General features: G+C 41.3%; 6 protein-coding genes across 10 annotated transcripts in view; 1 reads left to right on the forward strand and 5 right to left on the reverse strand.

The window, feature by feature from the left end:
• Nucleotides 1-31,197: 31,197 nt before the first annotated feature.
• rsbn1 (round spermatid basic protein 1) lies at nucleotides 31,198-41,412 on the reverse strand. The gene is made up of 7 exons (XM_083769262.1): nucleotides 40,758-41,412; nucleotides 39,532-40,184; nucleotides 35,153-35,290; nucleotides 34,673-34,815; nucleotides 34,246-34,416; nucleotides 34,013-34,121; nucleotides 31,198-31,769 (listed from the first exon to the last, which is right to left on the reverse strand). Exons 1-7 carry the CDS (start codon nucleotides 41,401-41,403, stop codon nucleotides 31,227-31,229), a joined length of 2,403 nt encoding a protein of 800 aa, XP_083625388.1. The 5' UTR covers nucleotides 41,404-41,412; the 3' UTR covers nucleotides 31,198-31,226.
• A 3,526-nt stretch (nucleotides 41,413-44,938) lies between these two features.
• Nucleotides 44,939-68,584, reverse strand: srpk3 (SRSF protein kinase 3). Of its 4 annotated transcripts, XM_083769259.1 has the most exons (18): nucleotides 68,507-68,549; nucleotides 68,261-68,351; nucleotides 66,952-67,069; nucleotides 59,075-60,141; nucleotides 58,306-58,414; nucleotides 58,050-58,137; nucleotides 57,671-57,758; nucleotides 57,319-57,425; nucleotides 57,035-57,200; nucleotides 54,131-54,156; nucleotides 51,857-51,949; nucleotides 50,887-50,944; nucleotides 50,388-50,633; nucleotides 49,739-49,836; nucleotides 48,287-48,394; nucleotides 47,779-47,848; nucleotides 47,064-47,156; nucleotides 44,939-46,716 (listed from the first exon to the last, which is right to left on the reverse strand). In XM_083769259.1, the coding sequence occupies exons 2-18, from the start codon at nucleotides 68,274-68,276 to the stop codon at nucleotides 46,535-46,537; spliced, it is 2,733 nt and encodes a 910-aa protein (XP_083625385.1). In that variant the 5' UTR covers nucleotides 68,277-68,351; nucleotides 68,507-68,549; the 3' UTR covers nucleotides 44,939-46,534. The 4 variants fall into 4 exon arrangements, with proteins under 4 accessions (XP_083625385.1, XP_083625386.1, XP_083625384.1 ...); XM_083769260.1 differs by lacking the exon at nucleotides 68,261-68,351 and having other exon boundaries at nucleotides 68,507-68,584; XM_083769258.1 differs by lacking the exon at nucleotides 68,507-68,549 and having other exon boundaries at nucleotides 68,261-68,461.
• A 4,845-nt stretch (nucleotides 68,585-73,429) lies between these two features.
• Nucleotides 73,430-85,767, reverse strand: cxxc1a (CXXC finger protein 1a; the record flags this gene model as incomplete). Its single annotated transcript, XM_083769652.1, has 15 exons — nucleotides 73,430-74,296; nucleotides 74,886-75,038; nucleotides 77,716-77,812; nucleotides 78,016-78,065; nucleotides 78,286-78,393; nucleotides 79,127-79,334; nucleotides 80,346-80,593; nucleotides 80,699-80,788; nucleotides 81,074-81,241; nucleotides 82,103-82,258; nucleotides 83,058-83,197; nucleotides 84,291-84,391; nucleotides 84,557-84,831; nucleotides 85,104-85,179; nucleotides 85,730-85,767. 15 exons carry the CDS (start codon nucleotides 85,765-85,767, stop codon nucleotides 74,150-74,152), a joined length of 2,055 nt encoding a protein of 684 aa, XP_083625778.1. The 3' UTR covers nucleotides 73,430-74,149.
• A 157-nt stretch (nucleotides 85,768-85,924) lies between these two features.
• Nucleotides 85,925-90,827, forward strand: LOC310861432 (myoD family inhibitor domain-containing protein). 2 transcript variants are annotated; one of them, XM_083768864.1, is made up of 5 exons: nucleotides 85,925-86,152; nucleotides 86,855-87,022; nucleotides 87,529-87,644; nucleotides 87,863-88,138; nucleotides 89,799-90,827. In XM_083768864.1, exons 2-5 carry the CDS (start codon nucleotides 86,973-86,975, stop codon nucleotides 90,077-90,079), a joined length of 723 nt encoding a protein of 240 aa, XP_083624990.1. In that variant the 5' UTR covers nucleotides 85,925-86,152; nucleotides 86,855-86,972; the 3' UTR covers nucleotides 90,080-90,827. The 2 variants fall into 2 exon arrangements, with proteins under 2 accessions (XP_083624990.1, XP_083624989.1); XM_083768863.1 differs by lacking the exon at nucleotides 85,925-86,152 and having other exon boundaries at nucleotides 86,882-87,022; nucleotides 87,501-87,644.
• A 15,234-nt stretch (nucleotides 90,828-106,061) lies between these two features.
• Nucleotides 106,062-129,088, reverse strand: tfe3a (transcription factor binding to IGHM enhancer 3a). The gene is made up of 11 exons (XM_083768568.1): nucleotides 128,668-129,088; nucleotides 121,319-121,432; nucleotides 120,859-120,921; nucleotides 120,258-120,423; nucleotides 118,772-118,972; nucleotides 116,773-116,871; nucleotides 114,303-114,417; nucleotides 112,669-112,725; nucleotides 112,076-112,151; nucleotides 108,974-109,124; nucleotides 106,062-107,756 (listed from the first exon to the last, which is right to left on the reverse strand). The coding sequence occupies exons 2-11, from the start codon at nucleotides 121,420-121,422 to the stop codon at nucleotides 107,448-107,450; spliced, it is 1,341 nt and encodes a 446-aa protein (XP_083624694.1). The 5' UTR covers nucleotides 121,423-121,432; nucleotides 128,668-129,088; the 3' UTR covers nucleotides 106,062-107,447.
• A 3,684-nt stretch (nucleotides 129,089-132,772) lies between these two features.
• Nucleotides 132,773-144,179, reverse strand: part of fgd1 (FYVE, RhoGEF and PH domain containing 1) — a 19,928-nt gene continuing 8,521 nt past the window's right edge. The window contains exons 11-17 of the mRNA XM_083769020.1: nucleotides 143,707-143,786; nucleotides 143,580-143,610; nucleotides 143,165-143,248; nucleotides 142,196-142,324; nucleotides 141,583-141,741; nucleotides 138,031-138,180; nucleotides 132,773-137,541 (exon numbers count right to left, since the gene is read on the reverse strand). Of these exons, the coding sequence (XP_083625146.1) occupies nucleotides 137,269-137,541; nucleotides 138,031-138,180; nucleotides 141,583-141,741; nucleotides 142,196-142,324; nucleotides 143,165-143,248; nucleotides 143,580-143,610; nucleotides 143,707-143,786 (906 nt within the window). The 3' untranslated portion in view covers nucleotides 132,773-137,268. The remainder of the gene's footprint in view (nucleotides 137,542-138,030; nucleotides 138,181-141,582; nucleotides 141,742-142,195; nucleotides 142,325-143,164; nucleotides 143,249-143,579; nucleotides 143,611-143,706; nucleotides 143,787-144,179) is intronic.

Consider the following 144,179-nt stretch of genomic DNA (forward strand, 5'->3'; position numbering starts at 1 on the left):
AAAACTGCGTGCTATAGTATGCCATATGGTAGGGGCTATAGCCCATGGTCGAAAATGATGAAAAACGAGGTTAACATTTTTTTTCAAAATTTCAAAAAACGATGGGCTATAACCCATGTTTTTTTTTTTTTTTTTTTTTTTTTTAATCCTCAAAAATGATGAAAAACGGCTTGCTATAGTATGCCGTACGGTAGGGGCTATAGCCCATGGTCGAAAATGATGAAAAACGAGGTTAACATTTTTTTTCAAATTTTCAAAAAACGATGGGCTATAACCCATGTTTTTTTTCTTTTTTCATTTTTTTCAAATCCTCAAAAATGATGAAAAACGGCGTGCTATAGTATGCCGTACGGTAGGGGCTATAGCCCATGGTCAAAAATGATGAAAAACAAGGTTAAAAAAATATATCAAAATTTCAAAAAACGATGGGCTATAACCCATGTTTTTTTTTTCCATTTTTTTCAAATCCTCAAAAATGATGAAAAACGGCGTGCTACAGTATGCCGTACGGTATGGGCTATAGCCCATGGTCAAAAATGATGAAAAACGAGGTTAATTTTTTTTCCAAAATTCCAAAAACGATGGGCTATAACCCATGTTTTTTTTTTTTTTTTTTTTTCAAATCCTCAAAAATGATGAAAAACGGCGTGCTACAGTATGCCGTACGATATGGGCTATTAGACGAGCTTCTAATAGCTGGCCATCTAAATTCTAAACGGATGGTTAAATATAAGTTCCCGATTATACATTACATGCCTGTGTGGCTCAAAAGATAAATCTGAGATTTGTAATCCAAAGGTTACTGGTTCAAAACTCCATCAAAACTAATACTCAACCAATGCAATTTGTAATCCAAAGGTTACTGGTTCAAAACTCCATCAAAACTAATACTCAACCAATGCTGCAGTAATTTGAAATTTTCAAGGCTAGAATAAAAAAGAAAAACTCAAAAGCACCAGGAGACATGTGCTGAATGCCCAAAGGTGCCTTGGCGTAATGGTGTGGAGCGCTTGACCCGTTGCCTCTGCTACAGGCAGTTGGCAGGTTCAAGTCCCATGTCATGACATCAAGGTGCTGGAGGACCATCGGGAGACGGTGCTCTCTCCCCCTGTTTCCTGAAAAGTAACAGTAGGGGGTTATGTTTGAAAGAACCCTGTCCACCTAAGATTTTACAGATAAGAATTAGGTCAAACGTTTACAAATAAAATTGCAATGCATTTTGGCCCATCTGACAGAATTGTCTGTGTATTTGCATACTGGGCCCCGATTATAATCGTTGACAATGGCAATGTCATTTTTCTTGACTTTTGACAATGAAAAAACTACACACTATAGTATATTTGTTTAATAATCGTCGCAAAAACCATGAACTATAGTTCATGATTTTCGCAACGATTTCAAAAACCAATATGAAAATGATGAAAAAACATCATCTGACAGAATAGGTTGTGTATTTGCATACTGGGCCCTGATTGGTGGCCCAAAACTTGGTTGGAAAGTCCCTCTTTTATGTCTGGCTTCCAGGCCAGTTGGAAAAGGGCACACTGAGAGGTGGTAAGAGTATGTTAAATTGGACATTTTCATGGTAAAAGGTTAGCTGGACAGGGTTCTTTCAGACATAAGCCCCAACCGTTAGATCTCAGGAAACAGGGGGAGAGAGCACCGTCTCCCGATGGTCCTCCAGCACCTTGATGTCATGACATGGGACTTGAACCTGCCAACTGCCTGTAGCAGAGGCAACGGGTCAAGCGCTCCACACCATTACGCCAAGGCACCTTTGGGCATTCAGCACATGTCTCCTGGTGCTTTTGAGTTTTTATTTTTTATTCAAGCCTTGAAAAGTTCAAATTACTGCAGCATTGAGCTGTAGGAGGAACGGGACTTGAACATGGAATGTCTGTACTGAAAGCCTGATGATTAGACCACTGCACCATCAGTCAGACACTCTCAGGCAAAGTCTCCTGGTAATTTTGAAGTGATCTTTTGTTCGTTAGCCTTCAGTTAGTAAAGTTTAAATAACACAGAATCATATTAATCAGATGTTTCTTAGCGCTGTTGAGGTCTTCTTTTATATGATAGTGTAACAGCCGGGAATCGAACCCTGGTCTCCCACGTGGAAAGCCAACATCTTAACCACTACGACAATTAGAGTTTTGAGGTAATCAGGCTGAGACTGTGAGCCACTGCTAGAATAGCAGTAAATGAAGCTCAATAACTAGCATTAAACTTTAGGAAGAGTGGGATTTGAAAATGAACTCTCTGTGCGGAATAACCCCTACTACACCATCACTCAGTAACCCATGTTCAAAAATGATGAAAAAAGAGATTTTTTTTTCAAAATTTCAAAAAACGATGGGCTATAACCCATGTTTTTTTTCTTTTTTTCAAATCCTCAAAAATGATGAAAAACTGTGTGCTATAGTATGCCATACGGTATGGGCCATAGCCCATGGTCAATAATGATGAAAAACGAGGTAAATTTCTTTTTTCAAAAATTCAAAAAACGATGGGCTATAACCCATGTTTTTTATTTTATTCATTTTTTCCAAATCCTCAAAAATGATGAAAAACTGCGTGCTATAGTATGCCATATGGTAGGGGCTATAGCCCATGGTCGAAAATGATGAAAAACGAGGTTAACATTTTTTTTCAAAATTTCAAAAAACGATGGGCTATAACCCATGTTTTCTTTTTTTTTTTTTTTTTTTTAATCCTCAAAAATGATGAAAAACGGCTTGCTATAGTATGCCGTACGGTAGGGGCTATAGCCCATGGTCGAAAATGATGAAAAACGAGGTTAACATTTTTTTTCAAAATTTAAAAAAACGATGGGCTATAACCCATGTTTTTTTTTTTTTTTCATTTTTTTCAAATCCTCAAAAATGATGAAAAACGGCGTGCTATAGTATGCCGTACGGTAGGGGCTATAGCCCATGGTCAAAAATGATGAAAAACAAGGTTTAAAAAATATATCAAAATTTCAAAAAACGATGGGCTATAACCCATGTTTTTTTTTTCCATTTTTTTCAAATCCTCAAAAATGATGAAAAACGGCGTGCTACAGTATGCCGTACGGTATGGGCTATAGCCCATGGTCAAAAATGATGAAAAACGAGGTTAATTTTTTTTCCAAAATTCCAAAAACGATGGGCTATAACCCATGTTTTTTTTTTTGGTTTTTTTTCAAATCCTCAAAAATGATGAAAAACGGCGTGCTACAGTATGCCGTACGATATGGGCTATTAGACGAGCTTCTAATAGCTGGCCATCTAAATTCTAAACGGATGGTTAAATATAAGTTCCCGATTATACATTACATGCCTGTGTGGCTCAAAAGATAAATCTGAGATTTGTAATCCAAAGGTTACTGGTTCAAAACTCCATCAAAACTAATACTCAACCAATGCTGCAGTAATTTGAAATTTTCAAGGCTAGAATAAAAAAGAAAAACTCAAAAGCACCAGGAGACATGTGCTGAATGCCCAAAGGTGCCTTGGCGTAATGGTGTGGAGCGCTTGACCTGTTGCCTCTGCTACAGGCAGTTGGCAGGTTCAAGTCCCATGTCATGACATCAAGGTGCTGGAGGACCATCGGGAGACGGTGCTCTCTCCCCCTGTTTCCTGAAAAGTAACAGTAGGGGGTTATGTTTGAAAGAACCCTGTCCACCTAAGATTTTACAGATAAGAATTAGGTCAAACGTTTACAAATAAAATTGCAATGCATTTTGGCCCATCTGACAGAATTGTCTGTGTATTTGCATACTGGGCCCCGATTATAATCGTTGACAATGGCAATGTCATTTTTCTTGACTTTTGACAATGAAAAAACTACACACTATAGTATATTTGTTTAATAATCGTCGCAAAAACCATGAACTATAGTTCATGATTTTCGCAACGATTTCAAAAACCAATATGAAAATGATGAAAAAACATCATCTGACAGAATAGGTTGTGTATTTGCATACTGGGCCCTGATTGGTGGCCCAAAACTTGGTTGGAAAGTCCCTCTTTTATGTCTGGCTTCCAGGCCAGTTGGAAAAGGGCACACTGAGAGGTGGTAAGAGTATGTTAAATTGGACATTTTCATGGTAAAAGGTTAGCTGGACAGGGTTCTTTCAGACATAAGCCCCAACCGTTAGATCTCAGGAAACAGGGGGAGAGAGCACCGTCTCCCGATGGTCCTCCAGCACCTTGATGTCATGACATGGGACTTGAACCTGCCAACTGCCTGTAGCAGAGGCAACGGGTCAAGCGCTCCACACCATTACGCCAAGGCACCTTTGGGCATTCAGCACATGTCTCCTGGTGCTTTTGAGTTTTTATTTTTTATTCAAGCCTTGAAAAGTTCAAATTACTGCAGCATTGAGCTGTAGGAGGAACGGGACTTGAACATGGAATGTCTGTACTGAAAGCCTGATGATTAGACCACTGCACCATCAGTCAGACACTCTCAGGCAAAGTCTCCTGGTAATTTTGAAGTGATCTTTTGTTCGTTAGCCTTCAGTTAGTAAAGTTTAAATAACACAGAATCATATTAATCAGATGTTTCTTAGCGCTGTTGAGGTCTTCTTTTATATGATAGTGTAACAGCCGGGAATCGAACCCTGGTCTCCCACGTGGAAAGCCAACATCTTAACCACTACGACAATTAGAGTTTTGAGGTAATCAGGCTGAGACTGTGAGCCACTGCTAGAATAGCAGTAAATGAAGCTCAATAACTAGCATTAAACTTTAGGAAGAGTGGGATTTGAAAATGAACTCTCTGTGCGGAATAACCCCTACTACACCATCACTCAGTAACCCATGTTCAAAAATGATGAAAAAAGAGGTAATTTTTTTTTCAAAATTTCAAAAAACGATGGGCTATAACCCATGTTTTTTTTGTTTTTTTCAAATCCTCAAAAATGATGAAAAACTGTGTGCTATAGTATGCCATACGGTATGGGCCATAGCCCATGGTCAATAATGATGAAAAACGAGGTAATTTTTTTTTTCAAAAATTCAAAAAACGATGGGCTATAACCCATGTTTTTTATTTTATTCATTTTTTCCAAATCCTCAAAAATGATGAAAAACTGCGTGCTATAGTATGCCATATGGTAGGGGCTATAGCCCATGGTCGAAAATGATGAAAAACGAGGTTAACATTTTTTTTCAAAATTTCAAAAAACGATGGGCTATAACCCATGTTTTTTTTTTTTTTTTTTTTTTTTTTAATCCTCAAAAATGATGAAAAACGGCTTGCTATAGTATGCCGTACGGTAGGGGCTATAGCCCATGGTCGAAAATGATGAAAAACGAGGTTAACATTTTTTTTCAAATTTTCAAAAAACGATGGGCTATAACCCATGTTTTTTTTCTTTTTTCATTTTTTTCAAATCCTCAAAAATGATGAAAAACGGCGTGCTATAGTATGCCGTACGGTAGGGGCTATAGCCCATGGTCAAAAATGATGAAAAACAAGGTTAAAAAAATATATCAAAATTTCAAAAAACGATGGGCTATAACCCATGTTTTTTTTTTCCATTTTTTTCAAATCCTCAAAAATGATGAAAAACGGCGTGCTACAGTATGCCGTACGGTATGGGCTATAGCCCATGGTCAAAAATGATGAAAAACGAGGTTAATTTTTTTTCCAAAATTCCAAAAACGATGGGCTATAACCCATGTTTTTTTTGTTTTTTTTTTTTCAAATCCTCAAAAATGATGAAAAACGGCGTGCTACAGTATGCCGTACGATATGGGCTATTAGACGAGCTTCTAATAGCTGGCCATCTAAATTCTAAACGGATGGTTAAATATAAGTTCCCGATTATACATTACATGCCTGTGTGGCTCAAAAGATAAATCTGAGATTTGTAATCCAAAGGTTACTGGTTCAAAACTCCATCAAAACTAATACTCAACCAATGCTGCAGTAATTTGAAATTTTCAAGGCTAGAATAAAAAAGAAAAACTCAAAAGCACCAGGAGACATGTGCTGAATGCCCAAAGGTGCCTTGGCGTAATGGTGTGGAGCGCTTGACCCGTTGCCTCTGCTACAGGCAGTTGGCAGGTTCAAGTCCCATGTCATGACATCAAGGTGCTGGAGGACCATCGGGAGACGGTGCTCTCTCCCCCTGTTTCCTGAAAAGTAACAGTAGGGGGTTATGTTTGAAAGAACCCTGTCCACCTAAGATTTTACAGATAAGAATTAGGTCAAACGTTTACAAATAAAATTGCAATGCATTTTGGCCCATCTGACAGAATTGTCTGTGTATTTGCATACTGGGCCCCGATTATAATCGTTGACAATGGCAATGTCATTTTTCTTGACTTTTGACAATGAAAAAACTACACACTATAGTATATTTGTTTAATAATCGTCGCAAAAACCATGAACTATAGTTCATGATTTTCGCAACGATTTCAAAAACCAATATGAAAATGATGAAAAAACATCATCTGACAGAATAGGTTGTGTATTTGCATACTGGGCCCTGATTGGTGGCCCAAAACTTGGTTGGAAAGTCCCTCTTTTATGTCTGGCTTCCAGGCCAGTTGGAAAAGGGCACACTGAGAGGTGGTAAGAGTATGTTAAATTGGACATTTTCATGGTAAAAGGTTAGCTGGACAGGGTTCTTTCAGACATAAGCCCCAACCGTTAGATCTCAGGAAACAGGGGGAGAGAGCACCGTCTCCCGATGGTCCTCCAGCACCTTGATGTCATGACATGGGACTTGAACCTGCCAACTGCCTGTAGCAGAGGCAACGGGTCAAGCGCTCCACACCATTACGCCAAGGCACCTTTGGGCATTCAGCACATGTCTCCTGGTGCTTTTGAGTTTTTATTTTTTATTCAAGCCTTGAAAAGTTCAAATTACTGCAGCATTGAGCTGTAGGAGGAACGGGACTTGAACATGGAATGTCTGTACTGAAAGCCTGATGATTAGACCACTGCACCATCAGTCAGACACTCTCAGGCAAAGTCTCCTGGTAATTTTGAAGTGATCTTTTGTTCGTTAGCCTTCAGTTAGTAAAGTTTAAATAACACAGAATCATATTAATCAGATGTTTCTTAGCGCTGTTGAGGTCTTCTTTTATATGATAGTGTAACAGCCGGGAATCGAACCCTGGTCTCCCACGTGGAAAGCCAACATCTTAACCACTACGACAATTAGAGTTTTGAGGTAATCAGGCTGAGACTGTGAGCCACTGCTAGAATAGCAGTAAATGAAGCTCAATAACTAGCATTAAACTTTAGGAAGAGTGGGATTTGAAAATGAACTCTCTGTGCGGAATAACCCCTACTACACCATCACTCAGTAACCCATGTTCAAAAATGATGAAAAAAGAGATTTTTTTTTCAAAATTTCAAAAAACGATGGGCTATAACCCATGTTTTTTTTCTTTTTTTCAAATCCTCAAAAATGATGAAAAACTGTGTGCTATAGTATGCCATACGGTATGGGCCATAGCCCATGGTCAATAATGATGAAAAACGAGGTAAATTTCTTTTTTCAAAAATTCAAAAAACGATGGGCTATAACCCATGTTTTTTATTTTATTCATTTTTTCCAAATCCTCAAAAATGATGAAAAACTGCGTGCTATAGTATGCCATATGGTAGGGGCTATAGCCCATGGTCGAAAATGATGAAAAACGAGGTTAACATTTTTTTTCAAAATTTCAAAAAACGATGGGCTATAACCCATGTTTTCTTTTTTTTTTTTTTTTTTTTTAATCCTCAAAAATGATGAAAAACGGCTTGCTATAGTATGCCGTACGGTAGGGGCTATAGCCCATGGTCGAAAATGATGAAAAACGAGGTTAACATTTTTTTTCAAAATTTAAAAAAACGATGGGCTATAACCCATGTTTTTTTTTTTTTTTCATTTTTTTCAAATCCTCAAAAATGATGAAAAACGGCGTGCTATAGTATGCCGTACGGTAGGGGCTATAGCCCATGGTCAAAAATGATGAAAAACAAGGTTTAAAAAATATATCAAAATTTCAAAAAACGATGGGCTATAACCCATGTTTTTTTTTTCCATTTTTTTCAAATCCTCAAAAATGATGAAAAACGGCGTGCTACAGTATGCCGTACGGTATGGGCTATAGCCCATGGTCAAAAATGATGAAAAACGAGGTTAATTTTTTTTCCAAAATTCCAAAAACGATGGGCTATAACCCATGTTTTTTTTTTTGGTTTTTTTTCAAATCCTCAAAAATGATGAAAAACGGCGTGCTACAGTATGCCGTACGATATGGGCTATTAGACGAGCTTCTAATAGCTGGCCATCTAAATTCTAAACGGATGGTTAAATATAAGTTCCCGATTATACATTACATGCCTGTGTGGCTCAAAAGATAAATCTGAGATTTGTAATCCAAAGGTTACTGGTTCAAAACTCCATCAAAACTAATACTCAACCAATGCTGCAGTAATTTGAAATTTTCAAGGCTAGAATAAAAAAGAAAAACTCAAAAGCACCAGGAGACATGTGCTGAATGCCCAAAGGTGCCTTGGCGTAATGGTGTGGAGCGCTTGACCTGTTGCCTCTGCTACAGGCAGTTGGCAGGTTCAAGTCCCATGTCATGACATCAAGGTGCTGGAGGACCATCGGGAGACGGTGCTCTCTCCCCCTGTTTCCTGAAAAGTAACAGTAGGGGGTTATGTTTGAAAGAACCCTGTCCACCTAAGATTTTACAGATAAGAATTAGGTCAAACGTTTACAAATAAAATTGCAATGCATTTTGGCCCATCTGACAGAATTGTCTGTGTATTTGCATACTGGGCCCCGATTATAATCGTTGACAATGGCAATGTCATTTTTCTTGACTTTTGACAATGAAAAAACTACACACTATAGTATATTTGTTTAATAATCGTCGCAAAAACCATGAACTATAGTTCATGATTTTCGCAACGATTTCAAAAACCAATATGAAAATGATGAAAAAACATCATCTGACAGAATAGGTTGTGTATTTGCATACTGGGCCCTGATTGGTGGCCCAAAACTTGGTTGGAAAGTCCCTCTTTTATGTCTGGCTTCCAGGCCAGTTGGAAAAGGGCACACTGAGAGGTGGTAAGAGTATGTTAAATTGGACATTTTCATGGTAAAAGGTTAGCTGGACAGGGTTCTTTCAGACATAAGCCCCAACCGTTAGATCTCAGGAAACAGGGGGAGAGAGCACCGTCTCCCGATGGTCCTCCAGCACCTTGATGTCATGACATGGGACTTGAACCTGCCAACTGCCTGTAGCAGAGGCAACGGGTCAAGCGCTCCACACCATTACGCCAAGGCACCTTTGGGCATTCAGCACATGTCTCCTGGTGCTTTTGAGTTTTTATTTTTTATTCAAGCCTTGAAAAGTTCAAATTACTGCAGCATTGAGCTGTAGGAGGAACGGGACTTGAACATGGAATGTCTGTACTGAAAGCCTGATGATTAGACCACTGCACCATCAGTCAGACACTCTCAGGCAAAGTCTCCTGGTAATTTTGAAGTGATCTTTTGTTCGTTAGCCTTCAGTTAGTAAAGTTTAAATAACACAGAATCATATTAATCAGATGTTTCTTAGCGCTGTTGAGGTCTTCTTTTATATGATAGTGTAACAGCCGGGAATCGAACCCTGGTCTCCCACGTGGAAAGCCAACATCTTAACCACTACGACAATTAGAGTTTTGAGGTAATCAGGCTGAGACTGTGAGCCACTGCTAGAATAGCAGTAAATGAAGCTCAATAACTAGCATTAAACTTTAGGAAGAGTGGGATTTGAAAATGAACTCTCTGTGCGGAATAACCCCTACTACACCATCACTCAGTAACCCATGTTCAAAAATGATGAAAAAAGAGGTAATTTTTTTTTCAAAATTTCAAAAAACGATGGGCTATAACCCATGTTTTTTTTGTTTTTTTCAAATCCTCAAAAATGATGAAAAACTGTGTGCTATAGTATGCCATACGGTATGGGCCATAGCCCATGGTCAATAATGATGAAAAACGAGGTAATTTTTTTTTTCAAAAATTCAAAAAACGATGGGCTATAACCCATGTTTTTTATTTTATTCATTTTTTCCAAATCCTCAAAAATGATGAAAAACTGCGTGCTATAGTATGCCATATGGTAGGGGCTATAGCCCATGGTCGAAAATGATGAAAAACGAGGTTAACATTTTTTTTCAAAATTTCAAAAAACGATGGGCTATAACCCATGTTTTTTTTTTTTTTTTTTTTTTTTTTAATCCTCAAAAATGATGAAAAACGGCTTGCTATAGTATGCCGTACGGTAGGGGCTATAGCCCATGGTCGAAAATGATGAAAAACGAGGTTAACATTTTTTTTCAAATTTTCAAAAAACGATGGGCTATAACCCATGTTTTTTTTCTTTTTTCATTTTTTTCAAATCCTCAAAAATGATGAAAAACGGCGTGCTATAGTATGCCGTACGGTAGGGGCTATAGCCCATGGTCAAAAATGATGAAAAACAAGGTTAAAAAAATATATCAAAATTTCAAAAAACGATGGGCTATAACCCATGTTTTTTTTTTCCATTTTTTTCAAATCCTCAAAAATGATGAAAAACGGCGTGCTACAGTATGCCGTACGATATGGGCTATTAGACGAGCTTCTAATAGCTGGCCATCTAAATTCTAAACGGATGGTTAAATATAAGTTCCCGATTATACATTACATGCCTGTGTGGCTCAAAAGATAAATCTGAGATTTGTAATCCAAAGGTTACTGGTTCAAAACTCCATCAAAACTAATACTCAACCAATGCTGCAGTAATTTGAAATTTTCAAGGCTAGAATAAAAAAGAAAAACTCAAAAGCACCAGGAGACATGTGCTGAATGCCCAAAGGTGCCTTGGCGTAATGGTGTGGAGCGCTTGACCCATTGCCTCTGCTACAGGCAGTTGGCAGGTTCAAGTCCCATGTCATGACATCAAGGTGCTGGAGGACCATCGGGAGACGGCGCTCTCTCCCCCTGTTTCCTGAAAAGTAACAGTAGGGGGTTATGTTTGAAAGAACCCTGTCCACCTAAGATTTTACAGATAAGAATTAGGTCAAACGTTTACAAATAAAATTGCAATGCATTTTGGCCCATCTGACAGAATTGTCTGTGTATTTGCATACTGGGCCCCGATTATAATCGTTGACAATGGCAATGTCATTTTTCTTGACTTTTGACAATGAAAAAACTACACACTATAGTATATTTGTTTAATAATCGTCGCAAAAACCATGAACTATAGTTCATGATTTTCGCAACGATTTCAAAAACCAATATGAAAATGATGAAAAAACATCATCTGACAGAATAGGTTGTGTATTTGCATACTGGGCCCTGATTGGTGGCCCAAAACTTGGTTGGAAAGTCCCTCTTTTATGTCTGGCTTCCAGGCCAGTTGGAAAAGGGCACACTGAGAGGTGGTAAGAGTATGTTAAATTGGACATTTTCATGGTAAAAGGTTAGCTGGACAGGGTTCTTTCAGACATAAGCCCCAACCGTTAGATCTCAGGAAACAGGGGGAGAGAGCACCGTCTCCCGATGGTCCTCCAGCACCTTGATGTCATGACATGGGACTTGAACCTGCCAACTGCCTGTAGCAGAGGCAACGGGTCAAGCGCTCCACACCATTACGCCAAGGCACCTTTGGGCATTCAGCACATGTCTCCTGGTGCTTTTGAGTTTTTATTTATTATTCAAGCCTTGAAAAGTTCAAATTACTGCAGCATTGAGCTGTAGGAGGAACGGGACTTGAACATGGAATGTCTGTACTGAAAGCCTGATGATTAGACCACTGCACCATCAGTCAGACACTCTCAGGCAAAGTCTCCTGGTAATTTTGAAGTGATCTTTTGTTCGTTAGCCTTCAGTTAGTAAAGTTTAAATAACACAGAATCATATTAATCAGATGTTTCTTAGCGCTGTTGAGGTCTTCTTTTATATGATAGTGTAACAGCCGGGAATCGAACCCTGGTCTCCCACGTGGAAAGCCAACATCTTAACCACTACGACAATTAGAGTTTTGAGGTAATCAGGCTGAGACTGTGAGCCACTGCTAGAATAGCAGTAAATGAAGCTCAATAACTAGCATTAAACTTTAGGAAGAGTGGGATTTGAAAATGAACTCTCTGTGCGGCATAACCCCTACTACACCATCACTCAGTAACCCATGTTCAAAAATGATGAAAAAAGAGGTAATTTTTTTTTCAAAATTTCAAAAAACGATGGGCTATAACCCATGTTTTTTTTCTTTTTTTCAAATCCTCAAAAATGATGAAAAACTGTGTGCTATAGTATGCCATACGGTATGGGCCATAGCCCATGGTCAATAATGATGAAAAACGAGGTAAATTTTTTTTTTCAAAAATTCAAAAAACGATGGGCTATAACCCATGTTTTTTATTTTATTCATTTTTTCCAAATCCTCAAAAATGATGAAAAACTGCGTGCTATAGTATGCCATATGGTAGGGGCTATAGCCCATGGTCGAAAATGATGAAAAACGAGGTTAACATTTTTTTTCAAAATTTCAAAAAACGATGGGCTATAACCCATGTTTTTTTGTTTTTTTTTGTTTTTTTTTAATCCTCAAAAATGATGAAAAACGGCTTGCTATAGTATGCCGTACGGTAGGGGCTATAGCCCATGGTCAAAAATGATGAAAAACAAGGTTAAAAAAATATATCAAAATTTCAAAAAACGATGGGCTATAACCCATGTTTTTTTTTTCCATTTTTTTCAAATCCTCAAAAATGATGAAAAACGGCGTGCTACAGTATGCCGTACGGTATGGGCTATAGCCCATGGTCAAAAATGATGAAAAACGAGGTTAATTTTTTTTTCCAAAATTCCAAAAACGATGGGCTATAACCCATGTTTTTTTTTTGTTTTTTTTTTCAAATCCTCAAAAATGATGAAAAACGGCGTGCTACAGTATGCCGTACGATATGGGCTATTAGACGAGCTTCTAATAGCTGGCCATCTAAATTCTAAACGGATGGTTAAATATAAGTTCCCGATTATACATTACATGCCTGTGTGGCTCAAAAGATAAATCTGAGATTTGTAATCCAAAGGTTACTGGTTCAAAACTCCATCAAAACTAATACTCAACCAATGCTGCAGTAATTTGAAATTTTCAAGGCTAGAATAAAAAAGAAAAACTCAAAAGCACCAGGAGACATGTGCTGAATGCCCAAAGGTGCCTTGGCGTAATGGTGTGGAGCGCTTGACCCGTTGCCTCTGCTACAGGCAGTTGGCAGGTTCAAGTCCCATGTCATGACATCAAGGTGCTGGAGGACCATCGGGAGACGGTGCTCTCTCCCCCTGTTTCCTGAAAAGTAACAGTAGGGGGTTATGTTTGAAAGAACCCTGTCCACCTAAGATTTTACAGATAAGAATTAGGTCAAACGTTTACAAATAAAATTGCAATGCATTTTGGCCCATCTGACAGAATTGTCTGTGTATTTGCATACTGGGCCCCGATTATAATCGTTGACAATGGCAATGTCATTTTTCTTGACTTTTGACAATGAAAAAACTACACACTATAGTATATTTGTTTAATAATCGTCGCAAAAACCATGAACTATAGTTCATGATTTTCGCAACGATTTCAAAAACCAATATGAAAATGATGAAAAAACATCATCTGACAGAATAGGTTGTGTATTTGCATACTGGGCCCTGATTGGTGGCCCAAAACTTGGTTGGAAAGTCCCTCTTTTATGTCTGGCTTCCAGGCCAGTTGGAAAAGGGCACACTGAGAGGTGGTAAGAGTATGTTAACACATTGTATGCTAGAGTTTTCTATTTGCTCAGGCTTGCTGGTGCTAAGCGATTAACATTGGACTTTTGAACTTTTTAGGGGCCCACAGCGAGGGGCCTCTTATAGCTAGAATCACATCGCATAAATAAAAAGTAGGCCAAACATGTCCACTTCAATTTAAAAAAAAAATTATGATTCTACCATCTTCCATTCTGGAGATATTGACCTTTTTCTAAAACCTGCTTTTGAAGGCACGCTGCTCGCTTGAAAAAACAGCAGAGATATGGAAGGTTGAAGTTGACAGACATTGACAGACAGATATAAAAATGAACACAAATAATATCATATACATACTACACACTGAATGAAAGCCCTGAATGTCTACTTTTAGGAGGAAAACAAATACACATGGTCCCATGTATAGTTTGTCAGTAATTGGCTATTGAATGCAGCTTGCGCCCACCAGAGAGGATTTCAGAAAATGCATGGACCAGAAGAACTATTATTCACAAAATAAGGCCTATAGCGAAATGTACATACTATATACCGTATGAAACAGAAGACTCTCTGCTTTCATAAGAAAAATACTTCTACTGTAATAATAATAAAAATCACACCCATGTGAAGTGAGCAGTGCAATGTTGTGCAACATTGCACTGCTCACTTCACAGTACATGTCGCTATAGGCCTTATTTTGTGAATAATGGTTCTTCAGGTCCATGCATTTTCTGAAATCCTCAGAGTATTTTAGACAAGACAAGGAACTGACAACTAAATATTCACAAAATAAGGCCTATACATACTATATACCGTATGAAACAGAAGACTCTCTGCTTTCATAAGAAAAATACTTCTACTGTAATAATAATGAAAATCACACCCCTGTGAAGTGAGCAGTGCAATGTTGCACTGCTCACTTCACAACATTGCACTGCTCACTTCACATGGGTGTGATTTTTATTATTATTACAGTATTAGTTTTTTTCTTATGAAAGCAGAGAGTCTTCTGTTTCATACGGTATATAGTATGTACATGTCGCTATATGCCTTATTTTGTGAATAATAGTTCTATAGGTCCATGCTTTCTCTAATCAGACCAGTGTGTGTCCAGTGGAAACCTCGTATGAATCTGATCTCAGGTCAGAATGGGCTAAAGTTCTCTCTGAAAAAGAGAATTTTATAAATGAAATGGATTCAATAGTCTAGTATTGACAAACAGTATATGGGATATGTGTATTTTATTTGTTTTCCTCCTAAAATTAGACATTTAGGGCTTTCATTCAGTGTGTAGTTGATACTTTATTTATGTTTATATCTGCCTGTCATGATAACGTCATGATGATGATGATTCTATGCACATATGTGATCATTGTCTCAGTAAACAAAATCAACAGATCGTTTGATAGCATAACAGTGACTTGAGAGGTTGACATGTCTGGACATGAACCACAGGAGCGACTCAACTCGCAGTGGGGGGGGGGGGTTCCACGACATGTCTGGACATGAACCACAGGAGCGATAAGCGTAGCCAGGCTGGCTGTGATTTCGACAAAATGACAGACAACACGATGGCTTCCGCAGCTTAGGATTGTATTAGTTATCCATTACAAACGGGTCGATTACGTCCCAGACGCCTTATCACTGCAATTGGCTGGCGAAGGCGCTATGGCGATTATGGTGATCAACTGCCGAGAATCTTTTTTCCGAGAATGAGAGTAGCATTGCAAACTGCAAAACGATCGATCGCAACTCGCAGTGTGGGGGGGGTTCCACGGTGTGATATCTGCTAGCCTAGTATACTGCTTCTTTGTCCAAACATGGCTGACGCGACGGCGAAAAAAAGACAGTTGGTCAGATGTATACTGCTTCTCCTATGGCGGTCCTTCGAGAATACGTCATTCGTTTCGCGTATACCTGTCCGTGAAATGGCGATCGACCGTTGGAGATTATTATTGGTTTATATACGGGTTTATATTTCCGAGAATGAGGCGGCAGACCGGTGAGTTGTCGTTGGAAAGAATTAGAGAGGGCTGTGTCGGCGGTGCAAGGCGATCGCAAGGCGCAGTGGGGCCTGGGGGGGGGAACTCAAACTGCCAAAGCGATCAAGAGACTCCCCCCACAAAGCTTCCTCGGGAGAAACCATGTAGAAACAGGAGGGGAGGGGGAATCGAGTGTATTCACAGACACTAGAGTATGGGTAACTCCATTTTAGATGCCCTGACATCTGCGTTGGTCTATGCCGTTGCCGTGCAGACCCATACGTGTAATGGAGGCATTGGAGGAGGGAGCGTCTTCGCCACAGACAGACCTCTTTTCAGGAGGGAGGGGCTTTTTACTCCCGGATCACATATTGGAGCTTCCTGGAGACGAAAGCTGTTATTTTCTTCGGTGTCCTGGAGCATAGGACGTTGATGTACAGTAAGCAATAAAAAAACGTATAAAACGTATACATACGCTTCGCGCGTACGGCGTTCGATATTAATAAAGCGTATGGATACGTTTCCAGCATTTTTTGTGTTAAATTGGACATTTTCATGGTAAAAGGTTAGCTGGACAGGGTTCTTTCAGACATAAGCCCCAACCGTTAGATCTCAGGAAACAGGGGGAGAGAGCACCGTCTCCCGATGGTCCTCCAGCACCTTGATGTCATGACATGGGACTTGAACCTGCCAACTGCCTGTAGCAGAGGCAACGGGTCAAGCGCTCCACACCATTACGCCAAGGCACCTTTGGGCATTCAGCACATGTCTCCTGGTGCTTTTGAGTTTTTATTTTTTATTCAAGCCTTGAAAAGTTCAAATTACTGCAGCATTGAGCTGTAGGAGGAACGGGACTTGAACATGGAATGTCTGTACTGAAAGCCTGATGATTAGACCACTGCACCATCAGTCAGACACTCTCAGGCAAAGTCTCCTGGTAATTTTGAAGTGATCTTTTGTTCGTTAGCCTTCAGTTAGTAAAGTTTAAATAACACAGAATCATATTAATCAGATGTTTCTTAGCGCTGTTGAGGTCTTCTTTTATATGATAGTGTAACAGCCGGGAATCGAACCCTGGTCTCCCACGTGGAAAGCCAACATCTTAACCACTACGACAATTAGAGTTTTGAGGTAATCAGGCTGAGACTGTGAGCCACTGCTAGAATAGCAGTAAATGAAGCTCAATAACTAGCATTAAACTTTAGGAAGAGTGGGATTTGAAAATGAACTCTCTGTGCGGAATAACCCCTACTACACCATCACTCAGTAACCCATGTTCAAAAATGATGAAAAAAGAGGTAATTTTTTTTTCAAAATTTCAAAAAACGATGGGCTATAACCCATGTTTTTTTTGTTTTTTTCAAATCCTCAAAAATGATGAAAAACTGTGTGCTATAGTATGCCATACGGTATGGGCCATAGCCCATGGTCAATAATGATGAAAAACGAGGTAATTTTTTTTTTCAAAAATTCAAAAAACGATGGGCTATAACCCATGTTTTTTATTTTATTCATTTTTTCCAAATCCTCAAAAATGATGAAAAACTGCGTGCTATAGTATGCCATATGGTAGGGGCTATAGCCCATGGTCGAAAATGATGAAAAACGAGGTTAACATTTTTTTTCAAAATTTCAAAAAACGATGGGCTATAACCCATGTTTTTTTTTTTTTTTTTTTTTTTTTTAATCCTCAAAAATGATGAAAAACGGCTTGCTATAGTATGCCGTACGGTAGGGGCTATAGCCCATGGTCGAAAATGATGAAAAACGAGGTTAACATTTTTTTTCAAATTTTCAAAAAACGATGGGCTATAACCCATGTTTTTTTTCTTTTTTCATTTTTTTCAAATCCTCAAAAATGATGAAAAACGGCGTGCTATAGTATGCCGTACGGTAGGGGCTATAGCCCATGGTCAAAAATGATGAAAAACAAGGTTAAAAAAATATATCAAAATTTCAAAAAACGATGGGCTATAACCCATGTTTTTTTTTTCCATTTTTTTCAAATCCTCAAAAATGATGAAAAACGGCGTGCTACAGTATGCCGTACGGTATGGGCTATAGCCCATGGTCAAAAATGATGAAAAACGAGGTTAATTTTTTTTCCAAAATTCCAAAAACGATGGGCTATAACCCATGTTTTTTTTTTTTTTTTTTTTTCAAATCCTCAAAAATGATGAAAAACGGCGTGCTACAGTATGCCGTACGATATGGGCTATTAGACGAGCTTCTAATAGCTGGCCATCTAAATTCTAAACGGATGGTTAAATATAAGTTCCCGATTATACATTACATGCCTGTGTGGCTCAAAAGATAAATCTGAGATTTGTAATCCAAAGGTTACTGGTTCAAAACTCCATCAAAACTAATACTCAACCAATGCTGCAGTAATTTGAAATTTTCAAGGCTAGAATAAAAAAGAAAAACTCAAAAGCACCAGGAGACATGTGCTGAATGCCCAAAGGTGCCTTGGCGTAATGGTGTGGAGCGCTTGACCCGTTGCCTCTGCTACAGGCAGTTGGCAGGTTCAAGTCCCATGTCATGACATCAAGGTGCTGGAGGACCATCGGGAGACGGTGCTCTCTCCCCCTGTTTCCTGAAAAGTAACAGTAGGGGGTTATGTTTGAAAGAACCCTGTCCACCTAAGATTTTACAGATAAGAATTAGGTCAAACGTTTACAAATAAAATTGCAATGCATTTTGGCCCATCTGACAGAATTGTCTGTGTATTTGCATACTGGGCCCCGATTATAATCGTTGACAATGGCAATGTCATTTTTCTTGACTTTTGACAATGAAAAAACTACACACTATAGTATATTTGTTTAATAATCGTCGCAAAAACCATGAACTATAGTTCATGATTTTCGCAACGATTTCAAAAACCAATATGAAAATGATGAAAAAACATCATCTGACAGAATAGGTTGTGTATTTGCATACTGGGCCCTGATTGGTGGCCCAAAACTTGGTTGGAAAGTCCCTCTTTTATGTCTGGCTTCCAGGCCAGTTGGAAAAGGGCACACTGAGAGGTGGTAAGAGTATGTTAAATTGGACATTTTCATGGTAAAAGGTTAGCTGGACAGGGTTCTTTCAGACATAAGCCCCAACCGTTACATCTCAGGAAACAGGGGGAGAGAGCACCGTCTCCCGATGGTCCTCCAGCACCTTGATGTCATGACATGGGACTTGAACCTGCCAACTGCCTGTAGCAGAGGCAACGGGCAAAGCACTCCACACCATTACACCAAGGCACCTTTGGGCATTCAGCACATGTCTCCTGGTGCTTTTGAGTTTTTATTTTTTATTCAAGCCTTGAAAAGTTCAAATTACTGCAGCATTGAGCTGTAGGAGGAACGGGACTTGAACATGGAATGTCTGTACTGAAAGCCTGATGATTAAACCACTGCACCATCAGTCAGACACTCTCAGGCAAAGTCTCCTGGTAATTTTGAAGTGATCTTTTGTTCGTTAGCCTTCAGTTAGTAAAGTTTAAATAACACAGAATCATATTAATCAGATGTTTCTTAGCGCTGTTGAGGTCTTCTTTTATATGATAGTGTAACAGCCGGGAATCGAACCCTGGTCTCCCACGTGGAAAGCCAACATCTTAACCACTACGACAATTAGAGTTTTGAGGTAATCAGGCTGAGACTGTGAGCCACTGCTAGAATAGCAGTAAATGAAGCTCAATAACTAGCATTAAACTTTAGGAAGAGTGGGATTTGAAAATGAACTCTCTGTGCGGAATAACCCCTACTACACCATCACTCAGTAACCCATGTTCAAAAATGATGAAAAAAGAGATTTTTTTTTCAAAATTTCAAAAAACGATGGGCTATAACCCATGTTTTTTTTGTTTTTTTCAAATCCTCAAAAATGATGAAAAACTGTGTGCTATAGTATGCCATACGGTATGGGCCATAGCCCATGGTCAATAATGATGAAAAACGAGGAAATTTTTTTTTTTCAAAAATTCAAAAAACGATGGGCTATAACCCATGTTTTTTATTTTATTCATTTTTTCCAAATCCTCAAAAATGATGAAAAACTGCGTGCTATAGTATGCCATATGGTAGGGGCTATAGCCCATGGTCGAAAATGATGAAAAACGAGGTTAATTTTTTTTTTCAAAATTTCAAAAAACGATGGGCTATAACGCATGTTTTTTTTTTGTTTTTTTTTTTAATCCTCAAAAATGATGAAAAACTGCTTGCTACAGTATGCCGTACGGTATGGGCTATAGCCCATGGTCAAAAATGATGAAAAACGAGGTTAATTTTTTTTCCAAAATTCCAAAAACGATGGGCTATAACCCATGTTTTTTTTTTTTTTTTTTTTTTCAAATCCTCAAAAATGATGAAAAACGGCGTGCTACAGTATGCCGTACGATATGGGCTATTAGACGAGCTTCTAATAGCTGGCCATCTAAATTCTAAACGGCTGGTTAAATATAAGTTCCCGATTATACATTACATGCCTGTGTGGCTCAAAAGATAAATCTGAGATTTGTAATCCAAAGGTTACTGGTTCAAAACTCCATCAAAACTAATACTCAACCAATGCTGCAGTAATTTGAAATTTTCAAGGCTAGAATAAAAAAGAAAAACTCAAAAGCACCAGGAGACATGTGCTGAATGCCCAAAGGTGCCTTGGCGTAATGGTGTGGAGCGCTTGACCCGTTGCCTCTGCTACAGGCAGTTGGCAGGTTCAAGTCCCATGTCATGACATCAAGGTGCTGGAGGACCATCGGGAGACGGTGCTCTCTCCCCCTGTTTCCTGAAAAGTAACAGTAGGGGGTTATGTTTGAAAGAACCCTGTCCACCTAAGATTTTACAGATAAGAATTAGGTCAAACGTTTACAAATAAAATTGCAATGCATTTTGGCCCATCTGACAGAATTGTCTGTGTATTTGCATACTGGGCCCCGATTATAATCGTTGACAATGGCAATGTCATTTTTCTTGACTTTTGACAATGAAAAAACTACACACTATAGTATATTTGTTTAATAATCGTCGCAAAAACCATGAACTATAGTTCATGATTTTCGCAACGATTTCAAAAACCAATATGAAAATGATGAAAAAACATCATCTGACAGAATAGGTTGTGTATTTGCATACTGGGCCCTGATTGGTGGCCCAAAACTTGGTTGGAAAGTCCCTCTTTTATGTCTGGCTTCCAGGCCAGTTGGAAAAGGGCACACTGAGAGGTGGTAAGAGTATGTTAAATTGGACATTTTCATGGTAAAAGGTTAGCTGGACAGGGTTCTTTCAGACATAAGCCCCAACCGTTACATCTCAGGAAACAGGGGGAGAGAGCACCGTCTCCCGATGGTCCTCCAGCACCTTGATGTCATGACATGGGACTTGAACCTGCCAACTGCCTGTAGCAGAGGCAACGGGCAAAGCACTCCACACCATTACACCAAGGCACCTTTGGGCATTCAGCACATGTCTCCTGGTGCTTTTGAGTTTTTATTTTTTATTCAAGCCTTGAAAAGTTCAAATTACTGCAGCATTGAGCTGTAGGAGGAACGGGACTTGAACATGGAATGTCTGTACTGAAAGCCTGATGATTAAACCACTGCACCATCAGTCAGACACTCTCAGGCAAAGTCTCCTGGTAATTTTGAAGTGATCTTTTGTTCGTTAGCCTTCAGTTAGTAAAGTTTAAATAACACAGAATCATATTAATCAGATGTTTCTTAGCGCTGTTGAGGTCTTCTTTTATATGATAGTGTAACAGCCGGGAATCGAACCCTGGTCTCCCACGTGGAAAGCCAACATCTTAACCACTACGACAATTAGAGTTTTGAGGTAATCAGGCTGAGACTGTGAGCCACTGCTAGAATAGCAGTAAATGAAGCTCAATAACTAGCATTAAACTTTAGGAAGAGTGGGATTTGAAAATGAACTCTCTGTGCGGAATAACCCCTACTACACCATCACTCAGTAACCCATGTTCAAAAATGATGAAAAAAGAGATTTTTTTTTCAAAATTTCAAAAAACGATGGGCTATAACCCATGTTTTTTTTGTTTTTTTCAAATCCTCAAAAATGATGAAAAACTGTGTGCTATAGTATGCCATACGGTATGGGCCATAGCCCATGGTCAATAATGATGAAAAACGAGGAAATTTTTTTTTTTCAAAAATTCAAAAAACGATGGGCTATAACCCATGTTTTTTATTTTATTCATTTTTTCCAAATCCTCAAAAATGATGAAAAACTGCGTGCTATAGTATGCCATATGGTAGGGGCTATAGCCCATGGTCGAAAATGATGAAAAACGAGGTTAATTTTTTTTTTCAAAATTTCAAAAAACGATGGGCTATAACCCATGTTTTTTTTTTGTTTTTTTTTTTAATCCTCAAAAATGATGAAAAACTGCTTGCTACAGTATGCCGTACGGTATGGGCTATAGCCCATGGTCAAAAATGATGAAAAACGAGGTTAATTTTTTTTCCAAAATTCCAAAAACGATGGGCTATAACCCATGTTTTTTTTTTTTTTTTTTTTTTCAAATCCTCAAAAATGATGAAAAACGGCGTGCTACAGTATGCCGTACGATATGGGCTATTAGACGAGCTTCTAATAGCTGGCCATCTAAATTCTAAACGGCTGGTTAAATATAAGTTCCCGATTATACATTACATGCCTGTGTGGCTCAAAAGATAAATCTGAGATTTGTAATCCAAAGGTTACTGGTTCAAAACTCCATCAAAACTAATACTCAACCAATGCTGCAGTAATTTGAAATTTTCAAGGCTAGAATAAAAAAGAAAAACTCAAAAGCACCAGGAGACATGTGCTGAATGCCCAAAGGTGCCTTGGCGTAATGGTGTGGAGCGCTTGACCCGTTGCCTCTGCTACAGGCAGTTGGCAGGTTCAAGTCCCATGTCATGACATCAAGGTGCTGGAGGACCATCGGGAGACGGTGCTCTCTCCCCCTGTTTCCTGAAAAGTAACAGTAGGGGGTTATGTTTGAAAGAACCCTGTCCACCTAAGATTTTACAGATAAGAATTAGGTCAAACGTTTACAAATAAAATTGCAATGCATTTTGGCCCATCTGACAGAATTGTCTGTGTATTTGCATACTGGGCCCCGATTATAATCGTTGACAATGGCAATGTCATTTTTCTTGACTTTTGACAATGAAAAAACTACACACTATAGTATATTTGTTTAATAATCGTCGCAAAAACCATGAACTATAGTTCATGATTTTCGCAACGATTTCAAAAACCAATATGAAAATGATGAAAAAACATCATCTGACAGAATAGGTTGTGTATTTGCATACTGGGCCCTGATTGGTGGCCCAAAACTTGGTTGGAAAGTCCCTCTTTTATGTCTGGCTTCCAGGCCAGTTGGAAAAGGGCACACTGAGAGGTGGTAAGAGTATGTTAAATTGGACATTTTCATGGTAAAAGGTTAGCTGGACAGGGTTCTTTCAGACATAAGCCCCAACCGTTACATCTCAGGAAACAGGGGGAGAGAGCACCGTCTCCCGATGGTCCTCCAGCACCTTGATGTCATGACATGGGACTTGAACCTGCCAACTGCCTGTAGCAGAGGCAACGGGCAAAGCACTCCACACCATTACACCAAGGCACCTTTGGGCATTCAGCACATGTCTCCTGGTGCTTTTGAGTTTTTATTTTTTATTCAAGCCTTGAAAAGTTCAAATTACTGCAGCATTGAGCTGTAGGAGGAACGGGACTTGAACATGGAATGTCTGTACTGAAAGCCTGATGATTAAACCACTGCACCATCAGTCAGACACTCTCAGGCAAAGTCTCCTGGTAATTTTGAAGTGATCTTTTGTTCGTTAGCCTTCAGTTAGTAAAGTTTAAATAACACAGAATCATATTAATCAGATGTTTCTTAGCGCTGTTGAGGTCTTCTTTTATATGATAGTGTAACAGCCGGGAATCGAACCCTGGTCTCCCACGTGGAAAGCCAACATCTTAACCACTACGACAATTAGAGTTTTGAGGTAATCAGGCTGAGACTGTGAGCCACTGCTAGAATAGCAGTAAATGAAGCTCAATAACTAGCATTAAACTTTAGGAAGAGTGGGATTTGAAAATGAACTCTCTGTGCGGAATAACCCCTACTACACCATCACTCAGTAACCCATGTTCAAAAATGATGAAAAAAGAGATTTTTTTTTCAAAATTTCAAAAAACGATGGGCTATAACCCATGTTTTTTTTGTTTTTTTCAAACTATAGTATGCCATACGGTATGGGCCATAGCCCATGGTCAATAATGATGAAAAACGAGGTAATTCTTTTTTTTCAAAAATTCAAAAAACGATGGGCTATAACCCATGTTTTTTATTTTATTCATTTTTTCCAAATCCTCAAAAATGATGAAAAACTGCGTGCTATAGTATGCCATATGGTAGGGGCTATAGCCCATGGTCGAAAATGATGAAAAACGAGGTTAATTTTTTTTTCAAAATTTCAAAAAACGATGGGCTATAACCCATGTTTTTTTTTTTTTTTTTTTTTTAATCCTCAAAAATGATGAAAAACTGCTTGCTACAGTATGCCGTACGGTATGGGCTATAGCCCATGGTCAAAAATGATGAAAAACGAGGTTAATTTTTTTTCCAAAATTCCAAAAACGATGGGCTATAACCCATGTTTTTTTTTTGTTTTTTTTTTTTCAAATCCTCAAAAATGATGAAAAACGGCGTGCTACAGTATGCCGTACGATATGGGCTATTAGACGAGCTTCTAATAGCTGGCCATCTAAATTCTAAACGGCTGGTTAAATATAAGTTGCCGATTATACATTACATGCCTGTGTGGCTCAAAAGATAAATCTGAGATTTGTAATCCAAAGGTTACTGGTTCAAAACTCCATCAAAACTAATACTCAACCAATGCTGCAGTAATTTGAAATTTTTTCCTGTTTCCTGAAAAGTAACAGTAGGGGGTTATGTTTGAAAGAACCCTGTCCACCTAAGATTTTACAGATAAGAATTAGGTCAAACGTTTACAAATAAAATTGCAATGCATTTTGGCCCATCTGACAGAATTGTCTGTGTATTTGCATACTGGGCCCGATTATAATCGTTGACAATGGCAATGTCATTTTTCTTGACTTTTGACAATGAAAAAACTACACACTATAGTATATTTGTTTAATAATCGTCGCAAAAACCATGAACTATAGTTCATGATTTTCGCAACGATTTAAAAAACCAATATGAAAATGATGAAAAAACATCATCTGACAGAATAGGTTGTGTATTTGCATACTGGGCCCTGATTGGTGGCCCAAAACTTGGTTGGAAAGTCCCTCTTTTATGTCTGGCTTCCAGGCCAGTTGGAAAAGGGCACACTGAGAGGTGGTAAGAGTATGTTAAATTGGACATTTTCATGGTAAAAGGTTAGCTGGACAGGGTTCTTTCAGACATAAGCCCCAACCGTTACATCTCAGGAAACAGGGGGAGAGAGCACCGTCTCCCGATGGTCCTCCAGCACCTTGATGTCATGACATGGGACTTGAACCTGCCAACTGCCTGTAGCAGAGGCAACGGGTCAAGCGCTCCACACCATTACACCAAGGCACCTTTGGGCATTCAGCACATGTCTCCTGGTGCTTTTGAGTTTTTATTTTTTATTCAAGCCTTGAAAAGTTCAAATTACTGCAGCATTGAGCTGTAGGAGGAACGGGACTTGAACATGGAATGTCTGTACTGAAAGCCTGATGATTAAACCACTGCACCATCAGTCAGACACTCTCAGGAAAAGTCTCCTGGTAATTTTGAAGTGATCTTTTGTGCGTTAGCCTTCAGTAAAGTTTAAATAACACAGAATCAAATTAATCAGATGTTTCTTATGATAGTGTAACAGCCGGGAATCGAACCCTGGTCTCCCACATGAAAAGCCAACATCTTAACCACTATCGCAAATTAGAGTTTTGAGGTAGTCAGGCTGAGGCTGTGAGCCACTGCTAGAATAGCAGTAATTGAAGCTCAATAATTAGCATTAATCTTTAGGAAGAGTGGGATTTGAACATGAACTCTCTGTGCTGAATAGCCCCTACTACACCATCACTCAGTAACATCTGACTCTTTGTACTGTTGAAGCGATCTTTTGTATGTTAGCCTTCAGATAGTAAAGTTGAAAGAATCAAGAGTTGAACATAGACTCACGTTCATCAGAGTGTAACACCCAGGAATTGAACACAGGTCGCCTGCACTGAAGGCCAACATCTTAACCACTAAACCAAAGGAACTGCCTATGGCTCAGGGGAGATATGAGACTTTTGAGGTTATCAGGCTGAGGCTGTGAGCCTTCAGTTAATACACCTCTAAATGTTCAAATCCCTGTTCTCCTATAGCTTAATGCTGGAGCGTTTCAACTTCACTAACTGAGGGCTAACACACACAATTACCAGGAGATGTTCACTGTGTGTCTGACTGATGGTGCAATGGTCTAATGATCAGTCTCTCTGTACGGACATTCCATGTTCAAGTCCCATTGCTCCTATATACAGCACAATGCTAATGTTTCTCATCCTCCACAACACCCATTCTCATACACCGCTATACTTTTAAGTATGTTGCGGTAGAGAGAACGTCATCATTTTGGACCATGGGCTATAGCCCATATCGTACGGCATACTATAGCACGCCGTTTTTCATCATTTTTGAGGATTTGAAAAAAAAACATGGGTTATAGCCCATCGTTTTTTAATTAAAAAAGAAAAATTATCCTCGTTTTTCATCATTTTTGACCATCCCACTGAGAAATAGCCGGCTATTAGACGTGCGTCTAAAAATGGGATAAAAAACGTCTAAAAATAGACGTCTAAAACACGTCTATTTGTGTTTTAGACGTCTATTTTTAGACGTTTTTTATCCCATTTTTAGACGCTCGTCTAATAGCTCATACCGTACGGCATACTATAGCACGCCGTTTTTCATCATTTTTGAGGATTTGAAAAAATTATACCCCATCGTTTTTTGAATTTTCGAAAAAAAAATTAACCTCGTTTTTCATCATTTTTGAACATGGGCTCAAAAGATAAATCTGAGGTTCGTAATCCAAAGGTTACTGGTTCAAAACTCAAACAAAACTAATACTCAACCAAAGCTGCAGTAATTTGAATTTTTCAAGGCTAGAATAGAAAATAAAAACTCAAAAGCACCAGGAGACATCTGCTGAATGCCCCAAGGTGCCTTGGCTCAATGGTGTGGAGCGCTTGACCCGTTGCCTCTGCTACAGACAAAAAATAGACGTGTTTTAGACGTCTATTTTTAGACGTTTTTTATCCCATTTTTAGACGCACGTCTAATAGCCGGCTATTGCTCAGTGGGATGGTCCAAAATGATGAAAAACGAGAAAAGAAAAAAAAAGAATTTCAAAAAACGATGGGCTATAGCCCATGGTCCAAAATGATGAAAAACGAGGATTCAATCTGACATTATTAAATTATCATTACCGAAACAGACGTTCTCTCTACCGCAACATACTTAAAAGTATAGCGGTGTATGAGAATGGGTGTTGCGGAGGATGAGAAACATTATGCATTCTCTATGGCAATAGCACAAACTTTGGCCTACATACTTACACCTAGCAACCCCATTCTAGCCTACTTAGGTTCATCTTACGGTGGACATGTTTGCCTGAAAAGGAATCTTTGAAATGTTTCATAGTTTAAAAAATACAGTGCTTTCAAATTTACAATGGGGCTCAATGGCAGACATTGGCATGTCAAAAATCACTTTCACCTAGAAACTCCATTCACACTTTTTATTATTCAGCTTACTGTGGAGACACATGCTGGAACTTTTTTATTTTGAAATGTTTTGTAGTTTATGAGTTATTTAACTTAAACGCCCAATGCATTCTCTATGGCAATAGCACAAACTTTGGCATGCTACTAGTCCTACATACTTACACCTAGCAACCCCATTCTAGCCTACTTACTGTAGGTTCATCTTACGGTGGACATGTTTGCCTGAAAAGGAATCTTTGAAATGTTTCATAGTTTTAGAAATATAGTGCTTTCAAATTTACAATGGGGCTCAATGGCAGACATTGGCACGTCAAAAATCACTTTCACCTAGAAACTCCATTCACACTTTTTATTATTCAGCTTACTGTGGAGACACATGCTGGAACTTTTTACTTTGAAATGTTTCATAGTTTCTGAGTTATTTAACTTAAACGCCCAATGCATTCTCTATGGCAATAGCACAAACTTTGGCATGCTACTAGTCCTACATACTTACACCTAGCAACCCCATTCTAGCCTACTTAGGTTCATCTTACGGTGGACATGTTTGCCTGAAAAGGAAACTTTGAAATGTTTCATAGTTTTAGAAATATAGTGCTTTCAAATTTACAATGGGGCTCAATGGCAGACATTTGCACGTCAAAAATCACTTTCACCTAGAAACTCCATTCACCATTTTATTATTCAGCTTACTGTGGAGACACATGCTGGAACGTTTTACTTTGAAATGTTTTGTAGTTTCTGAGTTATTTAACTTAAACACCCAATGCATTCTCTATGGCAATAGCACAAACTTTGGCATGCTAGTCCTACATACTTAAACCTACCAACCCCATTCTAGCCTACTTAGGTTCATCTTACGGTGGACATGTTTGCCTGAAAAGGAATCTTCGAAATGTTTCAAAGTTTTAGAAATATAGTGCTTTCAAATTTGAGACATATACTGTATAATGGGGCTCAATGGCAGCTCTATGGGCTGTCAAAAAGACACTTTCACCTAGAAACTACATTCACACTTTTCATTATTCAGCTTACTGTGGAGACACATGCTGGAACGTTTTACTTTGAAATGTTTTGTAGTTTCTGAGTTATTTAACTTAAACGCCCAATGCATTCTCTATGGCAATAGCACAAACTTTGACATGCTACTAGTCCTACATACAGATCTGGGACACATTGTGAGCTGGTAGAACTGCTATTTTTTTTAAACACTTCTTGCTAATGACCAAAGGTCATATTGTCAAACGTATCTAAGAGATGGCTGTGCAAACTGGAGTATATGTGTAATGTGTTGTGTTTGAATTTGTTCTAATGGCATGGAACAACCAAACTGATGCTGCTTTTTATTTATGTCTACAGTCATTGGAGTTTCCACCAAATAGGAAATAACATTCAGTAGATGGGCCATGCGTGCCTTTAAATGTTTCTGTTCTATAACTTGCAAAGTTTAGAAAATGAATGTCCAAAATAAAGCAAATGATGTACAGAATGGCCCAGGCCGTAGCGTAACGGTCTGGGCACCGGACTGGTAATCCAGTCGCAGTGTGCCGCAGGTTCGACTCCCGGACCCGACACGGCCTTTACTGCATGTCATCCCCCCATCTCTCTCCCGTTTCCTGTCAGCCTACTGTCTGTCCCTTCAAAAATCAATAAAAGGCGTAAGCCGCAAAAAAATATCTTAAAAAGAAGAAAAAAAAAAGAAAATATGTACAGAATAATGTATAAAACACTGGATACACACAAAATGTATTTATTTAAAAAAATACAGAAAGTCTATGCATTCCTATTTAGTTTTTCTCTACGTAACAAGACTGAATCACACTTGAAACAAAATGCATTAAAATGTATCGCCTGACTGCTCAAACAATCCAATTATTATTATACCGTTATTAAAACGTATAAAAAACATCTCAGTACAAACATCGACAACAGCAATTATTGGTTCTACAACACAGCATGCCCTGATAGAAAGGCAATGTACATTACAACACAACATAATGTGACAAAGGGCAGATTTGACAGGACTGTAGCGTAGCCGCCCATTCATTTTTTTGATAAATTCAAAAAGTTAACAAGGTCCTATGACAATTAGCTGTCTAACAAATGGATGACAAAGCTACCATTTCCTGGAAAGAATCATATTTGTTCTCAGGTGAAGCACATGAGTAGAAATGCCGAAGTGTGATGAGAGCAACATATTCCCTTATCATTGTCACTCAACATAAACCCATGGTGACATCCGACTGACGACACATAAACCCCAGTTTTTGAATGAGCCCAACTGTATACAAGGCACTAGGACACACTCAACGGTGGGGCAAAGGCAATGTCACATGGCTATGTCCCTCTCTGAGCATCAGAGCATCATAGAAGACTGTCATAATGGAATTCAAGGCCCCTGTTAGAGCTTAGGTGAATAAGAAATGTGACATTCTAAATAGAATTCCGCCCAGGCGACTGCATGGTCAATCTAATATCATCCATTGGAACAGAAAGTGACACAGATCTGTGAAGTTATTCCCTTACGTGTGTACAGCAGAAGAAACTGTCTAACGCTTCAGCAGGCCACAACATGAGTACACCAGATGTCCCACCTCACAATTATGCAAAGAAAAGTCATAATCTTTTCTATAGTGCCTTCATTCTTAAACCGTCCTAGTGGCACTGATTTTAATTAAAAATGAGAATACATTTTTGGCAAAATAAGTATGACAGAGTTGCTCTGTAAGTGATAGTTTTTGGTAAGCCGTATATGTGCCCACCAGCTGCTCAAAGCCCTGGAAGATATCAAAGGAATGGCTTATGTGCTGCCTATAGTTTTGCCCGCACAAAAATAATCCTATATGTGCTTGCACCCAATCGCAGGCAGTTATTGCAAAGTGCAATGTCACAACTGTGAATTCCATCATCATTGCTCCTGTGATTCAGTCCAAACCTCAAATAGAAATAGCCATAAGTGGTTATAATCCTGTTTTCAAATATTTATCTCAAAGAATTAACTAAAATATTAAAAGCAGCAATGACAGTAAGAAAATGGAATTTAAATAAGAGAAACAAGAAAGCTGCAAAAACAAAGTGCTCATAGCATAATTTAAAGAGAAAAGGAGACTGTCGCCTTAGTCCAGACAAGGGCTATAAACAATGAGCTTTTCTGTAAAAAGTCCAAGTGTGCCAGTCACATATGGGATTTGGACTGTGGTGAAAGAAAGACCACATTGACTTTTATATTCAATCAATATCATCATATATGAAAATGTGTATATCGTATTTACTGATGGGTTGGAATGGTTGTCAACTAATGAGACTGTACATGCATTAGCTCAAAGATTAGGCTGATGTATCAAACATGTTAAACAATCCCCCACAATCCACAGAACTCTAGCCACCAAGGAAACCTGGATTCTGTCTTCTTTGAAAGAATTGCTGAGCTTAGAAATTGCAGAGCTTATGATATTAACACAAATCTCGTCTCTTTTGACAGCAAAAGACAGTCAAGAATTCCAGTCTAGCTATAGGTTCTACCAAATATAAAATCATATCGAAACCCGTCATATAGTCCATTCAAATTATGGCTTTGGCTGAGGGGAACAAAATCTGAAGTTAAATAAGCTCCTACCACAGCAGGAGTGTCAAGGAGAAAGATAAAATAGATATACACAAAGAGAGCGAAGGTAAAGAAGGCTCATGTAAATCTGTACATCATGATGAGCATTATACATGGCGATGAATGGAGGGACGGTAGGGTCCAGGATGAATGAGGCCTTGTGGAAGGCTATGCTCTAGAGTTGGAACTGTGCATGCAGACCGGGCTGGTGTTAAAGGAGACTGAAGCTCCTGGTAAGGTGGGACCAAGTGAGCAGACAGGGAGGGCCGAGGAGCTGCGGGCTGAGGCTCCCGGCGAGGAGTCGCTGGCCTCTGGAACACCGGTTCCTCCGTCTCAGCCACGCCTCCTTTGACGCTGCCTGCCCGTGGGCGTGCACAGGGCGCTGCGGTGGCGTCGTGCCTGGGCGAGAAGTGGTCCGAGATGGGGTCCCGGTCATCAGGCCTCGGTTCTTCTTGCTCCTTCTCCTCCGGATGATACTGTTTGAGGCGGATATGCCAGGCCAGGCTACAGACGGCGGACACAGTCTTGAACTGGTGGATGACGTTCCTGGGGATGAAGTAGATGTCATCATCGCAGAGCTGAACACGGACGTAGCGGATTCCCTCCCTCCTCAGCTGGTTTAGTTTGGCGTCGTCTACCCACTGAACACACTGTGAGGAGATTTGTTTTATTTGAAAAGGATCCCCATTAGCTGATGCCATGGCAATCAGCAAGCCTTACTGGGATCACCACAAAAACACATCACACACACACACGCACGCACGCACGGTACATGCATACATACTGTATATGAAAGAATATATATATATATATATATATATATATATATATATATTGCATCTATGTATTATAGTTACATGATCAACATACATCAATATAAAAAACTGATAACCTTTATCTCATCTGCATTCTCTGCAATTCTCTCTTAAAGGGTGATTTTGTTTTTTTATTAGATTAATGTAGTGGTAAATTTATTGTGATCATGTGTGTCATTACAATAAACTATGTGGTCAAACAAATATAAAGGCATATTCGAGTTAATAATACAGAAAATCCTTTGTTTGCAACTTTTGGCTGTTACAGCAGCTATGTTCTGTGCGACCTGTAATTTAGCTAGAGTTTTGGATGCAGATGACATTGGCCAAACCCCACAGTGACACAATTCATGATTTACAAGCTTGACCCAGGATGTCAGCATGTACAGAAGATGAACACTTTTGTGTGACTGCAATTTCTACTAACAATTGTGTGTACTACGGTCTTCTGTGTTCCAGGCTTCTCAGTGCCTTTCTAATATTTAATCCACTTATATAGCATAATTCAATATTCACCGTTTTTGCTTCCAAGGACCTGCCTGGTATTATATTTACGATGTTTTAGGTGTTCATTGGAAGCCCTCTTATGCACCGTTTCCTGATGTATAAATATATGCCAGCTGTAGTAATTATTATTATATGTGACAAACAGCAACTGAGCAGACTGATTTGCATCTCCTCACGTTTGTTTTAAATCTCTCTGCTTACTGCAAAGACATCAGCTGGTGGTCATCTGATGTCCAGTACATGTACAGTATGTTCTGAGCCTGCATCAGAGGAAATCATTCCATGCAAATGGCAGTTGCCTATACATTCATAAGCCATAAAGAAAAACTGAAGATTTGAGCATTGGGAAGACAAACCAAACAAACTGAGCCTTTTCACGCCTCTCTGAATCCTATTCATGGCCTCGTTAAATGGCGGGAATACGAATTTAATTCATTTCAGTTGATTCAATATTGCGTTATATATCTTTTTTTAAAACCTAATGTGGATGAAATTCCGTTTTTAGGGGTTAGATATAAGTATTCCTATCGAACCTGGGACCTCCTGCTTCCCAGGTGGGCTCTCTACCCATTCAGCTAAAAAGATCACATTTTGATGTAAAATTGCTCAAAAACATTTGAAACAATAAGGCACTGGAGCAGCTCAGACGATTTAGGCCCTCTTGGTTTATTATAACAGGGTGCAAGTCAAAAGTGACGTTTCATGACCCGACGAAGGTGTAACTTACACATCGAAACGTTGTCACTTTTTATTTGCACCCTGTTATAATGAACCAAGGGCCTGAATCGTCTGAGCTGCTCCAGTGCCTTCTTGTTCGTATTTGATCTGTATCTTCTGCTTCTGAGATGCAGCAGACTGGCCTGCTATAGGCTAGAGGCTTCTGAGATGCACCAGACTGGCCTGCTATAGGCTATAGAGGCTTCTGAGATGCAGCAGACTGGCCTGCTATAGGCTAGAGGCTTCTGAGATGCAGCAGACTGGCCTGCTAGAGGCTAGAGGCTTATGAGATGCACCAGACTGGCCTGCTAGAGGCTAGAGGCTTCTGAGATGCAGCAGACTGGCCTGCTAGAGGCTTCTGAGATGCAGCAGACTGGCCTGCTATAGGCTAGAGGCGCGGTTGGAACTCCCTTCTACATTTGAAACAATATTGCATCTCTGCTTTTGATCCGTCGTTGGCTTACTGCCTACTTCCATAATTGTATCTTCCCATACTCTTTGCTCAGGCTGAACCGCCAAACGGAGATCTCGCTCCTCACCGACGAGCTCCACCATCGATTCAGAACGATCAGTCAGGGGAACGCCACGCTAATGGACAACTATCACTGGGCTGACAGCTTTTCAGAAGATGTTGCCTTGGTGCGTCAGGGCCTTAACCCATTTTGACCTGAGATCAGATTAAAAAAATGTCTTCTACATCCTGACAGTTTTCTGGAAAAGCTATGTTTCTATGTCAGTCATTCTTCGATTTTTCCAATAGCTAAAGCATAACATAATGCTAACACCAAAAGGGGTTCCCGCCCAAAATGGGTTTAAATTAAAGTACAGTAGCCTATCTAATTTCTGTCTGTTACCTGAGACACTGGGGGCTCATAGATATCCAGCTGCAACCTCTGTACTACATCATTGAAGTCTTCAGCATGGAAACACACTACGTCTTTGGTTATCCGTGGTCGCTCGCTCCTGTCGGGGGGAGAAAAGAAATAAGTAGTCACACACAGTAACTCGCACATCACTCCAGTCAATCCTCAGCACTTTTCACTGGGAATCTCTACAGTGACATTGTTTAATGCTTCAAGACACTCACAGGCACTCTCCAAACTGCACCGCCTTCAGTACGCCTACAGCAGCGGTGCTCTGCCAGTCGAAGCTCTGACCTACGTGGTCGGCGTGGGCCTTGGTCCGGTCCTCAAAGAGAACCTCTCTGGGTTCACTGGCCCTCGGCAGGTAGTGGAGATTTTTTACCTTGTTCATGGACCTTAGTTGAAAAAAGAGAGGAGACAGAGGAAAAGGCCTTTAATTATGCTTCCTAACTGAAAGAGTAGTAGGCTAACCTTGCCTATCGTATAGGCCATATATACCGTGACTCTCATTCTATAGTCTATGATAGAACTGACAGGTCAGCCTTGGGGCAAACTCTGCTGTTACTCAGCACCATACTGTACGTCTCTGTTTTTACAATCCTTCACAGAAATAAAAAGAAAAAAACATGCATATTCTTTGAAGGACTGTACCTGCTTCGTTTGAAGGGAGACATGGGCATGTCTGCAGTGGGTATCATCTGCTCCCCCGGCCTGACCCACATGATGGGTCCATCGTCACTTTGAGAGCGACAGTCCAGCTTGAGGCTCGACATGCTTCCCCATGGGAGAGTATTCTGAGAACACGCACGCACGCACGCACGCACGCATGCACACACACACACACACACACACACACACACACACACACACACACACACAGGTTATAATAATAATCTTATGATTTGAATTGTGTGTAGAGAGGGAGAGAGAGAGAGAGAGAGAGAGAGAGAGAGAGAGAATTTATATAACACATTTTTCCCATTCCTTTGCCCCCCAGCACCCCCTTGTGGCCAACACTTTGAAAACCTGTGGCCTGTCTGATATGTGCAGTGGAGCCCTCCTCCCTGATACTGCCCAGCTGCAGCCCATCAGTAATAGTAATAGACAGACATACATGGTAAGAAGCCTGACCTTGAGAAAAGGTGACTCCTCCAGCATGTCCAGGAACTCTGGGAAAAAGTCGCCCACCTCCTCCGCCAGTGCACCGACCAGGCTGATCTGCCTCATGGGTCCAGCGCGGTATGTCCCTGAACAGTAGGTACGGCTCACCTGCCCACAGAGGAAAGAAGTCAGCTTTCAGAGAACTCTGTGTTTCATGGCTACTTATTTTTTTTCTCCGAATGAATGGCATTTCTTGGATATTTGGTAATTGTCTCCACCAGGCCGAAGGCATGGGGGGAGAGTATGTTTTGCACTCCGTCCGTCCGTCCGTGTGTGTGTCCGCCCTTGTGTGTGTGTGTGTGTGTGTGTGTGTGTCCGTGAGCAGCTAATCTCGGCCACCGTTAACCCGGTCGATGCCAGATTTTGCACACACACTCCCTGGATGCCAACGATGAACCTCTGCCCCAAACTTTCCAGAACGGCCTGTTATAGCGCCACCAGGAGGCCGCTTTGTGCAAAACAAGTTTTTGCACAGTACACCTACAGATTTTGTCCAAACATCACGCAAATTGGTACACAGTCTCTCTAGAGCCATTCAACAAAACCGGTCTTTCAGATTTCTCAGACTCCATCCTGATTGGTTAAGATTGCCTTCCAAAGTTCACAGGAGTGCTCAGTTTCAAACAAAATGCTGCAAATCATGAACACATCGCGTGATTTCCGTGAAATTGTGCACCCACATTCCCACTAGGCCGAGGACGAAATGCCACATGAACAATTTCAACTCAGCCTCAAGGTGGCGCTATAACTGGCCGAAAAGTGTTTTTACCTCTAACTGCACCTGTGGATAACTTTGTATGCCAACTCCCTAGAGGCCAAGGAAAAACCTTTGCCTGGAATTGTTCACATCTGCTCTTTATAGCGCCACCAGGAGGCCGACATAATTACGTCACCATCAATACCTACCAAGCATACACGTGCAGTCGTACCAGCACGACCACAATACTTGCGCGCTCTGCTTGCGCAAGTAATACATCAATAGGCATTGGTGTGCCTCCAGAGGCAAGCTGCAAACTGTGCAAAGTCTATTCATTGGCTGCACACCCCGGGGCGTTTCACCTGAGGGAGTCCACTGTCCCCCAGTAACCCAGGGGGGCTCCGGGGCGCCTGGCAAGTGCTGCAATGATAGCACGCCTTGTACCACTTGAATGTCTGCCTTTTCCCAACGTTGCTCACTTGCTCTCCCTAGCAAAGCTCCTGGAGTAGACAGCGGAGGAGGCTTATCATCGACAATGGTGATGGGAAGCAGTGGCTGCTAGTAGCCAGCTACGGGGTGTCTTACTGTCTTAATCGACTATTAATAGCTAGACATTTCAATTTGTCTAGTGGAAATCTATCTAATTGATAGTCTGAGGCAACCATGTGGTTTAGTTGAGGCATGGTTTTGGAGAGGTTCGGTAGGTAAGGATCCAGGGAGTGCATTCAGAGTTATTATTCAGCATAATAGCATTCTTTTACCAATGCCATCTGATGGCAGAATAGCCACCAATGCCTACTTAAATGATCTCTACACCACCACTCCTCATGGGTCCCAACATAGATCATCAACAGACCATGAATACCAGTCTTCGATTTCACAGCACCATACTATTTCCCGGTCTAATATTTTGCAATCAACCCTGTACAGGTTTGATTCCCTGATATTCCCAGTCTAAGAGTAGTTAAATACCAAAGAAGGTGTTTAACTGCTTATGCTTGGGCAGCTCATTGGGCCTCATTCACCAATATCCTTCCTTAGTTTCTTCTTTAAATTCTTTGTAAGAAATTTCTAGTTAGTCTCTAGATTCTAGTAGAAAAGTCTAGTTAGTTTCAGCTGTTCTTGAATTGTTCGTAATCGTAACTGTGTTCTTAGGATGAATCCTAATCCTATATCCTCATAACTTGAAATGGTCCGCCAGTTGATCCGAATTAGCAAAAGTAGACACCCCACCAATCATAATTAGCATCCTAATAGAGGGTATGCGCGTGACATCATCATCAAACCAGGAAGTTATGCAGGAATGCCTACTGAGTGGCTAAAAACGACTTTCTGGCTTTGACAGCCCATGCATCCAAACAGAAAAGTCATATCTAATTGCATTAAACGCCATTAAACAATGTTAAGCCTGTCACTTTGCCACTCGATTTGCCACTCGATTTCCCATTCACTTTATGCATGCGCATTGCGCATACCCTCTATTGCCAATCCCCATAAAACTGCATGACTTTAGGCCATGCAGGGCTGTGTGCAAAGCAGCACACAGACATCACACACAGTGGAGAGAATTACATTAAGAATGCCTAAAACTAAAGTAAAGAGGGTTCATCACCAGACTGCAAAATATAGTTAAGGAAAATTAAGAAAGTGAACAGCACTTTTCCATTTAAATCATTCATTTATTTGATTAGGCAGCTCACATTAAAACCACTTAAATCTAGGGATGCGCGATTAAATCGGTAGCATAATCGGAATTGGCCATTAAAAAGCCATATCGGTATCGGAATGGTCTCAAAATAACACCAGCAAAAAAATAATACTAATCTACATTTAATTTGTGTACTCATCTCATTCAGTAGGCATTCAGTTGTGAAAACAGACACTTGGAAAAGTATTATGCTATGTATTGATTGAATACTTTGTTAACAGACTTTGGACCTATAGGCTTGTTTTCAATGTGGTCCTCTGTATAATATCGGAAACGGTATCGGCAGATATGACGCTGCAAATAATCGGAGATCGGTCATAATTTCATAATCGTGCTGCACCCCTACTTAAATCCAATACTTAGTTGACTGGATTCCCAAGGGCTTTATACTAGGTCCCCTCCTGTTTTCGATCTTATAAATATCTTCAAAAATAGCCATACATTTCTGCCAAATATTAGCCCCAGAATAGGTTAATTGACAGGCATCAATGAAAAGGCTTCAACTCACCCGGGTTTGACATGATATAAATTATACAAAAATATTATTGTAATATATATATTATATTAAATACTATAATAGTATATAACTGTAGAAAAAAAGTAACACACAGTTATTTGGCACACGCATGTCAGCACTAAAATGTGCTTAAGCGCGTGTGCGTGCGTGTGTGGGGGTATTTGTTCTTACCTAGAGAAAACAGTGGTGTATCAGACTCTTTGTGTTTATTTATTTGTATTGTGTGTAATGTTTTATCTGTGTATACTGTATAGGACCCCTCTAAAATGAGATGCTGCATATCAAGGAGCTATTCTCTCAATAAATGCTGACTCTTTGAGAAAGGTGTGTTTTAAGTGTAAAATAAATAAATAATCTGCCGGATAAATAACAACGGAATGACACTCTATCTATATGAACCTGATCTTGGGGGATTGTGCTCCAGTCCCACTACTACTGTAATTTCCGGACTATAAGGCGCACCTGAATATAAGCCGCACCAGCCAAATTTAGGGAAAATCCCAAATATGTACGTACAAGCCGCACCGGACTATAAGCCGCAGGTGGCCCCCTAGTGGCCGTTTCGTTAGCTCAGAGCCTTAGATGGCTCTGCGTTAGCTGTAAAAATCCATAGATAAGCCGCATCGTTGTATAAGCCGCAGGGTTCAAATCATGGGTAAAAAGGTGCGGCTTATAGTCCGGAAATTACGGTATATCTCAATCTCATTGCAGTTCCTGACATTAAGCTGTGCTGTGGTTTATAGACAAATCCACACAGGCTGCCCTGGGTGCAATCATACAGTAGCTGCGGTCATGAGGTGTCACATTCTTTTATAATTTTTATCCTATGATTTTGTAACCCATTTTTCACCCCTGGGTCAATTATCTAATGTGATCCTGGGCTCTACGCACCCTCCGCCAACCTAGTCCCCATATATGGGGGACAAGGGGAGAGCAACGGACTTGAACTCATGCTTCCTTCATGCCTGAGTGTCCAAGTTGCTCCTTTACACCTGAAAGAGGGCAGTTTCCCTCGTTGGACGTAGTGTGTGTAAGGAACACGTTATTCCAACCAGTTCCTTTCCCTGCCCCGGCTGGCCAGGGGGAGGCAGTTTAGAGACCAGGATTACTGCATGTTTTTTGTGAGGGACACGGGGAGAACATGCAAACTCCACACAGAAAGGCCCTTTCGCCAACCCCGCCTCGGGTATGGGCACTGATGACGTGGAGGAGGAAACACGCCGCCAGCGCCCACAGTGTCCCGAGCGGGAATCGAACCCAGGACCTTCTAGCTGTGAGGCGACAGCACTACCAACTGTGCCACCGTGCCCCCTGTGAGGTGTCACATTAAGCGCAGCCTGACACCGCAGCATTGATTGCATGGACACGGCTCTGCGCATTCGTCTAGGCATGCCATGCAACGATGACTTCCTTCACACATACCGTACCTGAGTGTGGAAGTTTGCAATAGTGGTGGTCTCAATGTCCTTCTTGCCCAGGATCTCCATTTTGACCGGCGTGTTGGGGAAGTTGAAGGCAAAGTAATCCAGGAAGTCCGGCAGGTAGGAGGCCGCTCCGTGCACCACCGCCAGGGCATATCGGGCCGCGCCTCTGGGCTTCTCCGCGAAAGCCAGCTCCAGGAATTGGCGGGAGAAGCACTCCAGGTCCGTGGACCTCAGGCAGGCCAACTTGTCGGAATAGGCGTGTAGAACCAACGCCCCGCCGTTGGCCTGCCTCTCCTCGTGTATGAAGCGCCCGTGCCAGGTGCCCGTCTGGAGGCAGGAGCTGCGGATGTAGTGGTCCTGGTGGGAGAGGAAGGGGCCGTGTCCCACTTTAGGCGCATGGTGGTGGTGGAGGTAGGAGCGGCGGTCCACGGCGCCCGGCTCCTGTTTCACGCCGCCCGACCTGGTGGGGTCAGGGCGCATGGCGAGGGCCGCTCCCGGACCGGTGCACACGGTTTGCACTTCCTTGTGATGCAGGCACCGGACCTTCTTACCATCGTGTTCGTCACGATGCCTCTTCTTCTTATTCTTCTTCTTCTTCAGGAGGAGGTATTCCTCCAGAGTGAGGGACTTGACATTTTCGTCATGGGGCCTGGGCTCTGCGTATAGGAACAGGTTAAGACAAGAGAAAAAAGGGGTTTTGAGTTGGAGAGGAAAGGAATAGGCACCCCAAGGCACTGTCCCATGGTAATGTTTTATGCAAGAACAGGAAAAAACTAAAACCGTGTATAATATTGTACACAATATTGTCAACTGATAATCAATAAGTCTGACAACATAATATATTAATGAATTGAAGGACTTGATCTAGTCTGAGTTAAGGACAGTCCATACACTCATGTTGATTAGGTGATGTAATGGTGATATAAAACAAACGGTGCCAACACAAACATTAAACGTCCTTATCAATAAAGAGACAATTTGTCACTTGTGCCTCACAAGTGACATTATGACTACATTTTCCCTTCATTGTCAATGGCGTCTACAAAACAAACATTGACCTAAAGACAAACATTAAACCTGTGAGGACTGAGGAGGGGCCCATCAAAAACATACAAATATTTATACACTTCTTCTATGCAAAAAAGAAGAAGAAGAAGAAGAATATACGCTTAGAAAAAAGGGAAAACGTGACTAAAGTTGTATAGAAATATAGGGGGTGAATAGCTCACCCTTCCTTTTCTTCGGTTCCACACATTTCACATTTGCCTCTGTATTTTCCTTCTTTGGCTTGAGTTTGAGATCTGTATCTCTGTGCTTTTCTTTGTAATCCTGTGTCTTGGCCTTCACCACTTTGAGAGGCGTAAAGGTGAAGAGGGCAGGTGCCGCGGCGGGGGGCACCGCGCGCCTCTTCTGGTCCGGAGGTACCTTGATCCTCGGAGCGTGAGCCTGAGCCGAGGCCGGCTGCAGGTCCCTCCTTGGGCCGTTTGTGAGAGTGACTGTGTGACGGTGGTGCTGTTGGTTGTGGTGGTGCTTATTGTGGTGAGGCGGCATGTCAGCGGGTCTTTTATTGTGGTGAGGCGGCATCATGTCAGCGGCTCTTTCGGAGCTGCTGCGAGGCTGGGGTTTTTGCGGCTGTTGTTGATGCGGCTGGTGCGTCCGCTGCTGAGCGTGATGGTGATGATGGTGGTGGTGGGGGGGAAGAATCGGGAGATGTAGCTTCAGTTTCTTTGCGTCTTTAGCCGAACGCTCGCGCTTGTCCGCTTGCGGTGACAGGTCCCTTTTCCTCTTCTTTTTCTTCTCTTTGATTAATTTGTCTAGGCTGTCCCCTGTCTTCACTTGTACTTTCGTATGGACCAAGTCGACTTGAGCTGCCATCTTTGCACGTAGGCTACACAGTACAGTTATATTTAAAGGTCTAGCTCAAAAAACGCCGCTGAATTCCCACTGCGCAAGTCGGTGAGCAATTGTAGTCTGTATTGCCGTTGTTTGTAGTTTTTAGCACGTCGCTGTGTATGCGCATGCGCACAACAGCGGGATGTACCTGGGAGTTGTAGTTTATGTTAGTGAGCGCGTGCGGCCCTGCACGCATCCAGCTCTTACAGCTGACGTCATGTTTATAAAAATGAACGACGTTACACCCTTTATAGCTCCTTTATAGCACTTTATATGGTTAAATAATTAATTATTCATTAATAATAATTTCCATAAATTCACAAAAATGTTAAAACAAATAAAGAAACACAAGGGCAGTTTATTCAGTTTATTTATCAGTGCATGAACAGGATGCCATGACCAGATTATTTCCATTCACCGCAGTTATATAATTCTCCTTGTATACTTAAAAAAATAATTAAACGATTTACAGAGGATTTATATATTTTCTTTTCTGAATGAAGGCAAATATTTATACATTTGCTGTACAATTTATAAACATTTACAAACTACAATAATGTGAATAGGCGTTTTATGTAGAAGCAATGCAAGGCCAGTAGGCCACAGTATCACGACAATAATGATGGCAGGAACGGTAATAAAACGGTAGCCTATCACATAAACTTTAAGATAGACACTAGACAGTTATTAGTATGAGCTATGAGGTCTTTCAGACTGAGACAGGTATATGTGTCTGTCCGTCCGTCCGTCCGTCCGCCCATCCATCCTAACATATATTAGACATGGCTGTAACGGTTAACGCAATTTATACATTTATGTTTATATGGGTTGCCACTTGCCAGTATTGTTGTAACAACAGTGATTTCCAGAAGTCAAGCTCCCAAATGAGCAGACATGCAGTACTGTATATAAACCACTAGGTGTCTCTGTACTCCACACTGTCCACAGTAGCAGAGAGACAACAGATGTGATGATGGGTGCTGAATGGGTGGGACTGGTATAAACTGTAAAGTGTCCACTAGCGCCCCTACTGGTTTAAACTGTAAAGTGTTCACTAGCGCCCCTACTGGTTTAAACTGTAAAGTGTTCACTAGCGCCCCTGCCGGATGCATTCGCTCCTGAGAAAGTCTACACATTTTCAGAACTGCATGAACTTTGCCTGAACAGCAGTTTTTGATCTATCCTATTCATTTTGTTTTAATAAAATATTGCTAAAACCTAAATTTAGGACCACATATCCTACAGTATCTTGGTGACCATATTATTAATTTCCCCATCCATGTGAAAACCTAACCAGGACTCTTTGGAAAAGTGGATTTATTTACATTATTAAAAGTGTGACAGACATGTCTTAAGTGAAGGTTAACAAAGGCAAACAACACAAATGTATTCATGGATAAATAGCAACTCTGATCAAAATAGATATTTCCCCCATGTCCTGTGCCCTGTGTATTTTGGAATGTGAAAAGATGAGAAGAACCTTGTCAAGTCTAGTAGCTATTTTGTTAGCTGGAGAGTGACCTAGCTTTAAGATCCATTTAGTGTAACAGATCCTGTCCAGTAGCCTAATAGCAAAGCCCAGACTCTGTTTCACCAGAATGGTTCATTAGTATCACTTGTAACAGCATGGTTACTGTGCATAGTGCCTATAACAATAGTGTACGGTCGGACAAAACATAGTTGATTGATGAATTCTGAACCTGAAGTATTTTTTTTACCAGAATGGAGTGTGATTGGATCCAAATATTTGTATCATCTGTGGTAAACATTTAGAAAAAGTAAATAAACAAGATCCATAATGTCAAAAACCCCAAAGCAGAAGACCTTCAGCAAACTACACCAGTCAGAACAAGTTGCAAATGTTGAGAGTGAGAGTATGCCTGCACCAGTCTCATCAAGAAGACTGAATAAGGTTGATAATAGTAACAGAGACAAGGTCCTTCATGTAGTATGAGAAAGGTTGATGAAGTTGTATCACCGGCTGCTCTTGTATTATATACTGTAAACATCATGAAAGCTACCTTAAACCTCTAAAGGAAATAAAGCAGCTGCCAGACAAAACAAAGAATCAGAACAGCAGACCAAATGTAGCATTGTCGGGTTGTGCTAAGTAATTTCAGGCTGAAGAGGAATACTGCATAAAGTTAGTTGATCTCTAGTCCTAGGAATGGTAAGCAGTAGCACCCCTGACAGCGTAGTCAACACTAATAGGACTAGTAGGCCAGTAGGCCTAACCCAAAATAAATTGCAAAAGTAATCCTTCAAGGTTTTTCATGATTCATGATTCTGAATCCATTTAAAAAAAACACTCCTTGGGCTAAATTAGGCCAATGTACTCACCTCATCACATTTTGGCACATTTGGGCAAGTGGCTATGGCCGTTTTTACTAATGAGAAACCATAACATATTCACCCGTGTGTAACCAACTTAGTTTTTGTCACCTCCTTCTCGTCAGGTCTTCTCACTCACCGACCTTGTGTAGGCCAACATGTTGATATCCCTGTAAATTGGCCAAAAGCAAGCGTTCATCTACAAGGAAATACAATCAGCACCATGGACAGCGGTGCTGCTTAGACTGTGGAAGCTGATCTGGGTCATGCATGGCACCAAAGGAACACCTATACGGCTGTATTTTGCGTGTCTTAAGTACCAGGTCTTATTCCCCAACTTGAGGAAACTAAAGACCTGGAGGCGTGATCAATGCCATTTGGCTATTCTGAGTGGCCAAAGAGCATTGATCACGCCTCCAGGTCTTTAGTCTACTCAAGTTAGGGAATAAGACCTGGTACTTAAAGCACCACTTCACCGCTTTTCAACCTAACTTCATATAATAGGTCCTCACTAATAATCATGAAATAATGGCGCAATTATTTTCTACTCTGTCTGTGTCTCATAGGAGGGCTGTGGGCAAATCAGAAACCGTCTTCCAGTGACATCATCGATGGGGAATACAAGCTAATAGAAACTGCAGGCTTTCTAGTCCTGAAAAGTTGCAATGCGATAATGGAAGCCATCGTTCTCACGATAATGAAAATCTAAACATCTTTATAAAAAAATCTTGTTTAAAAAATAATCTGCCTAATGATGATGTCACTGGAAGACGGTTTCTAAACTGCCCACAGCCCTCCTATGAGACACAGACTGAGTAGAAAAAAATGGTGCCATTTTAACATGATTATTAGTGAGGACCTATTATATGAAGGTACGTTGAAAAGTGGTGAAGTGGTCCTTTAAGACACGCAAAATACAGCCCATAGGCTCCAAATTGGTAAATTGTAAAACGGTATTCTATGAGCGCTCAGATGTCTGTTCAGAAATCTGTTCCTATTCTAGGTTCATCAACAGTAGTGTTATATTCCTTCATTAGATCCCTTTAGGCCTTCCCGTTCACCTTATAAAGTCAACAATACAGTATTAGTGATTTGAGCAACAGAACACAAGAGGGAGCGACATGAGGAATACGTTAGATCTGAATATCATCTACCGTCACAATATAAAACAGTCCTACTGGTTCCATTTTCATTCGTCATTTTATTGAGATTTGAAATGGGAAGAAAACTCTTTATTTTTTCTACACAAATAGATGCATTCCACACGGAAACACGTAGAAAAATGACAATATTCTTTCTTATGTTCTGTTTATCCCTTTTTTGCGTGAGGAAAATGGTGTGGGGGTTCTGTTGTATGGGATCCGTTGGTGTGCTATGGGGGGGGGGGGGGGGGTCCGTTGGCATGTTGTAGGGGGTAGAGCGGTATGTCGGAGGGGTTGTCATAGGGCAGTGGTTCTTTCAATTACAATTTCACGTCAAGGGCCCACAAATTATTATTTTGCGCCAGGGGAAGATTGCGTTAACACTTTTCAGAATTATTGAAATATTTTCACAAGAAGTATACAATGGAGTTAAATTGGGCCTCAATTTTGTGGGGGAACCCCCTAAAAGACCCCTGGGGGACCACATACCTCACTGTGAAAACCACTGATCATGAGGGTTAAACTTATGGTGTCTCTGTTGGCACCTTACTCTGTAATGTTGTGCAGGGTATGTTGCGTTATGGGGGTTGTGTTATGTTGGTATGTTGTAGGCCGGGTGTCGTCCTAAGTCCCATAGGATGTTGGTACATTATGGGGTTTATGTACCAACATACAGTAGGGGGTATGTTGGTATATTTGGGGGCTTATGTTGGTGTATTTGGGAGAGGGAGGTTATCAAGGCACTAAAGTCGAACAGAAGATTGTGACATTAACAGTGTGTGACGTACAGTTAACAGTGTAAACTGGTAATATGGCAGAAAAACAAGCACAATAAATACATGTCACATTAATAATTATAATAATCATTTTCAGTATGTTAAACTTTAGATTTAAATAGCAGTAGTAATAATAAATACAAATCCAAGGAGCTTCTACAGCTGTGCTAATCATTATAGTCATTCAGTTGCATGAACAGCGACCAGACTCTGGACTTTTAGAAGCCAACTACAGTATATCGATCAGTAACCGGTTGTTTTCATCCTGAGAGACTGGTAGTTAACTGGTAGCTATAGTTGTGGTAGCTGGTAGCTTCCGGTTAAAGTTAGCAATGCTAGTGGAAGGCATTGTTAATGTGGCCTCCAAGGTAACGGAGCATGAACAATTCTACGAATACATTAACAATTATCTCAATAGTCAATTCAGACTGGCTTCTAAAAGTCCTTCAGATCTCCTTTAAGTCCTCTGTCCTTTTTAGTGGTCTGTCTGAGAGCCAGTTAAGTCATTCTGTGTGCATGTGTTGTGTGCCGTTGTTGGGAGGTGCCGGGTGTGTGACTGTGTGTATAGCAGTGGTTCTCAAAGTGGGGTCCAGGGACCCTCTGGGACCCTCTGGGGTCCTCGTGGGCGTTCCAATTTGACCTGTACAGCTCCAACTCTGAGTGTACAAGTTGCGTGGGTTCCACATGGACCCTTTCGGGTGGGGGGGTCATTGAAAGGTTAAAAGGTTTGAGAACCACTGGCGTAATGTTAGTGGAGTGTTGTTGTTGGTGGTGCTGGGTGTGGTGGTACAATGTGTGGAGTGTATGTATACAGTGTATAGTACAGTATGTATGTAGTGTGTGCTGTGTGTGCAGTACAGTGCATTATTGTAACCATGGGTGTTCCAGACACTGTGCAGCAGTGTGCCTTTTCTGAGGGTCCAGCTCCAGCATCACCATCAGGAAGTCTGTGAACTGAGCAGCTTGTTCTAATGGCCATTCATATTTCTCCAATAAGACTTCGAATAGACCCCATGGCTTCAGATTGGATATGTGACGCAGCTCTCCTACAGATTGACAGCATGAGGGAGAAAACATTGAATGAGTTGTTGTTTTTTTTTTTATTTTTTTTTTTTTTTTTTTGCGGCTTACGCCTTTTATTGATTTTTGAAGGGACAGACAGTAGGCTGACAGGAAACGGGAGAGAGATGGGGGGATGACATGCAGTAAAGGCCGTGTCGGGTCCGGGAGTCGAACCCGCGGCACACTGCGACTGGATTACCAGTCCGGTGCCCAGACCGTTACGCTACGGCCTGGGCGAATGAGTTGTTTTGAGGAGAAATGGCCATCAAGATCATTTTAATGAAATCACATGCGCGCGCGCGCGCAAAATCACACACACTACAACTCTCACCTCTCCTGTTGAAGTATTCCCTGGAGTATCGTCCAGATAAAGCAAAAGGCAAAGGGAGAGGTCCCAACAGCTCAATAATATGAGCTAAATGATCTGCGAACATTAAATATTATTATGTTAATATTCAACCTTAATATTAATATGACTTGCTGACTGGATAATGCACTGTACATTTGTATTTGCATGTATAATATATCATACATAGACAGACCTCTTACCCCCTCATTTGTATGTACATCTTATACAGTATAAAGGAGACCTACGTTATAATGTTTTTCCATTTTCTTCTGTCATAAACTTTGTCATAATGTCGGATGTTTATATTAATTCAATGTGGACAAAGTTTCAGATAATGATGTATTGAGGCTAGGCTCCCCTTTCTGCCTAGTGTGTACTGTGGAAATAACAATAAAACTGATTGTGATTATGATAAAAGACAAAGTCACCGTTGTGAGGAAAAAGCTCAAAAATACATACTGTACTGTTCTAAAAGCTAAGGTTTCCAAGAGGTTTATTCTACTGTCAAAACATACGACTAATTTCTTTATGTGGTCATCTACTCTGCCCATATTGCCATCCCACCCTTCCAAAAAAATTAAGTTGGCCAAACAGAAGAAAATGGGCTTTTAGGGAGATATCCGTTAATATGGCCAAAATATAAATATATAATAGTATATAATAATTTAGATGTGCGGTCCGAATCTCTATCTAGTACCTTCATCTCTGGTGTAATCTTCTCCTGAGTGAGGTTCAAACATGTAATCTCCTGTTGCCAGCTCAAATGCCTAAAATACATGACACAAGTCAATACAAGATCATTAATTTAAGAAGAAAAGATGCATGCAGTCATCCAGTCAGCATTGAGTTGTAAATGTGTTTGAACTTTGCATCATAGTGAGGACATCATGGCCTGTGTTTGTATAAATCATGATGTGGGTCTAATTGTTGTGTCCCTCAGTGATAAAATAAATAAATATGGAAGAAGGCAGATATCAACCCATTTAGGCCTGACGTCGAAATTAAAAAAGTATTTTTAAAATGTATTCTTTTCTGAAAAACCTCATGTTTCTATGTCAGTGGTTCTCAATATTCCATGTCAAGGACACCAAAGATTTTATGAAATTGGCCGCCGACCCCCAACTGCACATTTTCACGATTAATGTTTTTTAGCAAGACCTGCTATGTACACGAAAAGCATTGAAATATGACTTGAGGCATCGTACCATACAGGCAGTACTCCAGATGTCAGCAGGAGTTCCGTACTCAGATCCAATCAGAACCTCCACAGCCCGGTATTGCCTGGTCTGAATGTCTTCCGTGAAATGTTTATACTGAAAATACACAAATAAAATAAGTAGGGGTGTGCATCTCTCCCTTACGAGACGATTTGATGCGTATCGATAGTACGCATGGGCTACGATGCGATTCGGAGACGATACATTTTATACAGAACGATTCGATTCGATGCAATGCAGTCCAAATCGATGCGTGACTGCATGCATTTTTTCTTCTTAAATTAATGATCTTGTATTGAAATTCGTGGAATTTGATGCGATTCGATGCGGTGCAATCTGAAGCTAGATCTATAAAGAATAGGGTTGGGACTTCATTAAAAAACATCTAATTAATTGGAGGCTTTGTTATTAATTAATCTCAATTAATCACATTTTAATTGCATATCAATAGGCCTATTTGACCTGAGCAGTGAGCTTTTTCTTTTCAAATGGATTCAAGTGAATCAATGAATAGTGACTACATAAGCATAAGCAATAAAACAAGTATTACCGATAATAATAAGTGATAATATTATTTATATAATGCTTCTCTGAGTACCTAAAGATGCTTTTGAAGGGGAACATGAGAAAACAAATAAAAACAACTTTATTACGGAAAAACTAAGACTATGGAATAAAATAAATGAAAACAGTGGAATGAGATAGCTGGGGAAAGCAATATTCTAGAGGTGGGTTTGAATTTATATGATGGTGGCATGTCTTTGAGTTTTGGGTTCGACAGGTCTGCCTGTTATGGACAGTGAAACCCTGACCATTAAACACGGGCAGACGCAAGGATACAGTCTATCATTCATAGAGCACCGAAGTCCTGACGTAACTCGCTCATCCCTTCGATTCCCCTGGTTCGCGGAAGTAATTTCTCTATGGAGAATAACATGGGGTGATCTTAAAATCGATGCATAGTTAAGAGCGTCATACACATGCGCCCGTCCTGCGCTGGAGCAGATCTACAAGTTATTGGGCATGTACATCTGTGTTTTTCCCGCGGTTAGATGAATTCACAACTTTAGGATCGAACCAACGTCCGATGCAGACGCTATTTTAACCGATCCAGACACACGTGCATCGATGTAGTCGCATCGTTCATGTTTGACACCACTAAAAATAAGGATTATTATTATTATTATATTAATTTCATCATCAATGTTATAATTAATACGTTTTTTTGTTGTTGTAAAGTGTAGGATTGCTCCGATACCAATGCTGGTATCGAACCCGATACCCTACCCCTCATGCATTTGGAAAATTCAGCCACGGTAATTATAAAATCCAGTAGGTGCAGAAATGCTGAAATGAACTTTGGCAAGGCAATGATTTTTTTCCACAACGATGTAAATTTTGTTTCTACAAGAGGCATGCTGTAGCTTTAACAGTACTCACCACCCAGCAAGCATTTCCCAGGTCAGCTATCTTGATCTGTAGTGTGTCTGCATTTCTGGGATCCAGAGGGTTCAACAGGAAATCTCCTGCACTAAACACTGAGAACACACACACACACACACACACACATGAAACAGACTTCCGAAGTACGTCCTCCACTCTATGTGCGAGTGTGTATTTATTAATGTGCATTAGAGGTGTAACAATACATAATGAATGGTTCGTTTCAATATTTTGGTGTCAAAGACTGTTACACTTCAAATGTTATACGAGCTTGTAGGTCTGCTATTTTTTGAAAAATCGAAGAGCGACTGACATAGAAGACATTTTTAGAATCTGATCTCAGGTCAGAATGAAAACTGTCAGGATGTAGAAGACATTTTTTGAATCTGATCTCAGGTCAGAATGGGTTAAGCAGCAATTACTGTGACACACCGCACGTCCCACCGTGTCATGTAAGTTGCTCTGTGCAGATTTGATTACAAAATTGTAATTTTGTGTTCAGTTCGTGGTGCGTACCAATTTACCAAAACAAATGCCTCCTACCGAACAATTCAATATGAATATATGTACCATTACACTTCTAATAAGTATAGCTAATCAGCTAATGTGTATTTTTGTAATGAGTATATTTAAAAGGAAAACCTACTTCCTGGTGACAGGTTTGAACGCGAGCTGTCCTGACCAGTAGAATAACCTGATAGGGTAGAGAGTGCTGACTCAGAGGTTGCTGACATCACAGAGCTCGACATCCCTGATAAGCCAGAGGCTGGACTAGAGTACCGCCCAGAAGTGTGGCCATTACAGCTTTCCTCCAACCAAGAGGACGCCGATTCAGGGCTGGCCTTGCTATTGGCTGAAAAGCAGGAAGTGTTGCCATTGACAACAGAGGAACCTAAATGTGGCAGAAGACGTAAAGTTAAGTTATTTTAAACTCAATTAATCTAAAATAAACCAATTATATATTACGCAATATACTAAGATATATTATACAATAATATACTATAAATGTGTACCAACATGTTAATGTAGTTGCATCAAAAAATGTGAAATTGTGTATTCCAAACTTTTTAGCCCGTGACCCAAAAGGAAAATTAGACGCGGGTAGTGTTATGTAGTTGTGAAGTGTTGTGTAGACATGTACTCACAGCTGTTTGTGCAGTTGTCTGTCGGGGGCGGAGTAACGCTATCCATGTCCTCCATTCTCTGGAACAGAATTATTTACAATACCAGTGAGTGAGAAGCATTCTAATGAGAATCCAGTAACATCTTTGACAGATTAGATTGCATGTTCAAAACAGTGATTGAAGCAAACTAGTTTCATTCACTCTGTTTGCGAGTCTAAGAAAGGAGGTGGACTGGCAAATATTTCTTCAGACACTTTAAAATTCAAGGCTCTGACTCTTGGCAGCTTTTCATCCTTTGAATACCAGGCCACAATACTGCAGGGTCAATCCGCTATAATAATAATAATAATAATAATCTTTATTTATAGAGCACTTTTCAGTAGTTCAAAGTGCTTTACATACAAGTAAATGCTAATGATATGCCAATGATTAGCATCGTCCTCCAAAGTACAAAGCAGTATTTCTAACAGAAATATCAGAACTTTTATCCATCTGTTCCACTAACTATGACAGATAGTTTCTCTCCATTGCTCTTTTAGATTCCTTGTTATTCATGTCTTCACTGTATTGCATTACTGCTATTATTTTAATGTTTTATGCCTTGCTTATCTTACATTTTTAAAGCACAGCTCAAGACCCACCCTCATTACTCTGTAAAGCACTTTGAGCTGCATTTCATGTCATGAAAGGTGCTATGCAAATAAAGTTGTATTATTATTATTATTATCATCACAAAATGCTTTTTCAGCTTCACATTCAAACAAATTATAAAATAAAATATCGGCTAAAACCAATATATCATTTTGATATGTGTTTGATACTGCAACTTTTAAGGCTGATATTGCAGATAGAAGATGAATCGTGCATCTCTAGTAGTATATTATGTTAGTATAGAGGCGGGCAGGTAGTACTATTCAGTAATATAGTGGTAGTGTTGTATAGTACTGTAGTTCAGATAGTAGTTATGTAATAAAAGCCTACTGTACATTACCTGTATCTCTACCAGTCGTTGGTCTAACAGTCTCTGCTGTCTTTTGGCTTTTCTCTTCAATTTCTTCTTCTTGTTTTTAGTCACTTTACCATCCTACAGTACACACACAGACAGATGTCCAGTTAAAATGAGCAAATCTATAAGAAACTATTAACACGTTATATTTCACACACACACACACACACACGCAGAACTCTAGAACTCTAGTTCTCAGCTGTTGGTTTTACCCGACAGTATTGAAAGCGCCTTTACCTAATCCTCAAGGTTCAAGAGGGTTCATTGACTGTTCATTCACTGCACATACCAGCGAGAAAGAGGGGAGAGTGATTGAAACGACAGAAGAGCACAGTGCGGACTCCCAGCGTGCGTTCGTTCGTACGTACTTGGTTTAATGCTTTTTGGAGGGACATTACAGAAGACACATGCAGAGAGGCTCGATGCAAAGCAACAATACAGCACATACATAATGTGAATACTAGCATTTAGTTACACAAGCATCACTGTGAAGCCATTTGTTTGTATTTAATGGTGAATCCAACAATGATCACGGCGAACCAAGACCAAAGTGCCTGCAATTCCCTCTGCAGTAAGAAAAAGCCTCAAACCACACAGCGAAACAATTTAGCAAAATTACTACAAAACGTTCTCTGCTGAGCTGTATCTTTTATTGCGAAAAATCGGTTTGAGGGGAAAGGAAGTTCCGGATGACTGATGACTATAAAACAATACTACAACATGACATAGGGAGATCATGAGAAACCCGAAAAGGACTTACTACTACATACCAATAGTGTCTCCATACACAGGTACAGGAAGTCTTTGCCTGCCAAAGCCTTGAGAAAGGATTCCTTTCCGACAACTTTTTTAAAACGTTGAAGGAAAACTTTATCTGTGGCAATTAATGTTGGCTCTGTGGCACCACAAAATGACCGCCACTGCTATGCTCTATAAAGCAATGCACGCTGCTGCCGCTGATATTGCCACTGCATAAGAATGACGCAGTGAGGTATGAAGAGGATGTGCAGAGGTAGGAGACAAGGCCAGAGATTAAAATAGGGTGCATTTTGCATCCCAAAACGCACTTTATAGTTAAGGGACGCAATAAAACGACCTCTGCATCCACGGGATGCACTACTGTACTGTTTTTTTATTCTAGTTTATTTTGCTAGCTTTAGTTATAATAATCATTTCTTCTTCTGTTTTCTACATGAATACAACCACATTATAACCATATAAAATGAAATGAGAGTTAAATGCTGTAAAATTGTAAAAATGGCAAAATATGACTCCTAATGTCATTGAAGTGGGACTCATAAAATGTCCCTGCGACTCATCTAAAAGACCATCCCTACATCCCGGGACACATTACATTGAAAACCTATTTACATCACTGCAAGGCAGTCGTTCCTTGCCATCATCTTTTGCTGACAACACAAAGATAATATGTGCTCCGTGCCAAGGCATATAAAGAAAAGCCAATAGTGGTTGCACAAAATCATTCTGAGATGATATTGTCTCAGAATAACCAGGAAGACGCCCTGAGTGCGGTGCACTCATCCACCTGGGTGACGTCTAGAGTCTGAATGGAGGCATCAGTCAAAAGGGAGACATCGATGAGGAAGGACAGATGGGGAAGGATCAACATAGGGAATGTCAAGAACAGGTTAGCTCCATATATGGAGATCTAAGGGTTTGAGGTCTGGCCGGCTCCATACATGCAAATCTAGGTGATGATCCAGTCTTCTCCATGTATGGCTATCCAGGGTTTGATGAGGTCAGTGTCGTGATCTTCATATATGGAGATGACCATATATGGTTCGTCGACCATATATGGAGACGGCCATAATATGTAGCATCGACCATATATGGTGGCGTGAGGTGTCACCAGGCGTAACGGGGTAAGGGCCATATATGGTGACGTGACTGACCGGACGGACGGACAGGTTTTCATAGTAATCTAACAGCTTGCTGTGTCAAAATAACTAGACTGACTCTAGGGTGAGTACACCGGCCTTACAACATTTTACCAAGATTTGCAATAATGTACATTTTGCAATTTCAGCACAAATGTGTGGATAAAATCCACAGTGCCTGGTTAGAGGGAAAAGCCAGTGAGAAATACAATAAATCTCATCCGACTGCTTATTATGGCACTGAACAGTCACTATAGCACACTTTGTGAAAGAATTAAACCAAGCAGAAAACAACTACTGTAGTATCACACCCCGTCATTGACACAAAATGAATCAGAATGCAGCACATTAGGTGACTTACCTGAGTGTCCCGGGGGGCGGCGCTAACTGCAGGCAGGGGGAGGATAAGAAGAATGGGGGGATGAAGCAAAGACGAGAGGAGACAAAGCATCGATTGAGAAAAAGGGGGGAGAAAGAACAAGAAAAGTGAGAGACAGGCGGAGAAACAACAAACGGACAGACAGACAGAGACAGACAGGCGAGAGAAAACAGCAAGTTAGAAACCCTCAAAGAGAGAGACTGCAGACAAGAGCAAGACGGGTCTGAAAGCAGCCAGTGTGTCTGACTGCCTGACACACTGGCAGTCAGTCAAACTGGGGAGTAGCAGTAGGGTCGTCACAATTATTATTACATAATTGTCTAAATCGCAATTACTTGAGATAATCGCAAATATCTTTGTCATAATCGTGTCCATGTTGAAAAATGTTCATACCTAAAGCAGAAATAGCAGAAGTTACGTGTTTTAAGCTTGTAGATCAGCTATTTCCGCTATTTAGTATTTAGTAACATTTATATACTGTAAATGCCAGTAATTTCTTGGTATATTAATATTTCAGTTATTTGTCATATCTGCACTGTGCACTACTTTTTTATTACGAAGCCTAAAAGGCAAACAGAATGCAATTATTTGTGTGACAAATCAATCATCAACTTACATGTGTAATTGTGACAGCCCTAAGTAGCAGTCAGACAGTATAGTCAGTCAGTCAGAGAGACAGATACTGTCACCTTGGCTATTCCTCATATCTAGATAGCTGGAGGTTACAGATTCAATCTGCTCCACTTACTGTCACAGTTGCATTGGTTGTCCATTCCTAGTTAACATTTATAATTCAACAATTATAAATTGTCCCTCCCCACGAACACAGCTGAATACATTAAAACGTAACTAAGTAAGTGGGTTATTGTCGGCATCAGCTGAGCAAATGACTATGAGGATATGAGGTATCTCCTTACAACGCGGAGTCTTAGTTACCCAAGTCGTGTAACTCATATGCCAAGTTGGCGCCGGTGCCTGGGATGGACCCTACTAATGTTGTCGATTTTGACACTTAACACTCGAACCTCAGCAAAAGGGTGAACATTTGGCGAAAATCACAGATCTACAAGCTCATAATGAACTGTGAGCTTGGGTTATTTTCACTGACTCTCCACCAGTAATTCTTTATGGACTCACTACGGTATGTGCCACAGAGTGCACTGTGGACAGAACATGTTGAAGTCTCCTCATCCTGCCTGTCAGGAACAGAAACACACAGCATCATGTCTCAGTCAACTAAACTAAAGACCCTGGTCTTGCTGAGGAAATGGAATCAGCTTCCTATAGCTTTGACCTCAGTGACCTGTGAGTGCTCCACTAGGACAACCACAGCCTGCAAGGGCCACATTCCTGGCTCCAACAACACTGAAACATGTCCTATAATACTTGTGACTGTTCAACATAATCTTTCTGAGCTTTTTTGGCAAGGTTTTGGCTGTGCGGGTGTCCCCTCCTTTCTTCTACTTGGCATGGTTTATAAAATAGGCAAAAAGGTTGGAAGGAAACATAGGCAATCAGAACGGACAATGAAACATGTGATTGATGCCCGTTTATCACAGGACTCCAGAGACGATTTGTACTTGTTTGATAATAAAGAAGAGGATCCAAGGCACTCTGTTCCAGTGAGGTGAAAAAAGCCTTTATTGTAAGTTGACCCTGACGAAGGCCGATTGCCGAAACGCGTTGGTCCTCCCTTTTTGCAATGATCGTTGCCATGCCTTGAACTTACAATAAAGACTTTTCTCACCTCACTGGAACAGAGTGCCTTGGATCCTCTTCTTCATTTTCACGATTTAACCTCGCCAACGAGCACCTGTATTCAGTTCAACAAAGACCTTCCTTGAATGTTTTTACAAACTGTGTATGTTTGTATTACTATTTCGTGTGCATGCATTACCCCTGTCCAGCCCACTTGCCCTTCATGGACGCATCCGTGATGAACAGAAGTGTTCCCTGCTGTATGCGGTCGCACAACCTTGTTCACTCCACCTTGAGCCCATAGTACTCCCTCGCATTTGAGTATGTATGAACACAGCAGAGAAAAATAGAGTGTGAGTGAGAGAGACGGAGAGAGACTTGAATGTCAGTGTTGCAGTTGAACAATACACTTGTCCCCCCTGCAGCGGGGTGTTTAACAACTCAAATAGCCAATAAATGATATTCTAAATTCCTATCCAGAAGACCAGAACACATACTGTAGAGCCCCACACAGAATTCAAAAGTAGCAAAAAATGCTCTGAATAATTTCCTCTCTCACAGAATTACAGCTAACCGTCAGCTGTAGCTTGGCCGGGTGCATACATCCTTGCACGCAGCAATGTATTCACACGTTTGTATTGATAAGTGTTGGAAAGTGTCGCAATGTGTAATCAGGACTAGAGGCGTAGCTCACCTCGGATGAGAGATGAAAGTCCTTGGGTTTTACAATGAATTTGAGAACATACCACTGACAATCGAGCAACATTAAAGTAGGTTATGTCTGCACAGTATATTTGGTTTGTACACACTACACGGTCACTGAGGAGTTTGTGTTCATTTATCCACTTGTAACTCAGATTGTAATCTCACCAAATGTGCACAACTCATTAAGACCCAGTCTGTCCAGGAGGATCTCCAAAAGGACGGCTGTCAACGCAAGCAGGCGTAGTTCTCCATAATGTACATATTATCACTTAGTTAAACACGTGTTTGTTTTTGGCCACAATAAATAGAAGATGATGGATCCATGAGTGCTCTGTGGTCTGTAATGTATCCGACCCGGACAATGTTGTGGACACTGGTTCTGGTCTCGTGCAACCCCTCCAACAAAGATAACTTTTGTTGCCGTTGTCTGTCGCTGCAGGACAGTGACAAACAGTGTCGTCTATTAATCTGTCAGTCAGTCACCTGAAGACCCTGAAGGGGGTGCGGCTCCAGCTCTCTGCCAGATGGTCGCCTCAGCTGCCAATCGTCTTATGTAAACCTCATCGACGTCCAATAGAATGTTCTCTGGTTTGATGTCAGTGTGGATGATCTTACATTTAGTATGTAGGTAGTCCAACCCCTGGAGAACCTACACACACACACACACACACACACACCGATGAACATTGCGTGTCTCCCAAATTCACATTCTGCAGACACTTGGTGTAGGTGTGTCTGGGGTACATTTGCGTCATGCGTGTGCTTACCTGTCTTATCACAGTCTTGACACACACCAGAGGCAATCCCATGTAGTTTGACTTGATGATCCATTTTAGCAGCTGGTGTCCCAAAACTTCCAAAACCATACATACATCTGGTGCCAACAGTCAGGACTAATAACCAGAAAACCTCCAACACTATACGCATATGATACTGTACGCAGTCAGAGAGAATACTCCAAAAATGCACGATGGTTGTCATTATTCTTTTTGTTTTCAATTTCAGTTTAGCGTTTGATTGAACCAGCTGAGGATTGATAAATCAACAGGAAGAAAGGAATAGAGATAGTGCCAGACAGAAATATGACAGACAAAGGGACAGAATGGTGATAAAGGATACGGACTCCGTTGACTCCTGATATTTTAAAATCATCTATGAGTTGAACGACGGTCTCTCTCTTTGGATCAGATGGGTCACTGTCTCTCACCTAATAAAACACCACATCCAGACACCCAACCACAGTTGGTTATCTGATGAACTGTACAGTACACACATTCAACACATTTGTGAATTTGTTCATTGGATATGATAGCAAATGTGTTCATAAATTAATGTGGGTGTGTGTGTGTGTGACTGTGTGACTGTGTGTGTGTGTGTGTGTGTGTGTGTGTGTGTGTGTGTGACTGTGTGTGTCTGTACAATGTGTTTATTGTGTGCGTGCAGTGTGTTTGTGCATGTGTGTTGTGTGCATGCATACGGTGTGTGTTTGTGTACGTACACATCTTAGCAGTCTGATCTCGTCCAGTGCGGTCTCTGTGTAATGCTGAGCACTCTTCACAACCTTCAACGCTACAAACCTCTTCCTCCTACACAGTAACACACACACACACGCACTTTAAAATGTCACGCAAATTATATCTAATTATACATTGACAAAATGTAAACAATTACGATGCCCGGTTGATGAAAAAAATAAAGAATATAGACGCACGCGTCGCACAGACACTCTATTCATGCTGTATATTACTACTTACTGTAAATCCCAGCAGAGCCAGACTGTAGAAAAATGTCCCCAGCCGAGTTTTCTGACCACATGGTAGCGACCATTAAACAGGTCACCTATCTTCACTGGGTAGTATCCACCTATCGCACGCACGCACACACACACACACACAAAATCACACTTGTGTCATGGGGCGCTTTTATCATCATACTGTACATGGACATGGTCACATTCACAATTGGCGTCCTCACTTTTCTTTCATAGTTTTTAAGCCCTCAGCCCGCCCGCCCGCGTCCCACACACAAAAAAGGGGGGAAAAAAATTAAGAAAAAAACCAGAATGGTTCAAGCCCATTAATTAAGATTCAAGTGCCAACCCTAACGAGCGAAGGTTCGAACCCCGAATGTTCGGGGACAGCCTTAACACACACACATACACACACACACACACAGAGACACACACACACTCACAAAATACCAATCACCTTTTAAAAAGTCCTTCTTGGCTCGGTCCGCTGGCCTAGTGGTCCTGGCACCTAGAATCTAATGTAGCCTGACAGCGCATCATGGGTTCGAGTCACTACCCATCTCCCCCTCTCCCCATTTCCTGTACTATCAATAAAACCATAAAACCTTTTTTTTTTTTTTTTTTTTTTACAATTGTCTTCTCCATGCAAAAATATATTAATCTTCTATTTTCATTGTTTATTGATTTATTATTTCTACTTTTATATAAAAGTGCTTTAAAAAACAAAATGCTTTCTTGTGAATACACTACGGTATATTAAAGTAATCTATTACCTTTACAGTAATCTGAAGGGTCTTCCTGTTCTTCGTCATCTGACCCCAGCAGCTCAGGAGGGGGTGGAGTAAAGTCTGGAGGGGGCGGGCTCAGAGCCGAAGGAGGCGTGGCGTGCAAAGGGACAGTGGGAGGCCGACCAATTGAAGTTGAGATGGGCGTGGCCAAAGACTCGGAGGCACCGGAGAGGAGATCGGATGGAGACTGTGAAAGCAGTGACGGGAAGGAGGGAGACAGAGAGGCGGTGGTGGCATCATGCAACGATGGAAAGAGAGGGCTTGAGGGATGGAGGGAGGAGCTGCTGTGGGTGAAGGTGACCGAGGGGATAGGTGGGTCGTCGTCGAGGTAACCGGCGTCGTCGTCAAGGTAGCCGGCATCGTCAGCGGGGTATCCAGGATCCTCACCATGGTAACCGGGGCCATTGTCACGGTCAGGGAGGCACTGCGAAAGAGTCAGAAGGGTGGGTGTGTGGGAGGCATTGGCGGCGTCGTGGGTAATATTTGGGGGTTTTACAGGACTGTGGGTTATGTTCGGAGGAGACTCGTCGCCACGATTAATAGTCTTTGCGTCTGTTGATGTGCGGGGCGAGGCAAGTTGACAATCTGGCCCCGATTGGTTCTTGGGTCCAATGAGAGGAGGAGGCGGGGTGCCACTTGGAGATTCAGACTCGGAGGCTATGCTGGTGGCCGAGTGTGTGCCGTTTCTATACGTTTTGGGAACGTTTGCTATGTTGTTCTGGGGTTCGTTAGTAGTGGTGGCGTCGCGTTTGAAAACGCTTGGTGGGTTGCTTAGGGGTGTAGTTGGAGGGGTGGAGTCTACTTTGATACCATCTGGTGTGTAGTTGTTGGGTGTCGTTGGAGGGGTGCAGTCTGGTTTTGAAGCATCTGGTGTGGAGTTGTTGGGTGTAGTTGGTGGGGTGGAGTCTGGTGTGGAGTTTTGGGGTGGAGTTGGAGGCGTGGGGTCTGGTTTAGAAGCGCTTGGGGTGCAGCTCTGGGGTGTAGTTTGAGGGGTGGAGTCTCTGTGCAGAGACAGCAGTTGTTGACACAATTCAGCAGAAGGAAGTTCAGACCTGAAAGATTAGACACATACAGTACAGTAAGAAACATCAGTTACTTTGAAGTGTCAGAATCAGTCTTTTTTTACCCTATTATCCAAATGATCAGATGCTGGATGTCAGATGCCGCAGCCACATATTTTTATATAGTAAAACTTTTAACAGCCTGTCAAACACACAGTTGTGAAAATAAGTCTTCAGTTATTTGAGCTGACTCTTTAAAGGGTTGCTTAAGTGGTGGTTTGTTTAACATCATGACCAACAATAAAGACTACTTCCTGATTTAATGCGCATTTTGAGCTTTTACTACATCAAGCAGCTACATGGTCGCGTTCGTTCGCAGGAGATTTCAAACAAATACAGAGTTGCAAGAGAATGCCTTGTATACGGGCCGGCTGTGCTTTACCGAGCAATGAAGAAAGAAAGAAAAGCAAGGCATAAAACATAAAAAATAATAGCAGAACTTTTTAAAAGATCAATTAAAAGCAAGAGTGTAGAAGTGGGTCTTGAGCTGTGCTGCCTGTTGAAGGTTCAGTGGGAGTTTGTTCCACACCGTCGGCCCGTAGAAGCAGAAAGCCGCTTCACCGTATTTTTTGTTGCCATTTCTTTAGGCAAAGTGAGCAGGACAGCAGTGGAAGACCTTAGAGGGCGGTTTGGGACATATTTAGGCAAGCGGTCATCTAGGTAGGAAGGTGCAAGACCATTGAGAGCTTTATAAACAAGTAAAATAATTTTTAAATCAATCCTAAAAACAACCGGAAGCTAAAACTGGAGTAATGTTCTCTCATCTTAGTTTTAGTTAAAACTCTGGCTGCCGCATTTTGGACAAGTTGTAATCTGTCAGTTGTTTTCTTAGACAGTCCAGAAAAAAGTTCATTGCAGTAATCAAGCCGAGAAAAACAAAGGCGTGGATTCGCGTTTTTGCATCGTCCAATGACAAACAGGCTCTGATTCATGCAATATTTCTAAGGTGAAAAAAGGCAATCTTGGTAACATGATTAATGTGTGAATTAAAATTAAATTCAGAATCAATAATGACTCCCAAGTTCTTTACTTTACTGTTACTTTCTACAGCCAGGTGACCAAGTCTGCTTATTTAATATTGATTCTTTCTGCTCACTAGAACCGATTATGAGAACTTCTGTCTTATCCTCATTTAGCTTGAGAAAGTTCTCATTCATCCAGCATTTGATGCTAGACAGACAGGTCAACAACGGGTCTAAAGCAATGACTTAGGGTGCAGATGAAAATGGTAGGGGTGCACAGTAAATGTTATTCTATTTCAACATACAGCTATAGCATTGTTAAACCAAACAAACTATAGTGCTTCTGCCTCTAGAGGGCGCTGTGGACTATGTGTGGCGCTGTGGACACAGACAAGCCAGAATAAGAACCACCAAGCTCTCCAACGTTGAAGCACTCGACCCTACTGGTAAGAGGTGGGACTGCAGGCGGACCCGTGGATTTATGACGAGGAAACCCCGTGCCGCTGGAGTTTAACATTGAGCGCCCGTTTGCACTTCCGCATTTTTATCAGCCCGTTGCCATGTATTGATTTAACAATAAATAGCTGAATGCTGAAATAAAACAACATTTACTGCTGTTACATAAATAGGCATAGCATTTATTTAACTTAAATGTGGTATAGCTACAATCTGCAAACTATTTATACTGTATTCAATCAGTCAGTCAATCAAAAATGTGAATTTCTGAATCTGAACATCAGCTGCAGCAGCATTTATTGAATTAAGTGTAGCCTACAATCTGCATGCAAACTGTTATGAAGTATTCAATCAATCAAAAATAAATTGTCTGAACTGCAGCAGCAGCCAGGTCGGACACATATTATAAAGTATGTAACCAACATAAAGCAAGTGTAGTGTACAATAAGTGTGCAAACTTATAAACCTATTCAATCATCAATCAAAAACGGATTGTCTGAACTGCAATCTGTCAATGTGGCCATGGCGGAAAAACTAAAATAAATAATCTCTCTCTCTCTCTAGTTCACCATTCTGTTGCTACAGCTACAATGATACAAAAAGAATCACACCCACCCATGTCAAGTGAGGCGCGCTAATATATTAAAGTCTAACTCATGTTGATTAGGTGATGTAAAACAAACCGTGCCAATGCCATCAACAATAAAGAGACAATATGACGTAATGAGGGACAATATGACGTACAGTACATTTTCCCTTCATTGTCAATGGTGTTTTTAAAAACAAACATTGAACTAAAGACAAACATTAAACCTGTATATAGGAGGGGCTAGCGCCCCTCAAAAATAGAATAGAGAAAAAATAATGAAACCTATAGCAGTCTAAAATAGCCTGTTTCAGACAGACATGACAAATAAAACCAGCAGAACAAAATAAGCCAGCTAAATTCCAGTCAGTAGAGTTGCAGCCTCCTCGTCTGTGTACCAACAAGTACCATGACATTTCCGACATGGAAAAAAAAGGCAGCACCGCAACCACTGAATATTCAAGCCACTGCCAGTACAGTTCATTAAACCAGCTTCTGCTAAATTAGTGTGTTTTATTGTAAAATATTCGAGTTGGGCAGGATTGTAGCTCCTGGCTTCTCTTCCCCCAAATGAAATCAACCGGCGGCGGGTGTGGTGGTAGACTTACTAGGCCGAGGTGGAGTGGAGGGCTCTTCCACAGCTAGAGGAGAGGGCAGACCTTCGGTCTCTGAATCATGCTAGGCTGGCTCTGTAGTCTGCGTTATTATTGTCATCGCTACTGCTGCTACTTAAATGCCACATAGACAGTGTTTTCTTTATTATTAGGCCTACTACCAAAAGAAAATCTGATGTCCATTCTTAAGTAGGAACCGAGCGAACTTTGCTTTGATTTGCACACTTTTACTTCCCACAACACAAGTCAGGACGAGGTGCAACTAGGGTGAAAATTCAGATCACCAATCAGCTCTGTCTATGGTGGTGCCACTGCTGAACAACAGCGCTACTGCTTGGCGGCCGGCAGGTGATTGTAAATTGGGAAATTAGTACTGGAGCTGCGACAAAGACAACGAGCAAGATAATAGGCTATATAATATTACTGTGTAAAACTGCGTTTGTTTCAATACTGTTATTGTGATCTCTATGACAATTATAATCTTCAGACAATTGTTTTTTTTAAATATTTTCATAACTTTACATAGAACATAAACTGAGGGTGCACAATTTGCAACACTGGGTTCCAGGCACCCTCTGGTACCCCAGTTATGGCCATAAAATATAGGCATACAGTATATGGTGATCCGGTTGCCCAGAACCACCAATCTGACCGATATGCCATTTGAGCATAACCTATATGTGGGCATATATATACAGATTAAATCATCAGGGATCTCCATGCATGGGCATAAAAGGAACACAGACAGCCGGGTACTCTGACAAAGCATACAACAGGTATTGATTAGCCAGGTGTGGCATTCATTCCACTCTTGAATCGTGCCCGACTAGCAATTAGATGCCTCAGATATTCTCTAAATGTTTGTGTTTGACTAGAGACTAGACCTGCGTTGAAATTTGAAATGACCATATAGCAATTTCTTGGTCAGCGCAGGTTTGATAAATGAGGGCCGCCAGTGAGTTGCCTTTTCCTGCTCACCAGTACATGTTTTAAAACTCAATTTACCACACAGACAGCTGTGGCCATTTTGAGCTTCAAAACCAGACCATGCAATTCAATGACATGACATCCTTCTTGAACTGATGCATGACGACAGTGTAGAGAGGCAGGGAGCAGGCATGAGTCAATGTTCTTATCTGGTTAGGTGAAAAACAAAATTGTTATTTATAGAATTCAGTGACTCAGGGCTGCGTTACACTTCCCTAACTGCTTAGCTGTCACCTGTACCCAGAAACTACAGTAAGCACTACTACTCACTAGTAGTTTCAATTCCAGTCAGTTGTGTTTCAGGCCGGTCAACTGAAAAGAGAACACGGACCACAACCACCGAATCCTTGGGAACAGATCCACTGTACAGTATGTTCGTACCTCCGTTTTTGGATCACAGTTTCGGTTCGGATTCGGTACAGTTTGAAAAAAAAAACAAAAAAAACATGGAAATCAGGAAGTCAGTCAAAGAGCACACCACCGTCACAATAGATGGCGCTGCACTGGAGGTGGTCAGCAAATTCTAATTCCTTCGTGTCCACTGTCCACAACATTGAGAAACTTTCCAAGACAGAAGACATTTTAATACCGCACACTAGGTCAAAAAATCCCCAATAACCAGCATCAGACGGCCAGACGGCCTTTACTGCATGTCACCCCATCTCTCCCCATTTCCTGTCAGCCTACTTTCATCTATCCCTCTATCAATAAAAAAAAAGGAATGTGCCTCATTCTTCACACACTTCTCATCGGGATCCCTAGCCTAGAGTATCCAGAAGCTCCAGTACATTCAGAACAGTGCTGCTAGGATCCTGATGAGTGCGCGGAAATATGAACATATAAATAATCACACCCAATACTCCATTCGCTACACTGGCTTCCCGCCTCCTTTAGGATAGATTACAACGTCTCCCTCCTTACCCATCAGTACATCCACAGCAATGCTCCGTCATATCCGGAAATTCAAACCCACATATCCGGAAATTCAAACCCACATATCCGGAAATTCAATCCCACTGAACCCCCATGACGAGCTGCTCAGCTGCTCCTCTGTGAAATGCCCTCCCTGACCATCTGAGAGTAGCCTGGTAAACCACAGGTTTGGTGGCGTTTGTGTAAAAACTGACATATGTGGATGACGAAACTAAATTGAGTTTCAAATTATATATAGGGAACGTAAAATATTTAGAACCATTGCAATGGATATCTCGAACGGATTTATGTGGACATAATTCAGATGTTTCAATAACTTGATTCATCTTTATTTGTTATATTTGATAGAGAGAGGGACAGTAAGTTGAAGAGAGTCAGAGATATGTTGCGCGCTCTGCTCGCACACAAGTTGGCAGCTCATCAGAGTGCATTTCTAAGATATCTTTTTTTCTTGACTTGTATGCAATGTAGCACTTCGAGATTTGTGTCAAATGTAAAGTGTGTTATATATTATTATTACAAGTGGTGAGGAAGGCAAAGCAAACAACACTGCTCCCTCAGGTGCCCGAAGAAGTTTTGCATGGACCACAAGGTCCTGAAGGCCTTCTACAGAGGTACCTCCAAGAGCATCCTGACTACTGGCTACAACACTGCCTGGTGAACGGGAACTATACCAACCTCCAAGAGCATCCTGACAACTGGCTACAACACTGCCTGGTGAACGGGAAATATACCAACCTCCAAGAGCATCCTGACTACTGGCTACAACACTGCCTGGTGAACGGGAACTATACCAACCTCAAAGAAATACAGAGGGTTGTGCAGTCAGCAGAGCATTCATTCCCTTCCATCCATGACAAATACAAGGCACATTGTCACAGCAAAACCTGGAGGATCGTTAGATCGTAGCCAACTCAACCCAACCACAGACTGGTTCAGACGGCAAGTAGCTCGGCAGCCAAAAGGCTACTAATGACTGATAAGTTTGTTCCCCCGAACAATCTTCAGTCTTATGAACCACACACACACACACATACACGCACACACGCACACACTGGCATAATCCCAATGTAGGGCTATGAGTTTACCTAAACATTTGGCTACATTTCCTACCGGGTGACAATAGCAGGCAAGCAGAAACCGGATTATAAAATGGGTTTAGGGTGTCGAGTTGGTGAGCTGGAGCTGCGCTGCTCTCGTGCCCTGTGTGGCAGCTCTGACCTGTTAAAAATATATATAATGCACTTAAAAGCTTAAAAATCCTACGTGAAGTGAGGGGCGCTCTTATCATCTTACAACATTAGGTGATGTAATGATGATGTAAAACAAACTGTGTCAAAACAAACTGGGTGAGGCAGATATAGCATGAAGTGCAGGCCTGAGCCCATGTTGGACACTGAAATTAAATTACTGCGACAGCCCAGACTATAAAGCGAAAAATAAATTCTACTATAAATATGTGTATATGCACAGAATATGCCTTCAAGAGCTTTGTTAGGAAACTGCCATAAAAGGAGTTTGGCTGTTATGCTTTCCAAGTTGACATCATCAGGGCATCTGCTGCATGCATTACATTTTTTTGTACTATTGCTGCAGCATCTCGGACGTGCACAAGGTCATATTAAATGCATTGATGTGCATTAACAGCGACTCTTTGAGGTATAATTACACTCATTTAAAACACACGTTCCTGGTTCTGCTGACTTATATTGTCCTTCTAATCTAATGTGTGAGGTTTTCTATGGAAAAAAATAAATACGCAGAAATAAGCAAATAAATAAAATGAAAAATGTAATTGAAAAAGAAAACATGGTCATCTCATCCATTAGGTAGAAGGACAAAATCAATCACCAGTGTGTGTCAATGAGTCTAACATAAAATGGAGTTTGAAGTTCAATGGGCTTAGTATACTGTAGGCAGGGGGTGTGTCTGATACAAATGAATATAATCAAATATCTAATTATTGAATCAAGCAACTTAAAAACTGTCTGGTGTACACAAAAGCCAGGGTACATGTTAAAAAGAAACATTGTAAAATGGGTATTTACTGGCGAGCACACACACACACACACACACACACACACACACACACACACACACACACACACACACACACACACACACACACACACACACACACACACACACACACACACACACACACACACACACACACACACACACACACACTTGATCAGCAAGGAGAGATTAAAGTGCTGTATATGCATGTTTGTGTGTATTATTCAATAACACAGTGGCTTACCGATTGTCTGGGGAAGGGACTTCGTCTGACGTCAGTTTTTTGTGTTTCTTTCCTTTCTTACGGTGTTTCTTGCCCTGGCTGGTGGCGGGGGGGTTGCTACTGGGACCACTGGCCACAGCTGTCAAGTAGGACAATATCACATCACCACATTTAACTGTACAGTCTCATGCAAACATGTGTACTAATGCACAGCCAGCAATCAAATCTACAGTTCCACTACACAAAATGACAAACATGACTGAGGTTATGAAGTGAGGTTTAACATTTTGACTTGTGTACCCGTTTGTGTATAGTCTATGTGGCCTGTATAGTTATGTAGTTAATGTTATGTGTAGTTTGAATAGTTGTTCGTCTTTTGTACAATATCACAATATTAGGGGGGTGACAATTCATGCTTTCACAAAATATTTATAGTATTACATTTTTGATAATTAGATGTCAGTAATGCCTATTGCCTATATAATAACTAAGACAAATGATAGAACAGCTAGAACAGCTGTAAATTCATAAACTATTATGGCTTTATTGTAACGCAGGTCATATCATGATATTCAAAATTCTGTCTAAGGCACGCAAAGGCACGCAAAATGACTCATGTGCAAGTCTCAGGTCACACCCATGGATTCTTAGCAAAAATAGGGGCACCACCAGGTTTAAAATAGTTTTGGGGGGGTAATAGAATTTGCCTCTGTATTGGGGAAATGATAGTGAGGACAAAGTACAGATATATATATTTTTTATTGCATTTATTGCAATAATGAGAAGTTGTCAAAACATCCTCACCTGCTGCCACCAAATTGTCTCATGTCACGACATTGCCCAGCCTGTGTGCATGTTTCTTGTAGGCTATATATGTGGTTGTGTCACTGTGTAGTTTATCCAGATGCATGTGTGTGCGTCAGTGCGTGTAGTTTGTGGTGGTGTGTATTGTGTGTGCATGTGTAGACTGGTTTGTGTGTGGTTATGCGAGTCATTTTAGTGACAGCTGCAGCTGCTCGCAGCATGCTAGTGCTGTTAGCCTCGCCTATCGTAGCCAGCTCATGCTAACCAGCCATAGTGTAATGATGATGATTGAGGGAAACCCACACACACTGTAAAAACCCCTAGTGTTTATTTATCCATTTTAGAACTCTAAAATGTAACCCATTCCAGAGATGAATAAACACCAAGCGTTTTACAGATAATAGTGGCTTGTATCACTGTAAAATGACTGGTGTTTATTTGTCTGTTAAAAGCACAGCTGTCACAAACACCAGAGCTATAATAGAACATTAGTAATAAGAGTTGTTACCGTTGTGAAATACATTACCTATCATCAACATCATGCAGCCTCACTCAGCTCAGTCCCGGGCCGGGGCGGTTTAACGTTACCGTTACAGCTAGCTCTGTGTGTTAGCACCCTAAGCAAGCAGTGTGTAAACGACAGTTTCTTTACGTTGACACACACAAACAGCGTCTAAAGTCATGACTCTGACAGATCGTCATGCAACACAGATAGTGTACACGAGCACTGTCTTCTCTATTTATAGTTGAGTTTTATTTATATTTTACCCACCGTTCATGGAGATCATGAGGACAGCTGGCTCTATGCGCTGCTCTGCGCATGCGTCATCGAAAGTGTCCGGATTGTAAAAAGTTGGTTGGGTCCTTTGCTCTGCCCCATCCCCATGGCAACCATAGAACCATTACCATCGCAACTGTCCCCCCAGACTATGGGATTAGGCAACGTCTGATCAATGAGCCATTGAGCCCCACAAACGCTCTCTCACACACGCACGCGCGCGCGCGCGCACACACACACACACACACACACACACACACACACACACACACACACACACACACACACACACACACACATCTCACATTTTAAATATTAATATTCAACCAATAATATTTAAATACTAATATGACTATATTCCCATAGTCATCATAATAAGTATTTGTGATTTTGTGAGCCCAGAAAATACATTTTCAGATCAGTGTAACAATTTCATCAAAATCAGGATAGAGAATATTAACTCATAGCCTACAGTTAAGTCAAGGCTCAGCAATTTTATTTGTGGCACATTAACAAGGCAATTCAATGTGCTTTAGCCTATAGGCCTACAGAGCATCGTACATCAAGCAAAGAAAACACAATTAGTGACGCATGATGCATAAAACAGAAAAAGTTAAAGATAGCAGATACAGAGGAGAAGGAAAAAGAAAAAAGAAAAGTAACTCAATCAAAGGCAGCAGCAGGCAAACAGACAGAGATGTCTTTTGAGTGGCAGCAGACCCCCATGGGAGTTGCTGCTTCCCCATATGTTTTTTTACAGTAGGCCTAATGTTAGCCTATACAGTAGCAGCATCATAACAGACATGCAGCAGACAACATTGGAGCTGGAACATTATGAAACTGAAGCTGATAAGTGGTCTTGTTACTGCAATATTAAAGAGCCAAAAAATAAAATAAAATACTGTGTGTGTGTGTGTGTGTGTGTGTGTGTGTGTGTGTGTGTGTGTGTGTGTGTGCGTGCGTGCGTGCGTGCGTGCGTGCGTGCGTGCGTGCGTGCGTGTATATATATATATATATATATACTCCCATATGTATAGGCCTACACCTGTACAATACATATAACATATTGGATGTGGCAGTTTCTCAGGAGATAAATGGCCTCTTGGGAATGTGAAGATTCCTGGTTCAATCCCCCTGGGTTTCATGTCGAATGTGTCCTTGGGCAAGACATTTATCTAACTGTTTCAGATGAGCAGGTTGGTGCCTTCCATGGTTGCCTCCACACTGGTGTGTGAATGGGTGAAAGTAATGCACATTGCATGCAAAGCACTTTGAACAAAGTCACTATAAATTGTATAGGCCTAAGTGGGAATCAGATGTTACAAAGAAATTGCAGAATTCTTATTACTAGTTCTTACCCGTTGTGAGATATTTGTGGCCGTGAAGGGTACTGCGCCCGGGTGCGTTTGTAATTGACTAATAAATTAATTAATAATCATTAATGTGTGAAATCAAAAAAAGGGCTTTGTTACGCCCTCCATATTCATATGGTCAATGCCTGTGTGAAAAGTGGGAGTGATTGGTGCAGGCAGTAAGGAGTTACGGCACTGTTTCTGACACACAGACACACAGACACACGGACACACACTCAGACATTCGGTTAATTATAGTATGATAATATCAGGCCGAAGGAAGGAATCATCAATCAAAGACACGGTGATGATGGCCCATGTTACCTTTTGTAGTTTATTAATTAAGACTGGGGATCCAAATACAGTGAAACATAATTTTGGAGACCAATTTCCCGGTGATTTAAGAACCACTCAAATGTTTAACATTTTGAGTAAAAGTATCAATGCCCTATTGTAGAAATAGTCTGTTAAATTTAACATTTTATTTTATTTTTCCTTTAAAAAAATTAAAATAACACTGGCTTGTGTTGAATGAATACCAGGCTTTCCTCCCTTGTGGTAAATTTACCATAAACCAACAGTCACTTGGATCAGTGTTCTGTTAAAAGTTTTAGTCATATTTTAGTCATCTGAAATGTTTTACCTTGAGTCTACAGTAGCCTACTTTCAGTCGACTAAATATCCTAAGATATTAGTTGACTAAATCTACAGTTGATTTAGTCGACTAAAATGTATTTTGGCAGGCCTTGATTGCCTGATTTTAAACTTATGGGAGGATTCAGCCTTAATTGTTCAGAGACTGAGTATAAAATAATTTGACTCCGATCTGGACAGAACTGTCCTAATTAGGAGCACAGATCTGGGCTGCCTGCCAGTCTACAAGACAGACTGACTGAGACAAACTGGCAAATGCTGTTGTTGAAATTGACTAATATAGGGCATAGCAGAGCATGCCAGTGGGCATAGTTTTCTGGTTTCACTGAAAAATCGGCCATTCATTTATCCCATATAGATTTACAAAAACATATTAATTATTTTAAGCATAGAATCAAGCCATCCAGGTGAATCATGACCATAAAAACCTTTTGATTCTGTGAAAAAAAATGAAAATGTAGGTTTTACGGTCATGAATCACCAGGATCCTGGATGGCTTGATTCTAGGCTTAACATAATTGATATAAATATTTTTGTAAATCTCTATGGGAAAAATGAATGGATTATTTTTCTGTGGAACCAGAAAACCACGCCCACTGCTATTTTTGGCGGGTAGATCTTGTTGAGCGGATCACTTTGAAAGTAGCAAGACAGGCCCAGGCCGTAGCGTAACGGTCTGGGCACCGGACTGGTAATCCAGTCGCAGTGTGCCGCGGGTTCGACTCCCGGACCCGACACGGCCCCTACTGCATGTCATCCCCCCATCTCTCTCCCGTTTCCACTCAGCCTACTGTCTGTCCCTTCAAAAATCAATAAAAGGCGTAAGCCGCAAAAAAAAAAAAAAGTAGCAAGTCAAAAAAGTGTGGGCACCCCTGCCCTATAACTTTAGACTAGAGCAGTGGTTTTCAACCCTTTTCCTATAAAGGCCCATTATGTATTCTGCATTTGAGCCATGGACCACATACCATTTGATGACATGTATCCTCTCAGACCCAAGAGGCCAAGACTAAAGAATATTTTGTTATCGTTGGATACAATTTTGTCCACATTTCCATACTGTATTGATGTTGGTACCATAGGAGATTGCAGGCTGACGTTGATAAATTTGGTAACCAATTTCCCATTGACAGCCCATACATCCAAACAGAAAAGTCCTATCTGATTGTATTAAACCATGCATGTTAAACTCACCAACATTGCAGCTGAGCTGTTTAAATTATCCTTTCTATCTGCAAAGTGATTGTTTCATAAAAAATACATTAGATATGAGAGCTCTCCTGTCAAGAAATTCCTTGCAGGTGATTTTTTGTGTTGGCGTTTGGAAGCGCTTGTTTTCAGTAAAGCAATGCTGCCTCCTGCATTATGTGCAAATTCAAAACAGGTGGCACGTAGGGCTGTTGAGTGATATCCTACGAGCATTTTGATCAAATATCCTGAGAGGAGATAGATTTAACTGGTTTCTTATCATAAAAAATGGTGGGTGATCTCAAAGGTCGCCATTACACATTTGTTCCTCGTGAGGAGACACTTAGGGCCTATTTTAGAGCCGAATAAAAGTCGGTTCGGCTCTGTAGAGCCTACAATTTGACGTCATTTGAGGTTCTGGGGGGCGGGTACCCTCCTAAAGTCGGCTCTTCGGTGCTACTGAAAATTTCTGACGAGCCAAAATCATTTCGGCACTACAGCGCCGAAACAGCTGTAAAATAGGAGTATGAATCGGCCCTTATGTGTGTATTCAAGTTTTTGCTGGCGGCTAAACGGTTCATGAGCTATGCCTGTTCAAAGTTTGCATTTTTTAATTGAGTGCTATAGCGTTGTGGGCTTCACGTCATCACTGTTTGGCATAGCTGATAGCCCTGTACCTTATTGCCAAGTTTCACGAAAAAACAGACTGCATGGTTAAGCCAGAACTGCTTTTTTTGGTGGAAGAAGAAGAAGAAGCAGACAAAAACAGACCAAAGTCCCTTCAGGCTTGGCCCCTTAACAAGCCAGCTCTCCCATGCAAGTAACAGACTACAGCAGCCATGGAGATAAATATTAGATTTTAATAAATAGTAAAAGTACAGCACCATGTTCAATTACAACTACCACAAAACAATATTCCAGGGTACAAGAATATTATACAAAAAATAATCCTCCATCAAGATAAAAAAATAACCATATAATTATATAAATAAAACTAGAAAAAGTGCCCTTCTGGGCACAGGTCTCCACCAGGTTATCCACAGATCCGTGCAGTTAGAGGTGAAAACACTTTTCGGCCAGTTATAGCGCCACCTTGAGGCTGAGTTGAAATTGTTCATGTGGCATTTCGTCCTCGGCCTAGTGGGAATGTGGGTGCACAATTTCAAGGAAATCACGCAATGTGTTCATGATTTGCAGCATTTTGTTTGAAACTGAGCACTCCTGTGAACTTTGGAAGCCAATCTTAACCAATCAGGATGGAGTCTGATAAATCTGAAAGACCCGTTTCGTTGAATGGCTCTAGAGAGACTGTGTACCAATTTTGGTGATGTTTGGACCAAATCTGTAGGTGTACTGTGCAAAAACTTGTTTTGAACAAAGCGGCCTCCTGGTGGCGCTATAACAGGCTGTTCTGGAAAGTTTGGGGCAGAGGTTCATCGTTGGCATCCAGGGAGTGTGTGTGCAAAATATGGCATCGACCGGGTTAACGGTGGCCGAGATTAGCTGTTCACGGACACACGGACGGACGGACACGCGGACGGACGGAGTGCAAAACATACTCTCCCCACATGCCTTCGGCCTGGTGGAGACAATAACACTGTCATACCATTGGAACAACACATGAATAAACCTATAGACAAATGTGGGAAATATTTACAATATTTACATATACCAAACAATACCACAAAGAAGTGGGATATTGTTATTATTCATTCATTTGTTCATTCATTCGTGTGCTATTTACAGAGGGGGAGTACGTTTTATTCATAAAAAATTAAGACATGAACCGTGTTGAAGTACAACAAACCTATATTCTACCATATAGGATGTGAAATTTACAATAAACTAATAAAACAGCTGAATGAATGAACTGGTTCAGCTGCTTCGGCCACTGTTTCTCAGAGATATACAGCAAAAGTCAGTGTCTCTCTTCCAATGTAATGAAGTGGGACGCGTTCATTCTACAGATTTGTCTGCTAACAGTGATAGTTCATCAGTTCTGGTGTCTCTCTGTAAATCGTGTAAAGCACAATTACCCTTAGTTCTGTCCATTATCATTCAACTAAAGTAAATACACATGATTTGAGGTTACATCATGATTAAAATACAAGATTAATCCTTTTGTATCCTGCAAATGCTGTGATTGTTTTAACGGTATCTTCTGGAGAGCGTAGAGTTTAGATCCCATAGCCTGAGTAGATGGTCAGTTGCAGAATCCACACATCACTTGTTCTGACAAAATACTTCCACAAAGGATCCACTTGATGTGACCTCACTCCAAGCTCCACGGGGAGCCTCCTCTCTTCCTCATCTCCTCAACAAGTCAATTACAAACTGAAAAGTCCTTCAAGATGGCAGAACTGTCTGTACCGTGGCTGGAGAAAAGAGGAGTGAGGACACAGAAATGCAATACTGAGAAAAAACATCAGTATATCTGTCTGTCTTTCTATCTGTCTTTAGCGGATCTCAGGTCAGTAGTAACAGGGTCATGTTGTATAGTTTGATGTAACATTAAAGCCAGCAGACCAGCTCGGTTAGTCATGGCTGTTCTCAGGTTCCTTTCCTGTTCAAACAACTCATCCAGCTTATACCACTGCAAGAGAGAGAAAGAGAGAGTGAGAGAGTGAGAGGCTGCAGGCAGAACCTCATCAGACACAAGTTGTCAACATACATATTTAACGTATTCATTATTAAACGTTTGCTAGTCATTCTATAATCAAGATAGACTGCCGATTGGTTCCCAACTTCCCAGATTGTTATAAACTATAGAAAAGTGTGCTGCTCAAAGCACAGGTCTCTGCTAGGATGGGTTGCCAACCCAGGGCCTGCAAGACTTTGGTCATAGCCACTTGGAATGGGATCTGAAACATCAAACTTCTTGATCACACAAACCTAGAGATGAAGTGTACCGATTTGTGTGAGTTTGAGGGGATGATGTTGTGATGTCACTATATCACAGTTTTTTTCATTGACTGTCAAGGTTTCAGCCTTCAGGAAGAAACCCTAAATACAAAGGGAAGACAACATTGCACATAACAACCACTCCAAGGGGTCTAATGAAGTACTGTCACCTCATAAACACATGAAAAACTGAAGAAAAAATAAAAAATAAAACACGGCACACCATCTTTAATAAAGTTTCATTGTATATTAATTCATGTTTTGTTGTATTGTTGTCATACCACTCTGACTCTCTCAAGGTCGACTTCAGCTCGTCTGAGTTTTTCCCAGCAGTAATGTTTGTTACATTTCCTCTTCGACACACGGCAATAATCTCCAGTCGCCTCAAACACATCTTTCACTAACGGACAGCCACACACCTCGTCTACTGGAACCTGCAGACAGACGCACGCACGCACGCACGCACGCACGCACGCACGCACGCACGCACGCACGCACGCACGCACGCACACACGCACACACACACACACACACACACACACACACACACACACACACACACACACACACACACGCACAATCATTCTTCGTCATATTTGGCGGCTACCGATACGTAAAAGAGATTGCACAGAATTGTGCAAGCCGTTTAGCTGCTTTTTTGGCATCCCAAGTTGTTAGAAGCCTCTTACAACCAACCTATGTACTTGTCCCAGGCTGCCATAGATAAACACAAGTAGATTGCACCTAACACACACACGCACACGCTCACGCGCACACGCACATGCGCACGCGCCGCGCACCCAATTCCAAGTTGCAATCCAATTCAAGTGAGATTTATGTTTAGTTATTGTACATTTAACATTATAGTTAAAACATTGAGAGCTTCTGCTCTGCTGTCTGCACTGCAGACAGTGACGCTTGTGTTGTGGAAACCCCTGCCAATGTCGCTGTGCATGGCAGCCTGCATTCAGCGACTAGTCTGTCTGCCTGCCTGCCTTTCTCTTTTGGGGGGGCTGGTTACCCCAAATTACAGTGAAATTAGAACAAAATACGCCAATTATTTTCCGGTTGCGCGGCAAAGCACCGCGGAATTTCGGCAGCTCTTGTGGAGAGTGGCAGTGGAGAGTGCACAAACAGATTTTTCTTTTACACTTCCACTTCATGAAAGATATTAACACCAGATGAGCAGAGCTCTGTGAAGATCACAGCAGTCTGTGTATAGGCAGCATACACATGTTTCTTGATTATTGATTCTCAGCCTACAGCTGTGTCACACAATTTATTAAACTCTCAGCAAATACACCGTTGTCATCTGCTGAAGAGCTGGCTATGCAGTTACAGAGACGAAAGCAAAATTGATTTAATGGATTTCTGGAGTTGTCAGCAGAGCCAGAGGGAGGAGGTCAAAGAGTTCAGGGTAAATCAACTGTCCGTGATGGACAGTGTGATCATCGCATCAGTGGACTACAAACAGCCCCTGCAACGACACAACAATGCAGCTCCTTGTTTTCCTTTTTGGGAGGAGTGTGTGTTGAGTGTAAGGGCAGCCTCCTGAGGGTCTAGTAGTGGCTCTCTCTGCTCTCAACTCAGCTCACATCCTCTGGTCAAACAGAGACGGTACATTTATATGAGCAAACAAATTGACGTGTTTATCAGCGTCCTATCAACTAATGAACATGCTTAAGTTTCAGTCAGAACATTAACACGTTGCTCCTGTCATTTCACACTAGAGTCTAGACTAAAAGCATTTTAGACCTGAATGTGCGGTCACTAGTACTGTATGGTCACTGATCACCTTGTTGTCAGCACCTTGTATCAGCAAATGCTGTGCAATAAGCTTTTTTATTTTACTTGTGTTCACTGTTCACTAATTCACATGTATAATACGCTTCTTCTATCTTAGCCTATTCTACCATGTCTTCCTCTCATCCTGGCTGTGTCTCTACTAGTGGAAACACCTCTTACAGTCGGGATCAATCTGGTCCAAAAATGGCTTCAAAACAATATGCTTTTATTGAACAAAAATAAGTCCTGCAGCATGCTATTCGGCCACTCACGCAGTAGTGCAAACACCTGCGACACCTGTGCTCATTATACCCCTCCGTCAACTGCTTCTCATTTGAAGTAAGGAAAAGAATAATAAACCAAGTACTATACTTCCCATTGTAGACTACTATCAGAACACCACAGAAACCATTCTCAAACCTCGTAATGTATTACATAACTCACTATGCAGATTCGTACTGAGGTGCCCATACAGAACACACCACTGTTCCTTATACAGTTCACTTGACTGGCTGCAGCCAAGAAGACAACTTCACTGGTACCAATTCCTCTTTAAATGTGTGCACCTCAACTGCCCTCCATAACTGAAACTCTTCAGGTAAGGACTCGTCACTGGTACTATATACACATCCCCATAGCCACTTAGAAATACTCAACATCCCTACTTTGCTATTCCCAGAAGAATATTCCCTGAACCCGGACGCAGGTCATTCCATTACAAAGCTCCTTCCTCTTCCTCTTTCTCTCAGATCTGTGACCTCTCCTGACCTCAAAACAACCTGTTCATGCCACTAACACTGTACTGCTGTTTACTTCTGACCCCTGTTTCAAGTCACTGTACTTACTGTACTCTCAATATGCTTGTCCAGAGAGAGTTGGGGGGATGGGGGAGGGGGAGTGGGTGGGAGAGGATGAGCAAGCTAACTGTACCTGTACATGTCTGTACTGTCTATTGTGCACTGTCTATTTGTGTAACTGCACTGTACTGTATGTAATGTTTTCCCTGTGTAAGGGACCCCCTCTAAAATGAGACGCTGCATCATAAGGGGCCTCTTTCAGTGCCACCTGGTGGTCACCAGTTTAGGCTTTGGTTGCCAATTCGCCCATTATAAAAAAAGAAAGAAAATGTAATTATATTATGCATGTAATGTGCATGTCACTTGTCACTTGTACACCAGATTAGAGGAATTTTCAAAATATGGAATTTTCTAAATATGGATTAAAAAAAAGAAACTCGTCTTATCGTCCATGGCAATCAGTGCATAATTGGATTCAACTCGTCTTAACATTTGAGTTCTGAGCAAAAGTAATTCTGAGATGGCTTACCTTGGGGTCTCTGGAATGTTCCGGACAGAGAACCTGTAGTCTCTTACAATACGTTTTACTCTGGGGGTTATAAACATCACAGAACAGTCTGGTCGCACTGCAGGGAGACAGAGAGACAACAAGGGACAGAATGACAGATGAAGGGAGAACTTGAGAAGCAGATTTTATTAGAAAAGCAGGGTCCAACATAAAAATTCAATAAAAAATGTTATTTAAAAAAAGGAAAGAAAAGCAGGGTCCTACATTGAAGTTAAGCAGCCATGTACAGAATGTATATTTGAGTCTGTTCTCTTGGCTTACCCTTCTATGCGTGTTGGGTACATGGAACCAAACGATGTTTGACTCTCATACTGAAAACAACAAACAGTCAGGATGAGCACAACGCTGAAGACATAACAGATTCGTATTTTATTTTACATGAGATTTCAACTTTAGAGTTAAGCAAATCCTTCGAAATGTATTACACAATTGTAATGCTTTCTATTTTATACATTTAAGGACGACATTGTACGTCAGTTATAATGAAAATGCCTTGCATTTGTGTCAGTGTATAAAATAACACTTACTAACCTTAGCGTAGCATCGTTCCATGTGTCGCAGCGCCACCTTGGGGTTGACGGGGTGACTACAGGAAACACAGAATATCTGAAGGTCTGTGTCATCTTCTCCCTCGTTCACCTGAGGGGTGGAGAAGGAGGAAGAACAAAGCAGAACGAGTCAGATAATAAAGGGAGACATCAGAGGTCACGTCAGAACATCTTTCAGCGGACGCAGATGTTTTCTATTGGACTGGGTTCTGTAAACGGCAATGGCCATGGCAGAACCTTATTTTGTCATTTTGTATTCAGAACCATTTCTGTATTTTCTATGACCTGTGTGTTGGGCTGTTGAAAGGTCCACCTGTGACCAAGATTCAGTTCCTGGGTGTATGCACTGATATTTTTAGGTAAAATCTAATGATATTTGATAGACTCTAAGTTCTAACAGATGATCTTGAAACTTTCCCCTGTACACACCTGCTCCCATGGATGCAGAGGAAAGTTCTCTGTCATTCTTCCCCAGGACACCAAGCATATCAATGCTGAACATGACCAAATTGTTAGTCTTACTGTCTTACTGTATGTGACCATGAGGATGATGCCTCCTCATCTTAAATTTAAATGAGGTACCCATGATGAATATAATCTGTTCATGGGTGAATACAATCTGCCCTCTAAGAAATCATGTGCCTACAGTATTTGTGTCATACTCGACTTAGCCAGTTAGTTATTGATGTTTTTTTATACATTATTAACTGAGTTATACAGCCGTACAACCATTTGTTAACAATGAAGAGCAGATGGCGATGGATAACAAAAATATTTTACATGCATTATCAAGACTCTCTCTCTCTCTCTCTCTCTCTCCTTGCCTCCTCATCCTGTTGTACTTGTTGTTGTTTGGCCTTGGCAATGATTCCCTCCAGTTCATGGAATTTCTTCTCCATGTTTGTGAGTCGTATCCTGGCGTTGTGTTGTTCTCTACGGATACGCTCCAGCTGTCTCCTCCCAGTCTCCTCAGCAACGCATGGACTCTGCTGCCATTGCTGGATCCTCTGTGGCAATATCTCATAGATTCGACTGGAATAACAACGACAATAATAGCATTATTACATTATTACCACCAGTGAGACGCCTGAGGGTCGAGAAGCGACCTCGCCCTAAAGGGTAACTTTGGAGCGGGCCCGTCTAGAGTTTGAATTGGACAGATATCAGTCAAAAGAGGGACATCGAAGAGGAAGGACGGGTGGGAGATGATCAACATATGGAATGTCAGAACAGGTCAGCTCCATATATGCAGATCTAGGTGATGATCCAGTCTTCTCCATGTATGGCTATCCAGGGTTTGATGAGATCAGTGCCGTGATCTTCATACCGGTATATGGAGACGGCCGCGTATCACAAGTCGTGACGGACTGGCGGCCATATATGGTGGCGTGGTGGGACTATGGTGGCGAGAGGGACGGACTGACAGGTTTTGCAGGTTTTCATAGTAATCTGCGACCTACGGTTGCAATTACTTAGTCTTAATTTATTATAACAATAAAAGAATTAACATTTTCCCCAAAAGATAAAAAAGAATATGTCTCCCTCACGTATTATAAGGACAATATCAGTCACCAGCACCAAAGACAGGTGTTTTCTTTTAGTTTTACGTTTTTTTTATGGCTTTCGCCTTTATTTTATATTTTTTATAGAGGAGGGACAGACAGTAGGCTGACAGGAACTGGGGAGAGAGATGGGGGGGGTGACATGCAGTAAAGGCCGTCGGGATCGGGAGTCGAACCCGCGGCACACTGCCAGACTGGACTACCAGCCAAGGTGCCTGGACCGCTGAGCCACGGCCCTGGCCAAGGACGGGTGTTTTCAATGAATCTATCATGGTTAAGATGGTGTTTGTATAGGATAAAATAAAATAAAAAATAATATCTAAATACTGAATCAAGCAACTTGAAAACGGACTCTGGGGTGCTCACAAAAGTAGACGTTAAAATGACCCCAAACATGTTTGAAAGTGAAACATCCCCTTTAAGAGCAGCAGAAAAAGAGGAACAGAAGTAGTAACAGTTCAGAGTAGCAGAGGATACTAACTTGGCAGCTAGCTTCATGCCACAGTCGTCAGAACAGTACTTGGAGTTGTTTCTAGCAACCACGACGCAACCCGGACCGAGACACTGTCTCACGGCTCCTACTCCTCCTCCTCCTCCTCCTCCTCCGACCTCCTTCCCTCCTACGCCTGCTTCTCCTCCTCGCTCGCTGTGGCGAACTCGCTCCCTGTGGCGCTGCTTCTGTTTGTGGCGGCGAACTTTCACTTCCTCCTTTGTGACAGACAGAGACTTCTGAAGAAGAAAGGAGAGGTTTACATTTAGGACATTCTGATCGCACTGAAGTCAGTGTGATCAGTGGTGTGTGTGTGTGTTTGTATGTGTGACGTGTATGTGTACCTTCTTATCAGATTTCCTTTCTCGTCTCTTAACGTGTTTGACCTTGACGGCCTTCTTCCTCCCAGCATCATCATCCTCGCTGTGCCAAACCTGCAGAGACAGACAGACGGACTATCAGAGCTATAAGGGACCCTTGTGTCAAGCATTCACAGACACAAAGTTATGCTAAATAATGCTAACAAATACATTTTTACCTTTTAACTTTTTTCCAACTTCAAAACCCACCAAACTCCCACCTCGACAAATCAAACAATCATCCAAAAAGTGTAAATATTCTAGTATAGTTTTTCATATATCAGTGAAAGCCCCACAGTGTGCGAATATGTGTTTCATTTGTGTTAGAGTCAGACACTGAAGAGGAAGTATTACCATTACCATGTCCTTGTAGCCTGCTGCCTGGTACTGCTGGTAGAGTTCTATTTCACTGTCGCTGAACGCATCGTCGTCGTCGTCCTCTGACAGATGGCCCGCCCCTCTCCTCTGGCTGCCCCGCCCCCTGCCACCGGCCCCAACAAACTCCTCGTCCTTGACACGCAACATCTTCTACTCACACGCGCACGGTGACGGTCACGCACACGGTCACGCATGTGCTAACACGCACGCACGCACGCACGCAGGCAGGCACACACACACACACACACACACACACACACACACACACACACACACACACACACACATCCATACTTGAATAACTTTTTTCCCCCTTCTCCATGATATAATTTGTTTTTGCCAATATTTGTCAAACACCCCTTTTTCAAGCAAATGATGATGATGATTTAAAAAAAAAACCTGAAACTATGGTAACTAAATTAACAAAATTTCAACATGATGGAACAAAAAAAATAACATCAGTGACTAAATCAATGTTTCTTTTCTTAAATATGTCTTTTCTTTTTACGGACACTGCATGGTATTTTGGATCAAGTTCAGACAGAAATGTACCGCCATCAAATATATTTGCAGCTGAAACTAAATGATGGCACCAAAAATGTTATAATGAGTATAGGTTAATTCACTTCAAGGGAAAAGGCCCGCTCTACTCAGACAGTCTTATAAAGTTTGAGGCGTGTGCTGGGTGCAGATTCAAAGAGAACATATAGAAAATGAATAAAATCCTCTCAGTCGAGTAAGAGTCTTTGTTTAATAATGATAGTGCTCCGCGGCAGTGACGAAGGCCTGCGCGCCGAAACGTGTCTTACTCGACTGTCTTACTCGACTGGATTTTATTCATTTTCTATAGAGAGATTTAGACGAGGTGAAATGAACAGTGCTTTCTGGTAGAGGTTGTACTCTGGATCTAACTTCACACTAGTTCACAGCGTCTCTACTAGTGAAGGTAGCACTGATACTGGATATAATATAAAAGTGGTTTACAGTGTGTGTCGATGATGTTGAACTGACCCTAGCTCTGACTTCACATTGCCGGAGTCGACATTTCTGTCGGATCTTGTTGGGACCTCCAAACTTCTTCATATCTTTACAGAAATCACACTGAGCGCAGTCCTCTGTCCTCAGACATGCCTCGCACTCCCCACACATCCTGGCAGAACGCTTTATCTACAACAATAATATTAAGATTGGTTATTATAAGTATCATTTTGTGCTGATTTGAATCAAAACATTCTGAAATGAATAAGGAAACATACATCCAAACATAGTAAGCCGCAGGTGCCAGTCATAGTAGCAAGGGTGAAAAAACAGCAGCAAATTTGTTGCGACACAAAACCCCATTCGGGACCAATATATCTTGATATGTTGAATAATAGTGATATCTTTTATTATCACATGACTATTTATCATTATTACTTCACTCTTCTTCTTCGCTTAACCCATTTAGGCCTGATGTCGAATTTAAAAAAAATTCTTCTAAATCATGACAGTTTTCTGAAATACCTATGTTTCTACCTATATGTTTCCAAATTTGCGCCACAATTTTTCAAAAATAGCAGACCTACAAGCTCGTAGAGCGCCACTTGGTGGCGCGCTATGAGCTTGTAGATCTGCTATTTTTCAATAGCAGATCAGCCCGAGCCTGACAGTGTGCCACGGGTTCAACTCCCGATCTCGACGGCCTTTACTGCATGTCACTCCCCCATCTCTCTCCCCCATTTCCTGTCAGGCTACTGTCTGTCCCCCTATAAAAAATATAAAATAAAGGCGAAAGCAAAACCTGATAGATAACTTATTACAGATCGAGCTAAAGAGCGTAGTAATTTAGTTAATACGTTAATTAGTCAATTAGCCACTTACTGTAAACCCCAGCATCCATACCTTTGCAGAAAATAAATAGCAGATCTTTCTCAACGCGTCACATTGTGGCCATATAGGCCTAGGGTGTAAGTGGTTAGTGAGCAACCTGTGATCCTCGTCTTCTTTCTGTCTTGGGGTGAGCGATGGCGTCATCATCTAGCCCCGCCTTCTCCTCATTCTCAAGCTCTCCCTCCTTCTCCTTGGGTTTCTTGGTACGGAACTTAACCTCCAGGGAGCCATCTTTATCTGAAATACATCACGCAACTTTGAAATACACTTCAAGGTGCTCGCCTGGTGCAGTGGTAAAGTCCCTACCCACCAGGCCACCACCACTATGGTTGTGGTTTCGAATCCACAGTGGTGCAACCGGCTTTGTCGGGGGTCTACACAAACACAATTGGCCCATGTTCGGGGAAGGGAAGCCGGGTGGAGAGGGTGATAATTGTCATTGCAATGAAGTACTCCTAAAGGCTGTGGCGGCACCTATCAGTGGGGAGTGTTAGGCGGGAGGAGTGAGACCCAGTCCCAGACCTACATCCTCCTGGTGGAGGCTCCTCACTGGCAGGCGAGACAGTAGGTTACAACAACAGTGACAACACAGAAATGTGTGTAGGGAGGAATCAATTGGTATAATTACTAAATTAGGGAGAGAAAAAAGGGAGTAAAAAATATAATTGGCTAAAATACATTTCAAACTTTCCATTAAATATGGTTAATATATTATAAGAGAGATTTAAACTAATACAGGCTATCCTAAGCTATGCCTTGAGCAAGGTGTTCTCAACAGTATCAGCAGCCCCCACCCTTTCCATCAATAAACACTATTCTGGGGCCTCATGCATAAAACTGTGTGAGGAATCTAAGCAACTTCTTACGTGTTTTTATTTTATATAAAAGATATCCCAGTTTTGCATAGAAAGAAACTACCATACCAAATTGTTTTAGCTTTTATATGAGTTATATATCAGTAACAGCGATGGTTATAATTACTATAGCAGTTTAACAGTTTGATTCTCTACTACTACTACTATCACCATACTTCGACACCCCGCTGTCATTTCTCGACCGTTTGGGACGCAGGGCGGCTCGCCGGAACCCTGGGCTCCTTCCTGTGGGCCTGGAAGTTCCGGGAACCCCCTGGGGACCCCCTGCACGGAGTTGCAACACTCACTTCACACGGGTGTAATTTTTTTTAGTAGACACGTCCAGGTTTTTGCTGGGTCAAACAAGGGAATCACGTGATGTTGATCCCCGTCTCCTATTCACTCGTACACATGACATAATGTGTAAGCAGGAGAATGGTATATTATTTCGTAAGATATTATTACGTAAAATGTACCTCTACAGGAGTGACAGTACCAGACCCTGATGGACTTTGCTGTTCTCTCAGAGATTCCAATACATTCTCCATGAAACCATTCATTACAAGAATCACAGCCACTAGAGGGAGAGAGAGAGAGAGAGAGAGAGAGAGAGAGAGAGAGAGAGAGAGAGAGAGAGAGAGAGAGAGAGAGAAGACCATCAGTAGGCTGTATGAGAGAGACAGGGACATGACTGGAGACAGAGACCGAGTGACAATAAACTGATAGAGATCTGTGTTTTTACATCATGAAGCAGTTGATATCTGGTTTCCTGCAGACACAGTAGACAGGTGAATGGCTGGTCTTCTTCGTGGACAACTCTTCTGCTTGTTCTGGTTTATCTTTATGTTCTCCTCCTCCAGCTCCTGCTCCTCTCTCTAGGTCGTCCTCTCCTCCTCCTCCACCTCCTCCTCCTCCTCCTCCTCCTCCACCTCCTCCACCTCCTCCTCCTCCTCCTCCTCCCCCTCCTCCTGCTTCATTCTCCAGAGGAGTTGGCTCTGCCCCGCTCGCCTCCTCGTCCTGTCACACAGAGTCACAGACACAAGAGAAGAGAGACAGACAGAGAGAGAAGACACAAAGAAAAGTCATATATTAATATAAACAAAAGAAAAATGGGAGGGAGAGGGAGAAAAGCCAGGCAGACGACATGCCAGCAAAGCTTTTTCCTCTTCAAATATTAGGGTATCAATCAACTCAACATACAGAAAATAAATCAGAGAAACAGATGCATAGATAGGCCTGGCATACCGTGAATGAACTAATGTTTAAACAATTCTATTCCATTCGTTTACGTGAGAAAAATCCGCTTTTATAATGTTCTGGTTGAAGGGGATTGTGATCAGGTTCAGGAGGAGAGGATGCGTCAGTCTGCAGATGCAGAAAATAAGGGATGCAGAGCGTCAGTCTATTCTACTTACCATCAGAAGCCAAGGACGTAGATTTAAAAGAGCTGCGAGAGAATGGACGCTCCAATTTGAAGAAATATGAGAATCATGTATTCTGCGTTAATTCCACATTTGACATTTGTTGTGATTTCAGTGATTTCTTTCTTCTTTTTTTATCAGGATTCGTATGGTTCCGCTCACTATCTTCTTCTACGCTCCAGTGTTAGCCGGTGTTACACCGCCCCCTACCGTGGTAAATCTGTATAGCCGACCGTGCATGTTATGGTAACCATATCATGGTTGTGAATGTGAATATTATATTAGCACGTTTTTTTCATGTTTCCCTCTGAAGCATAGCCTACGGTGAAGAAAATAAACAAATAAACAAACAAACAAACAAACACACAAACAAACACACAAATAAACAAATGACAGTTTTCCTTTCACTGCTGTTTTTCTTGTGCGATCAAAAATAAATATAGGCCTAATAGAGATTGGGACATATTGTCCAACAGAGAGATGGGGAATTTTGCCCGTGGCGTGGACTAGAGGAAACGGAGGTCGTGGTCATTGTTGATGACGCAGACCCGAGCCCCCCTCCACACACACACACACACACACACACACACACACACGCACACACACACACAGTGACACACCCACACACACACACACACACACATACACACACACACACACACACACACACACACACACACACACACACACACACACACACACACACACACACACACACACACACACACACACACACACACACACACACACACACACACACACGTACACACGCACGCACGCACACACTGCCGCGCGCACAACGTGGTGTAATGGCAGGACAGTTATGCTATGATGACATGCGAGGATCTACGTGAAAAGTTGAACAGACCAGAGTCACCAGACATAAATAAATAGAAAGACGGGAAGCGTTAGACGAGGTAAGCCTTTATTTTTATTTTATTTTAAGAAAGGCTAAATATCGAGACTTTCCTATATCGTTTTTATTTTGGGAACTTTTAGTTCGAAACTTTTTTTAAGGTCCCATGTCGTGGATTTAATCCACTTTATTGATTGATTGATTGATTGATTGATTGATTGATTGATTGATTGATTGATTGATTGAATACTATTATCTAGCAGTTTGCAGAAAAATAGCACATGGAAGTATAATTCAATGCAAGGTGAGATAGCAGATTCATATAGCAGCTAGAGGAATTATAAACCCAATAAATACTTTTCCATTGTGGGGGTCCTTATATAATTCATCAAAACAATAATGACAGACTATAGCCTACAATAAGTTATTTCCAAAGATTTTCTCACTACTAATAGCCTATTTGTTATAATATTTTTTATTGTTTAATCAAGTAAGAATTACCCTTCTGTTCATGTTACAGGACAGACAGACAGACAGACAGACAGACAGACAGACAGACAGACAGACAGACAGACAGACAGACAGACAGACAGACAGGTGAGTTAGCCTAAAAGTTTGAATTAACATCTTAAACAACAGAGCTTTGTTTCCAGATATAGGAACACCCTTTGCTTACATAAAAATGATTGTCTAAAAAACTATAGCATATTCATGTGGTCTAACACACGTGCTCTGTACACTGTGTTCTCTTCCCTCTCTGCAGTGTCCAAGTTGACTGACAGGTGAGGGAGAAAGACAGGATTTGGCTAAATGGAAATTACATCACAGGGCAGCATTAATGTTAGCGAAGGTGGGGCTTATAAATTACTGGATGAATCAGAATGCGTCACCAATCAACCAATGGCCAATGGGATGCTGCCAAATCACACAGGTGAGAATGTCAAATAGTTGAGCGAAGTCCCTCAGGGCTCTATACTAGTGTATTGTGGGTAAAGCTTTATCTGAAAATAGCGATCAACAAGCAAACGAGCTTGTCGATCTGCTATTTTCTGCAAAGCATTTCCCACAAACCAGATGCTGGTGTTTAAGTGGTTAAACACTCCACTGTTTAGTCAATGTGTGAAGGATTCCTATCTGAGAAAACGCTAGGTTCAATCCTGAACACTCTTTTTGGGATAAAGTCTTATTTTCAGCATTCACTGGAACGGAAGCCGCAAATGATGAACCTAAACAGTGCATAGCACACAAACAGCACTTTATTATAGTAGGATAGAATAGAACATGCAATATTATATTGTTTTATATTGTGTATTCTCAATATATATCACTTTGAGGTTCAATTTATGTATACAATGTATGTATAAAAGGGGTTATTTAATTTGTTCTCTGGTTTCTACGATCCCAAATAGAGGAAATAAGCCCTCCTTACTCTGATAGGCTGGAGAAAGGGGACAGCGGCGACGAAGGTTTAATGGACAACACTTTCCCCGATGATGATATCTCACGGCTCCTCCCCGACTGCACACCATTATCACGGCCCAGCAAGAACAAGGGTAACCATCAATTTAGCTGAATAGAAGAAACATTAACCCATTAGACCTGAGATTGAAATCAGCTAGCTAACTATAATAGACTGTAAACTGTCAGTTGACTGAAAACTGTCAGTTAATAGACTGAAAACTGTCAGTTAATCTTTAAAACCATCATTGTAAGAAAAGCAATGTCTCTCTCTTTCTCTCTCTACTTGTATGTCCGTGTATCTCTCCGTTAGACTCTATCAGTGAAGACAGAGTTTTACCTCCAGCTGTCTGCACTCCTCCGTCTCCCTCCATCCCTCTTCCTCTCCATCCTCTACCTCTGTCTCCCTCTGTACGTCCTGACGGCTCCGTCACCTCCTCGCCTCCCCTCCAGCCAACCCCCTGTCACAGACACCTCCCTCACCATAACCTTCACCGTCCCAGAGACAATCAGAAGCGACTGTCTTCTGGAGCCAAAAGCCACGCATCCTTGAAGACAGACTCCGCCCACCACATCAAGGAAGTGGACGGTGAGTCGCATCATATAGTTTAAGGTTTATGTTCAGTTTTTCACATATGCAATTAAGCAATGTACCCGTTAAGTAATGGTTCCAATAATACAGCACACGAGTTCTTTAAAAGTTCTATACCTTTGAGTAAAGATCAATGCGGAAGGAGGTAATAAGGTGGCAAATTTGAAAGAGGATCCAAGGCAGCTCTGTGCAGTTGAAGTAGAAAAATCCTTTATTTCATTAGAATGTACGCGTTTGGGCCTGCATGGGCCTTCATCAGGGTCAACTGGCCCATGCAGGCTCAAACGCTTTGGTCGGTTTTAAAAAAACTCTTTAAAGTTCACCACCTTCTTACCTCCTTCCACATTGATCTTTACTCAAAGGTATATAACTCGTGTGCTATGTTACGCAATAAATTGAGTACGGAAATGGACAATTATTTGAATCGAAAATCCCGCCCTAGGAAGGGATTCCATTGGAATCAAATGTGGAACCAGATCCTCTCATGACATAACTGATCTTTTCGTGCAAAAGTAAAAAAGAAAAAAGGATAAACAGAATAAATCTCCAAGCTAACGAGGTGGTTTAAGTTTAGGCCAATAGATTTGCTTGAACAGTACATACATCCACACCCTCACTACGTTAATACCTATAGACTTGTCTTAGACAGGCACAGTAACAGTATCACAATTAGCAGCGTTTCTGTGTGTGGGTTCTGCGTGCTAAAATTAATCTTCATCCAAATGTGCAAAGTGTGCAGATGTACAGTACAAAGCAACAATATCAATCTATGTAGACTATGTGTCACATATAGTAGCCTACATAGCATGAGGAGCATTTCTCAACAATGAACATAATACTTATTGTTTTATGTTATGTCTTATATGACTGAATACATTCCCTACCACAGAGGTTCTGCCTTGGCCTACTGGGTATCCAAAGTTTCATGCTGAGTGGTTTGGTCCAGCAGTGCCTGAAATTAGCTGCTACAGTAACTAGCTGTTTACTTTTGGACAAACCTGTCCATTAAACCTGTCTCCTCACACTCCTCCACCCAATTCCTGCAGAGGGAAGCAGCGCTGGAAAAACACAGAGGGAGCAAGCAAACAGAGAGGGGATCAAAATATTTTAGCTACTTTTTATTATTTTAGGGTTGGTTATTTAAAATTCACTGATCTCCCCTTTTATCATCTGCTTCAACAGCAGGCTTATCTCCCCTCACCACCTGTCTGTCTCTCTCTTATGTGCCACACACACACACACACACACACACACACGCACGCACGCGCGCGCACACACACACACACACACACACACACACACACACACACACACACACACACACACACACACACACACACACACACACTGAGTGATAACAACTTCCCAGTACGAGGGTAACACCCACACTAGCCAATCAACAATATAGGCAAACTAAAAGCTCGCAAACGTTTTTTTAATTTTGTTTGGCCAATTTGGTATTAAAAAGGACTTAGAAGCAATAATTCAATTGTAACTTTAGAAATGTGCAGATGTAAACAGGGCCTTGCTGTAGAGTGAGAAAACAATGTTGCACATTAAGATAAATCGTTTGGGGACCCTGTGGGTCCCGACCCACAGCTTGGGAACCACTGGTCTATACTGAATATGACATTATTCTATACTGTCTCTGTCTCAGACTGCTGTGCCCACTGTGTCCTGGCCTGTCTGTTCTGTGAGGTCCTGTCCATGTGTTCTGTCCTGGGGGACTGTCTGGCCTGTGGAGGGAGCGGGATGGTATGCTGCTGCTGCGACGCAGCTGGCTGCTGCTGCTGCTGCGCTGAAGCTGTCGGAGGCATGGCCTGCACCGAGGAGGCGTGCCAGGCAGTGTTGGACTGTGGGATAATGGAGGACTGCTGTGGCTCCTCGGACTGCTTGGAGGTCTGTCTGGAATGCTGCTCCATCTGCTTCCCCTCCTAGGCCAATCCGAGCAGCATCACTGACTGTTGTCGCAACATCACTGGATGTGTACCCTGCGTTACATTATAGGTTGGAAGTACCCCCGGATTCTAGATTTCTTTTAATGAAACAGCTCTTTAGATTGGAGTTCTTAGTCAGGCGCTGCGGCATGTTTTCTCAAGCTCAACATTGCTTTACAAATTACTTTTTAGTAAGGTTTTCAGTATGGTACCATGTTAGATCAATCAACACAAAGAGTTGGTTCAACCCATTAAAATGATAAGCATTTTTTAAGTTAGCATCCGGGTGTGGCAGAGGTAAAGTTCCTTCCCAACACTGTGGAGACTGTGAACTCAATTCACTCTTTCTTTGTCAAGTCCCACCCGTGGTCCGCCCCTCTACCGCGCCCATTGGTTGCTACTAGGTTGGACAAAAATCCTCTTTCTCTATCCACTATCATTGAACAAAACGTGTTTTTCAGTGTCTGGCATAACATGGATATAGTGCAATCAGGTAATAAGTGAGGCAGGGAGAGTGATCTCTGTTGCTGCATTAGCGACTCAGGACCCACAGGTTGGTCAGAGAACGTGCGTGTTCCTCCGCATGTGTTATGTCCTCCAGGAGAAACTCCTCACTGTCAGCTGAGAAGCGCCTGGGGATTTTCTACACACTCCCCAAGACAAACTGTCAGCAATGACACGGACTAACTGGGAATTATAGGAGAAATTCTGAAGTGTTTAAAAAGAATAAACATAAAAACAATGATAAAGTTGTTGCAGGTGCTTTTTTTTCTTCTTTTTTTTTTCTTCGATTGTTAGTTGTTTTCTTTGGTCCGTAATGACAGCTTTGCAACATCTGGCCTACACAGGGAGGGATCTCTACATCAAAACGTATAGAATGTATAGCACCCTCACAGTCATCACGATTATGTGTATATCCAAGATTGGTCCTCTGTCATGTGGCTTTTTGTTTTGATGAGAAGGCTGCCTCTCACTGCTGATTCAGAGCAGGCATGTCGGACCCCTGCCGGCCAGGAAGGCAAACTCTGCCCATCCGGTGCATCCATGCCATGCCCATCCTAATACAAATGCACCCAGTTAAACCAATTAATGATGATCACAGAGCGATACATGGGAATGTTATATCACTTTCAACTTACTGGAGGTTTTGGTCACGTGTCTGTTAGTTTAGAAGGGAATATTAATAACCCAGAAATATTTGTAGAAATAGAAATACAATCAACAGATCAGCTCAACAGAAGATCCTTCTCAAATAATGTCAATGAAAGAGAATTCCATGCACTGTGGCATACAGTATAGTTGTTCAGAAAGTCTACACTACAGTCTACAGTATGTGTGCTGAAACTGTCTTAAGCCTAACCACACTAAAGGGTCACCACCATGCAACTCCTTGGGTCCAAACAGTTGCAAGGAGTTAACGCTAAAACCGTCTCGACCCTCTGGTGTGGTTTGGGCCACTGAATTCCATGCGTTGAACCACTGGGGACGACGTGGGTCAACGTGCAACACGACATCACACTGCAGGGACAACGCTAAAACCGCCTTGAGGTGTGGTTAGGGCTTTACGGAGACGAACAACACTGAGTAGTGAAACTTCAAATAGTATCCCACTGTTGGTACAGATAGGCAGCTTTATCATTTCAGTCAGACAACTCACGAATAGATTTACCAATATTTATTACAGAATGAGTAATGAGTGTGTATATGATATTTGACTTGGCGTTCGGCTCTGCTGGATTTTCTCCATGCTAGGCACGATTAAGCACCAACATTAAACATTAAGAGCAGGGAGATAGATAATACAATAACCCCCCATGGGGAACATAAATAGCAGAGCCCACCGGTGGTGCTGGGGTGGTGCTGGGAAAAAACATCACATACAACCAGGAACCATATGCAGAGGAAGGCAGGAAGACCATGCAGACTGGTGAGCTTAAGTAGCCCGCCCAATTGGTCAGCTGACTGCCGCATCGGCGAATGACGTGAGGGACTTGCACACACTTGTGCACCCACATAATAATGCAGCATGTTAACCCCTTGAGTATAGTATGCGCCTTTGAGCACGGCATGAACCCCCTCGAGTATGTCTGACTGAACTAACTCTGCAAGCTACTTCTCATTTAGTAACATTTATGGGAGAATTATTATTGACATGAAATCTAAACCCCAGCCATCAGTACCTTTCCAGTGACCGTGGGGCAGCACTCCGACTCGTACTGTACTTCAGAGTACTCATTGCCATTGTACTTGTCAGAGCAACCAACGCAGTACCCACTACTAATATGACCAATCGACTAAATGGAGATATGGGGAATCCCTTATGTCATCACAAACTGTTTCAGTCAGATACTTCATTCCTGGAAAGGAATACATTGACATAACAACGCGTCATCAGAGCGGAGGGAGGGGCGTCAGCTGCGACTCCGCGGCTCCGCCCACCCCCCGGGGTAAGATTTGTGATTTGTGATTTGCTCTCGTTCACTGCAATGCAATTTGCGGCATTTTCAAAACAATATTGCGCAGAGTAGCGATTATCTAACGTATTTGCAATGCCATACGTTGAAAGATCTGTTGCCCGCGGACAAGGCACGTTACCTCCGCAAGTTAGATATTATCGGCATAGGTGTTTGCCGTAGGCTATGTGATTAAGGATTGGAAAAAGTTGCATTGGCAGCCATAGAAAATTCTGCCCGGGGTAAAACACCGGATGTGATGTTTTTGGGCGTTCCTGTCTTGTTAAATAACCGGCTGTGACGTTTTTGGGCGTTCCTGTCTTGTATCGTGTCAGTGTATAGAGTTCTGTTCTTTGGTTGGTGCAGCGGCACGAATGTGACGCAAAGTTGGGCCTAAATATGTTACAGAAAGACCCGCAGACAATCAGACAGGTAGGCATAGGCATATCATCATGCATTTATCTATAAAATAATTCTAAAAACAGTTTGTGTTGCTACCATAAAGAACCTTTTTTGAGTGAGTTAGTTGTTTGTAGGATCCATACTGGAGCATTTATAAGGATGCACATCCAAGCAGAGAACTCCAGTCCTCCTGGAATTTCAGTTGTGAGACAGACTTAATTAGTTGTGAGATTGTTGGATCAATTTTGATATATACTGAAAATATGAAACAGAAATGTGCTGTTTAGTTGCTGGATGGTTCTAACAAGACAGTCAGACCCAATGTTTTCCCGAGAAACAGAATGAATAAGTGACGTCATTTCCTCTGATGATTGTACTGTAACAGTCTCTCTCTCTCTCTCTCTCTCTCTCTTTCTCTCTCTCTCACGCGCTGCACGCGCACACTGTACAATGGACAGAGCCTACTGTAATTCTCCACTGTACCCTCAACAGAAGTCACGTTAAAGTGTTCCATTCACTTCAGATACAGTTGACCTGCCATAAATGAAATAGTGTAGGTTTGTACATTTGTATTCTAAAACTAGCTTTCAAACGTTATGGTAACTGTTTGTTTGAATGGCAGCTGGCAGCAGCGTCGAGCCGGACAGGAAGTGTCCCTGCTAGGAGAGGAAGTGTCTGCTTATTGTAGGGAGATGCCAGAGCCATCCAAACAGGAAACAGGAACTCACTGAAATGGCAACACTGCGTGTCAGCCACGGCAACCAACCATCACGACCCTGTGAGCCACTACTGGACATCAAGGAGAAAAAGATAGTTTAAATACACCCTATTCACGATGACGTTCGACAACTTCCGGTTCACGTCCGGGTTTGAGTTTACAGGGGAGCGGCAAATTTCGCCCATAGAGATACATGCAATTTTACAGACTTTAAGAGGCCAATATCGTTTCATTCCGAAAGGTAAAGTTAACATTAATACTGTTTTCAGTTTGACCATCTTTTTGTCTTGATAATGGTATCCGTCTTTTATACTTTACCATTTTGGAATTGCCTTAAATGTCTTGTTTGGATGTGCTTGTAACTTGTAAGTATCAATGCTAATGCTGTTGCGGCTGCTGTTAGCCTGTGTTTATCAGTTAATTTATGCTCATTTGGGTTGATTTCTTTTTTTAAATAAACGGCAGGGAGTCCGTTTTGTTTTATAACTAGAAATCCTTTAACTGTTGAATTTAATTGTAACCCCACATGATGCAAACTAATCATTGGTGTTTATTTAGCCCTCAGGACTTTTTGTGTTATCATTTTATGTGACTGCACCTCGATCGTGCTGTTTACATTTCTGCTTAATACAGTATTAAATCAATCTCACACTATGACACACTATCATCCATTCAGTGTGTATCGAACTCTGTATACAAATTAGCCTTACATTTTTAACAGAGGTGAATCCCTTTGAAATATGATTCAATGGGCACATAATCTGTTTCATATAGATAGACAAGTAGGCTATGATGTTTCACGAAAATACAATTGTATTTATTTTATATATCAATTATTTGATAGACATCAATCCTCAGTGGATATCCATCATTACACTAAATTACTGACTTGATCAAAGCTCTTAATTTAAACCATTTCCATGTGTATCATTATTAATTATTTTGCTAATTTCAGGGTATGGAATTCACAAAATCTCTTGCCCACCTGCCAAAAATGCGGTTCAATGATGTTGAAAGGCTTGCTGCTCAGTTTTCAGACACACCATCTTCCAAACGGGAAAAGGGGTACAAGTTCTTCATTGAACAGTATCTGTTTGATTATGAAGGTAAAGTGCTTTTGTCTTTGTTAGTAAAACATCAGCACAACATATTCTTTTGATACGTAACGTAACGTATTAGCCACATAAATGTGTGTGGACCCCTATCTGAATAGGTTTTGTGCCAGAGACCCTGCAGAGGGAAAATATTTGTGTAAACTTTTGTCATAATTAAAAATTGTTCACTATTGTAAGAGTTGAATTATTCTTTTTTAAAGAGCAGATCTACAAGCTCACCGCACTGAGATGAGGTTTATAGCAGATTTGAATGCTATATTCATTATTTTGGGGACAACCAAACCACTTTGAGAAGTACATAATCTCATTCTGTATCATGAAATATAATAATTCATTAATATGCATGGTTTATCTTGCACACTTCTTCCCAAACAATGAAACACAGTGTCTAACGTAGTTGCTCATGCTGTGACGGTGAGAGGACGAAGTCACCGTTCAATGAGGAAAAATGATGAGGCTCACTACCTTCAGGTTTATCAAAATGAATAGTTGTAATGCGGTTCATCCTGCAGTTGCAGTCCGATGGTTTTCCTGCGGTTGCAGATGACTACAGTGTACAGTTCCCACTAAGTTGCATATACTTCAGTGTGTTTCTCAGTCTGTCAGTGATTTCTGTAGTGAAACTCCAAAAACCTATGTTACAGTGTCAGACTGACATATCTTTAAAAACAAAAGATTGTTTTTTTGTGGACAAATGAAAGACTGAGAAAGACTCTGTTTGATCAAAATACATTTGACCATGTTGGCTTAGTGGTCCGGGCACCCTAGGCTCTAAAGTAGCCTGACAGTGCATTGTGAGTCCTTTTTTTTACTGCATGTCTCTCTGCATGTGTCCTGTCCATCTAAAGGCAGAAAATCTCTCTTTCTTTCTCTCTCTCTCTTTCTGTGGACACTGGCATGCATCCACTTGAGATTGAACTGTTTTTATTTTCCTTTGCTGTTTGTAGAAGTGTAAATGTAACGTGTTACAGCAACAACGCTCATTGTTTTTTTCCTATTAACAGATCACACTTCATTCAGAAAAGGTTCCTGTGGAACTGGAGAGCACTTCTTGCTCATGTGCTGCTGGGAAGGCATTATGTAACCATATAGTGGCACTTCTCTTTCAAACCGCACACTACAGGTACGTCACAAAAAAGCATAATGGTAAAGTTATTTTTTTCTGTAATGCATGTAGGTAGGTTTAATTACGTGGAGAAAAACGTTTCCACAATATTCTAATTTTTATTTGCCTATGTAGTACCTTACGAGCCAAATCGGTACCGTTACCTCTGGCCTGTACCAGCTCTCTGCAAACCTGGCACCGGCCGCGGACACAGGTCAGATATTAATGTTTTTTTATGTTGAACAAGTTCAACAATTCTATTGTTTTGTGTCTTGTCAATTCATTATTCATCTTTATTTTATCACAGGGGATTGCACCAGAGGCAACTAATGAAGTGGTGGTGCGTAAACCAGTGCCAAAGAAGAAAGATAGGGTCAGGACTGGTGTTAAGTGCACACTGTACCAGGCATTTACTGGTATGTATGACCGCTAACCAACATACATTAGATACCCATTTCTTTGGGACTTTATGATTACACTCACAAACAAGTCCTTCTGAACTTCTTAGGTATTATATCATACGTAGGCAACTAGCGGCACGGGGGCCACATACGTACAGGGCCGTATGTGCCCCTCGGGCCGCCACCTTCACTTAATGTGGCCCACAGGTTAATATCAGAATACTGATATATTATTGATTTCAGCTGTTATAATTCCAAACATGCAAACATGACCCGATTGAATTACTTCTAGTTCTAATTACTTCTTCAGTCTATATTAGTAGCTTAATGACTAGTATTACAATGTAATTGTCTTTTTTTTATGTCCAATGTTTTGTATTTAGTTCATAAAGTTGACAGTATAAAGTATAACTAAATGCATTTGAAATTAAATAAAAATGTGTTGCACTGCGACGCGTTTTGAGCTTGTAGATCGGCAATTTTTGCCAGACAGACCTTGCTATTTTTTATCAAGGTCTGTGCCATGATATAGAGGGTATCTTGCATGTCAATGGAAAATCGAGTGGCAAAGTGAGTTTAACGTTGTTTAAAGCAATCAGATATCGTGAAAAGGCAGGTGTCATAATTAAATCAAAATTTGACGGTTCTCCTTTTTATTTCCTGTCAGGGCCTCTTCCAGTTCCACACGTCATGGCAAGCGGGGAGAAATTAAAACATCTGCGTCCACAACTGGGAATTTGTAAAGTGCTGCATGGTCTAAAGGACTTAAAGATGGTGGACTCAAAGTTTGGCCAAGTGCCATTTGGGTCTGTCCTGTCCTATCAGTGCCCTACTGAAATTAGTAGAGACATCATTAAACACCCTGATGGTCCCAAGTTTCCACAGTTGCCTGTACAGGGTTACCGTTTCACCAACACATCTCCAATAGCTTTTCAGCCCAGTTATAAGCAACAATGTCACTTGGATAGCTTGCAGGTGTCATGGGATCTGTCTGCTGCTATTGAAGAGGAAACCCGCCAGCAGTCCGAATGCCAGCTGTGGACCGACATACGCAAACCTCGTCTTACAGCCAGCCGATTCAGAGAAGCCACCCATGTTCGTGGGGAATCTTCCGCCAAAGCCTTGGCAGCCCGCATTCTCAAAGGAACTCCTCAGACAGCCGCAATGAAAAGAGGTCTGGATCTGGAGCCAGAAATACTGAGGAGATATGCAGACTGCTTTGATGTGTCTGTGACACAATGTGGCATCATAATCCACCCTGATGCACCTCACCTTGGAGCTAGCCCTGATGGTAAAGTCATCGATCCACAGGGAACACCACCATTTGGGCTGGTTGAGGTAAAAAGTTGTGCTGTTGAAGACCAGACACAAGTTAAACACCTCAACACAGTAAACGGCAAGCTGTACCTTAAGAAGAGCCATAAATACTACCATCAAGTTCAGGGTCAGCTAGCCTTAAGTGGTCTTCAGTGGTGTGACTTCATCACAGACACTCTCACTGACTATGCAGTTGAAAGGATTTACAGAGATGAAGAAATTATCCAATCAATGAGAGAGAAACTTGATCATTTTTACTTCAATGTGTACATGGATGTGTTCTTAAGCCGGTAAAAAGGAGATTGATTGATTGAAATATGTATTAACAGTTTGCAGAATTGCAGTACATTGCAACCACAAACTCAATACAAAGTGGCGATGCACGATAATTATCGGCCTGATAATATATTGTATATATACTTTATTACTTACTCTTTTACGTTTACCATACTACACACTACTTTTTTTTACCTCAAAACTAGGTACGTAGCAAATAGCTAACCTAATAATTCAAACGTTCTTTCACAGAGAAGCTGAGATTTGACAGTACTTGCGTGCTCTGCTTGTGCACTTATGGCCTACTTGTGTGCAACAAGCAAGTAGGCACTCGTCAGAGTGCAGTTCTAGTTTTATATATTTACATATTCTTGCAGTTCCGCTTAATGATTATTTGTCTTTTCAGATCTCAGAACTGAAAGGTTTTTCAGATGCATGTTCTCATTGTTCTGTGTGATGACCTTTATGTAATGAACACACAAAAGATGTGTAGCTGTCAATCCTTTATTTGAAAAATAAATTTACAGAGTAAATATCTTGTTACAATTTTATGAAGACAGCATAATACATAGAACCTAAACATATAATCAAAATAAGTAATTGAAATACACTATGATAATATGTTAGTCCAAACACATTTCAACACAGAGACAAGTTACAATTGCACCACTAGTCCGTGGATATTAATGTGACATTGTAATTGCTGAAGAATGTCGGAAAACACTGCTTCTCAGTTATATCAATATCAGCAGGTCATTATGCAAGTTGAAAATTGATTAAAATAATTGATATAGTCCATCATGTTTAATGTATATAGCTGGACTAAACTGAATAATTTACATTACGTGTCAACATAATGCCTTATTTGAAGAACACTCATTTAACAGCTTTTTCCTCTTTGACACATGTGTGTTTTTAGATTGCAATTCTGATTAAAGCCTTTTTCACAAACTGTACACTTAAATGGTTTTTCCCCTGTATGAGTCATGTGTATTTTTAATGCCATATTATGAATACAGCCCTTGCCACAAACTGTACACCTAAAGGGGGTTTCCCCTGTATGAGTCCTCATGTGTACTTTTAGACTACCCTTTTGACTGCAGCCCTTGCCACAAACTGTGTGAAGGGCCTTTCCCCTGTATGAGTCATCATGTGTTTTTAAATTACACTTGACACTAAATCAACTGTAGATTTAGTCTACTACAATCTTATGATATTTGGTCAACTAAAACTAGACCAACAATAAAACATTCCAGGTGACTAAAATGTGACTAAAACAAATGAAAACTATTCAAGACACTGACTTAAAACTAAAATCAAAATTTGCTGCCAAAAACACTGTAGGAGTAGGCTATATGCACTCTACTTATCATACTAAAAAGGATCACATGCAAATTGTTTGGCCCATTCATTCATCAATAGGGTTACACACCCTAACGGTTAGGGTGTGTACTGTGTAACCCTATTGATGAATGAATGGGAGGCTTCAGACTGGTTTGTCCCCTTCGACATCCAGAGGCCCCATGTAGTTGGACATGATGCAACAGATACTCCACAGCTGATTGACTGAACCGGTCATAGCCAGAGGAACGAGTCCATCCCAGATGTGGTACTCCTTTACTCTGCGTATGGCCCTTTCTACCAAAATCCTTAGACGGGCAATCTGCTGGGTCTTACGCGTGTCCTCCGCGCTGAGCTGAGCAGATTTCTTCAGAGGAGGAATGATGAGTGTTGCCCCCACATCAGAAAGCATGTTCTCTATTAGAAATCCCTTGTCCGCCATTACTGCATCTCCAGGTTCAAGTAACTGTAACAGCTGTGATTTACGAGTTATTTCGATGTCTGAGATGGAGCCCGTATACAGTTTGGAAACAAAAGTGACTACCCCACATGGAGAGATTCCAATCAGACCTTTAAAAGTGGTGTGGTTTTTGTAGTTGGAAAACATTTCTGACTGTAGTGACAGGGCGGATGGAGTTTCACAGCGTATTTCTGTGCAGTCTATTATGACTCTGACTTTAGGGCAGTAGATCTTGAACTTGTCAGGCATTGTAGCTTCTACTTGCTGTCTGGTCATCCACAATGGGAGTGAGCCCAGAACAAGAAAAAGGTAGCTAGTCCACGTTAAGATGTTGCGACTAACTGTGGATTGGCTGACCTTGAATATGGTTGACAAAGTTCTCTCATGAAGCCCGGCTGCAACACGACAGAGGAACATGAAAAACTGATCAATAAGTGGGAGTTTGCGACGAGGGCTACAGGTAGGTACCTCTTGTGCCGTTCGCTGTGCCTTGGTCCAGTACACTAGTTTTGAAGCTGAGGGTTTAATTGACTCCCAAAACACAGTGAAAACCTCCTTCGAGATGAATCTGGTGTAAAAACGGTAGTCTTCATCTGTAACACAATACTGGTAAATAAGGGGCTGCTCCACATCAACCTTCATCTGTGCAAGCTCCATCTCCAGCATTATGACCTTGAGCTCCAAGTCTCGTATTCTTCCAGAGGCAGTGTCCAGTTTAGCTTAAGAAGAAGGAGAAAAAAAAGGACACATGATCTATTTCACTATTTCACTATATCTATTTTCCAATCTAATTCACTAAAACAGTCTTGGAGCAGACATTAAAGATAAATCACCGGCACACTGTCTTCAGTTGTTCAATAAAGAAAACGTTATTATTAAAAAGTTAACTTTTTGGTCAAGGACTTGTCAGATGTCCTTGACTATAATCTTAAAGATTATAGTTTTGTTTATTGAGTAAGTGAAGAAGCCATGCTGTCAATACTTACTCAATACTACAATATATTTTCTGTAAGAAGACAGTACATTTTGTATACTAACCAGGAGATGGACGGGCATCATAATCGTGATCTTTGGAGACTGCACCTGCAGTGTACTCCCTCTGTGATGTTGTCCTCTGTCCACCAGACTGTCCCCTGTCTGCTGGAATGTCCCCTGTCTGCTGGTCTGTTCCTCCATGTCCTCTGTAGTCGGTGCTTCCCCCTGGGTCTAAGGGTCGGCGATATGGAAAATATATGACTATCTTTTCATTCAGGATACATGATATTTTTGATGCGTTTTTTAGGTTTATTATTCAAGTTACTTAACCGTACAACCACATACAAGGCATAACGTGGAGATATTTTATCACAATATTTATCGCCCACCCCTACCTGGGGCAGACATCTCCGCACAGTCATCCAAGACAGCAGCACACAGGCGCTTCTGTGCTCGCTCGTACACCGACTCCCGTGTTCTTGAACCTATCCCAGTAGTGTAAAAAATAAATCCCAAAACATATCACCAAAGTTCCAGGTTCATGGGTAAATGCACATACATATTTTTTCAAATAAATAGAATTTGGAGTTTAAAAAATATATATTGTTGAAAGGTTAAATATTATATATTCTGGTGGTAATAATTGCTGTTCAGCAACAGGGGTCTCCCATTTATCCAGCTCTTTAATAAAACAGAAAATACAGTTGCAGGTAGGTAGCGAATTTTAACAAATCGGGAGAGTACCTATTTATCAACTTAAAATGTCAGGGGACACAGTACAGTAGTGTTAAATTAAAAGAGTCCATTTCAGTGGCCATCAGTAAGTATTTAGCTGCAAGTCTCTAAATTGCAGGTACTACGGTAAAGAATAGCTACTATGAGTTGGTCTCGTCTCTTCAGGTGTTAAATAGACTGGTGGTGATGATATGTTCCTGACAATAACGGGTACTTCATAAACAGATGTTTTAGACCTTATGTAAAAGTAGGTGTATCTGGACTAATGAGCATCAATTTGCATTGATATATAATGATGGTTGTATTAAAAAGTATTTTTAGGTTTTAATTCTTGACTTATCTGCCTTTTATCTACATATTGACAAAATTGATAGGCCTATCCTGATCTGAAAATGGGTTTACAGTTTACTAAATAGCTGGAGAGACAGGTACACAACTGTAATAGTTAGGTTTACATCGTCATGTGATAATTACCCCAGTCATTCCAGAGGAATCTTGAAGGCACTGTTCCTCGTTTAATGCGAGTACGTCCACCACTCGTTTTGGTTGACTTCATTATGTCCTCTGGGTTGAAATGTTCACTACATACGTGGGTGCTTCCACGAGTAATTGCAAAACTTGGTCCCTCATCTCTCTTGATTGCTATCACCCATTTGGCACGTATCATTTCATCTCCCGGGAAGTCATGGAAGCTCAAATGGGGGGTTTTGTTCTTGCTGTTAGAGCATGAAGGGACACTGCAGTGTTGTGACATACTGCAGCGCTGAGAAAGAAAAGGGGAACAATGATTTATTTCTATGGTATTAGCTTTGATATAATGTTAATTCAAAACAAGCCTCAGGAAGCTTTATTCTTCTCACACATACCTAGATGACAATGCATGCGTGTATTGGTCTGTCCGTATGAGCCCCTCACAGTCACAGTAGCTCCAGGTGGCAGCAGCCAAAATCTAGCAGCTACTGTTAATCTGCACAGAGGTCTGTTGCCACACCTGCACTGTGCACTGTACAGAAAACACTGCCTGGCTGGCCCTGAAAGAAACATTAAGATGCATGTAGATAACTCAGACGAGACAGTATAAGTATCAAACCAATTTTTGCTAGCAATAATTGCTAGCGTTCTCAACCCAAGGCAATTTACAAATGTATAAATGTATCAGCCTGTTCAGTTGATAGGCCACTGGCCATGGCAGTTTCTAAGTGTGCATGTTAACATAACAATAGATGTCAGTTATATTGCCCACTTAGTATGAAACTACACTCCCAACACCAATCGGCTTAGTGGTTTCAAATGTAGCTTTGATATCATATAATGGCAAGTTATTATACATGTAAAAGGTAGGCCGAATGTTTAACAAAAATAAGCATGAACGAGAGGCTGTGTCAGTGTAAATAAAACTAAAACATAGTTCAGCCTAGGCTATGCATCACAGGAGTGGGTCAGAGGACTAAATCACTTAAACAAATGACTAAAATGATTGATATATATGGAAACAGATTATATTAAAAGCTTTGGACAAGAGTCAAATGTATGGTGGAGGTATAGTGATCATTATACATTCATATAAAAAGGTAAAGCTTAACATAAACCAGGCTAAATATACACAAGAGGGACATCGCTAGCATTATTAGCATTCGTTAGCTTCCATTTCCAACTAACGTAGACATTTTCATAACAGTAAAATGCAAAAGACCGATAACATTAGCAAGATAGGATCATCGCAAAGCCATAAATACCATTACCTTATAATGTACCGGTCGAAATTAAATATTGTAGCCGTAGAGCCGAAGAGGTCCATATAAACTCAATGGATAAAAAAATATTTCCCCCTGCTAGGTCTAAACCGGAAGAGCAACTGACGTCACGTGAATAGGGCTTATTGGAAGAAGAAGAAAAAAGATTCATACCAACTTCATTCACAGGCACACAAGAACATAGAATGGAGCAGACAGGGCTGGAAGAAAGACAGACAGCACAGAGCCAATCAAAAGATGAACTGGGCCAGTGTCCCTGGCTGGTGACAGTCAGCCTGAGTCAGAATGCAATTATATATGTGTATAATTGTTAGTTTATTATGTGAGTTTATTTTCTATTTGACTCTTAAGAAATTAACATAAACAGTGTGTGTGTGTGTGTGTGTGTGTGTGTGTGTGTGTGTGCAAGCATGTGCATGCATGTGATTTTCCTGTCTCCTGTAACATAATTATTCATAACATGTTTGAGGAGTGGACAAACACCTCTGGATGAATGCCAATGCTGCCCTCCACTGGTCACCAACAGAACCTCAGCTCAGTAGACCTTTTATTCATTCATTTATACATTTTTATTTAAATCTATGATAAAAAAAGGCATTTGTGGCATGGCATTTTCCTTTTTCTAATCTGAATGAACCATTAAGTGATATTACCACGGTTTCTAAATGCTTCCTAGGGAATTTTGTATAACTATGGAGGATTTTCGGACTGAAAATGCAGATGGAGAAAATTACAAATATGTTGAATGTGTAAGTTAAATGTTCCATAGCATTACATTGTGCTGATGATCAGTGCTCTAGTCTAGTCTAGAAGATCATAAGAAAGACACAAACTGTCTATTTAGGTTCTGTTTATTTATAGATATAAACTCTTTAATTTGTCTTTAACGTGTACATTCTATTCAAAATAAAACAAACAAGACAATCTGGAATGAGTAGAAAATATAAACATCATTACAAGCTAATAACATAATCTAAGTAAAACAAAGTCATAACAATAATCAAATTGTTCAAAATCCCTTTATGTGAATATCAGACTCCACATAAAGGGAAGTCTGATATTCATTCACAATTGAATGAATATCATTCAATTGTGCGAAATGAACGAACGAAACAATGAACGACAAGTCATATTTGAATGTTACATGTATATGCTATGTTTCTGTTATTAATATTTCACTAAAGCTATCCGACAATAAATGCTTCGCTTCCACCTCATGGTTTATAGACATACAATGCGTAATTGTACTAGTAAACATATTAAACAATAATACAAACTCTGTATTTGCATTCGATCAGGTAAGTCAGTGTGTGTGTGTGTGTGTGCGTGCGTGCGCGCCTACTACAGTAGCTACGGAGGTCCCTTATTTAAACTCTGTCCATAATGGTGCAGAACAGTTGTACGAACAAACACTGACAGACACTATAGATAGATATACAGAAAGAGACAAGTTGAAGATGTTTGTCTACACTGACTCGGCTCCCTTTTTAAGCATTATGTTATGCTTTATCTATCGGAAAATAGCAGATCCACAAGCTCATAGCGCGCCACGAGCTTGTAGGTCTGCTATTTTTGAAAAATCTAAGAACGACTGACATAGAAACATGGCTTTTTCAGAAAACTGTCAGGATGTACTGTAGAAGACATTTTTAGAATCTGATCTCAGGTCAGAATGGGTTAAACACTACAACCAACATACTAACTAGACAGACAGGCACAGCTCTTCAGTGTCTAGTAACCGTCCAGTACTTCTGTTGTTGAATGTTGATCTAGATTCATCTCCTTTCCTTGTGTTTAAATTAAAATCTGCTGATTGTAAAGTTTGTGATTTAGGTTCTGATGATGTGTGTGCATAGCGTACTCCTGAATAATGGCTGGATGCAATGGTTTCAACCATCTATGCATAGTATAGTCATGTCTCCAAAGTCTGTGCTTTATTCCCTCTATCAAGCTTCATGTGACCTGCAGGAGTCACTGGTTTAGAATGACGGAATACCAGTGGTATGGTATGGAGGATTTGAAGGTTGAAGGCTGAGTAGTGGACAAATCCACTAGAGGGGGGGGGGGGGGGGGGGGGGGAAGATACAGTCAAGTAGCAACAAAATCTCATGGTAAATCTTAAAACTATATTTGGCCCCAAGAGGGTACTATTTGGCCCTGGCAGACTACCTCATCATTGTGTCTGATCCTAAACTTTCATCAGCGACAAACGGAAAGCCATTTTCTCCTATAGCTGTAAAAATAGCTGACATTAAGAAATCATACTGTATACTACAATACAAGAAAATACTGGAAGACATCCCGATTAAAGCTCCATTGTGTGATATTATGGCTGTACTGATAAAGAAGTATAATTACTTGGGAGCTCTTCCCCCTCCTCTCTTCACATAGAAGATATAGCTCTGGTACAATGCGTTCCTGCAGCTCGGAGACTCACGACTGCCCTGTCAGTGTTAAATTAAAATAACCATAATATGGCATAACATGCCAGACCGTGGTCTGACCACAACTCACTGTATACTTAGACATTTAGTGCTGACTATTTTCCAAAATACTGCATACACCATGATTTTTTTTGTCTTTGAGGAAGCCAATGTTTTCCTTTTATGTATTAAAATCATACTTAATCCATTTTAGGCGGGAACCCCTTTTGTTGTTAGCATTACGTTATGCTTTAGCTATTTAAAAATAGCAGATCTACAAGCTCATACCGCGCCACTGAGTGGCGCGCTACGAGCGTGTAGGTCTGCTATTTTTGAAAAATCGAAGAACGACTGACTGATAGAAACATAGCTTTTTCAGAAAACTGTCAGGACGTAGAAGACATTTTTAGAATCTGATCTCAGGTCCGAATGAAAACTGTCAGGATGTAGAAGACATTTTTAGAATCTGATCTCAGGTCAGAATGGGTTAAAACTTGCTCCAGGCCGGGCAATAAAACAAACACATTTGGCCGTGTTTGAGGAAGGGAAGACGGGGTGGAGAGGGACTACGGAGGGCTTTTTCTGTTGCTGCACTAGTGACTCCAACAGGATGGTCTGTTCAGCTGAACTGGGAAGAACAGTGTGTCCCTCCACACTCAACTTTAACTCCAGCAAATAATACTTTTCCTGACTTCAAAATACCACACAATGCAGCTTTAAGGGCAGGCAATATACAGATTATTTAAAAATACCCTCGTTATTTTAATGAGGTGAAGGGGATAATCGGCAGATCAATATTTCTACTTGTGTATTCAGCTCTTTTAACAAATTAGTAAACACGTCAGACAGAGAAGACATCGAGTTTGCTGTAACCTCATCGAACGACCCTGACTTTCTGATGACCTTCCTAACATTCTAAGACGAGACTAACAAACTGAAAACCATATAGCTAAAGAATCTCAGGTCTCTCATTTAGATTCCCTCGCTACTTGCTCCTTGCTTGAACCAGCTCTTCGGGTAATCCATTTTGTTGATGGTCCCAAAGTTCTTATTTCCGCTCAGACGAGCGAGGTTGGAGGAGTGACGAGGGATCCCGGAAGAGCTATGAGTGAGTGCCATGAGTGCAGCCTTCACAGAAGACTTTCAGCTGTACGCCAAACAAGTGTAAGCGCCCGATATCTTTAAGCTCTCTGATGTAACGTTACCTAACTTACGTTTATTTAATCCACAACCCGCTTTGTTGTGCTATAAACCTCACTAACAGCACTCATCTAACATGTGTGTAATGCCTATTGCACAGCATTGCCTTATATCGTGTGTAAGTATTCACATGTATGCTCATTTCAAGATCCAAACTGTCACTGATATACTGTAAACCATAAATGTGCTTTTCGTTTTTTTTTGTTCTGCATGTTATGCGAGTGAAATCATGTGTCGCAGTGTTTCTCACAGAATGACAGTATTGAATGTAGCAGGTAGTGATGTAATGGTTATGTCAGTGTGAATATAATGGTAATCAGAAACGGATGTCACTCCATGTGACGCTTCAGGGGAAAGGACGTCTCATCTACAGTATGTACGTATAAACTATTCCTCATGTCCCCTCTCCTTGCATGTAACCTTGTTTCCCCGGGCTTTCTGCAGTACCTGTGTAAAGCCTGGCTTCTATTCCCGAATTTGAACCAGTGCTATTGGATCTAGGGGCCTGCCCATTCCAAATCCGTATCCGGTATTTGTTTTCCACACACATACATGCTCACACACACAGACTGTTTCAGAATCCGATCCGATTCCCTCTGTTAGTCCGGGTATGCAAAGGTGGCAGAAGCTAATTGATCCCAGTCAGTCTACCTCGCATGGTTTTCCTCGTGTATCACAATCCGGTACTGTGACGTCACAGATCTTCTTCCATGCTGCTTGTCCTGGACAGCAGGGGGTCTATCATGCCACTGTCCTCCATCATCAGGATGTCTCCCAGCTCGTCTCCCAGTCCTCCCAGAGCGATGTCGGACATTAGTCCCGGGGAGAAGACGCTGTGCTCGCCATGGGGGTCGTCCAGCGCCTCCAGGTCCAGCGCCGTGGTCATCATGGAGATGGTGGAAGAGAGGGGGACGCAGGGAGAGGCGAAGGGGGGAGAGGGAGAGGCCTGGAGGTCCGACGCGGAGGAGGAGAGGCTTTGGAGGCGCACTTGATACTCCAGTTCCTGTGAGAAAGACAGACGGGCAATAATCAATACAAGAAGCTGTCGAATCAATAGATATAGATCATAGATATAATTCAAGTCATGTAAATACATGCAAATAATGAGTGGTTATTCATTCATATTGATATTTCTCCAAACTGATCTCAAATCTATCTCAAATGGCTTCTATATAATCTCCACCTGTCTGTTTCCATTTGTCTGAATGTTTCTGCCCCTCTGTATGTTTGTGCGAGGAGTACCTCGCTGTGTTTCTGTCTGTGTCTCACTGTCCCTCTCTGTCTTTGGCCCAGTTTAGACCGCGTACAGGCTTTAGTTCACTGTCCCTCTCTGTCTTTGGCCCAGTTTAGACCGGGTACAGCCTTTAGTTCACTGTCCCTCTCTGTCTTTGGCCCACTTTAGACCGGGTACAGGCTTTAGTTCACTGTCCCTCTCTGTCTTTGGCCCACTTTAGACCGGGTACAGGCTTTAGTTCACTGTCCCTCTCTGTCTTTGGCCCAGTTTAGACCGGGTACAGGCTTTAGTTCACTGTCCCTCTCTGTCTTTGGCCCAGTTTATACCGGGTACAGGCTTTAGTTCACTGTCCCTCTCTGTCTTTGGCCCAGTTTAGACCGCGTACAGGCTTTAGTTCACTGTCCCTCTCTGTCTTTGGCCCAGTTTATACCGGGTACAGGCTTTAGTTCACTGTCCCTCTCTGTCTTTGGCCCACTTTAGACCGGGTACAGGCTTTAGTTCACTGTCCCTCTCTGTCTTTGGCCCAGTTTATACAGGGTACAGGCTTTAGTTCCGACGCACCAAAGGTCCGACAGTCATTAGACCGACAACCTACCCCAAACCCCTAACATAACCCTAAACGCAAGCACGACGCAACGCATGTCGGGAGCGATGGGTGATTTCCGCATGTGGGAACGTTCCGCCTCGAGCAGTTAAACCGTTAGGTAGCATGTGACTTGTCAAACTAGGGGGTTTTCATGATTCTGGGAATTTTGCCTTATATTGGTTGTTAATGGTACCCCAACTTTCAGCAGCTGCCACAAAGTTTCCCAAGGGAGTTGGGTTGGAACACATTTATATGTTTTAGTAGACACCTTTATGAACACATTTTGTGAAGAAAGCTAGTCATATGCATTTCTTTTGCAGGTTTGCCACAAATTTCACACATTTTCTCTAACTATACAGTATCTCTTTGATGTCCATGTCCAGTGTGCCTGTGTCTTTACCTGTACTCTGTGCAGCAGCTGTCTGTTCATGACTTCCAGAGACTTCTGTTTGTTCTCCATGTCTCTGTTTTTGTGTTCTTCTTTCTGCAGTTTTCTGATGTAATCAACAGACGCCTTCAAGATGACGCCCTTGTTCCAACGCATGTCCCCCCTACACACACACACACACACACACACACACACACACACACACACACACACACACACACACACACACACACACACACACACACACACACACACACACACCTCAATTATCCTGCTGATAATATATTACATTCTTTTTGCAGTTTCACTTAAAGGTATTAGAAAGTGAAATCCATGATTCCTCATTTCTCTCCCACCTTAACTGTATCTCTTTCACAGTCACACCTCATCTACACAGGCAAGGAGCGAGTGTTTCTCCGACGGCAATATCGCGCGAAAACCTGTCTTACATAGCCTGAACCAATCAAATAACCAATAAATAGTAGCGTGTAGATCTCAACCAATAAAAGTGTCTGCAGGGGCCGCGAAACCTGGCTCAAATAGAGACTCTGCGAGCGAATATAGGAGGGGTGGACAACGTCGCTGCACGCTTGCGGTACGTCAGGACAGTCTCGTTGAAAAACATGTATTCTAGATGACAAACATTTTCATGCCAAGGACCCCCAAATTGACACTTATTAGCCATTTAGCCCCCGGACCCCCATTTGAAATGATATGCCAGGGACCCCCTTAAGAGAAGATTTTTAACGGCTCTAGCAGTGTTTGTCAACAATTTTAATTTCAAGGACCCCCAGTTTGGCTACGGACCCATCTCTGGGACCCCAATTTATATTGGAAAATTAATGTTAAATTAACTCTGAGAGAGTACAAATTAGTTAGGGTTAATTTGGTTCCATTTGTACAATCTCAGAGTTACAGATCCATGGGTACCATTTTGGTTCCTAACTATCTATCATAGCTGGGGACCCCCTGGAACTCCCTCAGGGACCCCTGGGGGTCCCCGGACCCCACTTTGAGAACCACTGTGATAGGGTATGGTCAGTAAGAATAAAGATCAGTGCCTGGTTGCTTTTGGGACTTTGGGGTTTTTTCCTTTTGTGGGACATGGGGTTTTGTCTGGTCACAGTCTGAAGATGTCCCGGAGCCAGTGTTCTAAGAAATGGTCACTGAATCGAACCCGTTTCTTTGGTCTGGCGACAGAGAGATTGTGGGTTCTCCACGAATAGACTCTGTGGTCCTTGGAATCTGCAATGTCCCTTTTGAACTCCATATTTTGGTAATTTGGTTGACTTGGACTTGAATGCTTCTCCATTCACAGTGGAACGAACACTGTTTTCCATGGATAGACTCTGTGTTCCTCGTGATCTACCGTGTCTCTTTTGATCTTCCTTATCTTGGTCATTTTGTGTGCAGCTAAATTCATGTAATTTTGGGTTATTTGACATGAAACAAATCACACCTGTGTGAACTGAGTGGTGCAGTCCCCCCCCCCCCCACACTTTATTTTATTTTATTTTTTTATATTTTTTGTCCCACGATTTTGTAACCCATTTTTCACCCCTGTGTCAATCATCCTGTGATGTGATCCTGGGCTCTACACACCCTCCGCCAACCTAGGGAGAGCAACGGACTTAACTCATGCTTCCTTCATGCTTGAGTGTCCAAGTTGCTCCTTTACACCTGACAGGGGGAGTTTCCCTGGTTGGACGTAGCGCGTGGAAGGAACACGTTATTCCAACCAGTTCCTTTCCCCTCCATCAGGCGTCCCGGCTGGCCAGGGGGAGGCAGTTTAGAGACCAGGATTACTGCATGTTTTTGTGAAGGTACCTACCCTAGGGGACACGGGGAGAACATGCAAACTCCACACAGAAAGGCCCTTTCGCCAACCCCGCCTCGGGTATGGGCACTGATGACGTGGAGGAGGAAACACGCCGCCAGCACCCACAGCGCCCGAGCGGGAATCGAACCCAGGACCTTCTAGCTGTGAGGCGACAGCACTACCAACTGTGCCACCGTGCCCCTCCCACCCCTCTCTCTCTCTCTCTCTCTCTCTCTCTCTCTCTCTCTCTCTCTCTCTCTCTCTCTCTCTCTCTCTCTCTCTCTCTCTCTCTCTCTCTCTCTCTCTCTGGCAACATTGCAGCTCTATCTCTCTCTCTGTTTCTGGCGCCCCCTACATACATACATAGGTGTACACGGACATTGCTGGTTTTGAGTGGTTGCACCACTCAAAAAGGCCAGTATTGAGACACAAGAGTACTTGTCTTATAATGCGAGTATTGTTCAGACAGCAATTGTGTCAATTGGTTAAAAGGGACATTGACACATTATTTACGACTCAACAAAGTGACTATAAGACAAGACAGAAATGCTAACAGTTATGGATACAATGAACAACATAGTTGGGATTTTTTGTAAATCAGGGGTCAGCACTCAGCAAGTAAATTTGGCCTCTGGACAATTGTCTTCTAAGCCATTAAATGGCAGGCAATAATAACACAATCGATGGTCAATTTAAAAACTGGAGTGGAGCATGTGACAGACCACCTTATATACTACTATAAAGTTAATAACTAAAGAAGAGTGGTATAAAAGTTTACTACCGATAGAAGTGCTTGTGTAATCAAATGTTAGATGTGCCGATAAAAACACTTTTATAATTATTTTATGCAAGCCCCATCCTTGAATGTGAAACTTAAAAAGAGATTTAGTTCATCAAAAGTTTGAAAAGAACATTGTATCTGGACAGTCAAAACCCTTTGCGAACAAGAGCTCTTTCATTGTTCAAGGTCTCTCTTCCGAGATAAGGAATGAAACCGTGTATTGTTTTTAACAAACTGTTTCCCAAACACTTGTACATCTGCTATTTCTGAAAAAATAAATACAATTTGAAAAAATACAAAAATAAATCTTGAAAGTGAAAAATGTAATATCTTCTTTTCTTTATAATTCACAAATTGTATCCTTTGGGCGGTCCGCCTCACGTCAAGAGTGAAAACTTGTCTATATATTATAATCTAGACAGACATACAATAATAGACAGACAGACAGACAGACAGACAGACAGACAGACAGACAGACAGACAGACAGACAGAGAGACAGACAGAGTGACTTACGGCTCAGTAGTTCTGGGGATCAGATCTCCCAGTTCTTTAATTCTGTCGTTGATGTTGAATCTTCTTCTCCTCTCAACTACAAACAAACCGATGTTCATAAAAATAATTATTAGTAACATTTTACATCAGCATACATCAGTAAAAATAGATGGTAGTGGTATTCATAGTAGTAGCAGTTATAGTAGAAATAATACCAGCACTACAGTAGTAGTAAGTAATGATAGAAGTTGCAATATGGTAGGAAGTAATTGTGCATGAGCGTGTGTGTGTGTGTGTGTGTGTGTGTGTGTGTGTGTGTGTGTGTGTGTGTGTTGGCAGTACAGTGGTCGTCACATTGTATATTTGAGTGTAGTTACTGACTGTACAGTACAGTATGTGTTGTTGAATATAATTGTGTATGTATAGTTTTGTGTACTTGTGTATAGTTGCATCTATGTGTATAGCTACACAGTATAATAGCATGTATATTGTGTAGTTACTGTAGGTGCCTTTGACTAGCGTTCTGTATAGTTGCGTGCCTTTGTGTAGACTAGAGGTTAGTGTAATTGTAGTGTAGTGTGCACTGTAGCTACTGTATGTGTGTTTTTACTCACTCAGGTTGTGATTATCTTTCTTTTGTCTGTCTTTCATGAATGCTTTGGTATCCAAGCCTACAACACAAACATCAAATTAGGTTGAGAGTTTCTATGTCAGATGGCAACCCCTAATATCATATTTGAACAACCTGAAAACACTTCCCACCGTTCAGCCGTAACTACTTCCATCCCACTATTATGATGTCCCAAGGAGGTTTATGTGTATATATTTATTTTTCTCTTGTCTTCCTTTTTGAGTGGTGCAACCACTCCTATACGGATCTTTGTGTGTCTCTTGTCTGTGTCCCTGGGTCCCTGTGTGCCTGGCTGTGTCCGAGAAAACAAAAATAGCGTTTTCATCACCAAGTGTCACTGTTGGGCAGCCTAATACACACGTATATTAACTGTATACTGTATATGATGATGTTGGGTGTGACAGTACAGTACAGTACAGTACAGTACAGTACAGTACAGTACAGTACAGTACAGTACAGTACAGTACAGTACAGTACAGTACAGTACAGTACAGTACAGTACAGTACAGTACAGTACAGTACAGTACAGTACAGTACAGTACAGGGACCCCTTGGGGACCCCCACACGGTAAATCTGTCATTTCTCAACCGCTTCGGACACGGGCTTGTCGGTATCCTGAAAGATACCTAACGTCAGTCTTACCCAATACCCAATCTTTCTGTTTCATGAACACAAGGCTGCCATACCTCATACTAAGCATTTAAAGTCTTGTAGGTCTGCTATTTTTTTTTAATCGAAGAAACTTAGCTTTTTCAGAAAACTGTCAGGATGTAGAAGACATTTTTAGAATCTGATCTCAGGTCAGAATGGGTTAAGCCCCTGTCCGTACACTCCCTGGAGGCCAGAGCAGAACCTCTGACACAATGTTTCACATCGGCCTGTTTAACGCCACCAGGAGGTCGATATTTGCAAAACACATAATAATTGCCTTAAAAAGTCTGCAGGTGTGGCCCCCATTTTGAACAAAATGTCTCAAATCATGAACGCAGCATCTGATTGCCTTGAAACCTTGCACGCACACACAGAGTAGACCATGGAAGAACCTCCACCCCAAATGTTTCTGAAAACTACTGAATAGAAGGTATTTGTAGAAACAGTCTTAACCCATTTAGGCCCGACGTCGAAATTTAAATAATGTCTTCTAAATCATGACAGTTTTCTGAAAAACCACATGTTTCTATATCAGTGGTGATCAAGATCTCATGTCAAGGACCCCAAAAATTACATGTAATTGGCCGCCGACCCCCATCTGAAAATATGTAGTTCCAGGAAACCCCCCAGAAGCAAAGATTTAAGTTAAAAACGTTCGCTCTGAAAGAATATATATATATATTCAAAGATTTGCGCTACATTTTCACGGGTTTTTCAAAAATAGCAGACCTACAAGCTCGTAGCGCGCCACTCGGTGGCGCGCTATGAGCTTGTAGATCTGCTATTCTTCAATAGCTAAAGTATAACATAATGCTTAAAACACCAAAAGGGGTTCCCGTACAAAATGGATCAATGGGTTCAAATCACATACAGTATCATCAAGCAACACGGCAATGTGACAAAGTACTGTTTCTGTCTGTGGGACAGACAGCATTGAGGTGATTACTGTATGATGGGAGGCTCACCGGTCAGCTCCATCTTAACGTTGTGCAGGTCGGCGGGGCAGCTGTTGCTGTTGATGGTGGGCGTGGCTATGCCGGCGTTGCCGTAGACGTTCATCAGGGCCCCCGAGGCTGGCAGCTGAAACAATTAACCAATCAGAGCATTCAAGCGGTCAGACTGACGGGAACAACCGAGTCGATGATGAACTGACATCTAACATAGTGCATTTGTACAGTCTTTCAACCGCTCAAAACGCTTGATCAATTACATCTCACATTTAACCCATTCACACATCCATTCACTGACACAGTGGTCCACGACCTTTTCAGAGCCTCGACCCTCCAAAATAATCCTAATCGAACTGGGGAGCCCTCGCCCCTGACAAGCACTTTGAATTGTAGGAGTTGAGGCATATTGCATTTACGAGTTTGACTCGGTTCCACAGATAAATATTGTGAACTGAAAGATTCACAGATCTACAAGCTTACACCAGAGCTTTTGACCCGTTTTTTTGTAATATAGTTGGTTAGTTACTTCACTGACATCTGGGGACCCCTCTAAAATGATGTGAAGATCCCCCTGGGGGTCCCGACCCACAGGTTGAGAACCACTGTGCTAACAGACAGCAGCCATGTTGGCTGCCAGCCTTCTCTTAGTTTGCATGTTTATCTGTTAAACATTTAAACATGCATTAAACTAAACATTAAACTAAATTAAAATGTTCTCTTTTCCAACAGTAGAATCATGTTCAGATCGTACTGTAGGTCAGCAACGTCACAAACAACCAATTGTAAGGAATTCAAGGACGTGATCCTAGACAGCAACATTACAATCTACTAGAGTGTGCGAGCTTAGAGAGACACATTTGACCGCATATCCCCATGCTGAAGCGTGCTTGGAGAACAGTAGTTCCTTCCAAGGTCAAAGTCCTGCTCGGTGAGTGCGGTCGTATTTCCATTTGCTCAAACCCAATAAATTGCTATAATCATCAAATACTAAAGAACATGATGATCACATCCTAGATCAGCAACAGAACAATCAACCAATATAAAGAGTACAAGAGTCAGATCCCAGAGCAGTACATTTGCAATCAACCAATAGTAAGGGATACAGGGTTCAGATACTAGACCAGCAACATGGTAGCCTGACATCGCCCAAGCAAATTGAAAAGATCCAAGATCTATTCTGAATTAAAAAAGTTACATTTTACCTCTAAGTTCTTCATCCTTCTCCTGTTTTGATCGTGCAGTAACAGAATGAACCTCATCTTCACACAAACACACACTCACAACCACAGGCATGGACAGAGTGTGTCTGCCTGAAAAGACTGTTGAACAAAATGAGGAAATTTCCCTAGAAGTTGCCGTGGAAAGCAAAAAAAACCCTCCAACTTAGCTATCTCCCTCTGACACACACACACACACAAAATGCGCGCGTACACACACACACACACACACACACATGCACACACACACACACACACACACACACACACACACACACACACACACACACACACACACACACACACACACACACACACACACAGAGAGGCTGGCTGAACTGAAGCAGGAAGTGAATCTCCTGTTTTTCTAACAATGAAAAAGATTGAATAATTTACTGTCATCGGGTCACCTTAAACTCAGCACTGTTCAAACACTGCACAGCAACATAATACAATCTATTTCCTTTTTTTCCCCCCCATGGCTGGTTTCTATGGGTTTTCTGGAGTTTGTTCAGTGTCAGTGTTGCTCAGTTGTCATCAGCTGTGATGTTTCATTATGATTTTACACTCTTCAGAACATGAAGCATTTTCAAACACACGCGCACACACGCACACGCACACACACACACACACACACACACACACACACACACACACAAACTCTCTCTCTCTCTCCTTTGCAGCTGACCCGTGTGTGTATACTATATTTATCTGCGGTACTCACATGCTTATGACCAAATTACAGCTGCTATAAAGTACAGCGGCACTCCCGTCTTGTGTGACGTTGCTTAATCGAGTGATAATCCTTGCAGTTATACATTCACGTTGTTTAATTAAAATTGATGTGCTTTTTTTTTTTTACATATATTACACAGTATTATTGTTCTAATCGGTGTGTTATAGTATACACTCTCCTCAACTTAAATGACGGAGGGCCAAAAAGTCGTTTTCTCGCTGTGAAAAGCACAATAAAAGCACCCTTCAGCCAGTTACTGTCAGATGCAAACTGGCCACTGTAGGTTGCTCAAATAGCTCCGTTCTACAGCCCAATGCATCAAAGAGGTTAAATACGTAGGCCTAAGTGATAATGCATGACGAGCTATCCTGATAAATGATTGCTGAATTTAGTGGGCAAGGAAAAGTTAAGTCCATTATTTTCCTATATCTCTCACCCACCCACACACGCACACACGCACGCACGCACGCACGCACACACACACAGTACATTAGTGTACTAAACGGTCTGTATATAATATATAGATTATTACAGTGTTCGACTGATGTACTCCAGTTTCAATCAGATTCAGGAAGTCATCGTTGAGGCTGGACTCCAGACTGATGATGTCATCAATCACCGCCTCCTCCATCTGAAAACAGTCAAATCCGACATTTTTGTGTCAGATAAATAAATCAACCTTTAATGAATTGATTCATTAATAAATTAATCATTCATTCACTCATACTTGCACAGCTATAGTCATGGACTATCTCTTACTTGTAATTAATTCTAATTATAGTACACCTGTCTGTAATAGTCCTCAGTACTAGCTGTGAAACTATCCTCAACTCCTCAGAAACAGAAGTGTGTGTGTGTGTGTGTGTGTGTGTGTGTGTGTGTGTGTGTGTGTGTGTGTGTGTGTGTGTGTGTGTGTGTGTGTGTGTGTGTGTGTGTGTGTGAGTGTGTGTTTTCCTCCCCTGACTCAGTTCCTCTGTAGAAGCCAACTCAGCAGATTCCAATACGCGCAATTCAAACCAGTTGCTGACAGGTTTTCCTGCCTAACTTTTTGCTGACACTTTCTTCTGAGCAATTCATTTTACTGGAAGTGGAGTAAACTGTTGCTATAAAGAAAATGCTGGTACTATAGTCAAATCAAATCGGATCAGATTTCAACTTTGAGACATTCAGATTGACTGTTACCCAGATTAATTACATTTCATATTTCAGCCATTAAGGTGAAATATGTTAAAACAGAATTCTGTTAAAACAGAATCAATCTGATTCAATCATTAAACTTCAGGTCCTTTCAAACGGGCAGTGATTTTTAACGCGCACATAGTTTCATTTTTTTCGGTCCACGTGGAGAAGTCGAGGGGCAACAACGCACACGTATTTACGTGGGCGCGGCCCCGTGAAATTGTCACACGCGTGCTCGTTTTGTGCACACGCCCGCGCGACAGACCAGACCTGGGTTCTGTTTTTTTAATGCTTGCATTGTCGTGCTCCTCTCATTGTCGTGCTCCTGGAGCAGACCCGTCATTGATCCATATTCTTTTCCAGATTAAAATACGTGTAGAAGGGTGGGTTGGGGGAAGCAGGGGGTCCACAGCGAAATGTGTTAATAATAGCATAACAATCATTTTAACCACCTTATGCAGTGTGAACAGTCAGGCCAAATGGATTTTGGAAATAAATCGGATTTGACTGAAGTCTAAATGGGGCTTTCATGCCGCGCTGCAAGCTTGTACATCTGCTATTTTTGAAAGATCTTGACAAATATCGACAATGTTTGGAATTGCTTTTTTTGGTACATAAATCTTCCCTTCTGGGGGTCTCTGGCACAAAACCTTTTCAGATGGGGGTCCCAAACACATTATCATTTTGGGGGTTCTTGAATTGAAAAGGTTTGAGAATCACTGCTTTTATGGTTTCTACTTCCACTTGAGTCAGTCAGTGACTTCCTGCGTGTCATAGAGGAAACGCACTGACTGACCTGGCAACGCCATTCTGATCTCGGTCGCCATGGCAACACGTCTTGAGGCAGCATTGTATTCTGGGCTTATATGACTTAAATAAGTCCTCCTTAATCCTCAAGATAAATGTTTGTTTTCCACTGGGGAGTTTATGACGAAGGAGATTAAACTGGCATTCGATTAAAAAAAAAATACAGAATGACAGACAGACAGACAGACAGACAGACAAATGCTGTAAGATCATATAAAACAAAATGCAATACACTGATGCGTGTGTGTGTGTGTGTGTGCGTGCGTGCGTGCGTGTGTGTGTGTGTGTGTGTGTGCGTGCATGCGTGCGTGCGTGTGTGCATGCATGCGTGCGTGTGTGCATGCATGCGTGCGTGCGTGCGTGCGTGCGTGCGTGCGTGCGTGCGTGCGTGCGTGTGCGTGCACTGTGCACACGTGTGTACATGCCGATAAGAAGAAGTGCTGACATTCAGAGAGGAAGTGAACCAGTGTGGAGACAGATTGGAGCTGCCATATTGTGCGTGCGTGCGTGCGTGCGTGCGTGCGTGCGTGCGTGCGTGCGTGTACCTCCTCTTTTGATCCCAGGCTGAGGACAGCCAATGGGCTGCTGGGAATGCTTCCTGTTTGCAGGTCAGGGGTGGCTACAGACTGCAGGGGGGAGAGGCTGTCCTGTTGGAACAGCTTGTTGGTAGACAGGTACTGTTTGACCTGCTGCCTCTGAGCCTGTTGGATGTGATACCTGGTTGGATTCTCAAGATGAGACTGGACCTATACAGAGAGAGAGAACAGACAGACAGACAGACAGACCGACCGACAGACAGACAGACAGACAGACAGACAGACAGACAGACAGACAGACAGACAGACAGACAGACAGACAGACATACAGACAGACAGACAGACAGACAGACAGACAGACAGACAGACAGACAGACAGACAGACAGACAGACAGACAGACAGACAGACAGACAGACAGACAGACAGACAGACAGACAGACAGACAGACAGACAGACAGAGAAATGAACAGAAAGACAGACAGACAGAGAAATGAACAGAAAGACAGACAGAAAGAGAGACGGACAGAGGGATGTCTCAGTTAGTATCAAAATCACATCAAAAATCACATCAAGCGCAGATCAAACAACATTTTATTTGTCTTTGATAAGCTTGACTGGCAATTAACTGCTGATAAAAACACCATTTATTGACACAAGGATTTAACAGTCACACTTTTGTGGATTACAGTATACAATTGTAAGGACAATCACATTCACCATGACTTAATTCAGAAGTGAACTAACTCTGCGGCAGCACTGAGGAGCTGATGCCGTTGGACACCTGACGTTTGTTTCATATGCTCCAACCTTTGATTTGCCTTTTAATAAAACCATATTTGATAGACATAAGTATCACCTACATCTTACTGATTAGTGATTACTGAGAATGTTATTGATTACCATAAAACCTGCTAAACCTGTCCGTCAGGTGTCAGGTCCAAATATGGTTGTCAGTCCATCACGCCTCGTGACACGCTCCATATATGGCCGTCTCCGTATATGGAGATCACAACACTGACCTCATAAAAAAATTAAGGCCTGGCCCTACCTGAGGCCCTCATCAAACCCTATATACACTCAAGACACTGCCCCCGCTGCCACCCTTAGATCTCCATATATGGAGCTGACCTCATCAAACCCTGTATACACTCAAGACACTGCCCCCGCTGCCACCCTTAATGATTAAGTAAGGTATGAATTCCAGGGCTTCTACTGGTTCTACAGAGTGAAGACCCGCCCTCGCTGCGGCTGCAGCCAATAGCAGTCGTTTCCGGTTTCATTTCAGGACCGGAAGTTCAAGGATGGCGGATTTCAATTTGCTGAAATTGGGCTTTGTCCATTCTTCTTACAGTCTACGGCAGAAACGTTGTCCCTGCGCCTTCCGGACGTCCGACGATATAGTGATAAATGTATATTGATTCACATATTCAAAGGTTTATCTAATATTATCTTAAGTGAAGTTCAATAATGATGAGGAGCATGTGTCGAGGTTACCTTGAGGACCTCCACAGGGACCTGCGTGGGAGGAGTGGAGGAGGTGAGCAAGGAGACAGAGATGGGAGACGAGGAGTCAGCGGAGGGACGGAGCAGTTGCTGCTGCGCCTCCTTTCTCTCCTGCTCCCTGGTCTGCTGCCGCATCAAGTCCTGTCTCATTAACACCCTGAGGAGAGGAGAGACAAGGAGAAACACTATTAGAGGGTTACATTGACAGTATTCTCTTATTCCGTCAGTACTCCGTGTCATGTTAGACTTTAGCTATGTATATGAGTGCATGTCGTGATTATTATAATTTTTTAGCAGATATACAAACTCACAGCGCGTTATTTGTTTTATATACAGTGTAACATTTTTAACTCAAATCTTTGCTTCTTGGGGTCCCTGGAACAAAATATTTTTGAAATGATGGGGGTCAAATACATATCATTTTGAGGGTCCATGACATGAAAAGGTTTGAGCACCACTGATATAACAACCTAGGTTTTTCAGACAACTGACATTTGTACAGAATCAGCCTCAGGTCTGTTAAATACAGTCTTTCGGGTCTGGGATAATGTACTATAGATGCGTTGTGGGACAGTGTAACATCTATTCTTACCTGGAGGTCATGGCTGCTGGCAGTGAAGGTGACGATGATAAAGAGGAGGAGTTCTCTACAGGGCTGATGAAGACAAAACGTAAAACATCATCCTATCATTATACACACCCTCACACGGATACATACTACATGTACACTACTATAGTATATTATGCCTGTGTGTGCGTGTGCGTGTGTGTGTGTGTGTGCGTGTGTGTGTGTGTTTGTACATGGACCAGGCATTTGAAGATAAAGATTTTAAGTACCAACCATTACTTAGAATCAAAACAAGCCTGGGGTACAAATGTAGATTCTCCTTACTGATATTTGGAAGCCTGGGCCATGTAAGCTGGCCCAACAATAGCTGGCATGACAAAGAGCAGGAGAGGAGAAGGTGCCATGTGTATCCTTAGGTTCATATGAACTGCGTTTGTTCGTGTGTGCGTGTGCGTGCGTGTGTACGTGCATGCGTGCGTGTTACCTGACGGTGATTGGTTGACTCTTTAGCTGATAGAAGCAGTCAGGACTGGCAGACAGCAGACTGTCAACATCAATGTCTGGTATGATTCCTGACTCTGGTAACATTGACTCCAAACTGCAGACAGACAGACAGCAGAGGAATTAATATAGATTTAGTCAGAAAGAGTTTTATCAGGTTAATTGTAAAATGATAATTTTACGAAAAGATAACGATAACTTATAAGTTATTATACTTTATTGAATCCATGCTATGGCTTGTAAATATGCTACACAACAATTAAAAAAAATGTAATACTTTAACATTTCTTCTAACACAAATCTTCTCTTCTGGGGGCCCCTGGCACAAAACATTTTCAGATGGGGGTCTGCGAACCTAAGAAGCTCACTGTGTTTTGGACATACTCTATGGTTTCCACCCGACAGAGACGATTGGGTTTCTTAGCATAATGACAATGTGCATTGGTCCAGCGGTTTGGGAAATTAGCTCCAGGCAGACCCTTTAATAGACAGCAACCGCCTTCAGAGCCACGCCATAATTTTAACTATCATAGGCTATTTATTTTTCAACCGTTATGTGAACAGTTAAAAACACATTATACAAGTGTGAACTGGCCAATTGCATAAATATTACACAGCTTTGCCAGTAACAACAAATACAGGACAATAACAATAACAGACATATAACATCTGTAACAACCTAAATATGCTCAAGGAAATTAAAAGAAAAAAGAGAACCTACGTCCTACGTACAAAGTGACCAATATAAAACTAAGTGGAACAACATTTGCTACACATCAAAGCAGGAATGCATGTCTGTGAAGTATGTCCATAGCAAATAGCAATCCTTTTCAAACTCACTGGGGGGATCACAAAAGCCAATTTGAGTCTGGTCTGCAGGTTGTTCCTTGACCAGGGCCCAAAATACACCAGCCTCCAACATAGCGCAGGTGGTAGCATATATAGAACTGTATATAGTTATCAGCATTATGATTTCATGATAGCATTATTTACTATTACAGTGTGGCCATCGAAGGGGTTCAGCCGCCTAGAACAGTGTTTTTCTCAATAAAACAGTATGCCCCCCCCCCCCCCCCATGTGTGTCTGGGCTCCATAGCCCAAACACACATTGTTCACAAACCACGCCATTCATAGTAACTTAATATCCACAGCTACTGAATGCACAGGGAAGCCATGCCATAATTACACGCTGTATTGTTTGTATTCCTATTGTATTGCATTGTATTGTATAGTTGTATAGTGTTCGCGTATTGTACTGTTACATTGTATTGTATTATACTGGTTATACCTGTAAGATAGAATCTGATCTTTGATTTATGATGCTGATCTAGGTCAGGATATCATCCTTGCAGACCTATTGCCTTAATTTTCTGTAAATGTTGCTGAACTAAGATTTCAGAAGGTGACATACTGTACCAGTTTCCTGTTCCAGTTCATTTTACCATAGCTTTGTTTGATTGGCTCAGGAGCAGTTTTTTAACTGGAAACAAATTACACCTTCACGTGTGTTTCCAGTTCAAATCTGCTGCTGAGCCAATGAGACAAAGCTATGGGAAAATTAACTTGAACAGGAACCCTCCTGAAAACTATGCCTGCCCGTTATGCACAGAGACTACTGCAAAACTGCTGATCTAGGTTCCCAAAGTGGCGTTCGGAGACCCCCAGGGGTCCTTGAGGGAGTTCCAGGGGGTCCCCAGATAGATAGTATAGGAACCAAATGTCTGTATGACGGTCTATGACCGTTACAGGTCCATTTGGTTCCATTTGTACACTCTCAAGAGTGAAATTAACATTGATTTTACAATATAAACTGGGGGTCGTAGGGATAGATATGCCACTAAATGGGAGTCCGTAGACTAATGCATGTCAAACTGGGGGGTCCTTGAAATTAAACGGGTTGAGAATCACTGCTAGAGCTGTGAAAATCTTCACTTATGTATGGGGGTCCCTGGCATATCTCTTTAATGTGGGGGTCCGTGGGATAATTAGTGTCAATTTGGGGGTCCTTGACATGAAAAAGTTTGGGAACCACTGATCTAGGATACCTTATTGATCAAAGTTCATGAGGAGGATGTAAATACCCTGCTGCCCTCTCCTGGTCAGACCTGTATATTACACATCCTTATTGGCCGGGCAAACATCTTGTTTTTCTGTGAGAACTGAATAGAATGAAGTCAGCATTTCTGTCTACACGCATGCACACACTCACAACCACACATGCTCAAGTCTACAGGAAGCGTGCGTGCGTACGTGCGTGCGTGCATGCGTGCGTGCGTGCGTGCGTGCGTGCGTGCGTGCGTGCGTGCGTGCGTGCGTCTCTGATACAAGGTCTGCATGGAAAGACCACAATGCATTCCATTTCCACTAAAAGATCTCTCTCAAAATAACCTTAGAATAATACCTTTCCTTGTGCCCTTCCCATACTTCCACAGACTATTTGACTGTGCCAGTGAAATTTAGAAGAAGGAACTTCAATATATATTATATATAGGGCCCTATTTTCACCGGTACGAAAATAGGGACCATAATCTCTTGCCTTAACCCATTCTGACCGGGCACCCATTTTGGTGTCAGCATCATGTTATGCTTTAGCTATTTAAAAATAGCAGATCTACAAGCTCATATCGCGCCACCGAGTGGCGCGATACGAGCTTGTAGGTCTGCTATTTTTGAAAAATCAAAGAGCGACTGACATTTTTAGAATCTGATCTCAGGTCAGAATGGGTTCATCAGACCAGTGTGTGTCCGGCGGAAACCTCGTATGAATCTGATCTCCGGTCAGAATGGGTTAAACATGCAATGTTGTTAGTAGGAATAAACACAGAAGCACCTGGGAGGATGTGGAATAAGAAAGGACAGAGTTCCAGTTTTACATAAAAAAGGAGGTCGTGCAAAAGGGGAAAAAAACAAACAAAAGGGAAAATATTCAAAATAATATATATTATTTTGAATATTTTAATATATAATTCCCTTCTCTTTTTTTTTTTTACCGAATGGTTTCCAAGATTGGGACATATATATGACAGTGATAGTTCATGATCTACTGACCTCATAGGGTCACAGGCAGGCTGACAGACAGACAGACAGACAGACAGGTTGGCACAAAACAGGCTTTCAAATAAACAGTAACCTAAATGAACCCATTACTCTCACCCTTGAGGTCTCTCGATCTCTCTCGCTCTCTTTCACTCGGCGGAAACATATTCAATCCCAAAAGTAAACAATCTTGCTCAAAACAACTCAGCCTTATATTCAAACACCTAAGAATAGAATCAGCCCTATACCATGCAGACCAGGGGCTCCATTTTCGTCACCGCTAAACCCTTTATCCCTAAACTTCTTTGCCTTTTTTACTATTTTGAAAAAACATTTTTGAATAGTTCAAATAGCCAATCTACATTGACACGTTGTGAGCTTGTAGACTGGCCATTTTAACTATTCAAAAATGTTTTGCAAAATAGTAAAAGAGGCAAAGAAGTTTATGGATAAGGGGTTTAGCGGTGACAAAAATGGAGCCCCCGGTCTATACCAGACCAGGTCTATACCAGACCAGTGCTATACCAGACCAGGCCTATACCAGACCAGTGCTATACCAGACCAGGTCTAGGTCTACACCACACCAGGTCTATACCAGACCAGTGCTATACCAGACCAGGTCTACTCTATACCAGACCAGGTCTATACTAGACCAGTGCTATACCAGACCAGGTCTATACCAGACCAGTGCTATATACCATGCAGACCAGTGCTATACCAGACCAGGTCTATATCAGACCAGTGCTATACTAGACCAGCGTCGCAGTCCCGCCCCCTCGAGAGACCCGGAAAATAATTCCCCGTTCATTTTCATCATAGACTTTTCAAAAAATATTTGTTTAAAGACGTTTACGCCGTGGACAAAGCCAACTGTGACACATCGTGACAATAGAGGAAATCTTGAAAAAACAAGAGGGTGACCGCACAGGCGCACACGCCAATAGCCAGAGTGCCAATATTTTTATTAGGACAGCAGGTAAGACAAAAATGAATCCAACGTTTCGGCGGCTAAGCCTTCATCAGGGAATACAGACAGAGCAGATAATGGTTCACACTTAAGTATGGTGCCAGAGAGTCATGCAACCAATCAGAAGGAAGGGGTTAGGGGAACACAGGATAAGTAAGACCTGTCCAGTGTCCCTGTGATATGAGAGGTCAGGATCATGGGCATGTGGTGTCTCAAGTTCAATTACAAGAGGAGTTTATCTCAAGTTTATCTCAAGTTTATCTCAAAAATGACTCATAAGAGGCTCTGGGATATAAATTCCTTGTCATAGAGACACTAAAATGTATCTGAGAAATTCAACAGATATACAATTGTGAAATATAGAACCATACAACAGCGAAGTTTATACAAAATGTATACAAAATAAAATACATCATTAAATACATTAAATTCAATCAATATAGGAAAATATTCAAAGATTTATGTGGATTAAATCCATGTCCTGACAATAGACCTGAATGCCCCTCTAGTTATAATGGAGTTATATATATATAGATCTACAGTAGGTAGGTCACCTGCAGGTGAAAAGGGGGAAGGCGGCCATCACAATTAGGGTTAAAAGATGGGTTTACAAAAAAAGTATTAAAAAGTTAAGTATTGGGTACAACAATATTTTAATTCTATTTTATTTTTACAAAAAGGATTTGAGGACAAAATCTACGTTAAGGCCAAGAGGAGATAGTGTTTTTAAGGACTGAATCCAGAAAGCTTCGCGTTTTAGCAGAAGCTGATCAATCTGTCCTCCTCTTCTAGGTACAAGGTCAAGGTCAAGTTTATTCATATGTCCCAAACTGGGCACTTCGTTTTACAGCAGATAAAAAGCTCACAGACATTACAAACAGTACAACATACAGAACAACAGACATACGTATACATTATCACAAGATGATACCTTAAATATAAAGTGCAACCAGGGCTAAAGTGCATCGAGTGTAACTAAGTCTACCTCCTCCTACTTCCCTCGTTGATGGCTCGGATGGAGGTAGGTACAGACACTTTTTCTATGCCTATATAGTGTAGGGTGGTTGGCTTCCACTAAATGGGTGGCAGCGGGATATGTAATATTCTTGCACCGAATAGTGCTGCGGTGCTCTGCTATGCGTACTTTTAATTCACGAGAAGTCGTGACAATAAACACAATGTTTTGGGCCAAACAAAGAATTTGAAAGAAGGAAAGAAATGGCAGGTTACGACATTTTTTTTTTGTTTTTATTCTTTGTAATTATTAGTTTGGTCCAAAATATTGTGTTTGTTGTCATGATTTGTCACGACTCAAGTTGGCTTTGTACGACCCCTAAGGTCTTTAAATAAGTACTTTTTTGAAATGTCTATGGGAAAAATGCATTGGGAATTATTTCCTGGGCCTGGCGTCGTCATGAAAGGGGGTGGGACTGCGACACTCTATACCAGACCAGTGCTATACCTACCTGTACCTATCCAAAATATCTCTACATTTCAACCCTTTATGTATTTCTTTATTTTTGAGGGGCGCTAGCCCCTCCTATATACAGCTTTATTGTTTGAGTTGTCTGAACAAACATTAAAAATGCTATTGACAATGAATGGAGAATTTACGTCATATGTGTCTGGCATATGTATGTCGGCCAATAAGCGACCACCATTCTTGATGATGATGTATGATGATGTACGATGATTAGAGTGCCCCCTACTTCACACGGGTGTGATTCTTTTTTATAGCCTGAACAGAACAGTGTTCAAGCTCACAAACTTGTAGATCTGCTGTTTTTGCTATTTTTGAATGTCTTCCTCATATCTGACTATTAAAATACCTCACAAAAGTGAGCGACACGGGGGCGCCCGCTGGCCAAGTGGTCCCGGCGCATGCCACATAATAGGCTCTGGCCTTCGAGTCCCGTTCATGACGACCTTTGCTGCATGTCTCTCCCCTTCTCTCCCTCCCACTTTCCTGTCTGTCTTCACTAATAACTATAAATAAAGGCAAAAAGCCAAAAACAAATCATAAAAAAAAGAAAATAGGTGAGCGACCCACACAGCCACAATACTAGACACCCACGACAACCACAATCTGGTAACACCCACCTATGGAACAAACATGGGTAAATTATCTTACTGCACTGGCATGCCCATGCAAGTGTGGAATGCCCTGACACCATCCCTCAAAATGTGGATCACTGGCTTCCTTCAAAACAGGCAAAACAGGAGGCCAAAGGTGGAAGTAAATTCTCCCATTTATGCTATAGGTTGATGAATTGAATAATAGATAGGACGGTTAGGACCATAATGGAAACAAGACTTTTTTGTGTTATCCTTTTACCCCAAATGTAGGATATGACTGTACCCGTGCTGTTTGCATTTCTGTCTAATAAAGTATTCCATCAATGACTCAATCAATCAATCTGTCCGTGGGTTTTATAAATACTGAACCAATGAAAAGTATTACAATGTTTTCATTTTCTAAAAAGTAATAGTTTTGATTTGAACATACAAGGCTTGCATTGACAGCAACGATATCTACTACCACCTCACCTTGTTGTTATTACATAGTTATATTAATCTGTTGTCTGGATGCAGTGCTAATAATAGCTTATTATAAGAACTGAACCCCAGGGGACTGGTGGAGAGAGACTGCAGACAAGACTGGGCACATCTTTCTCCCTCTTCCTATTTCCCATGGGAAAAAACTGAAATGAAAACACTGTGTGTGTGTGTGTGTGTGTGTGTGTGTGTGTGTGTGTGTGTGTGTGTGTGTGTGTGGTGTGTGTGTGTGTGTGTGTGTGTGTGTGTGTGTGTGTGTGTGTGTGTGTGTGTGTGTGTGTGCGTGCGTGCGTGCGTGCGTGCGTGCGTGTGTGTGTGTGTTAATGTCACAATTAACCTCAACTCACCTGCTCATGTCCGCATGTCTCTTGAGTCTTTGTCTATCACCACATTAACAAAACAACTACGCATTATGATGTACATTGTAAATCATAATACTAATAAGTTAATGTGCAGGGAAATTTACGAAAATAAACTTTACTTGAATAGTGCTTTTTTTTGCTGTATCATCAGCAATAACAAATCACAGATCAGCAACATTACAAGGAGTACAAGGATCAAATTCTATCAAAGACCTAGCCTATCTGAGTACTGACTGTCCTACACTACCGCCCTATAAACACAAATCGTGTGTGTATAGTGACAGCCAGGACAGGTCGTTTTATTCAATCATCAGACCCTTTGATGTCTGATCTCCTCTCTCTCTCTGTAGTACAGTCTTGGGCTAACTGGACTGGTCCAAATAGAACAGGCCAATAAACGAGGTTCTGACCTGATGAGGTTGACAGTATCTGGTCCAGAGTCCAGGATGACAAACACGTGGCGGTGCCATGGGGAACCTTCTGGACCGGCATCATGGTCTCGGTTCTGGCTGTTGTCGCGCGGTTCTGTTCCGCTACGTTCTGGTCTGAGCTGAAACCTGACATTCCCTCCTCCGAAAATAAAAGTAGGCTAAAACAACTCCTTGGATGTTTACTACTCGCAGAACAGCGATGTCTCGAAAACAACCTGAACCAGAACTCGAATGAAAGGAATACACCTACATACAGTCTGACGGCCACGGAACACTTTCAATCAAATCGTAAATGAAGCCACAGGTTAGAGTCCGTTAGTTACAAATGTGAACACTGAACAGCTAGGCAGCTATTTCAGACTGTAAAACCCAGAGAGACGTGGGTACTACTGACGAGACGAAAAACATGGCCTGTCAACGGCGAGGAACAGAGTGGCGATAGATCCCATAGCCCGGAGGGGCGGTTATGACACCTTTTTAGAGTCTGATGAAAAACAGCTGAGTTGATGCTGGCCTGGGATGCTGGAAAAGGAGGGCCGTGTTGGTCATGTTTGAAGCTCAAATGCCATGAATGAACCTAGCCCTATGGAACCTAATTCATGATGACCTGCACTTTTGCCTCTGATGCTAAAACCCACAAAAGGGCACTATCTGTTTTTGGGGTGGTCTTTTTGTCTTTTTGTGGGGTTCCCTCGTGCACTTCGCACCAGAAATGTATTGGATGTCTTAATGCTAATAGGGAAAGATGTTCCACAATAAATAACTTGGCCCATATTATGTCATTGGACATGGAATAAAATAAGCAATAGATTATCAGTACAGTACCATGTAATAAACATGAAAAGGGCCACGGATCTTGGGCAGGAAAAGGGCACTTTGAGGCCAAAGGGCAGGTGCGCAAAAGCCAACAAGACAGGCAGTGACTCAGCAAGCATGGTTGGTAAATTAACTCCCCCATCAATAGGTTACATTGTTGCTGTGCAGATTAGCTATAAAACTGAACTCTGTTTCGTTTCATGACTCATATGAGCTTTAGCTTTGTACAGACTAGAGTCAGTAGCCTAATTGTTTCCCCCTATTTCCAATAAGAGTATTACAGAAAAACAGTTTAAGTCCACACTAAGTATCCATAATGTATAAATGATGGATAAGTAAACTGCCCCCCCCCCCCCCCCCCCCCCCCCCCCCACACACACACACACACACACACACACACACACACACACACACACACACACACACACACACACACACAGAGACAAATAAATCAGTCCTTTGTTTAAGGGGGTTGAAGTTCCAAGCATAACTCTTACTCTATGGTTCCAGGGGGTCCCCAGACTCCCCACTAAATATATTAATATAGCATCAAATCACTTGTACCATTTAACTATCAAGAACAATCACACAGGAGGACCATAATGGAAACAAGGCTTTTTGTGTTCCTTTTAGCATCATTGTATAATTGTATATAATATATGTACTGTAGCCTGCTAATTGCAAAGTGGCACCATGTACCATGTACTTTCTACATATAGACCTACTGGTATAACACAAAAAATATTGTATAGGGGTCCCTGGCAATAAATCTTATATGCTGTTTGGGTTAGTTTGGTGAGATGGACAACATAATAATAACAAATCATAACAAAATGAATACCCATGAATAATCCCTGATTACAAAGTGGTTATAATATTACAACCACTGATTGAAAAATACCCCTGTCCTCCTATATCAGGGGGTGCCCACACTTTTTATACTTGAGACCTATACTTTCAAAATGACCAGCTCAACAAGATCTACTGACCAAAATAATTATTATCCCTTTGCTGGAAATAGTTACATAAGACAGTGAAGACACGCTTGGAACAGGAAATAGAGAGGAGAAATGGTATTGATAGTTGTGCATTGTGGGTTTGAGCTGACAGGCCCTTTTTTATGTCAATCAATCTCAATCAAGTTACCTTAATTCAAGTGATAGATTATATATATTTTAGGGACATGTCATGTGGTCTACCTTTGTGATCTACTAGTAGATCACAATCTACCTTTTGGGAACCCCTGTCCTATATGGTTGAGCCTGAATTTTTTTTGAATTTGCCCTTTTTCAGAAATATTGCAACAAGCATGCATCATCCTCAAATTCTCAAGTCATCAAATACCATATGAGGAAATATATGAGGAAATAGCATATTATTTAGACCCCTAACGTATAAATGAAAGTTTATGTTTGTGGGTGTGTGCCATGGTGTCTGCCGATCTTCTAACTGTCTACAATAACCTATAATGTTCCCCAGCTGCAGTGAAATCAAAGTGAATGGGCAGGCCGCCGCCACAAACTATGGGATCTAGTGGTCACAGTGAGGAATGAGTGCGCATGTCAACCTGTCAGGGCCAATGGGGCTTTGGGTTGGCAATGCTGACAGCCAATGAGCTTCTACTCTACTCGCTCGGTTCGCTCTCACCCACCCATAGAGTATATATACTCTAAGCACCCACCCCTCTTCTCTCTTCAGTCTCTTGACGGGAAATGAGGGGAAATCCGAGTTACGTCACCCGCAGGATCAGCAATCGGCCGACCTCATTAACTTGCACTGGTCTTCGGCTATTTGTCCAATCAACTGGCCGGACGGTATCGGCTGGGCGTGCTACAAGGGGTTTGATTGATTAATTGAAAAATGTATTAACAGTTTGCAGAATGGAATGGGTAGCCTACAGTAATAGTTCAAGGAAAGGCTTAGGTCAATACAAAATCTGCTAAGAGGATAAAATAGGAAAAAGCACTAAAGCTTGTTTACATAAGGGTGGTGGCCCGTGGCTGTGTATGTTTTAAGTTTTCATAAAACGACAGGTTCAACACAAATATGCCTGATGTCAGGAGATTAGGAGGAAATTCAGGCAAAAAAATAGCCTAAATAGCCTGTAGTCAATTCATGTCATTGCAACACTGGTGTGACATTATTATATTGTTGTCATTAGTGATGTTGGCTGTTCAATGAATATGACAAACAAATGTTAAACAGTCACTCTTTGCTGGGCTTTGAAGAGACAGGAGCTGGAGAAAACATTACAGTTCTGACTTGCCTCTGACACCCTTATTTGTGTCTTTTACTCAGGTGGTCTCTAGTAAAAACACTGAATCCAGACTGTGACTGTGTCTGCTGCTCAGCTGCTGTGCTGCATTATTGCTGGGAACTAGAAGATAGGGGTTACACAGGCATGGGGAGAGAGAATGTTTTGCACAACGTCTGTCCGAGTGTCCGTCCGTGTGTGTGTGTGTGTGTGTGTGTGTGTGTGTGTGTGTGTGTGTGTCCGTCCGTTGGCCTGGCCCATACCAAACTCTGCACACACTCCTTGGATGCCAATGATGAACCTCTGCCCCAAATTCTTCAGAACGGCCTGTTATAGCACCACCATGAGGCAGTTTTGCTAAACACATTTCATTACATTATATTACTCGTACACATTTTATCGATACATCACGGAAATCGTATACACTATCTCTATAGTCAATTGATCAACACGGACCTGTCCGCTTCCACATATTCCATCCCCACTAACATTGTCTTCCAAAGTTTGCAGGATTGGTCCATTTTGAACAAAATGCCACAAATCATGGACACAGCGTGCGATTTCCGTGAAAATATGCACACACATTCCCAATAGGCTGAGGAAGAAATGCCACTTATTCATAACAATTATTCAAATCAGCCTCATGGTGGCGCTATAAGATTTTATCCATACACCTGCATGCAATTCGGTATACACTACTATACCTCTATCTATAGTAGGCCTACTGTGTTCAACACAGATCTGTTAGATTTTTCATAATATTACTCCTAAAAATGTTGTCCAAACATGGTTATTATGGTTAACAGTTATTATTTGCATTTCCATATCCAGTATTATTGTTCTTGTGTTGTGAACTTGTGATGCTGTTAGTGTTAGCACATCTTGCAAACCCTCTAGATTCTTAAATGATGGACTACTTCTGTACAACAGAAGATAAACATAGCATTTTCACAACTTTAATAGTTGTGTTGTTTGACTCTGTATAGGACAAAGTAATAACAGAGAGAATTTATTTTGTTCTTTTTATTTGATGTTTTACATCATAAACATTTTTTGTACAGGGTATCATCATCATAATATGGACATCGATAGGATGGAACCAGTGGCCTGCCACTAAACAATAAGAATAACCATAATAAAAAATTATAATAACCTCCCATATTCACAAAAGGAAAAAAAAAAGAGAGAAAAATATAGAGATCATGTTCATTACAGGCTGTCTTAACTCTGTGATTTGAGATCAGATCAGATTTCCTGTTTGTAAAATGAGGAAGTCAACATAAGTGTACCACCTTTTCAATGTCTACATGAGAACAGCACTCACAGGGTAGTAAACAGCCCATTGGTTAGGGTTACACAGGTACTGGTATATAGTGTAGAATCTCATGGTCAGTGGTTCTCAGGCGTTTTCCTGTTAAAGGACCCTAAAAATGATATGTATTTGGCTGCGTACCATCTGAAAGGATGTGTATATAATATATACCACCACCCACCAGTTTAAAAAAAATTGCAGATCTAGCTCACGTTAAAGTGGTTAAACTGATTTGGATTGTATACGATCTCATTTGGCTGCATTGGGGACCCCTTGGACCCTCTCAAGAGCCGTGAGAACCACTGACCTATATAGCTGATGCAACTCCATGTGATGATGACATCCTCTGATTGCCTTTGATCCATGTCATACGAGCACGGTATCATTCATACTGTACAGTACCAACACTGGCAATCACTAGATGGCCTCATTAACATTCATATTAATATTAATATGCACATATTAATATTAATATTGACATTATTCATGCACGTTCGTCCCGTATAACATTAATTTCTTCATATTTGTACCAAGTAGGAAACATGGTCTCCACTGCAACATGGTCATAAACATACTAACACTACTGGTGGGTTTTTTTTATCGTACAAACTTTTTACACTGTTAAAAATGACCCAACCAAGGATTTGTTTTACACTTTTAAAAAAAATGGCGTGTTGTTTTCCTCTCAGCCCTCAGTGACGTTTGGGCTCAGTTTCTCTCCAAATCAGTTGTTTTATGCAACACAACATTACATCAATAACCCAGATACTCCAGACACGTTCAAATCAATACTGTAAAGTATAGCATATTCAGGAAACACCCATATTTGGAACAAACAAACGTCTTCAAAACAAAATAATAATACTAATAATAATACAAATAATAACAGTAATATACACATACTTTAAAGATTGAAAATGATAAATTATGTAAAAAAAACAAGTGAGACAAATGAAAACATTAAAACCACTGTAATGACGGATTTCAAGTCAACTGTAATTTTACACACGATCCAGATTATATTATATTACATTAGACTATACTTCATAAATGCCAGAGGGAAAAGGTCATGTTAATAATGGAAATTGAAACCATCAATATATGGTTCATAGTTTGAATTTTATGGAGAATATTTCGGAATAATTTTTCTTATTTCTCACTATTACGGTTATAAATGGTTATAAACTCATATGCGTTGGTATTCAAAATGAAGTCATGTACTGTAAAAATGATAAAACACAGCAATGATTGTATCGTTGTGTTGGCTTTTTGGCACATTGTTGAAATCGAAGAGAATAGCCATATAACACTGTTGTTCTTCATGCACACCACAGAACCAGTCTGAAATGGTTAAAACCAGACAACACATGCTCAGCCTGGTTCCCAAACCAAGCCGCAGACACAAATAGAGAAAAGAAAAAAGAGGGAGAAAAATTTACATGAAACATTAATCACTGGGAGTTTTATTTTCTTTAAATAAAATCTTCTGGCTAATGTTCACCATATTCTCATAATTCATGTCCCGAGGGTAGCACAACGGAATTCAGCTATAGCGCCTCCACAGGGTCCAGACCCTTCCATAATATATGCCACTGAACCCAAAACCTTTTATCAGATCATCCCAAGCCTGGTTTACCCTGTAAACACATTCCCAGTACAGACTACAACCATATAGGCAGTTAGTCAAAGTTGGACCAGAGACATGTAGAGAATCCAGTTTCTGTGTTGTGCACTGTAGAACAATATCTTCTCTATAACATCACCACAGTGACATGGACAACATTCTATAAAGACCAGCTGTAATATAAAACCACCAGTTACGGATAAAGGAGTGTAGACTCTGATGGTCTAGCCTTGACTGTGCAAGCTCTAGTGAGCAGCATGTAACGTAACTGCACAAAGGAGAGGAACAACCTACGCCTCCATGGGAACAACTAACATTAGTCTAGCCATTAGCAGCTCAGTGAGTCCCAAGTGAGAATAAATAATATTTACAAACATTTCTCTTTTTTTCATCATTAACCAACTGGCATCAAATGACCACGCCAAAACATACATCATATCGAATAACATTAATAATAAGTTTTAACAGCATATCATATAGAATAATAACATTAATATTCTGTTTTCACTGAGAGAGGGAGAGCAAGTCACTATGATACTTCCACCTCTCCCATCTCTTCTACTACAGGATCTGGTCCACGCACTCTTTACTATAGGTTCATTATAATGTTACTGATCTAGGATCAGATCCTTTTGTGGTTGTAATGTCGCTGACCTAGGACTTGAACATTACTGTGCTGTTGAAGTAGAGAGAGAAATTAGTAGAATGTAAAAATGAATGACTAGAATATAAAAGTGCAACAATGTAAATGGACTTCTGATGTTATTATGGAGCTTCAATTGATTCATATTTTCATATTATATAGTATTATTATTACTATTAACATTTATTTTATTTTATTACAAATGGCTAATTACTAGGGCTAGAGTTGCTATCGCAATGTGCTGACTGGACTGTGTTCATTCACGTATACAAACAGCTGTCTCTCGGTCCCAAAAGACATTTAAATGTTTCAAAAACATCAGAGATAAAATACAATTTTGGTTGAATCATAATTCCTGGTCTGCGTAGATAAAAGGTTGCTTAATGAGACCTCTGCTTGTCTGACCACCATGCGTCCCCAGAGAGCACAGAAGCTGTGCACAAAATGGTGCTAGCGCTCCAGAGTCCAGAGCATGGGATGCTGGGAAATGTTTCTTGAACACCCAAATGAGGGTGTGGCTTGGAGGTCATATTAAACGCTGTCAGGCAGTAAAATACACCAGTCAACCAGTAAAATTCACCAGTCATCCAGTAAGAAAGGAAACTTTACATTTGAGTCCATAATATTGAGGGAATTTAGCGAATACAAAAGTCAATCTGAAGCCTTATGGAGGGCAGAAGGGCCCCTTACATTTTGGAAATGTAAGGGGTATGAAAAAGATCTTAGGAGTGCAGGTGAAGTCATTTTACCTTCGTTTTCACAGATCCCAAGTTAGTCTGCACATTTGGACTTTCAACAGGCGTTTAAAAAACCTTGCAGGCTTCCGTCCTGGTCGGGGGAGAAAGAAAAGAGGAATGCTCTTCTGTTCTTCAATGTTCTCTCCTTGTTTTTTCTTGGTTTTGCTCCTCTCTTTTCGGAGGGACTCGAATTAGCACCCTTCTGTGAGACAGACTGTATCATTCCCACTGCTCCACAGCACAACAGTCAACAATGGGAAGTGACCACTATTCTATCTATCTGGTATCTGTCCACCCGTCTGTGTATTCATCTGTCCATCTTGGTTCCAACATGGTGAGTTTAAAACCTCTCTGTCATTCAATAACACCTAACTGTGCTACAAACAGACAGACAATCATCAGGAAGTACTTCCTCTGTTTTAACGGTCAGAGCTCATGGCCTGCGTTTTTAGATTTCATATCAACAATAAATATACCATATATTTGATTAAATTATGAACTATCTAACGTCACTTCTTTCACTACTCCGTCAATAGTGTGGTTTATCTCTGTAGGACGGTAAATCAATATTCTATACTGAATACGGATATCTTGATATAAAAATGTAGGTTTTCTGTTTTAGCAAGGGCGATAGAGAGTGAGAGTGATAGAGAGATTTTGTCAGGTAGTTTTTGTGTCACAATAGAGGGTTAGAGTCTAAAGAGGCCCCCCATTCCATTATGAGATATCTTGTGTGCAAGTGGAAATGTTGGCATAAGGCCCATGGGGTCACCAAAATCAGTGAGGTTTATCCTCTGGGAAGTACGATGGTGCACAGGAAATTCCATGGCAAACTCCAGCCATAGAATCTTTTGAGAGTTGGACTGACATTGCCATCCTTAGTGCCATCCGGTGGCTAGCAGGACTAAAATCACGGAGAAGGTGAGAATAAACATGCAACATCTAAACACACACACCTGTGCGTGTGATGTTGTTTGGCTGTGTGTGTGTGTGTGTGTGTGTGTGTGTGTGTGTGTGTGTGTGTGTGTGTGTCCGCGTGCATGCATTGTGTTGCCGTATGTGAGTAATGGTCTGTTTGCATTTGGTTTTTGTTGTGTATTTTAAACGGCATGTTTCATCCTTAATTAGTTCTGTGCTGCTTGTTTTCCTTGTCCAATAGAAATTACTCAACGTCATCTTTCTCCTCCAATAGATTCAAATGCTCTCCTCCCCTCCTGCTGCTAGCTCCTCCCCCTCCTCTTCCAGGCTCTCTTCGATTGACCCACGGATCAGTAACTCCTCCCCCCTGCCTGCACGTGATAGGACGTCCATCCAGCGTTGCTGTAGCTCCTCCCCCTCAGCGCTAAAGTAAAGGGTCAGTTGACTCTGGCTCATCTTGAAAGCATGGCGACGCTCCAGGCGGTCACATGACTCTGGCAGAGAAACCTCCCAGCCAATCAGAGGCACACTGCGCTGAGCTTTGACATCCTGGAATAAAACAGAACATCGTAATATTCATTAATAAGAAGAATGGAAACTATTCTATTATCTGTGTGGAGTATATGTGTACATACATGCATTACATATTACGTAGGTACATTACAGTGTGCATTACTGTAATACTACACATCTGTTCAGTTCAGTTGATTTATTTCCAGCTCTGTTGGGCATCAAGGTACGTACTGTATATACATTGTGCATTGGAGCAGTTTGGTCAAGACATAACCAATAATCTAATTAATGGATTTTCTTTGGTATAGTATTCTTTTGAAAAACGTTTTCATTTGTTTTGAACCTATACACCAAGAGGCTGGGATGCACCTGGTCGCAGATAGAAAAGAATGCCAGTGACCGAGAACTCTGGAGGACCCTTTGTCAATGAATATATGACTATATAATGTGTAGTAGCCTACATAGTTATCGGATATAAATGCTAAATATACGGAGTATATAATGTGTAGTAGTGTTATGAAGTACCTGTGGAGCGCCATAAACATACAGTACGAGTGGCTCACTGTCTGGGATAACGAACCAGGCTTTCTGCCAGCCCCTCCCCCCTCCTCTCTCCGGCATGTAGTACAGGAAACTGCACATAACGCTGTTCTCCGCTGCCAATGATGCCTGTTTCTATGGAGACATAGTTCACACACAGATTTGGTTTCATGGATAAAAAGAGAGGAAAAACGTGGACAATGTTAAGTTATTGTTACTGATTGAGTGCTAGATCTGTTTCGAGCCAAGGCTCTTCATCTGGTCGAAACAGTTTTGACCAGATGAGAGTGCCTTGGCTCGAAAAGTCGTCAATAAAGTATAACTTTTGGAGCAGATGAGTGTGCGGGTTCTTTTCTCTTTTTCTGAACCCAGCACCTCTACTAAGTGATGTTCGTATTCTATTAGTTTTTGTACGGTATCCAGAGGACATTAGCCAAACTACAAAGTGTAGTTCAAATTGTTCACAAAAAAAGTATAAGAGAATGTATAAGTGGGCTCAACCATTATTTACATGGCGTATAGTTGGGGTCCCTATATACGGACCTGGCTAATAAGGTCCGCTAGCATTCTCTAGTGGCGGGTCCGTATATATAAGGTCTAAACAGAAAGGAGAATTCCATACTAGAAGGCTTTCTTACCTTTATTTGTAGTTGTTACGTCACCACCAAAGAGGTCCAGGTGTTATTTTGTGCAAAAGCGCATTATTGGCTATTTGCCCAATTCAAGCCCTCAATGAATTGAATTGAATTGAATTGCATTGAATTTAATGGGGCTATGGGGTGTTGTGCTAATTCGCTTATTTCCATCGCTCAAAAATCTATTTCTTTTGTATATATATCCTTTCTTCATAATGTAAATAGGATCCCAAGCGGCACACTTTACTACTTATTTCGATGGAAATAAGCGAATTAGCACAAAAACCCAACCCCCATTGAGGGCTTATATTAGGGTAAATAGCCAATAATGCACTTTTGCACAAAATAACACCTGGACCTCTTTGGTGGGGACATAACAACTACAAATAAATGTAAGAAAGCCTTCTAGCATGGAATTCTATGGAATGAATTATTCCGTCAATCATGCCTCAGATCAACATATTATGGAATTAATTATGTATTGGCCATATATGGAGCGTGTCATGAGGCGTGACTGACGGACTGACGGGACATGCAGGTTTTCATAGTAAACTTCGACCGACGGTTGCAATAATTCATTCCATATGTTGACCTGACCTCATCAAACCCTGTACACTCAAGACACGCTCCATATATGGCCAGTACAGAATTCATTCCATATGTTGATCTGACCTCATCATCTGTATCTCCATATATGAAGTTCACAACACTGACCTCATCAAACTCTCACCAAAAGTAAAAGTACTATGCAGAATTTCAAGTTTTCAATTGTATAAACATATTTTAAAAGTGGCAGATCTACAAGCAGTAAAGGGTGTTCAATAGCAGTGATTTATGCAAAATGCTAAATAATCAAAAACCTCAAAAATGCAGTTAAGAGGTTTCCTCCCGACAGCAACGATATCAAGAGTCTGGTATCAAAACAACAGCTCCATTAAGTTCCAACTAGTTGGAAGACTTCTAGCAGCAACACCAGTGAAACACAGCAGAGAACAGGTAGGAGCCAAGAGAACCCTAAAGATAAAACTCAAAATAACCTCCTTCTCAACTCTGCCACAACACATACTGTAGGCCAGTGTTTCCCAACCTTTTTTCTGCCAGGGCACACTTTTCATAGCTAGTTTTATAATATAATAATATAATATTAATATATTTTATTTCCTGACCTACCAATGTGAACACAAATGCTTCCATCACGTCACGCATGATCAACAAAGTTTGAGTGAATGCTGTGCAGTCAGTGCACACACAGAAAGTTAAGAACGTCTTCACTGCTAGTGTCTGTGACACACTGAATCACACGTGTTTGTTCACCGCAGCCAGGCAAGAAAGACTTCTCCCTAAAGTTTCCATAAAGTTCACTTGAAAGTTACGTTTGAGAAACTTATATAATTATGAATTTACGATATGACAACAGCAAACGTGAAACATGAAGGGCGCGGCTAATCTGCTTCTCTGTCGTGAATGTCGTCTCGTCTGCCGTTACTGTTATGCAGTAGCTCTGCTCTGCCCCGGCGATTTGTAAGCCCACCACAGCCACTTTTGCAACACAGTGTGGGCTTGTAGGTCAGCTTTAAAGATCGACATTCGACACCAGCTAAAAGCAGGCTCCACATGATCACCTCACAACGCGTTTTGCATCGTTTCAACTGTACGTGTGAACTCACCAGCAAGAACGCACTGAAAGCCTGGTGATACAGTACATGCCAGACAAGTAGGTGATCTCCTCATGTAAACAAAGCCATACATTAGCATTTCTATGGAGGGTCGTTAGACTGGTGGGGATGGGCAACAATGATGCAAATTGTAAAACCGGACCACATGGCAGCCCACTGAGCCCTGCAGTGGAGGGTCGGAGTTACTTGTTTTCAACGAAAATAAAAGCCTGTGTACCGAGGCTACTTCTGTTCAAATCAAACGGCACACCTGGCCATTTAAAACGGCACACTAAAGTGCCGCGGCACACAGGTTGGGAAACACTGCTGTAGGCTACACTCACTGCTGTCCACATGGAGTAACCTGCCTCTCACAGTGCGGATCTCTCAGATCTTCTAACTCATCTTGTTTTCTCCACTTCAAAAGAGTTTGCAGATCTTATATTGGTTTGCAAAATATACCAAGTAGAGAGCGTCTGCCAAGGGATTGGTCGCCAAATATGAGGCACTGTTCTGGACAAGAGAAAGAAATAGAGTGCGCAACACTGGGAAAACTCAGCTCCACTGGTTTATTAATTCAACGTTTCGATCACTGGGATCACTGATCTTCTTCAGTATGACAGGAAATGGGTGTGCATACTATTCTGTCATACTATGTCATACTATGTCATACTATGTCAACTGTCATACTATTCCTGAAGAAGATCCCAGTGATCGAAACGTTGCATTAATAAACCAGTGATGCTGAGTTTTCCCTTACCAGTGTTGTGGACTCTATTCCTTTCTACTGTACTGCCATTTGTCCAGCACCTGGGCTATAGAGTGGATGTGCATGCTCTATTACCGTGGCTGTTCTGGACAAACCTCAAAGAAAACTTTGTTGGATGTTACTTAGGCCTGACTCACACCTTCACAACAGATTGATGTATATATAGCTGATGCATGACACTTGTTTACTGATGCAAGCTCGCAATGCATTTCCAATGGGAGTCACATGTGGTTTGACACAACATTTTTGTTGTATGAGGGGGAGGGGGGCAGTCGAAACACAGCCGAAAGCCGTACAACAAAAATGTTGTGTCAAACCATGTGACTTCAATTGGAAATGCATTGGGGCGGCCATGACACTTACCCTTTGTTTACATCTAGCATGCATCAATGTTGTATGCTAGATCGAAAGGTGTGAGTGAAGCCTTGGAAATATTCACATACACACAGAGGGATACACACAACAAGGTTACACTAACCTCCAGTATGGACCGTCTCCTCTGTGTGCTACCAGTCAGTAAGGCAGGGGAGGGCGGGACTCCGACCAGTGTAGTGTAACAATCGATACACACGCGATTGGTTCGGTTATTGTCGTATGACAGCCGCGCACGGAACTCTGAACACTTCCCACAAACCACCTGCAACACAACAACGCAGTCTTCAGAAACATACAACACAACAAGCAATCACAAACACATCACACAAATATCACAAACACATCACACAAATATCACAAACACATCACACAAATATCACAAACACATCACACAAATATCACAAACACATCACACAAATATCACAAACACATAACACAAGCGTCACAAATACATCACACAACCATCACACAAATATCACAAACACATCACACAAATATCACAAACACATAACACAAGCGTCACAAATACATCACACAACCATCACACAAATATCACAAACACATCACACAACCATCACAAACAATCCACAACATAATTAGAAACACACAACACAACCATCACAAACACAACCATGACATGCATTACTAGTAGACATTGTAGTTGTGGTAACAGCAGTAATAATAGCAGTGGTGCTGGTAGTAGAAGAAGCACTTACATGTCCACACGCCTTACAGTGATGGCGTCTCTTAGTAATGGAGTTAAACGGTTCCTGGCAATTCATACACAAAGTCACCTCTTTCTCCCTGATTGGAGTTGGAGCTCTCTTTCCCAACTCTACGCAACTCTACAGAGATAGAGATAGAGATAGAGAGAGAAGGGTTGGGGAAGAGGGGGAGAATGAGACAGAATGATGATGCCCTCTTGTGGTTATGTAAAGAAGAAAAAAATCAGTTTTGTTCAAACTAAAAGTTCCCAAACTAAAAATGAACGCTTCCAATCTTTCTATTTATTTATGTCTGGTCTGTTCATGGTCTGTTTTCATGTCCTGCATGTCATGATAGCATAACTGTTTACAGTTGTGTGTGTGTGTGTGTGTTCATCCGTCCATCCATCCATCGGTGGACAGCTAATCTCCGGCACCGTTGGACCAATTGGTGTGAAATTGTGCATGCATACTCCCTGGAGGCCAGAGTAGAACCTCTGCCCCAGATTCTTCACATCAGCTTTTTATAGCGCCACAAGGAGGCTTTCTAGCTATTTACTATTATTATTACCAGTTTTGGGTAGTAGGTATGCAAACAGGCTGCGTGCTAGATCTTCTGGTTGTTCAAGTGTTGGTAAGATTCAAATGTGTTATTATATTACATCTTGTATATGAGTACACAAGAGTGCAATTCTCAGATTTTAGTCTCTCAGCAGCACAGTAGCAGCAAAAATAACCATCATTAATAAGCAGTTGCTGTGTTGTTGCTAGGGTACACTAGTTGTTGCTATTGTAGATGTTGCAATGGTGTTTCAGATCAGATGATAGTGTGTTCTAGGTCTATGCAATGGTGTTGAAGAGGTGTGCGTGTGTGTGTGTGTGTGTGTGTGTGTGTGTGTGTGTGTGTGTGTGTGTGTGTGTGTGTGTGTGTGTGTGTGTGTGCGCGTGCGTGCGCGTGCGTGCGTGTGCGCGTGTACGTACCGGGGAGTGTGGAGGTGTTGTACAGTTTATCTGTCTGAACATCTCTAGACTCTGCTCATGTCTCTGGATGGTCAACTGGATCGCCTGTAAGGACAACATTGACATGCGGTCAAAGAGAGACACAATTAAACCAAGGCTATATTCCAGAAAGCTTTTCAGCTCTAGGAAATGTTAGGAGCTGTATTTCAAGTTATCTTACCGGTGAGAAATGTGTAAAATATAAACCAAATACTAATTAATGAAAAACACAAAGTGATAATAGTCGAGAGGGGTATTACTCTATACACATATTATTCAGATGAGTATGAAAAACAGAAGGAGGTATAATCTGGACTAAAGAGGTATAAATAAATACAGTATATTATTAATCTGAATTTCCCTATAAAAAAATAAATACATAAGAAAAAAGACAGACCTGTATCCAGTCTCTTTTTTCCTCTTCTGTCCTGTAGAAAGACAATATAAACAGTTTATCAGTTAACCCCTTAAAACAGTGTGTAAGATGGTTAAATAAGCCAGTCAGTAAACCAGTCGTTCAGTACCTGGCCTGTAGTTCTATGGACCGTTGTTTTCCTGAAACCAGGAAGGTTCTGGGGACTGCGATGCTACTGGTCTCTTTTAACTGAAATACACATACAGTAAACACACTCAGAATTATGGACGACATGCTGTAGAATGCACTAAAATACAAAAGAATGACCTCATTATTTTCAGACATGGACTAGATACAAAGACAACAGAGATTGGAAAGAAAAACAAGCTTTCTTCTGACTGCCTGCCTTTCTGTGGCTAGGATTACACCTACGGTTAGGAATGCACCTGTGATTTGATTTGATTTGATTTGATTAGACGTCATACAGGAAAAACAAGTTACATCATTCTTCACCGAAGAAACGTCAAGGATACAAACACAAGAAAGTCTTTCGACTTATTTCCATTGTGGTCTTTGGTCTGAGACAAACAATATTGAACAAAAATACACACAAAGATTAACTACAGGCATTAACTGCTTGCT

Source organism: Protomyctophum parallelum, assembly GCF_964188405.1.
Source record: "Protomyctophum parallelum genome assembly, chromosome: 7".
NCBI lineage: Eukaryota > Metazoa > Chordata > Actinopteri > Myctophiformes > Myctophidae > Protomyctophum > Protomyctophum parallelum.

Bases quoted from the DNA above. Each gene is read 5' to 3' on its own strand.
- rsbn1 (XM_083769262.1), bottom strand. From the start codon at position 41,403: ATGGCAGCTCAAGTCGACTTGGTCCATACGAAAGTACAAGTGAAGACA. The intron at 35,291-39,531 runs GTACGGTATGTG...CTCTGTGGGCAG, and splicing joins TTGCAAACTTCCACACTCAG to GTGAGCCGTACCTACTGTTC. The intron at 34,417-34,672 runs GTACAGTCCTTC...TTTTCAACTAAG, and splicing joins TCTCCCTTCAAACGAAGCAG to GTCCATGAACAAGGTAAAAA.
- srpk3 (XM_083769257.1), bottom strand. From the start codon at position 68,276: ATGATGTTGATGATAGGTAATGTATTTCACAACG. The intron at 51,950-54,130 runs GTAAGTCACCTA...TGTGTACTGTAG, and splicing joins CCGCCCCCCGGGACACTCAG to GATGGTAAAGTGACTAAAAA. The intron at 47,157-47,778 runs GTACTAGATAGA...TAATGTTCGCAG, and splicing joins AGATTACACCAGAGATGAAG to ATCATTTAGCTCATATTATT.
- LOC310861432 (XM_083768863.1), top strand. From the start codon at position 86,902: ATGGAAATTACATCACAGGGCAGCATTAATGTTAGCGAAGGTGGGGCT. The intron at 87,645-87,862 runs GTAACCATCAAT...TCTCTCCGTTAG, and splicing joins ACGGCCCAGCAAGAACAAGG to ACTCTATCAGTGAAGACAGA. The intron at 88,139-89,798 runs GTGAGTCGCATC...TCTCTGTCTCAG, and splicing joins CCACATCAAGGAAGTGGACG to ACTGCTGTGCCCACTGTGTC.
- tfe3a (XM_083768568.1), bottom strand. From the start codon at position 121,422: ATGTTACCAGAGTCAGGAATCATACCAGACATTGATGTTGACAGTCTG. The intron at 120,424-120,858 runs GTAAGAATAGAT...TCCTCTCCTCAG, and splicing joins CCAGCAGCCATGACCTCCAG to GGTGTTAATGAGACAGGACT. The intron at 116,872-118,771 runs GTACACGCACGC...GACTGTTTTCAG, and splicing joins GCCTGGGATCAAAAGAGGAG to ATGGAGGAGGCGGTGATTGA.